The 122,407-nt window shown below is 33.0% G+C and overlaps 6 protein-coding genes across 7 annotated transcripts; 2 read left to right on the top strand and 4 right to left on the bottom strand.

Moving 5' to 3' along the window:
* The first annotated feature begins 9,655 nt into the window (after positions 1-9,655).
* On the top strand, positions 9,656-10,732 carry LOC129956537 (uncharacterized). Its single transcript, XM_056068461.1, has one exon. It carries the CDS (start codon positions 9,656-9,658, stop codon positions 10,730-10,732), a length of 1,077 nt encoding a protein of 358 aa, XP_055924436.1.
* A 31,763-nt stretch (positions 10,733-42,495) lies between these two features.
* Positions 42,496-57,702, top strand: LOC129957089 (uncharacterized). Its single transcript, XM_056069232.1, has 3 exons — positions 42,496-43,146; positions 46,102-46,959; positions 57,448-57,702. Exons 1-2 carry the CDS (start codon positions 42,960-42,962, stop codon positions 46,956-46,958), a joined length of 1,044 nt encoding a protein of 347 aa, XP_055925207.1. The 5' UTR covers positions 42,496-42,959; the 3' UTR covers position 46,959; positions 57,448-57,702.
* Positions 57,703-65,227: 7,525 nt separating this feature from the next.
* On the bottom strand, positions 65,228-70,357 carry LOC129957482 (uncharacterized). Its single transcript, XM_056069806.1, has 3 exons — positions 70,259-70,357; positions 68,513-68,769; positions 65,228-65,524 (listed from the first exon to the last, which is right to left on the bottom strand). Exons 2-3 carry the CDS (start codon positions 68,754-68,756, stop codon positions 65,325-65,327), a joined length of 444 nt encoding a protein of 147 aa, XP_055925781.1. The 5' UTR covers positions 68,757-68,769; positions 70,259-70,357; the 3' UTR covers positions 65,228-65,324.
* Positions 70,358-76,842: 6,485 nt separating this feature from the next.
* On the bottom strand, positions 76,843-85,110 carry LOC129957507 (uncharacterized). Of its 2 annotated transcripts, none has more exons than XM_056069839.1 (3): positions 85,043-85,110; positions 82,053-82,315; positions 76,843-77,122 (listed from the first exon to the last, which is right to left on the bottom strand). In XM_056069839.1, exons 2-3 carry the CDS (start codon positions 82,300-82,302, stop codon positions 76,938-76,940), a joined length of 435 nt encoding a protein of 144 aa, XP_055925814.1. In that variant the 5' UTR covers positions 82,303-82,315; positions 85,043-85,110; the 3' UTR covers positions 76,843-76,937. The 2 variants fall into 2 exon arrangements, with proteins under 2 accessions (XP_055925814.1, XP_055925813.1); XM_056069838.1 differs by lacking the exon at positions 85,043-85,110 and adding an exon at positions 84,998-85,015.
* Positions 85,111-88,261: 3,151 nt separating this feature from the next.
* On the bottom strand, positions 88,262-91,325 carry LOC129957334 (uncharacterized). Its single transcript, XM_056069605.1, has 2 exons — positions 90,752-91,325; positions 88,262-89,080 (listed from the first exon to the last, which is right to left on the bottom strand). The coding sequence occupies exons 1-2, from the start codon at positions 91,182-91,184 to the stop codon at positions 88,740-88,742; spliced, it is 774 nt and encodes a 257-aa protein (XP_055925580.1). The 5' UTR covers positions 91,185-91,325; the 3' UTR covers positions 88,262-88,739.
* LOC129956536 (YLP motif-containing protein 1-like) lies at positions 91,207-94,944 on the bottom strand. The gene is made up of 4 exons (XM_056068460.1): positions 94,882-94,944; positions 92,822-93,480; positions 91,398-92,782; positions 91,207-91,290 (listed from the first exon to the last, which is right to left on the bottom strand). The coding sequence occupies exons 2-4, from the start codon at positions 93,429-93,431 to the stop codon at positions 91,207-91,209; spliced, it is 2,079 nt and encodes a 692-aa protein (XP_055924435.1). The 5' UTR covers positions 93,432-93,480; positions 94,882-94,944.
* Positions 94,945-122,407: the final 27,463 nt, after the last annotated feature.

Raw genomic sequence — 122,407 nt, 5'->3', positions numbered from 1 at the left:
GTGGAAAGAGGATGTTAAGATACACTCTGTGGTGAAGTGGAGTGGAGACCCAACCTCACCGCAGGTACACAGGTTATCCGCAGCAAGGTTGAATCTTTTGAGATAGGTGGGGAATGGTCCATGGCCGGTGAAGAAGAGGATCTCTTCTCTTCTCTTCTCCATGGCGTGAGCTGTAGAGTGACCTTGGGGATTAGGAGGTGGATGTTTCTTCCTGTATCCCCAAGGTCCCATTCCCTTTGCCATTTTACCATCATGGCTTGGCGCAGAGTGGTCTTAACATACGACACTGGGTACGGCTCTGGCTGAATGTCCTGTTCGGATTCTGCTGCCTGTTTGGCTTGAAGGTCCGCCGATTCGTTGCCGGCATGTCCGGTGTGGGCCTTGATCCAAGAGATGTTGATGTTGGTATTGGAGGCCAGGATTTTGAAGATTTCCCTGGCTTTCCAATTCTTGGATTTTGGATTGGCGGCTGCTTGGATGCTGGCTTTGTTGTCAACTTAGATGGTAGTTGGTGTTGATGTTGACCGAATATAATTGACCGCCTTGTAGAGTGCCAGGATTTCGGCTTGGAAGACGGTATTATATTCTGCCAGCTTGGATGTCCAAGCAGTCGTAGGATATCCATTTTGGAATACACAGAAGGCTGCTCCGACGCCTTTTTCTGTCTTCGAGCCATCTGTGTATATTCCATTGGTATCGAAGAAGCTTCCTCCGTCCTCTAATGAAATTTGCCGGTCCTGGAGGTGCACCGAGGGATGAGAGGTCCAGCCGGTAATCTTGCTGTCAACTTCGTTGGGGTCTAAGTTGAGGCAGTTGTTATTGTGGTGGAGCCTATAGAGCGAGATGCCCTTCGCCTCTCTTTGTAGTTGGAGGTGGAGAGGAGGAATTCCCAAAATTGTTTGCAGGGCTGCTGTAGAGGTCGTCCTATAGGCTCCTGAGATGGCAAGAAGAAAAGGCCTTTGAATGGCTGCGAGTTTCCTCTTCATCCGCTCGGTTGGATCTTGGCACCAGATGACTGCGCCGTGTGCAAGCATCCTCTCGATGACAGTGAGATACAGGGTTTTCCTATGGGATTTTTTAATTCCCCAGGAATTCCCTGCTATTTTGAGCAGGTTTTGATGGAGGATTGCTGCTCTCGTGGCTTGATATCGAAAGTGTGCGTTCCAGTTAAGTTTATCATCAATTTGAAGACCTAGATATTTTATTGCGTTTTTTCTTTTGATGTTATTGCCGTTCCATTTAATGATCGGGCCTTTTACTAGTTTGCTGAAGAATATGAAATTTGTTTTGTTTGTTGCTATTTGGAGGTTATTTTTGTTGGCCCAGTTTTGGAATTTAAGTATTGCGGGGTGGGTTTGATCTTCTATTTCTTTTTTTGTTGGTGCATGGGTAACTATTGCAAAGTCGTCCGCAAATGCTTGGATGGTGGTATTTTCGGGCCAGTCTTGTTGCAAGATGTCATTTGCAACTAGGTTCCAGAGGGCAGGTCCGCTACAGGAACCCTGTGGGCAGCCCTGCCTCTGTGCCCTTACTGCTGGCCCTTCAGCTGTGTTGAGGACGACTTTTCGGTTTTTGAGTAGGTCTTCAAATATTTGTTTTATATTGGTGGGAATGGTGGTATTCTGGAGGTAATTGATGATATTCTTGTGCTGGATATTGTCGAACGCACCCTTGATATCAATTGAGAGAAAGAGAACACGATGTTTCCTGCTCTTGCCTTCTTCGATTTTATTAGCGAGGTTTTCGATGGCCATGTCCACTGATTTCCCTTCACGGAACCCATATTGGTTGTTGCTGATATGATTACTATTTTCGAGATGGTAGGTGAGGCGTTGGGTTATTAATTTCTCTAGCACTTTTCCTATTGTTGGTAAAAGAGAAATTGGGCGATAGGAGGTGGATTCGTCTGTTGGTTTACCTGGTTTTTGAAAGAGGATGATGTTGCCTATTTTGAGTGGGTCCGGGAATTTTCTTAGGTGGAGGCTTTTGTTAAAAAGGCCCGTGAATAGGTCAGGGAACTTTCTATTTATTTGCTGGATGACAATGTTGTCAATGCCATCCAGCCCAGGAGCTTTTCCTTTAGGCAGGCCATTGATGACTTTGAAAACCTCGCTTTTTGAGAATGGGCAGTCATCTGGTGTTAAACTGTGTGTTGCTGTTGGGATTGCAGTAGTGGTCGGATGCGGGAAGATCTCTTCCAGGATGTCGCTGGCTATTTTCAGCTGACCTCCTACTGCATCCTTGTTTTTGAGTAGGACTAGTTGGGCTGGCGTTATTGAGGACCGGAATGCTGATTTATAATGCTTGCCAAATGGGTTGGTCGCCTGGGAGCAGAAGCCTTTCCATCCCGCCTTCCTTGCTGTTCTAACTGCTTTCATGTATTTAGCAGTTTCCTGCTTGAGGTGCAGGAACTTAGCTTGGCGGTCTTCTGCCGATCTTTGAGCGCGTCTCCTCAGTGCCTTTAGTCTATTTTTTTCTATTTCCAATTTAGGGGTGAACCAGTTGGGTTGTTGGTTATGCTTATGGGTTTTAAGTTTGTAGCTATTTTTGCAGGCTGAAATTATATGTTCTTGGAGGAGGGTTGTGGCTTCGTTAAGTTGCTGGTGGGTCGTGCTATTGTTGATGGCTTGTTGGATTTGGGTGACATTTGGTTGGAGGGATTTAAGCATTTTATTTTGGTTGCCATATTTCGTTTTGTATCTTGTTATTGTGGAGATCTGATGATTTGTTGCTATTGTAGTTTCAATGTATTTATGGTCACTGAGGGACGGTTCTTCCAGGACTTCCCATTTGGCAATTTGATGGATTAAATTTTGGCTGCAGAGGGTGAGATCCGGCCATCCTTTGGTTCCGCAGTGAGTGAAGGTCGGAGGGGCGTCTTGCTTGTTGATTATGAAAAGGGTATTTGCTAGGGCGAAATCAAGAATTTGGTTTCCTCTGGGGTCATTATGTTCATAACCCCAGAGGTTGTTGTGGCCATTTAGGTCTGCGGCTATCAGGATTTGTTCCCTAGGCAAGGCGTCGATGAGGTCTTGAATCTCTTCAAGGGCTTCTTGAAGGTTTGAGGCTGGGGAAGAGTATGCTGAGATTATCGTGGTAGGAAGAGGTGAGGTTTGAATTTTTATGGCTACTGAATTTGTTTTTACTCCTATTATTGCTATTTTAATGGTGGGGGTAGAGAGGGCTATTGCAGCTTTCCTATTGGAGGAGCAGAACAATGGCCAGGAGTTGGGAAGGCCTTTGATTTGACCATTGTTCTGGTATGGTTCTTGAAGGGCTATTATATCAGGTTTTATTTTTGTTGCTGCTGGATGAAGAATGTCAGTTGCTACTTTCGCCTTGCCTAGGTTTATTTGAAGTAGCTTGAGAGGACGAGAGGCTGAGGGGGGGGTGATTTTGCGTCATTATTTTTCTTCTATTAATTTGATGCGGTTCTTTCGGCTATTTTTATCTTTTGTTTAAAGATTGGGCAATCCAGGTGGTTGGAAGGGTGGTCGGTTGGAGATCTCCTGTTGTTGTGGTGGTTGTTATCCATGCAATTGATGCATTTTGGTTTTCTGCTTGTGCAGTTTTGGATGAGATGATTTCCTGCACAGAAGGCACAGTATAGGTACTTGGCATCGCACCTTGCAGTCGTGTGATCAAATGCCTGGCATTTTGTGCACCTGCGCACACTTCTGAAGGGCTCCACCCTGTGATTCTCCCACTCAAAGAGGATTTTATTCCCTCTTCGCCTGATGACTTGGCAGAGGGGTGGTGGGGCTTGGAACACCCAGTGGATTTTCCCCGTTTTACCCTTAATGGAGAACAGGACTTTGATTTCTGTTGAGTAAGGGGAGTTGAAGTTGAGTCGAAGGCCTTCTTCAACTTCTTCCTTTTTGGTGGCCTGTTGGTACCCATATGTTATGAGCCTTGGAAGTTTCCTCTCTACTTGAATTGGCCTTATTTTTTCCTGTAGGGAGGGTTTGGTGGTCAGGGTTGTGAGGAAGCTGGCTCTGTCTTCCTCCGAGTTGCACTCGATGGCCAGGCCCTGGTTTTGCAGCCTTCTAACTTTTTGGATCTTGTATGTGTTAGATGGTGCCACCTCCTTTTTTAGGATGGTAACCAGATCGGTTTCCCCCTCTTTTGTGGGGTATAGGAGCACTGTCTTCGTTGTAGTTTTGGGCGCCGCTGCTTGGGCGTATGTCGTCTTTTCTTGTGGGAAAGGGCAGGGGTTGGTGGTGGTGGGTGCTGGTTCTGTCTGCTGGCTTCTCTCCTCTGTTACTATTGGAAGTTTGGGGTTGTAAATCTCCAGGGTGTTTATTGTTCTTTCTAGTTGATTTAGTAGTTTATTGGCGAGTTCCCTCTTCTCCGCCTTGAGGTCATATCTGCTCTCCTTACGATGGTTGATAATTTTCCTCAATTGATCGATGAGAGCCTGGGAGGAAGTGTTCTCGTCAATTTGATATAGCTCTGATTTTGACGAGCTAGAAAGCAGAGATGCTGCAGAGACCGATTTCCTTAGCGGGAACGTTGGTGAGTCTTGTTCTGGTGAGTTCTGCGAGCTCATTTTTCCGGGGAATTAAAAAAGTTTATACACGGGAAAAAATAAAAGATTATGCAATGGAAAAATATAGAAAAATATTTGATTTTAACGTTTCGATTTACAACAATTGCAATAGCGACTGGGGCCCGTGCGACCACAATATACCGTGCTGAGTCCTGCGTACGAGGGTCCTGCATTATCCCCTACTCCTGGTGCTTCAAACCCCAGCCGCAAGGCGCCTACTTAGCCGGACATCTCAATTTGTGGGTAGTTTTCCAATATTTTCTGATGTTAATCCTTCGATTATGGCACAAATGAACACAAAACACACAATTTCTTGACACACTTGTGTTGCCCGCACACTTTCGCACTAGTTGCAGTAAAAAATATTGTATTCTGATGGGAATTAACGGTAATATAGAATGAAAAAGAGCTTGAATCTGTTGCGCGCTATCCACGGTGCGCTGACAACAGGAGCTCAAGTTCGCACGTCTTTCCTCTTCGGAAGTTCGACTCGAAGTTTATCCCCCAGACAACAAAACACGATGAAACAAATAAAGCGTCATTCAAAAAGGAGAAATGTTTGCAAAAGAACGAGAAATGTTTGCAAAAGAACGAGAAATGTTTGCAAAAGAAAGAGATTTAATTGCAAAAGAACGAGACGAATTGAAAATTGAAAATTTACAGTTTAAATGGGATAGGGGGTTCATAATGCATTAGTTGGAATATACAAATTAAACTGTTATACATGAAATACATTCTTTAAAAAATGACATCCATAATATGTAAAAACAAAAATTTTCTTACATGATACACTTTAAAATTCAATTAATGCATCTATTTTCGTTTTTTGATGCATAAATAATTTACACCGGTGTAAAAGAGTGTTTTATAAAGTAAAAAAAAAATAAAAAAATATATAGAGAGAGTTTCATAGTGTGCATTTTTTTTACACTTTATGAAACTCTATTTTTTCAAATGTATTTTACCAATCTTGGTGTTTAACCTTTTTTTAATCCAAGAATCGAAATGGATACATTTTTTTATTCCTTTTTTAATCAACGTTGAATTTTTTTGAAAATAAAAATTTTATCTTTGGATGAAATTTCAGACTATTGTTTCCTTTTTGCATTAAAATATTTAAAGTTGATTAAATGTTTTCAAATCAAAGTCGGTTTCTTTTTTGCAATAAATTATTCAAAGTTGGTTAAATGTTTTTCAAACCAAGCTTATGAAATTGAATAATATTTTATCACATGAATTTGTTTACCGGGCTAATCAAAGAGAGAAATTTCATCTTTAAAAAGTTATAAATTTTCGAGAGATATTTTCACAAAGTCTTTCATTTAATTGCATTCTTACGCTTCGCTTCGTCCTTCAAGACGAGACAAGTCAATGTCAAAAAACAACTCGCGGAGCTTGTCTGGTAGAAATCTTTTACCGAAATAAAAAACTTTTCGAATGATTATTGAAAAAACTTTTATATACCTATATATTTTTGAGAGCGTTTACAATTTCATATTCGTACAAACTGTTTTTACTTTAATCTAATTTAAAAAAAGGGGGATATTTGTCGAAATTATTAAAAAACCAAAATTTCATTATTAAAAACGTGGATTTAATGTTAAATTATAACTTGAAATTGTACATTTTTCCCAAACATAGAGAATTTTATTTAATTACGTTAGATATCTTTTTACAAAGAAATGGATTCAATGTCAAGTCTCAATTTTTTAAAAGAAATAATTTAGTTGATCCATTTTTATAAAGGGGGTAATTGTATTTCATTATTAAAAACGGGAATTTACTGTTAAATTATAACTTGAAATTGTACATTTTTTCCCAAACACAGAGAATTTTATTTAATTTGCATTAGATTTCATATTACAAAAAAAAAAAAAATGGATTCAATGTCGTGTCTCAATTTTTTAAAAGAAATAATAATGTCAAATGCGCTCTATAACCAACGTCGGTTTTATTTTAATTTTAAAATGTTTGGTTTAAAATTATTGTACCTTACTCTAGTTTTCTTTCAATGTTTGTTTTACGTTTGCATTTTGTCTGTAAAATGTTTTAAAAATGTCGTGTTTTAGTATTTTATTTGCAAATTTTGTTGCTTTAGATTCTAAATTTGAACTTAGCAACGAGGAAACTCGATTCTGGTTAACTTGGTACAAAAAATAAACGCATGTATTTAAAAATTTACCTTGAATTTTTTTGAATATAAAAATTTAATCTTTGAATGAATTTTCAAACAAAAGTCGGTTTCCTTTTTGCATTAAATTATTCAATACACTTTAAAATTGCTATTGATTAGTCTGTATCGTTATTCAAACACTGTTATATAAAAAACTTCTAAAGGTGGTGATATTAAAATAAATTCTCAAAGGTGGTGATTTTTTTTAAAAAAAAACTTCCAAAGATGGCTATTTTAAAAAATCTTCCACAGATGGTGATATTAAAATAAACTCTCAAAGGTGTTGATTTTTAAAAAAAACTTCCAAAGATGGTTATTTTAAAAACCTCTCAAAGGTGGTGATATTAAAATAAACTTCCATTAATCAACGTTAAATTTTTTTTGAAAATAAAAATTACATCTTTGGTTTGCATAAAATTATTCAAAGTTGGTTCAATGTTTTTCAAACCATGCTTATAATATTTAATAATCTTTTTATCATTTTATAAACTGAATTTGTTTTCCGGCCAAATCAAAAGACGAAATTCCATCTTTAAAAAGTTATAAATTGTAGACTGATATTTTCACAAAGTACGCTTCGCTTCATCATTCAAGGTTAGACAGGAAAAAGTCGTCTCGTTAGAAATCTTTCAACCGAAATAAATAACTTTTAGAAAAATTTTTGAAAAAACTTTTCTATACCGATAGTTTTATTTAGAGCATTTTACAATATCATTTAGTACAAACTGTTTTCTACTTTGATATATATTTATAAAAGGGGGATATTTGTCGAAACTTATTATATTAAAACTCTAAAAAGATTATTAGTCTATAGTGCATTTGCAGAACGGCACTTTTATAAATATCCCTTTATTATTAAAAAACGGGGATGTTAAATTATAACTTGAAATTGTACTTTTTTCTCAAACACAGAGAATACATTATATTTCTTTGCACAAAAAAATGGATTCAATGTCGAGTCTCAATTTTTTAAAAGTAATAATTTAGTTAATCCATTTTTTATAAAAGGGGGATAATTGTCGAATCTATATTTTTTCACAGAATCTCTCCCTTTTCCCAAACACAGATAATTTTATTTAATTGCATTAGATTTCTTTACAAAAAAAAATACATTCAATATCGAGACTCAATTTTTTAAAAGATGTTTCATAATATTCTTATTTGAAGAATTTTAATCATATCTCAAAATTGTTGTACAGTTAAAAAAATTTTTTAGAATAAGATTTATATCATATCATTTGAAATTTTTATTAAAAAAAGTTTTACATTTAAAATTCTAATTAAATAATTTCTCAATTATTATATCTTTGTACAATAATAAAAAATTTTTTAGAATAACATTTATATGATATTTTTTGAAATTTTTTCAAACAAATGTATGTACTTATTTATAAAAAAAACACTATATATGTAAAAAATATTATTTCTTTTTAAATTCTTTTCAAATTTTCTACGTAAAAGTCTCCAGTGCCTCTATATGTCTGCTTGTTATAATCAAGTCTTTTACGTTTCTGAAAAAAAAAAAAATAACAAAATTATAAAGTGTGATTTAATATGACAAAGTGTGATTTAATATGACATTTGAGACTAGAATTATTTTTTTATTTGAATAATAAATTAGCTGTCTTGTGTATGAATGGTAATTCATACATTCAACATGTCCTTATTTTCCATTCGAGTATATTCTATTATAAGGAGTTTTGAATCATTTGGAATGAATATATTTACCAGAATTGCACATTTCGAGAGTTAAAACACTATGCGGAGAAATATACGCTCACCGCGCAGTTATTATAGATGAATATAATTATAAGTAATTCTTTATATACATACTTCTGCCTTATAAAAAATGTAATCATTGATATTAGATCTTGGTATATCTTATTTTGGGCAGCTTGGTTTAATTTTTTAACTGAAATAAAAAAAAAAGGACATGTATAAAATATTCAGTTTCCTCTCAATCGGATAAGTATGATGATCCCGCATAAGAAAAAATGATTTACATAATAAATAATAATTTACTTACAATTTTTCCTTCTTGGCTCAGTATCAGAGTCCGAATCAGAATCTTAAAGTGAAAAGGTAATATAAAATAAATATTATATAATATATTGGCACCGATATACATACATAAGAAACAATAATTTACTTACAATTTTTTTTCTTGAATTTTCCGTATCTCAGTCGGAATCGTAATCTTAAAGTGAAAAGGCAATATAAAATAATCCCCTCAGGTGCCTCGCCTACTATAGGTGAGTACGGGTGTCCCAATCCCGAGGTTCCCAGGGATCTTTACTCCCTTCATGTTTCCACTCCCCTACGCCTTCTGCTATCTGCTTAATTTTTCCTTCCCTCGACGGCAAGCGAGGGAGCTCGCCATGTGAAGCTGTCGCCGCTCTGTTTGCTTCTTGCTTCTCATGGACAGCCAGAACCCCACGTGTTGGCCGTGCGTGGCAACCCACTAGAAAGACGGGTGGTGTACTGTAGTCCCCTGTGCATCAATCGGCTGGTCGCTAACCACCTAAGTGGTTAGCTTGCTAGGGATCAAGCGAAGGGGTTACTCCTTGGGCTTGGCGTTAAGGGTGGTCACTGTCCCCGGGGGTAACTCCGAGCGTATAGGTTCCGGCTAGCACTAAGGTAAGCGCCGAGGCTGGGAATGGTCAGAGCCGGTGGCTGCCTTCCCTTGTTGGGCTCCGTGGTGGGCGGTGCCGTCGGGCCCGAATCAATCACCATATCGCATGGCTCCTCCCAAAAAGGGTCCCTTCAGTGGGCATCGTAAAGCACATATTTCTCTTAACCAACATGAACATTTTGATCATTTTTTCGTTATTAAACGTGTTTCCGAACAAAAAGAGACTTTTGAAACTGTATCTCCCTTCTTGGTCCAGAAAGCTATACAAGCAACAGTCGGAGAAATCTCATCCATTCGAAAGATGAGATCTGGCGACTTGCTGGTAGAGGTCTCATCTCGAAAGCAAGCTAACCAAATACAGAAACTTAAGGCTTTGGCAACGATATCGGTCATAGTAACCCCTCACCAATCTTTAAATACTTCAAAAGGCGTCATTACCTGTGGAGAGTTATTAAATGTCCCCATAGAGGAAATAACTTCTGAAATGAAATCACAAGGAGTTACACACGTTCGTCGAATTGCTATACGGCGTGACGGAGAACTCCTCGAAACTAAGCACCATATTCTTACCTTTCAGACGCCAAAATTACCTGAATTCGTATATGCAGGCTACATTAAGTTGCCGGTGAGGCCCTATATTCCCAACCCATTAAGGTGTTTCCAGTGCCAGCGTTTCGGTCATTCGAAAGCAAATTGCCGCGGGTCTGTCACATGTGCCCGCTGTGCACAAAAAGGTCATGACAGTCAGCAGTGTTCTGCACAAGAAATGTGCGTGAACTGCAAAGGCAAACACCCCTCTTATTCTCGATCCTGCCCTCGCTGGACACTGGAAAAACAAGTTACTACCATTAAAGTGAAAGAAAATTTAAGTTACCCTGAAGCTAGAAAAAAGGTTCAGGCTCAAACTCCCATACCTGGTGTCAGCTATGCTTCAGTTGTTAAGAAGCCGTTTTGTGAAAATTGCTCATGTGAAAACTGTATAAAATATGTCAAAAATTCCAACCCTCCTGAAAAAACATCAGACTCTGACACAGAGCTTTCTACAAATGCTGCACTTGACAACCCTAAACCTGTTAAGCAGAAATCAAAATCAAAGTCAAAATCACACACATCACTGACCTTAAATTTATCAAAACGTGGCCTTACACATAAAGACTTGCAAAAGAAATTGAGAAAATCAACCTCAAAAAATTCTGTTGCTTTGGGACTAGCAACTAAGGGTGTGGTGCATAAGGATTTACAATCCATCTTTGGCGACACACTTTACAGTCCCGACTTTAAATTACATCCGTCTGAGGATGAAGACGAACTTGAAATGAGTTGCGAAGACCAGGCAACTCCAACAACTGCTCCTTCTACTTCCAAGCGACTCTCTTGATGGGTACCTTCCTCTCTTGGAATTGTCGCGGCATGCGGTCCAAACTTCATGACATCAAGACCATAATTAACAATTTTCATCCTGTTTGTTTTGGTGTACAAGAGACCTTCTTGACACAAAACATCCCATTAAAACTTCGTGGATACAATTGTGTTCGAAAAGATGCAGGCACAGGAGTGCACAATTCTGGAGGTGTCTGCATCTTGACATCAAACCTTTTCCCGAGCACACCGTTAAATTTACATACACCTCTACAGACTGTGGCTGTACAAGTTCATATTAGAACACTGGTTACAGTCTGTAGTATCTACTTGCCACCTCATGATGTCATTAACCAACAGGCACTTAATAACTTGGTGGACCAGCTTCCAACACCCTTTTTGATCATTGGTGATTTCAATGCACATAGTTCCTTGTGGGGTTCGGGAAGTACAAACACTCGTGGGCGACAGATTGAACAGTTTTTAACTGACAACTGTCTCTGTCTGCTCAATAAGGATGATAAAACGTACTTTCATGAACCCACTCGTACCTTCCATAATCTCGATTTGGCCATATGTTCTCCAGAGTTATTGCCATTTTTGAATTTGAAAGTTGGAAATGATCTCCATAATAGTGATCATTTTCCTCTAATTGTCTCTCATGCTGATAGAGGCTGTGGAACCTGTCTGCCACAGCATTATCTATTCCAGCGAGCGGATTGGGATGCTTTCAGGCAATTGGCAAAAATTACAAAGTCCATGGTCAATACTACATGCATCACGGAAGCAGTACGAAACGTCGTTAAATGTTTAGTTAGTGCCGCTGAAAAAACAATTCCTAAAACTTCACCACGCCTACGGAAATTCCGAAAACCCTGGTGGAATGAAGCCTGTCGTGACAGCCACAAACAGCAGAAAAAGCTGTGGAATATCTTCCGAAGGTACCCCACCACAGAAAATCTCGTCGCATTCAAACGTGCTAAAGCCATTGCTCGTCGCACTCGTCGTCGAAGTCAGAGGGATTCTTGGATAAAATATGTATCTTCGATCACACCTTGTACTACAAGTAAACAATTGTGGAAGAAAGTGAAGTCAGCAAATGGAGTCTATCGGGAATTTACTTTTCCTGTTCTTAAAACTGAAAGTACGACTCACTCTGCTCCATTGGATATTGTTAATATTTTTGGGCAGACATTTGCACAAAATTCCGCTATTGATTGCTATAGTTCTTCGTTCATAGCAATTAAAAATCGCGCGGAAAAACATTCTTTGAATTTTCATGCTCGAACACCTCTTCCGTACAATTGCGAGTTCAAGATGATCGAATTAATTTCAGCTTTATCTCAAACTCATGATACCAGCCCTGGCCCAGACGGAATCACATATAATATGCTTCGCCATTTAGATGAGGAATCGCTCTCTAGTCTCTTATATTTGTTTAACAGAGTCTGGAGTGAGCAAAATTTCCCATACCAGTGGCAAGAAGCTTTTGTGATTCCCATTCTGAAACCGGACAAAGATCCTGCTAACCCTCTGAACTACAGACCGATTGCTCTAACTAGTGTCCTTTGTAAGACTCTTGAGCGTATGGTCAATGCCCGACTTGTCTTTGAATTGGAGAAGAAAACTTGCATTCCGCCCCAACAAAGTGGTTTTCGTAAAGGACGTTCAACTATTGACAATATTGTTCAATTAGAAACTCAAATTCGTAACGCGTTTGTCCGTAGAAATCACCTTGTCTCCATTTTCTTTGACATAGAAAAGGCATATGACCGTACTTGGCGTTATGGAATTTTAAAAAAACTTTCTGACTTGGGTTTTAAAGGAAACCTCCCAATTTTTATTGAACGTTTCTTGTCGACTCGTACGTTTCGAGTACGCCTGGGTAATTTTTATTCTGATGCTTTTATTCAGGCTGAGGGTGTTCCGCAAGGAAGTGTCCTCAGCGTAACACTTTTTATCCTACATTTTAGTGAAATTTTAAATATTTTGCCACCATCTGTCAACGGAACTTTATATGTCGATGATTTGCAGATCTCTTGTCAAGGGAGTAACATGCACTTAATTGAACGGCAATTACAAAATGCTATCAACAAATTGTTGAGTTGGTGCGATGAGAATGGACATAAACTTTCAGCTGAAAAGAGTAAGTGTGTCCATTTCTGTAGAAAAAGGAGCATTCATCTTGACCCTATTCTGTCAATAAGAGATGTTACTATTCCTGTTATTGATGAAATGCGGTTTTTAGGAGTGGTTTTCGACAAGAAACTCACTTTCCTCCCGCATATCTTGCAATTACGGAAGACGTGTGAAAAGTCCTTGAATATCCTCAAGGTGCTTTCTTGTACATCTTGGGGTGCTGATCGCACATCCCTTCTTCGTATCTACAATGCTATTATTTTATCTCGCATTGATTATGCATGTATGGTTTATGGTTCTGCCAGACCTTCTATTTTACGCAGATTAGATACCATTCATCACTCAGCTCTAAGAATTTGCTCTGGTGCTTTCCGCACTTCACCTGTAAAGAGCCTTTATGTTTTATGCCATCAGTTACCGCTTGATTTACGCAGAAAGAAAATCTCTACTCAATACTATTTTCAAACACTTTGCGTCCCACAACATCCGATGTCCCATATTCAGTTTCCGGCTTCCCTCCGCAGACTTTATAATGCTCGCCCCTCTCATATACTACCTTTCAGTGAGAGGATCAAAGGAATTATAAACGAATCGAACCTGAGCAACGTTACCTTCGAAACTTCAGACCCTTTGGTTTTTCCACCTTGGGATATACCAGATTTTTCGTTCTTGAATCCTTTTTCCGGCTTTGACAAATCTACATTAGCTCCGATTGTTTTTCAGCAAATTTTTAATTCTCATCGCAATCATTATCATTCCTACACACCGATTTACACCGACGGTTCAAAAACAGATGAACATGTTGGCTGTGGAATAGTTTTAGGATCTGCTATTCACAGTCATCGCCTGCATAACTCTTGTTCAGTCTTTACTGCTGAACTAACAGCCATTCTTTGTGCACTTCAGCAGATTTCACTTTCTGTCCAACGTAAATTTTGTTTATATTCTGATAGCATGAGTGCCTTAAAAACCCTTTCTAATTTTAACAACCGAATTCACCCGGTTGCTGTTGATATTTTATCCTCTTTACGTACCCTTCGCAATAAGGGTTTTAATATAATTTTCTCTTGGGTTCCAAGCCATGTCGGTATTTTTGGAAATGAGTTGGCGGATAAAGCTGCAAAAGAAGCTTCTTCGTTTCTGCAGCATCCTCTTGTATATGCAGATGTGAAAAGAACATTCTCTGATTTTATTAACCAGTTATGGCAGAACGACTGGGATACACAGGTCCATAATAAACTTCATTCAATTAAAACTTCTGTCGATTTATGGCCTGCTATACCTATGCGAGAGATTGATGTAAAACTGACTCGTCTTCGCATAGGGCACACCCGTTTTACTCATAAACATTTATTGTTTGGGGATGAAGCACCAATGTGCCCGACATGCCATGTAGATTTTACCGTTTTACACATTTTAATACAATGTCCCTCTTTTAATCATCATCGTAATCATTTGTTTCCTTCGACGACACCGTTAACTCTTCTAGATTTAGTGGGTGAATATCCCCACAAAAATATTTTTCACTTCTTAAGAATCATTGGATTTTATCACTCTATTTAGATTTTATTGACTTTTTAAATCGTCTCTGATCCAATTTCTTGTTTTATTCATCAATTTTACATGTTGGATTTTAAAACGTTTCGAAAAAATCAATTTTTTTCTCGCTTTTAAATTGGTATTGAAATAATTTTAACCATTTGACTGGCGCAGTTTAGTCAAAACATGGCTCTTGCGCCAATAAAATACAACAAACAAACAAACAAATACCTGTCACTGTTAGCTCCCACATGCCACTTAACTATTCAAAAGGTGTAATTACATGTGGAGAGCTGTTTAACGTTCCTCTTGAGGAAATAACTATGGAACTCAAGCCAGAAGGGGTGACAAATGTACGCCAGATTAATATTCGCAGGGATGGGCAACTCCTTCCCACAAAACATTATATTATTACTTTTCATGGTCCGAAGCTACCAGAATTTTTATACGCAGGCTACATAAAATTACCCGTACGACAATATATCCCAAATCCTCTACGATGTTTTCAATGCCAGCGTTTCGGTCATTCGAAAGCTAACTGCCGCGGGACCATGACTTGCGCCCGTTGTTCAGAAAAAGGCCATGATAGCCAGCAGTATTGCGCACCCGAAAAATGTGTAAAATGCGGAGGTAATCATACTTCATTTTCTAGAAATTGTGAACGTTGGCAACAAGAAAAACAAATAACAGCAATAAAAACGAAAGAAAATTTATCCTATCCTGAAGCTAGAAAGAAAGTTCTAGCTCAAACACCCTCACCTGGCTTAACATATGCATCTGTAGCAAGAAAACCTTTTTGTACAAATTGTTCTTGTAAGAATTGTGTTAAATACTTCACCGAAAACAAAGATACAGATAAATCCTCTGAATCTGAAACTGAACCTACTGTAAAAAATATCCCTGACATCAAACCAGCTAAATCGAAATCGAATTCAAAATCCCAAAATTCACTGAAACTAAAGCTTGCAAAAAGTGGCTCTTCACCGATACAGCTGCCTTCAAAATTAAAATTATCAAAAACACAGAAATCCGGCGCATTGGGACTGGCGACGCAGGGTATCGTCCATAAAGATTTAACATCCATTTTTGGTGGCGCACCCAAAAGTCCCGATATAATTGAACTCCATCCGTCTGAAGGGGATGACGATGAATTAGAAATGAGTTGCGATGTTTCACCAACTCAAACAACTGATACCGACCTCTCTCCCAATAAAAATTCTCTTAATGGGTACCTTCCTTTCATGGAATTGTCGTGGCATTCGGTCCAAACTTCCTGACATCAAGTCAATTATTAACAAATTTCATCCCGTTTGTCTTGGTGTTCAAGAAACCTTTTTGGCACCAAACATTCCTATTAAACTGCGCGGTTACAGCTGTGTTCGGAAAGATGCAGACACAGAATCTCGCAGTTCTGGAGGTGTCTCTATCTTCACTTCTAACCTTTATCCGAGCACACCTCTAACTACATACATCCCTACAGGCTGTGGCTGTACAAGTTCATGTACGGATATTAGTCACAGTCTGCTGTCTTTACTTACCACCTCACGGAGTTATATGTCAGAAAGATCTTGATAACCTAGTGGACCTGTTTCCCTCCCCATTTCTCTTACTGGGCGACTTGAACGGACATAGTACATTGTGGGGTTCAGATTGTACAAACTCTCGAGGGCGGAAAATTGAGCAGTTCATTTCTAAAAACTGTCTCTGCCTGCTCAACACTGAAGAGAGAACGTATTTCCATGGACCCACACGTAGCTTCCATACACTTGATCTGGCCATATGTTCCCCTGAACTCTTGCCATTGCTGACCTTTTCAGTCAGCAATGATCTATACAATAGTGATCATTTTCCAGTTATTGTCTCGTATGCTGAAGGAGAAAATATGACCCTTCGTCCTCCACGTTTTTTATTCCATCGAGCAAACTGGGATACATTTATGCACTCAGCAGACATCTCACAGGCTATGGTCAGTATTTCAGACATCACAAAAGCAGTTCAACATGTCGTTCAAACAATTATAAAAGCCGCTAATAACACCATACCAAAATCTTTCCCACGTCTAAGGAAGTTTTGCAAACCCTGGTGGAATAAAGAATGCCACGACAGCCATAAGAATCAAAAGAAACTATGGAATATTTTTAGAAGATACCCAACAACAGAGTCTTGTCGCTTTTAAAAGAGCCAAAGCGCTTGCTCACCGCATTCTCCGACGTAGTCAAAGAGAATCATGGATAAAATTTATATTATCAATCACATCTTCTACTTCCAGTAAGCATTGATGGAGGAAAGTAAAGGCTGCTAATGGGATTTATAGTGAATCATCCATCCCTATTTTAAAAACCGGAACTGAGATGTACTCCTTCCCATTAGATATAGCCAATATTCTTGGTCATGCATTCGCACAGGTTTCCGCATTGGATTCTTATAGTCCTGAATTTCTGGCAATTAAGAATCCAGCGGAACGATTGTCATTGCATTTTAATGACCGAAGTTCGTATCCATACAACTGTTGAGTTCAGGATGTTTGAATTAAAAGCCGCCTTGTCTCGTGCCCATGATACAAGTCCTGGGCCAGATGGAATCACATATAGTATGCTCCGTCATTTGAATAAAAATTCACTTTCCAACCTATTTTTATTTAATAGAATCTGGACGGAACAGAATTACCCATTACAATGGCGTGAAGCTATTGTGATTCCAATCCTAAAACCTGACAAGGAATCTTCAAATCCTTTAAACTACAGGCCAATTGCTCTAACAAGTTGCATTTGTAAGACCTTTCAGCGCATGGTCAACGCTCGTCTTATCTTTGAATTGGAGAAACAAGGATGCATCTCCCCATTGCAGAGTGGTTTCCGGAGAGGTCGTTCCACTTTTGACAATCTCATTTTACTGGAAACGCAGATCCGCAACGCTTTTATTAAGAGAAACCACCTTGTCTCCATATTCTTTGACATAGAAAAAGCCTATGACCGTGCTTGGCGTTTTGGCATACTTTCAACACTTTTTAACTTTGGTTTTAGGGGAAACCTACCTATATTTTTACAGAACTTTTTATCCCATCGGACTTTTAAAGTTCGTGTAGGCAACTTTCATTCCGATTCTTTTATTCAAGCTGAGGGAGTTCCGCAGGGAAGTGTCCTCAGTGTCACGCTTTTTATCATCCATCTTAGTCAAATTTTAACAATTTTGCCTCCATCTGTACATGCCAGTCTTTACGTTGATGATCTGCAGATCTCATGCCAAGATAGCGACATGAATTTAATTGAACGACATTTACAAACCGGCGTGGATAAATTGATAGCTTGGTTCGATAACAATGGGCACACTATCTCTCCGGAGAAGAGCCGATGCGTCCACTTTTCCCGGAAAAGAAAGCTTCACCTTGATCCGAATATATGTATTCGGAATATTCAAATCCCTGTGGTGAACGAAGTACGGTTTTTGAGAGTGATTCTCGATCGGAAGCTCACCTTTCTTCCTCATATCTTATATTTGCGGAGGAAGTGTGAAAAATCATTGAACATTTTAAAAGTGCTCTCGAAAACATCTTGGGGTGCCGATCGATCCTCCTTACTCCGTATTTACCAAGCGGTAATTCTTTCCCGAATTGATTATGGGTGTATGGTGTACGGTTCCGCCTGCTCATCAGTTTTGAGGCGACTGGATACCATTCACCATTCTGCTTTGCGTATCTGTTCAGGTGCATTCCGTACTTCTCCGGTTGAAAGCCTATACGTTATATGCCATCAGCTACCTCTATGTTTAAGGCGTAAGAAATTGTCTGCCATATTTTATTTTCGAATAAAATCTGTATTCAAACATCCTTTAGGCCAATTGTCACTGCCAGTTGGTCTTCATCGACTGTATAATGCTCGTCCTTCGAATATGCTCCCCGTTATTGAGAGAGCCAAATTACTCCATGACTCGGACCTTAACGGTATTCGTGGTAGAGCTGTGGATTTCCTTAGTTTCCCACCCTGGGATATCCTGCAATTTTCTTATTTGAATCCTTTTCTTGGATTCGATAAATCCTCAACAGCTGCTGTTTTTCTCCAACAGATCTTTTTATATCATCGCTATCGGTATTCTACTTTTGCCCCAATTTTCACGGATGGCTCGAAATCAGATGATCATGTCGGTTGTGGAATCATACTTCCATCCGATACACTGAGCCACCGTCTTCATAATTGCTGCTCCGTCTTTACAGCTGAGTTAGTAGCAATTTTCTGTGCCCTCCAGAAAATTAGATCATCCTCTCAGCGCCAATTTGTCATTTATACCGATAGCATGAGTGCTTTGGAGACACTTTCACACTATCACAATCGGATGCATCTGGTTGCGATTCAAATTTTATTTACCTTGCGACTTTTGAAAAATGATGGCTTTTATATAAATTTCTGTTGGGTTCCGAGTCATGTCGGTATCTTCGTGAATGAGAAGGCAGATTCAGCTGCAAAATCTGCAACGACCTTTTTAACTATAGGACTTCCCTTTAGTGACATCAAAAGGTCTATTGATTATCACTTTTTTCCTATTTGGCAAAAATCATGGGATCTGCAGATCAGAAATAAATTACATTCTGTTGAGATGAACATTGTTTCTTGGCCTGAACTATGTGTATGTACATATCTGGTATTCAGAACTATGTGTATACTAAGAACCGATGTATTCACAAATTTTTTTGTTGAGAAAAACTCCAACAAGATATGGCTCTTGCGCCAATAAACCAAACAAAACCAAAAAACCAAACCAGAATTTTGGTAAAGCTTTGTGTAGTCACCAAATGTTTGGTAGTTAAATGCTTGGTATACAAGCTTTGCGTGCGAGTAATCCGCTTCTGCAATGTGACTTTGAGTCAAATCATTGAAAAATGCTTCCCGACGTGGTAATCCTATAACAGCCAATTTTTCAATAGAATCCATATAGGAATAGGGAAAAACGCCTTTACGTTTTAATAGATATCGATTTTTTTCACTCTTAAAAAAACTGTTAAAAATTTCAAAACTATGCTCGAATACAATCAGATTGTTTATTAACGTATCAAGAGTGGAGTCTAAAAATTGATAACTATCCAAAAATTTCAGATTCATATTATTAAATTTTTTAAAAATTTAACCTTTTTTTTAACCACATGAATGGCGCGCAGTTTAGCCAAGGATGGCTCTTGTGCCAGAAAAATACAAACAAACCAAACCAAACCAAAAATTTGAGATCGTCCAGAGTGAACATAGTGATTTTTTCGAGATTTACTGGAATGATATTAATATCTTCTACAAATTTAAAAGGTAAATTTTTTAATAAAAGATGAGAATCATAATTCTTAGAATTATGAATATTAATCAGAATGAAAAACGTTTTTCTATAAAGAATGTTACACACTTTATGTTCTAGTCCTGTCGTAAAATTCTGATGATGTTCATGGTTCCTCACTTTGATATCAACTCGCTGAAAATGTTCTTCGCAAATTACGCAGAGGGTTCGTAGAAATTAACTTTCATCGTTAATTTCTATTTTGCTCACTATATTTATTTCAGCTCTTAAAGTACGTTTAAAACCCCGAAACCCAGATTTTATTTCAGAAAAAGTTATTTTTAGTCAATCCTTTCTCCTCCTCTAAATTATTAATGCTGCTTAACATATTCCGCCATTTTTGGCAATCCTAAAATAAAAGTTTGAATTTGGTCTACTGCTATGTTGAATCTATTTTTGATATCCCCCTTATCATTATATTTTACATATATTATGTAATAAGCTTTTCGAAATTCCTTTATCTCGATGCCGAGTCCTTTACCTAAGTAGATTGAATGTGGTGGAATTATGCTTTCAGGGTTTTCAATTTCATCTGAGAGGTTAAGATCAAACTTTCTCTTTTTAGGGGAATTATGTTCTTCCTCGTCTTCATCTCTAAAGGCTGAGAACTTGGAGGCTCGATCTAAAAAGGACACACTACACATTTTATTACTTACTTGGGAATTTTATATTTTGTTTGAGACTAGAGGGGAAAATCGTAACTACAAAATATGAAATGCAAGCACTTACCACTTTCCATGTTGTGAAGCTCAATCTGTGATTAGAGAAACACCCATAAAACTGAATGGTAAGAGAGGCGTTTATATACTGTTTAAAACTTTGTACGACCCTGAAGTCCCAAGGATAATATTAAATACGATGTATCTGTTAGCCTTATCTATGTAAAGTTCTTTTTTTAACAGCCTTGACCAGTCTAAACCTAACTGCGTTAAGCGCATGCTGTTAGCAAGAGCTAAATAAAATGGTAGCATACAGTTCGAACTCTTGTTCAATACAGCACATGGCAATATAGTTCCAAAGTTCACCTCGTCTGTTGTTTTGGATTCAGTTCACTGTTGATTCGATTCTTTTTTCATTCGTAAAATTTTGCTATTGATGATGATGAGAAACATTAATAATTCTATTAATGAAAAGCATTTTAATACTTGCAGGTTTTTTTTTCATTTTATTTTTATAATTTTTTAAAATTTATTTTTTTAATAAAAAAAGCATTTTGATTAAAGCAATCTTAAAAAGCTAGAGCCTCTCTCAGTAAAAATTGCGATTTAGAAAGCAGCTGACCAAAGAAAATGGAAAACCAAAATAAGAATATAATCTAGGGAGGAGAAGGGATATTTAACGTTTCAATATGCCCGTAAGCTCGCGTAATTATTCCATCATTCCAAACGTCTATTTTATCGTAGTAAGACGACAGAGCTGTTTGGGTTTGCACCATTGTTGTAAGCGAATGTTTTTTTAGAAATTATGGAATATTCATTTTTTCGAATAACTAACTCATCTTTCAATACATTTTTGTAAGTTTCTTGAGTTGAAAGGACTAGCGAACTTTTGCGAACTCTCTTAACTGTTTATTTGCATGCATTATCTCCAAACAGAAAGCTGTACAGCTTAGGCTTTAATCCAATAAATTCACTAATAGGTCACAGCGTTCCTAGTTTTCTTCTATTAATACCACTATATAATAGATGGTTCTGAGGAAAATTGCTAATGTCTGATATATCAGAGAAATGACGTTTTATATTTTCATATACATTTTTTGTGTGTATGTGTAAATAGATCGAATCTGTATCGGTATATAATAATTCACAATTTTTTTAAAAATTTGAATAATACAGCTCATACATTTTGAGTTTGGAAATCTCTAAAATTACAAATCCTATGTATATTGGTTTGTCTAAGATTAAGTTAGGTTTGCGCATCTGAAACAATGTTAAATTTTCGTTGATTGGTTTAAAATACTCTAAGGCTGAACTTGATAGATATCTTTGATTCGTCTCAGGCGTAAGCGCACTCCTTAAATTTTTTTTGCTTTCGCACATTTTGTAAGCATTTCTCATAGAAAGAATTATTCATTTTTTTAAAAAAACAATTTTTCGCTTTCTGTTTTACATACTATTATTTTTGAATTATTAAAATCGATATATTCTCTCGACCATGGTTTCTGGGCAAATGCCAAAATTCTGTGAATCTTTTTCCAAATCAATCGCTGTTCGAGATAAAATTATAGATTTAAATAATAAGTTATGTAATTCATTTTGGGGAAAAATTCTGAGTTAATTTTTTACATGGCAAAGTATTTTTCAAATTAAACTTTGAACAGAATTGTTTTGAATATGGAGATAACATCTCATAAGTGATCGTAACATGTTCAGGAGCCATAGGCCAATAATTTTGTCTCTCATGCTGTGGTGAAGGTATTTCCAAATCTACTTCTAATACATAGTCTATATCAGAATCGAGAGAAATATCATCTAAATTAAATCTTTTTACCTCATCTGCAGTTAACCAATAAAATTCTACATAAGGCAATGGCTTACTGATTGCATAGCCGTATAAATTAACAGCATCTAATGCTAGGATTTAGTTTATCGGTTTTGAACTATCGAAACTGTTTGGTAATAAAGGATTGTTTGTTTTTGCAACTCGTTTCCCTACTAAACATATGCCACCGCGCATTTGGCTTTCGAACCAAATGTAATCTTAATGTTTCCTAATAGTTTCAACTCTATTTTGCAAAGTTTTAGACCTGCATCGAATGTTAGTTCGCTCACTGAAATACAATGAACAGGATCCAATCCATATCATTTCAGTGACGTATTTCGAAATGAGCAGAATACTTCTGTACGGATTATAACATCAGAATTTTGGTAAAGCTGTATGTAGTTACCAAATGTTTGGTAGTTAAATGCTTGGTATACAAGCTTTGCGTGAGAGTAATCCGCTTCTGCAATGTGACTTTGAGTCAAAACATTAAAAAATGCTTCCCGAGGTGGTAATCCTATAACAGCCAATTTTTCAATAGAATCCATATACGAATAGGGAAACACGCCTTTACATTTTAATACATATCGTCTTTTTCACTCTTAATGAAACTGTTAAAAATTTCAAAACTATGCTCGGATACAATCAGATTGTTTATTAATGTATCAAGAGAGGAATCTACAAATTGATAACTATCCAAAAATTTCAGATTCATATATTTAAATTTTTTTAAAATTTAACCTTTTTTTTACTACATGAATGGCGCAGTTTAGCCAAGGATGGCTCTTGTGCCAGAAAAATACAAACAAACCAAACCAAACTAAAAATTTGAGATCGTCCAGAGTGAACATAGTGATTTTTTCGAGATTTACTGGAATGATATTAATATCTTCTACAAATTTAAAAGGTAATTTTTTTTAATAAAAGATGAGAATCATAATTCTTAGAATTGTGAATATTAATCAGAATGAAAAACGTTTTTCTATAAAGAATGTTACACACTTGATGTTCTAGTCCTGTCGTAAAATTCTGATGATGTTCATGGTTCCTCACTTTGATATCCCCTCGCTGAAAATGTTCTTTGCAAATTACGCAGAGGGTTCATAGAAATTAACTTTCATCGTTAATTTCTATTTTGCTCACTATATTTATTTCAGTTCTTGAAGTACGGTTAAAACCCCGAAACCCAGACTTTATTTTAGAAAAAGTTATTCTTAGTCAATCCTTTCTCCTCCTTTAAATTATTAATGCTGCTTAACATATTCCGCCATTTTTTGTTCTATTGCACATATTCTTACTCAATGTACTAATTTTACTTCTGATCGTTTAACTCACTTTCATTCGACTATTTTAAATTTACAGGACCTAGTGGGTGAGAAACCTCACTTAAAACTTTTTGACTTTTTAAAAGCCATTGGTTTCTTTCATAGCATTTAAAATTTGAGTTTTATTTTTATTCTTGTGCCAAATCATTATAAATCATAGACCTTCTGAACTTTTGACGTTTTACAATGTACCCTTGTTTTATTGACACATTTTACACTTTTATGATGGAACTATTGAAATATCCTTGTGGGTGGCGCAGCTTGTCCTAAATTGGACCTTGTGCCAGAAAACCTTAACTATATCATACCATCCGCCATTTTTTGCAATCCCAAAATAAAAATTTGAATTTGGTCAACTGCTCTGTTGAATCAATTTTTGATATCCCCTTATCATTATATTTTACATATGTTATGTAATAAGCTTTTCTAAATTTCTTTATCTCGATGCCTAGTCCTTTGCCTAAGTAGATTGAATATGGTGGGATTATGCTTTTAGGGTTTTCAATTTCATCTGAGAGGTTCAGATCAAACTTTCTCTTTTTAGGGGATTTATGTTCTTCGTCTTCATCTCTGAAGGCTGAGAAGTTTGATTCTCGATCTAAAAAGGACACACTACATTTCATTACTAACTTGGGAATTTTATATTTTGTTTGAGACTAGAGGGGAAAATCTTAACTACAAAATATGAAATGCAAGCAGTTACCACTTTCCATGTTGTGAAGCTCAATCTGTGATTAGAAAAACACCCATAAAACTGAATGGTAAGAGAGGCGTTTATATACTGTTTAAAACTTTGTACAACCCTGAATTCCCAAGGATAAAATTTAATTTGATGTATCTATTAGACTTATCTATGTAAAATTCTTTTTTAACAGCCTTGAGCAGCCGAAAGATAACTGCGTTAACGAAAGCACATGCTGTTAGTAAGTGCTGAAAAGAATTCCCCACTCGCAGCTATTGTCGATTGTTTTAATTTATTTTTCTTACATAAATTTAAAGGAAGGCCAGCAAGAAAACATTCTTATCAAGAACAAAGAGGATTCGCGTTTTTTTTTTTATTTCCCCACAAAATAAGTTGAAGTGAGGGTAAATATATAAACTTAGAAATAACGCATTTGGAGAGATCCAAACTTTCTTTTGTAAAATCCTTTTTATTTCATTATAAACAAAAAACCATTTTATTAAAAGGTTATTTATCAGTAGTATATAAATGTATAACTCTGAATCACTTTGCAAAATCCTAGAGACTTATACATAATTTTTGACGAGAGCTCCTATGAATCGCAAGACCAGAATATACATACTAAGAATGCAAAGCGAAGCAACAGCCGCTATCGATAGTTGATGAATGGAAAAGTTACATTTCAATCAAATATTGTTTTCATTGACTCCCAAGGAGAAGAAAAATATCAACGATCTGTAAAGCGGGATGAAAGCGTTAACGGCGATGCATTACTAGAGATCTGGTTTTCCATGCGGGAACCCGGGAGGCCGGAACAAGATATCTCACTTTTGCCGAATAATATAGATATTAAAAGTTTAAAATTTTGAACTGCGTACAGCTGATGTGAAATCAACTGAAGCAGCACCTCACCCTTTCCTAATGAAAAGCTAAATATTAAATTTTGAACTGTTTTAGCTGCTGACAGGACAACTGAAACAGTAAGTTAGATGTTAGTAATTAGTAAGTATTCACGACGTGAGGACTTTGAAGCTCAGTTTAATTAACGTGTAGCAGCTTCCATTATTCTACACGACAGTGTTTTAGGAACTTTAACGCAACAATTCCCAAAATGTAAAAATAAAATGTAGCTTCCTCAGGTTTGCTGCTACCTGGGAAAAAATGGCAGAATACGATAGAAAGCAACATATAAATGGAAAACGCCACCTAAGCGAATATACTTCGAAAGCATGACGATGATGCAAACGATAGCAATTTCAATTTTCTCACTGATAATTCGGCATAATTGGATGTTTGCGTTTTGATTCTCCTCTATTCGATAATGTGGTAGCATACAGTTCTAACTCTTGTTTAATATGGTTTATAGCAATACAGTTCCAAAGTTCATCTCGTTTCTTTGTTTTGGATTCAGTTTTCTGTTGATTCGATTCTTTTTTCATTCGTAAAATTTTGCTAATGATGATGAGGAACATTAATAATTCTATTAATGAAAAGTATTTTAATACTTGCAGTTTTTTTTTTCATTTTATTTTTATAATTTTTTAAAATTTATTTTTTTAATAAAAAAAGCATTTTGATTAAAGCAATCTCAAAAAGCTAGAGCTTCTCACATTAAAAATTGCGATTTAAAAAGCAGCTGACCAAAGAAAATGGAAAACCAAAATAAGAATATAATCTAGGGAGGAGAAGGGATATTTAACGTTTTATATGCCCATAAGCTCGCGTAGTTATTGATTTATCGCAAACGTACATTTTATCATAGTACGACGACAGAGCTATTTGGTTTTGCACTATTGTTGTAAGCGAATGTTTAGAAATTATGGAATATTGATTTTTTCGAATAACTAACTCATCTTTCAAGACATTTTAGTAAGTTTCATGAGTTAAAATTGCTAGAGAACGTTTGCGACTCTCTTAACTGTTTATTTGCATCCATTATCCCCAAACAAAAAGCTGTACATCTTAGGCTTTAATCCAATAAATTCACTAATAGGTCACAGCGTTCCTAGTTTTCTTCTATTAATACCACTATATAATAGATGGTTCTGAGGAAAATTGCTAATGTCTGATATATCAGAGAAATGAAGTTTTATATAATAATATACAATTTTTGTGTGTATGTGTAAATAGATCGAATCTGTATCGGTATATAATAATTCACAATTTTTATCATAATTTTTTTTTTAATTTGAATAATACAGCTCATACATTTTGAGTTTGGAAATCTCTAAAATTACAAACCCTATGTATATTGGTTTGTCTAAGATTAAGTTAGGTTTGCGCATCTGAAACAATTTTAAATTTTTGTTGATTGGTTCAAAATATTCTAAGGCTGAACTTGATAGATATGTTTGATTCGTCTCAGGCGTAAGCACATCCCTTAAATTTATTCTTTTTCGCACATTTTGTAAACATTTCCCAAAGAAAGAATTATTCATTTAAAAAAAAAACAATTTTTCGCTTTCTGTTGTACATACTATTCTTTTTGAATTACTAAAATCGATATATTCTCTCAACCATGGTTTCTGGGCAAAAGCCAAAATTCTGTGAATCTTTTTCAATATCAATTCTATTCGAAATAAAATTTTAGATTTAAAGAGTAAGTTATGTAATTCATTTTGGGGAAAAAATTCGGAGTTAATTTTTTGCTTGTCAAAGTATTTTTCAAATTAAATTTAGAGCACAATTGCTTTGAATATGGAGATAACATCTCATAAGTGATCGTAAGATGTTCAGGAGCCACAGGCCAATCATTTTGTCTCTCCTGCTGTGATGAAGTTATTTCCAGATCTACTTCTAATACATAGCCTATATCAGAATCGGGAGAGATATGATTTAAATTAAAAATATATACTTCATCAGCAGTTAACCAATAAAATTCTCCATAAGGCAATGGTTTACTCATTGCATAGCCGTATAAATTAATGCAAGGATGTAGCTTATCGGTTTTGAATTATCGAAACTGTTTGGTAATAAAGGATTGTTTGCTTTTGCAAATCGTTTCCCTACTAAACATATGCAGCCACGCATTTGACTTTCGAACCAAATGTAATCGTTGATGTTTCCTAATAGTTTCAACTCTATTTTGCAAAGTTTTAGACCTGCATCGAATGTTAATTCGTTCACTGAAATATAATGAACAGGATCCAATCCTTACCATTTCAGTGATGTATTTCAAAATGAGCAGAATACTTCTCTAAGCATTATAACATCAGAATTTTGGTAAAGCTTTAAGTAGTTACCAAATGTTTGGTAGTTAAATGCTTGGTATACAAGCTTTGCGTGAGAGTAATCCGCTTCTGCAATGTGACTTTGATTCAAATCATTGAAAAATGCTTCCCGAGGTGGTAATACTTTTACAGCCAATTTTTCAATAGAATCCATATAAGAATAGGGAAAAAAGCCTTTACGTTTTATTAGATATCGATTTTTTTTCACTCTTAAAAAAACTGTTAAAAATTTCAAAACTATGCTCGAATACAATCAGATTGTTTATTAACGTAATAAGAGACGCATCTAAAAATTGATAACTATCCAAAAATTTCAGATCCTCAAGAATGAACATAAGTGATTTTTTGGAGATTTACTGGAATGATATTAATATCTTCTTGAAATTTAAAAGGCAAGTTTTTTAATTAAAGATGAGAATCATAGTTCTTAGAATTCTGAATAATAATCGGAATGAAAAACGTTTTTCTATAAAGAATGTTACACACATGATGTGCTACTCGTGTTCTAAAATTCTGATGATATTCATGGTGCCTCACTTTGATATCCCCTCGCTGAAAATATTTTTTGTAAATTACGCAGCGAGAAGGATCGTATAGACTTTCTTTGTTAATTTCTATTTTGCTCACTCGCTTAAATACTTTAATTAAATCGAAACTAATTTCTTTTGCTTTCAACAAAAAATGTTCTACCGGTCGCGGGCCTGCATAGAATTCATGAAAAATAATCTCATCTCTTTCATTTATTACTATCATAGCGTAAGAAATTGGCTCATGAGTTTCAACGGCATGGGAATGTGATGAAGGATTTGGAGCTGTTGTTGAAACTTGTTTCAATAAACATTCAAAATCGGTAAAAATAGCGAAACGATGCTTCCCGCTTCTCCTTAAAATTTTAAATTTTAGAGTTAACTCTTTTGGAATAGATACACGCTGCAGTTTATTATTGACACAAAGCTCTTGATGTCTAGCTAAAGTTTCAGCTCGAACAAATCCCGATAAACACAACTACCAAAAATGTTTGATATTAAGCAATCTGTTGAAGTTTTTAATTAAATGGTAATGATTTTCAAATAAAAATAGATCTATTTCTCGATAATTATTTGAACTGATACATAAAGGATAAATTAAACTCTAATCATAAGAGTGAATATTAATTCGCAATTTATTATCTTTCTCAAACCTTCTATAGCAGATAATTTAACGGGGGGGGGGGGGCATTTTTACAATTTAAGTACTTAAAATATTTTGTATACTTGATTTCTCTGTTTGCATTACTTTTCTGAGGACACAAACTTGCTAAAACAGAGTATAAAAAACACTTATCGTTATCGCAATTGACTTTTAGGAGGCATTTTTTATTGAACAATGATGTTGGTAATGAGGCATTCCTGCAACCCCCACTCAGTTCTAAATAATATCCAATATGTAAATCAATGTAATTAATTTTTTTTTATTGACCATCCGCTACCGTTCCTAGCAAAGTTTTCAACAGAATTGATTATTTTTCTAAACACTTTATCAATAGCAGGATAAATTTGCGTAGATGATAGTATGCGCAATGCATTACTGCAAAAGTAGAAGTTTTGAGTTAGCTCTTCTGTTTCTAAGTGGTCTTGCAAAATTTTTGCGAAGACAAAATGAACACATATTACCAAAGTAAGTGTAAAACTGGTGAGGTATTTAAAATTCAAAATATAGGTAATTTAATGTCAGTATACAGAGAATCTATACTTCTATAATTAATTTCAGCTCTTAAAGTATGGTTAAAACCCCTAAACGCAATATTTATTTCAGAAAAGGTTATCATTTTTAGTCAATCCTTTCTCCTCCTCTAAATTATTAATGCTGCTTAACATATTCCGCCATTTTTGGCAATCCTAAAATAAAAGTTTGATTGGTTGGTTGGTGTTTTTTGGAGCTAAATCCATATTTGGCTGTGCTGCGCCAAACAAATGGTGGGACAAAAGAGCAAAATATAAAAAACACACATGCTAAAATATAAAAGATGCTATCAACATTAATAATAAATGTGAAGTATGCACAAGGTTTAGTATATTTAGATGAAATATTGCTGCGAAAAAAATGAAACTTATTAATCTAGGTAAAATGTCAAAACATGACATTAAAAAGTACTATATATAGGAATAAAAGCGAATGGTTTAAAAAATTTTTTAAATATTTGGGTGGTATTTCTCACTCACCGGGTCTTCAAAGTTAATGACAATGACTTAAAAAAAGTGAGCGAGATGAATTAAAAGACAGACACTCGATTAAAATATGATTTATGGTAAAATCCATACGACATGCAGGGCACTTTGGTACCGCCTCGCCAAAAATGAGATGTTTATGCTTGTAGCGAGTATGCCCTATACGGAGGCGAGTCAACTTGTCACCAACCTCGGGTATAGGGTGATTAGGCCACAGTCCAATAATTGGTTTGACAGAATGAAGTTTATTCTGGATCTGCAGGCCCCGTGCGGTTTGCCAGGTAAAATGGATGTGTTTATTAAAGGCCTTTCTAACATCACTGTTGGGAAGACCTTGGTTCAAGGGCGACACTGCAGATTTTGCAGCAGAATCCGCCAGTTCGTTGCCATAAATTCCTACATGACTCCGGTCCCAACAAAAAAGGATATCAAAATCTTCATTTTGCAAGGTGTGCAAAGTGAACAGAGTTCGTATAGCAATTGGATGTATTTGATGATTGTGATAGTGGATAAATGCTTCCAACGCACTCCTGCTATCAGTGTAAATAATGAATTTACGCTGTGGGGAAAGCGAAATTTTCCTGAGAGCACAGAAAATGACTACCAATTCAGCAGTAAAAACTGAGCAACTGTTGTGAAGACGGTGGCTCAGTGTATCAGATGGAAGTATTATTCCACAACCAGCATGGCTATCTGATTTCGAGCCATCCGTGAAACACAGACAGAAAAGATAAATATCAATAGCGATGCTGCAGAAAGAGCTGTTTCAAGATAATATGAGAAGTCGATGATTTATCAAATCCTCTGAAAGGATTAAGGAAGGTAAATTGCGGAATATCTCAAGGAATCTAAAAGGGTCAACTGATTTAATATGAATATTGCTCAGGGTCGAGTCATGCAGAAGAATTTTGACTCTCTCACAGAATGGTAGAATATGAGAAGGACAGGCAGGCGACGCAGGCCGACTGGTAGTGACATTTCTCTTAGCGGATGCTTTAGAATAGATTGTATTCTGAAATAAAACAGAGCGGACAGTTTCTTACGTCTTATATAAAGGGGTAGCTGGTGGCAAATAACGTAGAGGCTTTCTGTTGGTGAAGTACGGAACGCTCCAGAGCAAATGCTCAAAGCAGAATGATGGACGGTATCCAGTCGCCGCAAAACAGATGTGCTGGCGGAGCCATATACATACACCGGTAATAAATAAAAGTTTGAATTTGGTCTACTGCTATGTTGAATCTATTTTTGATATCCCCCTTATCATTATTTTTTACATATGTTATGTAATAAGCTTTCCTAAATTCCTTTATCTCGATGCCGAGTCGTTTGCCTAAGTAGATTGAATATGGTGGGATTATGCTTTTTAGTTTTTTTAATTTCATCTGAGAGGTTAAGATCAAACTTTCTCTTTTTAGTGGATTTATGTTCTTCCTCGTCTTCCTCTCTGAAGGCTGAGAACTTGGAGGCTCGATCTAAAAGGACACACTACATTTTATTACTTACTTGGGAATTTTATACTTTGTTTGAGACTAAAGGGGAAAATCTTAACTGCAAAATATAAAATGCAAGCATTTACCACGTTGTGAAGCTTAATCTGTGATTAGAAAATCACCGATAAAACCGAATGGTAAGAGAGGCATTTATATACTGTTTATAACTTTGTACGACCCTGAAGTCCCAAGGATAATATTAAATACGATGCATCTATTACAATTATCTAAGTAAAATTCTTTTTTAACAGCCTTGACCAGTCTAAACATAACTGCGTTAACGAAAGCACATGCTGTTAGCAAGTGCTAAAAAGAATTCCCCACGCGTAGCTATTGTCGACTGTTTTATTTTTCTTACATAAATTTAAAGGAAGGTCAGCAAGAAAACATTATCAAGAAAATATAGGATTCGGGTTTTTTTTTTTATTTCCCTACAGAATAAGTTGAACTAAGGGTAAATATATAAACTTAGAAATAACGCATTTGAAGAGATCCAAACAGTTTCTTCATAAAATCCTTTTTATTTCATTATAAACAAAAAAACCATCTTATTAAAGGTTTCTTTATCGAATGTTATTTGTAAAAGAAATCTTTTCTAATTTTGAGATAAGATATGAAAACACAGTTTGAAAATTTCACATTTACCTTTATTTTTCCATAAAAAGCGTTTTACAAATGTAGTTCCATGTACAAAATCAACTCTTTTTCACATAGTAGGAGCATGAAAAAGTCATTATCTTTCAATACACATTCACAGAAATATTTATCTATCCAATTTTTTTTTTTTACAAAATAGCAAACGTTAACACAGCGATGTATTTTTACAATATATGCAACAGGTGAATAACTTCGTCGTCATTCAGCAGCTAAAAATACCCAAATTGAAATCTTGAACAGCCGCCAGTTTCGTCAAATTCACTCTCTTGCAGGTAATAAACATTCGAAGATCGAATCAAAGATTTTTGCATGTAGAATGTAGTTTGAATTTTTCATCTGAATCTGTTCTATGTAACAAACAAAATCCAAATCGATCCGAGGTCTTGTCTCCGTGAATGTATTGAACCATCCCAGAATTATTCAATAATTTGAAATAGACAACTTTCTTCGAATGATCTAGAGAGAGTCGTAAAATAACATGTTGCACAGCATCAATAAACGAATTAAATAAAGCAGGATGAATATACAAATATTCCTGCATAGATCCAGCGTCGTATTTCTCCATGGTTGCACCTCTTCTGAACATACGAGACAATTTGATTCTATATATATATATGTTGCGACATGTACTTCATGGGTGTAATATTGCCCCTCCCATCCCCCTCCATTTCCTCCTTAATTTATTTATTTTATTTTTTCAAACTTTGGAACATATTTTCTTCAGATACATTAGAACCATTTTCTTAAAGACATGGTCAATCACTCCTTCGTGTAATTGTGACAGATCCAAAGATTCGCATTGCGTAATTTTGTCAATGTGCTGGGAAAGCAATGAGCCAGGAATGGATTTGTATTTCAAGAGCATATCCCAATCCAATATATCGCTTAGGAGCCGAATAGTGTTTTCGCTGAGATCTTGGCATCTAGATACTAAACTCATATCCAAAAGCTGATTAGGATCAATGAGAAATCTCCCGCTCAATACTAGAAACTGAGAAATTAGCTTCCAATCCAAATCTCTGAAATTCGAGCATAAAGCTTGGAGACAGAGACTGAAATTTTGAAATTAGTGCTAGATTTACTGGGTCTTCTCTTTCTCAACATCGTCTGATAAAAGATTCTGATAATTTCTGGTATCTGCATTGCTTGTCAAAGTCAAGTCTCTTCCATGAAGTCTTCAGAAAGCGTTTGGTATTGAGAAATAACAGAAAAATCCAAACGATCTTGCAGCGATCTCCTCTGTGAGAGGAGTATTTTTTGAAACCTCAACCCAATCGAAATGTTGGCTTCCATACTGATAGACTTCTTAATACTTTTGTGTCTAATCACACACTAAAAGAGCAGTCGTTTCAAGTTTCTTTTATAGAGCAACATTTTTTTTTTTTTTTCAGTATGTTTCGACGTCATTGAATTTCAAGCGAAGGCTTTCAATAGATTTTTTCGAAACATTTTATTCTTTCTCATTCATGTTGCAACATGAAGCTCATAGGCTTGCATACTTGCGAATAATGCGATAAATGACAACAAAGATGTAGCTTTACCTTTTGTTGCACGAAACGTTTCACGATGATTTCGTTTCTCTGTTTATCTTGAAGTTTTAGAGGATGCAGTGATGGCTGTCTAGCAAATTTATATAGAAAATATAAACAAAAATGTTCGCAAGTAAACGAATCAACATCTTGGAAACACATTCTGTTAAAAAGTATAGTGCTTGCGTTTTGTTTTAAGAATTCAACAATCTTTTTTAATTGGTGGAAGGCCATAACTATCAAATATTAAACTGTTCCATCTCGGAAATATGCGCAAACCCAATGACTTCCTGGTTAGCATCTATCTTCTAAGTTAATAATAAACGAAACAAAATCGCCTTTTACTAGCGGTAGCGAATCGCATGCTTAAACACTTCCGAATTTTCGTTTCATCATAGAATCACTACAGGCAAGACGACAAATCGTTCTCGTATCCATTTCTAATAGTCAATAAATACGCTGGGCGATCGATCAATTTCTATGGTGTTTCGAAATTCTGAATAAACCACCAAACTCACTGTCTCTGTGAGCGCGTTGTTACCCGCGTAGAGAGTTTGGAATCATTGTTTTGATTAGTCACAGCTGATGAAACATCGGAGCATTTGCGAAAGCTCAGATTCTCGATGAGGGGGAGGAATTGCAGACTCTCGAAGGGGGAAGGAAATTCCCGCCCACTCGTGTTGGTTTCACATTCATTGCACAATGACTTAGAGCTTCTAGGAAAATGTAAAAAAATATGTTGACGCTTCATTTTTCTATTTCTTTTACACGCAACAAAAAAAATGCGATTTACAGTTATTTACTAAACATTTGCCCAAGCAATTAACTCAATTATTTTTCTTAATTACTTCTACACTTTCAGAAACAGGCAGGGCCATATAATTTCTGCATTTATATAAGGGATGGTTATTTTCAGAACACGATATATACTTTAAATTTTTGCTAGCAGCTGGAAATATCCTAGACAGATTTTCCTCGCGACACACACACAAAAGCTGCTTTTTTCCCCCACAAGTTAGGGATCAAACCCTATCTGATTGCCTAACGCTGATATGGGACGCGGTTTCTTTTATCTAATGTTTGAAACAACTTATCTGATACAATTAATTGTTTTAGTTTCTGAAAATCAGACATTCTCTCAATTTTAGGTAATCAAAGCTAGTTTTCAAACGTGATGGAAATTGCACACGAGTTTCATTTGCTTATCTAGTAGTTTTTCTGAATTGCTTTAAGCACGACTGAGGGGTGGATTCGAATTCTCTTTATACATTTTTCTTTTGCTTTATTATAATCACTCAACTCAGAGTCACTTATGTACGAAATTACATTCGAAGCTTTCTCATCTAATCAATTTAAAAGAATTTCAGCTTTATATTTGTCGAGTACCTTTTCGTTGCAAATGATCTTTCCAAAGAAGCAATAAATAAATAAAAGAATCCACTTTTCTGGACGAATCGAAATTCTAATCGTTAAAATTTTAATAGTTTTTATTAGCGAATCCAGAGAATCGCATTACTCAATTTTATTTTCTGAATCTTCTTCATCGGTATTTTTAACGGTTCGCATGTGCAACAATCCTATTTCAGCTTTTGTTCTCTCCAGTTTAATTTGTTCTAATTGCAATTCTAATTGTTTATTTTTCTCGAATGTCTGTAATTCTATTTCCCGTTCCTCAATTATCCCTTCTATGAGAATAGGCACAAATTCAAGTTCATCTTTGAACTTCTCAGTATTCCTTACAATATTAATCAGATCTACAATCGTCATTTTATCAATTATTACCTCTCCCAACTCTATAGCAGCAAGCTGCAAATCAACTTCTCGCACGTTTTTAGCATTTTGAAATTGAAACTCAACACAACTCTTATCTCAAAAAATAAATAAATAATAACAGAAATTATCCTATGGGAGTAAAGCTCATGCACTTACCTCAATAATTAATCCAGTATGTTAATAATCCAATATCATCCCACAATGTTTCCAATGCGTTCGGTTTGAAATGCATCGTAGCACAAACCAAAATGAAGTCGAATGTTCTCAAATTAAAATTACCTATTGTTCCTTATGATGGGTTCACACGAGGCTAATGGTTGCGCACAATTGTTGCCTCTCTATTGTCCTCGTGTGAACAGTTGAGACAAAGTCGGTGGGACAATGGCAAATGGTTGTCCCGTTGAGATAACCATTTGCCATTGTCCCATTGCGGTCACGTGATTTTCCTGAAGTAGGCTTGATCTTCTATTGCGCGCAATAGTTGGCCTCGTGTGAACCCACCTTATCCGTTGCAATTAAAACTTTATTAATCCACGCATATGTGTTTATGAGCTTGAAAAAGATTTCTTATGACTTCATTCGGTAAGTTTTTATTTTGAAATGGTAAATCATGTATTGAAAAGTGATTATGAACAGATCGGTGATATCCTAGATGGGCCCACCTCTTGGCGACTTATTTGAAATCTCGCCAAGGTGACTACTAATTGAATATTTATTATTATTATTTTTCAATTAAAAAACGATACTTAAAGGCCAGAAATAATAATAATATTTTTTTAAAAAATTAGCACTTACCATAAATGTGTTTGCTAATCCTTTGCCGGTGGAGGGTACGTGTTAATGATTTGCCGAATAAAATCCACGTAGGCATCATTAGCCATCAAATGGTTTCGAGACCTCCGTCACATGTATTCGGCCAAATAACTATCGAATTGACCCTTCACGTGGCTAGTATGGTTTTTTAGGAATCGCTTGATAGCAGCCCAGATCCCATCAGTGGAGTTAGTGTGGGCACCGATATCAGGGTCCTTAAAAGTCAGACTGTGGTTGACTTTCAAATGAACATACCGCTCATCCGGGGTGGGTTTCGAAAAGCCGTTGCAATCGGATGTTCAAAAAAGGCACTCCGTAAGATTCTATAAGATTCTAGACAGTTCTGCTACATAATTCGCTTAGGTTGCCACATTGGCGACGTTATCGCCACTCGTTTGGCGAGAATTCAAAAAGACACCAAGAGGTGGACTGTGCTAGGATCCACCCGAACAGATCTTCTTGGAAAGGAATAAAGGGTCTAAAATCTAAAAATAGAAGAACGGAAAATTTTAAGATTCGTAAAAATAATAACGAGGAAATATTGAAGCGAAACAAGTTTCTTTAATCTAGGACGAACAACTGGGGGTTGGACAAGAGAGGTTAGAATCGAATTCTCCCAAAATATAGAATGTTTAATGTAAAATCGTGAAGCTAAAATTTGGAATCTGTGAATTAAAGGAATTTGATCGATCTTTCGATAAAGAAGAGGGATTGATATCGACTTTGGCAATCCAGTGGCAAGTCGAAGCGCAGAACGATATAAAATTTCCAAAGGAAGTAAACTTGAGTTTGTGGAATTACAGAAAACGTGGCTACCATATTCTAGTTTACTTCTAATTGTTGTATTTACTATTTTTAAAAGATGGTGGGATCTGGCTTCCCAAGAGTTACCAACTATTGCTTTAATGGTGTTCAGCTGACGCAAAGTTTTCTTTATCAGAAAATGAAAGTGATATAAATGAAAGGTATGAAGCAAAATAAATTCCAAGAATATTGATCTTATGACATTATGGTTTTATTTCATCACCAATATGAAAATCTCTGTCCCGAAATTCCTTTTTATTTGAAAAAATTGATAGCTGTGCATTTTTCTGGTTTAATTGTAAGATGCCATGTCTTGCACCAACATTCAGTTTTATGTAAGGATTTCAGGATGTTTTCAATTTCTCTATCCGTACTACAGTAAAACCCAATAAAAAAACGCCATCTACATGCACAAGAGATACCGAACGATATTATTTCAAAAATATCATACATGTAAACACTAAAAAGGAAAGCAGTCGGAACACTTCCCTGAGGGATTCCTCGGGTAAGAGTTTTTTCGTAGGACGTAACATTTTCCCAAGAGACGAACAAAAATTCTGTGATTAATAAAATTATATATTTATCTAACAAGGTTACCTCGGAGACCAAGATGTATATGTTTTGATATAAGGCCGTCTCTCCACACTGAATCGTGCGCTGTGGTAATATCAAGTTTAACCATTACAATAATTTTTCTCATTAATGATGTTATGATGGATAGACTGTATTGCAACTAAATAGACTGTATTTAGTTGCAATCTTTGTGAGGAATAAACCCAGCATGATTGGGTGAAATGTTGAATAAGAGAATTTGATGGCTCGATTGAGCACTCTGCGTTCAAACACTTTACACATCACAGATGTCAGTGAAATCGGTCGGAAGGACGGCATTTCTTTACTTGGGTTTTGGAATGGGAATAATTTTTACAATTTTCCAATCAGTTGGGATCCCTTGATTTAACCAAATGTCATTAAAGTTTGCAAAAAGTTTTCAATAAAAACTCGAGGCATGTATTTCAAAAGTTTTGCGCTGATACCATCTGGACCAGAGTGGGAAATACATGTTCGAGATATGGAATTAGCCATTTTTTGAAAATTAAGGGAGCATTTTAAACTTTCATTTTGTTCTGTTGAAAAATCAAAAGGAACAAACCGATGGATAGCCATCGTTTGATAAAAGTCAGCAAAAAGATTTGCCTGGGTGGTGGATCTGTAACAAGATTATTATTTGAAATTAGAATGCCATCAGAATTATCTAGAGCCAGTGACCTATTGGAGATACTTTTAATTATCTTGTAAATTTTGCCTGTATCCCTGCATGTACGCAGGATTGATTCCAATAGTTATTTTGTCGATTTTTAACTAATATTCGTAGTTTTGATGACCATTTTTTTATTTGATCTAGTAAGGCGTGGCGTAAACAACGTATTTTTTTTTCCTAAAAACATTTAGCATTTATTATTACACAAATAAGTCGTCTCTTAGGTTTTAAAGGATTGAACAATGACTATTCTTTATCAAATTAGAACAAAACTTGAAGTTGGAATAGGACTTGAAAATTTGTGGCTTTACAGACCATTAAAATTAATTAAAAGCAAAAGTTTCATTTAAATTTGATATCAAATTCTTGTGGAATTGTGGAATTTTTTGCCTTCTTAAGATTTTTTTTCTTTCTTTCTTTCGTACTTATTGCCCCTTTATTACTGAGACCAACATCCGAATTATTTTGAAACACAGAAAGCTTCGAAAAGATACTTCACTAGAAGTTCTCGATCATAGAGTTGAAAAGCTTGGTTTGATCTAAAATTGCAATTTGAATCAATTTATGCGTTTTGTTGATATGATCCTTGAAAATGCTGGGCAGTTTTTCTTTCGATACGAGTTTTTCCTCTGGTCTTTCAATTTGTGCCTTACAAACTTCTGCAAAACTAGGCTCCGAATTAGTAGGTTGAAAAAGACGCCGAGCTTCAATAAATGTCAGATGGTTTAAACAGTTGAACCTTAAAAATTTCTTCTCGTTCGATCTTCTCGGACATTTGGTATCGGTAGCTTTATGTCTGCTTGAGCAATTAATGCATTTAAAAGCAGTCTTGTTACAAAGATAATCATTCCCTGACATTCTTTCACCGCATTTCTCACATTTTTATGTTGGATGCGAAAAAGAAAAAACATCTTAAGCATCGCTTTGGATTGTCAATAAACAAATTTACTCTTCGTCTTATTAGCCATACTTTAATGTGATCTGGAATGATCATATCAAAAATTGTGACTTAGACAGATTCTGAAATTTTATTTGCCTTTGTTCTGGATCCAAAATGTCTTAATTCCTAGATTTCAATATTTTCTGCTTCCAATTCTTCTTCAAGGAAGTCAGTAGTCTGTTCAATGTTATGCAGCAAAAAAACCTTGAGGTAATGTGCTCTATTCGTATTTTAGATCTGATTGGTATACCCATAATAGCTTGAATATAGCCTAATTCTTTAGCAGTATGTCGATTTTGAGCCTTGAAATAAACATCTCAGCAATATATTTTGCTGTGTTAACCTTTTGACAAATATTTTCTTTCGAGGATTTGGGGCAAATTTTAGGAAGATTACCGTTTTGAACTCCCAAAATGAAGGTGAACTTATTTGCCCCAGCTTCTGACGCTTTTTCAATTATTGGTAAATTATCAATGTTGCTACGTAGCATCATCTGATGGTCATTTACTCTTCGTTCGATGAATGCAGAATCTTCGCTTGAAGATTATTAAAGGACATTTCGCTGAAAAACAAAAACCACAACGGTTGTTTAAAAATTCCCTACCTCGGATTAGGAAAAATAAAAACCATCAAAATATATACTATGTTCTTGAAATGTTCAACAGTCAAAACTTAATTCCACAGAAAACCCATCTTTCTGCAAAGTAAACTATTATCTAGCTTATTCTATAATAAATCTATCAGATACTTCCTTTTAATTCCACCCATGCTGAACTAAAAGCAAAAGTTCATTTCTGTTTATTTGATGGTAAAACTTTTTAAAATATAAAACATGACGCTAACACCACGTCGCTTGCACATCATACTGCTAGTTGTAGATGGCGCTGTTACAACAGCGCTTTCATTGGTTACGGAGCAGGTTAGAAGATAGAAAAGAAAAGATGACTTGTTGGAATTCGAACCCAATTGTGATACAACAGCAAAATATTAAAAGATTTTCCAAATATTAACGGATTTTTGAATCACAGTTACAATATCATTGCTTTCTTCGATACTTGAACGGGATTAAGAATATAAATCTTTTAAATTATCCCGTGATTAGTTAAAACAGTTCATAAATTGGAACTTCTTAAATTATTAAAACGCATTAAACTAAAAATATTCATTAACATGGCAGTAATGGATGCAGATATAATTCCAGTGGAAAGATGGCTTGTTGGAATTTGAATCCAATCAATTTGGGAAATTGATATTTTGGAAAGATGACTTGTTGGAATTCGAATCCAATCAATTTGGGAAATTGATATTTTGGAAAGATGACTTGTTGGAATTCGAATCCAATCAATTTGGGAAATTGATATTTTGGAAAGATGAGTTGTTGGAATTCGAATCCAATTATAACACAATAGCAAAGATTTAGGAAATTTATATTTTTTAAAAAATTTATGAAAAAGCCTTATTTTTTAAGAAACATTTAAATTCTTGTTAAGATATTAATATTGATCTTTCAATGTCTTCTGTAGTTTGCTGCGGGAAGTAACTTTAGCTTTCAATAATCACTCTAATTGCTCAAACGTTGAAAATAAATTCAAAAAACTTTTTATATTTCAGGTATGGACGAAAAATATTCTCAGCATTTAACGCTCTTTTACCAGCTTCAAATTCACTTTGACTAATCTTTAATATTTCTTATATTTTGAGCTATTGTTTATGCAAATAGCTCCGACAAATAACATTGTTAAATTTATTTGCTCTTTGAATTTGGCGAGTTTCCACAATTCGCCAAAGAAATCTTCCAGTGCGTATTTTTTGTTGATTTTTTAAAATTCTATTTAGTTAAAACAGTAAGTTTGTTTCTCCTTTACTTTTATATTTTGTGCCGTGACTGATATTGAATTGAATATTTCTTAATCTTTCTTTTTCTTTAAAATTTTTTTAAGTGACAAAAAAAAATCATACATTTTTCTCAGAATTATTATTAATGATTAGATTACTGAATTAAAAAAAATAATAAATTTAAAAAATGTATGGCATTTAAAATGTATTTCAAGATAAATAAATTGAGCCATGGAAAAGTGAAGATGATATTTTAAAACATTGTTATTTGAAGCATTACGTTCATTTATAGTCGTCTATTAGCTCTTAAACACTGATAACGTCTAAACATTATTTTTACTGTCATTTCAAAACTTTGGTTCCGAATTCAAATTAAGTAATAAGAATTTCGGAATACGTCATGATCATCTCCAATAAAATTTAATAAATTAAGAATCAATTGAAAACTTATTTTACAACTCCAAAGAAAATATAATTTAGTTATATTTATTACTTATTAATTTATACATTGTGGCTTGTCAACTTTTAACTAGAGATACTGAATGTAAGAGGCTGAACTTCGAGATCATGAAAAGTAATAGAACCTCAATTTATATGACTATTATGAAGTACAATTATCTCGGTTAATCTACTAGAAATTAGCACTTTAAGTGTATTCTAGATTTTTTGTATCAGACATTTTCGGTTATCCCCTCAATGGATTATTATCAAACGGATTGTTTAATAATCTTAAATCTGAGCCAAAAATGAAAATTCTCCTTCTCCTTATTAAATTTAATTTAAAAAAAAAACACCTTATATTAACAAATTTGGAAATAAGAGGAACAAATAACTAACTTAGCGGGTGTCTATTATTAAGAGCAAAGTTAGGAATTTACTATTAGATATTTCATATGGTATTCTTGAAGTTATTCTGAAAGTATAGCGATCAAAATATATATTCAATAAGTTTTCAACAGTCCATCAATATGGAAATTTTCCGCTAATAAGAATGGTTATCATAAAATAGGTCTTTACAAAAAAAAAAAAAAAAAAAAAAGTAAGTTTTGAAAGCTTTTATTGTTTAGAATAACATATTTCCCTTTTTTAGAACCATTCATTAAATTTCCTAACATATGTGAAATTCGAACATTTTAAAATTATAGCATACTGCCAAAGCAAGATGGTACGTAGAGATCGAAATTTAAAATGAAATTTTAGTTAAACTTCAGTTTCAGTAGAAAATAAATTCTAAATAATGACAATTTTGGGTTGGGATTACACGAAATTTCATTTTCGAACCTCTTGCTGACTTGTTGATTGTGGTTGCAATGTTATCTTTTTTTCAACAGCTCTCGCGATACCTGTGGAATCAAAAATAGGCATTCGCAGATTTTTCACTTGTTTTAATGTTTTTTGGGTTTTTTAAATGGTCATAAAAGCAACAATCTAGTAGTTTCAAAAGCACATTAGAAGTCCGGATTTGGAAATAATGGGAAACAAATATTACTTCGAAACGAAAAGATATGCAAGAGAGGATAAATTTACCTCGACATTCCTTTCTACCTTCTTTAATTCGATTTTAAAAAAAATCCTATTCACCTTCCATACAATATATATATATATATATTCTATTCGGCAGATGAAGTCTAAACTAGAAATATCGGCTTCTAAAATTAAGCGGAGAAACTTTAAATTAAAACTTCAGTGAATTAAAAAAAATATCATGCAAAAGATTTTAATTAAAATGTGGCATGAATTAAAGTGTTTCATTTATGTGGACAGAGAAAAATAAAATCAATAAAAAAAATTAATCGAAATTATCTTTAAAAATCGTATTTTTTCCATATTTTAATACATTAAATAAACTCGATCTTGGATTGGTTAATGAAATAGTTTGACTTTAATGTATGACCTCTATATTAATATTTGAGTCTGAATAATATGAAATAGCATTGGATTCTTCACTAAGTAGACTTTAGAAATTTCAAAATGGAGTCACAATGACTTTTATATTTCTGAATATTGGTAGTTCTGAAAAAAAAATCGCAAAATATCAACAGAAGTTCATAATTCAGATAAAACGTTTGTAAGAAACTTTAGATGATACATTTGGTTCAGATGAAACAACCATTTGCGATATGCCAATAATTTTGATATGAAGGCAGTACTTGCATGAGGAGATCCAAAATCACTGTAACAATGCATTGCATCATTGCAATAAGAGTATTTACCAAACGTTTTAGAAATGGAAAAATCCGAAAGAGAAAGTGACAGTCCGAGGCCATATGAATCTTCAGATGCTCAGGTTGGAGAAGAGATAGCTGAAAAGAAACCACAGCAACAGCAAGTCCCCCAGAGTCAGATGAAAGATGAACAAATGTTGGCAGAAATAGCGAAAGAAACAAAAAATGAAATATCGGAGAGCTTAACAGGTAAATTCCTTTTCATCAATTTCTTCTTCTTAAATCTTTTAATTAAATCGTTTTTATGTATCATTATATATTTCATTATAAAAATAAATCTGTCCCCAATTTTCCATCTCTTTTTCATGTACATGAGTTCTGAAATTTCGTAGTGTTATTTTTTTCCAATAACGAATGAATATTTTTATATTTTCAAAGTTATTATCTACAAAGTTACTTGTTAAATTAGATTAATAAAATTAGCTGGACTTCACAAATGTGGCAGCATCTAGAAATTAATTTGATAAATATTAAATTTTCAATTTCATAATATTTGTAACAATGAATTATAGAATTTATTAAAGATTTAAAAACAGAAAATAATAAAATTAAAGATTTTGAACAATCTTATCAATGTAATAAAAACAAAAATAAGCAATAAATAGAAGTTACAAAGAAATGTTATAAATAGAAGGCTATGGATAAAAAATTAAAAATATTTTTTAATATTCTTTCCAAGTTAAGACATAAATGTCTGATTTGCTTCTAAAATTTCTATCTGAAGCGGTCTTATCTGTTTTGACATCCATATTTTTTATGGAAAAAAAGAGTTTAAGAATATAATAAAAAGATGAAAATTCAAATTTCTCTAATGCTAACTAAAATATTTACTACTTTAATGAAATTTTATGCATACAGATTATACAAAGAATTAGAATATTTTTTTTTCTTAGAAAAGTAAAATATGAATAGATCACTTTTTTCTGGGTGAATTTTTGAATGCTACTGAATTCGTATGGATTTTTTCTCGTGCAGTTGCAGAATCAGCAGATTCACATTCGATTCCCGGACAGGACTGAGGTTGTTTGAGCTTCTGTTTAAATAATAATCAATATAACTAATAATTAATTTTATTTAAGCAATAATGAAAATTTAATAATTAATATTAAACAATTTAACTATCCATCTATACTTATAATAAAACTGAATGTGTGTGTCTTGGCGCTTTATCGGCCAAACCGTTTGACCTACAGATGCCAAATTTGGTACATGTATATCTTGGAGGTCGGGAATGTGCACCTCGCAGCGATTGTTTTGAATTTTTAATTAGAATTTTAACTTATTAAAAATTAAGCGAAATTTCGGCGTTTTTCTGCTATTACTTCCGAACATATTACAGCACAAAATTTATTTTAGCATTACATTGTAGTTCAAAAAATTACATTTTTATTTATACTAAAATTTTAATCTATAAATGTAATTTCTATTTTTAATGATTTTTTAAAAAATTATTTAATTATATATTTTAACAATGTATTTCGCACAAAATAAAAATAAAATTTAACCTGCACGAGCACATTATGCGGCAAAGGGGAAAAATTAGCTTTTATAATATGTTGCCATCGCATTGACAAAAGCTCAAATTAAAAAAATAAATAAATTTTGAAAAATTAACATATAAAAGTGTAATTTTCAGCACGTGTCTGTACGAAATGAAATAAATATGTAAATACAAAGAAAAGTTTTATAAGATCTTTTACAATATCTATATTATTAATATAAATCAGCTTTATTTAAGGCAAGCATGGTTTAATATATAACCTTTCAATTCAAGGTCCAACGGCTAATTTGTAAACCTTTAATAATAGAAATACATATATTAAAATGATCTAAATGAAGTAAATAATTATTGAATCAAGTTGCATATAATATAAGTGCTCTAATAAATGATGAATGTTTAGCTTTTATCTAGATCTCCTGCTCTGTGAATGATATATAACAAAATATTCTTGAGATACTAATATTTGAAGGAAAAATACTTGTTCTCCAATCAAATAAATCAGTCATTAAAACTGACTGATTTATGAAAATTTGAATATCACTATTCAGTAAAAACGGGCGATTTTAGACCACTTCATCAACCGTCTCAAAGATGATACCCCAATCGGAGCTCGGGACTGACTGGCCTAATATTATGAAAATGTATATTGTTCTAAACTATTATATTCGAAACATCATAATTTGATAGCAGAAGATAGAAACGTTCATTTATTTGAAATTTGAGTGTCAAAAATATTTCTCAGAATGATTCCTTAGGGCCAAAGATTGTATAAAATTTAAGTTTCATAATTTTTTGAAGTATATTTATAGACCGAAACAAAATAAATATTGTTATTCACCTCATTTAAATCCTTTTGAAAGTAAAATTAGAAATTTAATTTTATGATCATTCAGAGAAATTTTTGTTGAATAATTCTTGAGATATTACAGAATCTAGGAAAGATATTCTGTGATGTACATAAGATTTAAATGAAAAACAAATCTGTTTTCAGTAGTCATATTTAAAAAAAATGCTTGGTTTCAGTAAAAAATGCTTTTTATATTAATTGCAGTTTAATCATCCCCACTTTAATTTAAGGTAGAAAATTTATGAGTTAAGAGAAAATTAGAGAGATACATAAGGCAATACAATTTAAGGCATGTGTGATTTATATGACTATCAAAATTTAAAGCTTTAACACATTTTGGTGAAGAAGCTTTTAAAAGAAAAATTACATAAAATATTTAACTAAAATTTAATCAAGCATTAAGATTGGCGGTTAGTTCGAAATAAAGCCTACAATCTAGAAAAGAATTGATTAAAAAAAAAAACTTCTTAAAGCTTTTATCATTGATTTTAACAGGAATCAAAAATTTCTTTAAAACATTCTGGATATCAAATAGGAAATATAAAAGCAGTTGGCGAAGGAGCAATAGAAGGCCACAGTGAATATAAAAAATTCCTATTAACTTTTTTAATACCTTACTCTTCTACGACTTTGGTTTTGACCTCTAGACTTTTGTCGATCTTTTCTTTCTCTTTTTCCTTTTCGTACAATAATGAAAGCATTTTTAAGAGTATTATTCGTCTATTTTTATCACATGCAAAAAGAAAAAATGAAATAGCAGCAAAAACGCATTTTATTTATTATAATTTTGCCTTAGGAAGTCATGAAAAGGAGCAAATTCTACAATCCAAAATCGAGCAAGATGAAGAGTCGAAGCAAAGTGTTTCTGAAGAACCCGCCAAATCAGCTGGAATGAAACACGAATCGCTAAGTCGTGATTGTGAAAAGCAAAGTACAGTTCAAGCGACCACACAAATACAAAAAGTTGAAGCAACTAAAGGACCTTCTGAACCGTCTGGAGCAATGAATTGCAGACTTACCATTGCAGCTATTGTAGCACGAGTGATGAATGAATTGCCTGCTGAACGTATTCCTGAATCTTCAGTGATTCTAACTTGGATGGAAGAGCAAAATGTGCTAGAATCGGATAGAGGCTTGGAACCAGGAAGCGAATCACAGCCAAGTAAAGAATCTGAGCAAGAATCGCCAGTTCGGGAAGCCCAACAAGCGATGGAATTGGTTCTGGAGGAAGCGGCTATTTGTTTTTCGGGGCAAGAACCGATGGAAGAAGCAGATGATCCATCTGGAACAATCAGTTGCAGACCGACCATTGAAGATATTGTAGAAAGAGGGAGTGATGTGCCTGTTGAACGTACTACTGAGTCTTCAAAGATGGCACAAAAGACAACGGTGAGTGAACGCAGTGAAGAAATTCGAGCTCGGGTGGAAGAAGAGCAAAATGTGCCAGAATCGGATAGATGCTTGGAACCAGGAAGCGAATCACAGCCAAGTGAAGAATCTGAGCAAGTATCGCCAGTTCGGGAAGCCCAACAAGTGTTAGAATTGGTTTTGGAGGAAGCAGCTATTTGCTATATGAAACAAGAACCGATGGAAGAAGCAGAGGACATTGAGGATCCTCAGAAATACGCTTTTCGGGATAAAGATCTTGATTGAAGTAAGTTTTCTATGGTTATTTAAAACATTTTGCCAATCCAAAATTGATACCACTCTCTAAAAGTTTTATTTTACCACATTTGCGATTGGTTCTATCTAGGTTAGTTGTATTGACAGTTAGTGCCAATACTGACGAGTCATACAATGTTCTCAGATATTTACTAGGTTTTTCGGATAAAGTGAAGAATAGTGTGTTTGTCCCGAGTTTGTCGCCAATATTGCAACCCATCGGATCGCTCTTCTAGCAACCCTAATAATGTTTTGTTTACTACTTTTTGCAATGGTTGATTTGTACATTAACTGCAACTATATTATGAAAAATGTTAAATTAAAAATATTAAAAAAATATATCGATTAAAGATTTTAATTTTGTTCTTTATTATAATTAAAAGTGTATTAAATAAAGTTAAACTTGTAATTAAAAGTTTTTTTTCTTTCTTTTTTTATTTGAATACAAACAGAAAATATTTATTCTTTTGCAATTTTTAATTCTCAGTATGAGTATTAAAAATTCGTCTACATTCTCACTTTAAAAGACAGCTGCAATGGAATTCTTCGCAGTTTTCGTAATTCTTTTGATGTTCTAACGGTTGGTTCTCTTCATAATTTGTTATGGCGGGAGTATTTCGAATCTATAGAATGGATGAAGGATGAGTAAATATGCATATAGATATATATATTTTTTTACGAGTTGATGAAGTTAGGAAAGGATGCTTGTTTAAAATTTTGTATTGAGGACGGTTTGATATCGTACCAGCAGAATTGATGAAGGGTGAGTGGAATATATTTTTTTACGACTTGATGAAGTTGGGAAAAGGATGTTTGTTTGAAATTTTGTATAGAGAATGCTCCTTCTTTCTCCGTTCTTTCTTTTCTTTTGGTTATGTACTGTTTCGGTTATCTACACAGTCCTTATGTTCAATGTGCTAGCGAAGCTACTAGGTTCCCGCTCCCGCTGCTAGCGAAGCCATAGGATGTTTTTTTAAGTTAAAAAATTCTGGCACCGGGCAGTATGAAAAAAAAACAAAAAACAAAAACAATAATACTTATCAGTAAAAAGTCCTAATTATATGGCGGGAAATGGTAACCGTAACTGTTCCGCGAAAGTATTTGTTTATTTTGTCCGCCATCTTTATTGGCGACTTGGCATTGTTGGCGCAGCAAGGTGCACACTATAATTCACTTTTAGCGGTTTTTCAATCGAAATTCTTTAATTTAGACAATGATGCAATATTATGAAAACCAGATTGTTTAATAATCATGCAATGATTTTCCTGTTGATTTTATTGACCACATGCTTGCTCATGATCTGTAGACAAAGTAAGTTAAAGGACGTGTTGTTTTCAAAGAAACGCTATTCATAAAGTTCCATAATAATCTTTAGGAAACTTTTTAAAAACATTTCGTTTTCATAAAATCTGATAGGATATCATCGATCGTGAAATCTGCTATTATATATGTAGAGCAGATATAATAGCAAGAAAATAATTGTGGAGTGAAGATAGAGAAAATCACTATTATTGTACTAAACATACTCTTATGAAGTTTATTAGTTACTTGTTTTTTATATAATTTAATTTAATAATTCAGGTAAAATATAAGCTGATAGAAGTTTTGGGAATTTCGATTTAAAATATAAATATATCTTCAATGCTAGTCGAGAGACTGGAAGCTGTTTTCATTGTGTTAAACAAGGATGGCCTGAACCTCGAAATACTTGAACCGTCATTATACGGTGTAAATTACAAAATCTGGTATTTAAAAGGTGAGAGGTGAAGTTAACAAATAAACCCTTATTTACAATATATATATTTAAAGGACTAATAGTTGTTGTTCGTGTGCATAGCCTGAACTATCTCAATCACTCTTTTATTATTTTGCCCTGTAGCTGACTTTAAAAACCAACTGCTTGGTTTCAGTTATTCGCTATTATTTTCAATTAAGTATTTTACAGATATCTGAATGGGTTCTTCAAAAAAAATATTTTTATGCTTCAAATTTTGAAACAAGGCAGGTTGAACTATTTTAGCTCTATAAAGGTTATATTCGCCATTTCTTTCTATGGTCACTTTATTTCAATTCCTACTATTAGTTTACACTCTCTCTATATATATGTATATATCTCTATATATATGTTCAAATTTTCAATCTTTAATTAAATACTTTTTATTCATCCACTCAAGTTCAAATACAGCTTTTTTTAAAATTTGTAGCGGATGACGTTTGATGTTAATACAGTTTTTTAAAAATATTAATTCATTAATTATTAAATTTAATAAATTTTTAATACTTGAAATAGTTTTAGCAGTTTGTAGTGAAAACTGAAATCAACAGGCAGTAGCTCCATCGGTAAAATGCAAGGATTTCAGTATTTTTCACGTGAGAAGAATGCGAGTTCAATTCGTGTGAAAGTAGGAATTGATTTTAAAATATTTTTTATATTACTTGTTATCAATTTGTTCTCTTACATTTTGAACAGAAATTTCAAACTAGAAACAGCTAGTTAGGCTTTAACTAATCCAATAATATGGTGGCTGAATCGAAGCATATTCATAAAAACACACGAAGATAAAAAACAAAATAATTCAGCTTTACGTTTTATGTTTTCTACAGAATATATTTTGAGTTTTCTTAATATATCAGAGGATTATTTCTTAATTATTCACTCATTCAATAATAAGATTCAATGCATAACAATAAAAAAAAGTGAAAACGCCCGAATTAAAAATGAGATAAAGATATATAATATATACATTTAGATTTTAGAATATTCCGATAATTCTTTATAAATGATCAAACTTTTAAAAAACTTTTATTTCTGAAATGACTTGTGAATACAACTGAATTTCAAAAAATTCATTTAAAGCTTGCTGAAATACAAACTTGCTCGATATAAAAAAATATTGAGGAAAATCTAGATATATAAAATGCTAACGCACGTGGCACAGAAATCGCTCTTGTTACTTATTCTGGAATGGCAACAGTCAAATGAAAACATTTCGATATACGAACGTTTCAGACTGCTTTATTTAGCTTTTTTACAGACGCACTTAATTCAACACTTCGCGAGTTAAATACAATTATAACATTGTAAATGCTGCTCGCAGTGTCAAACGCTTCTTTAATTCTGAAGATGTAAAAAAAGTCAAGAAATATGCGTTGAACATAAAGCTTAATCGAGGATATAAAACTAGGCTTAACTGTTATTTGATGGATACTCGCTAAAACTTAATTTATGGAAACAGATGACCATTTCTTCCTATTATCTGTGCAAACGGTTAAATATAAAGCTAAAAGGTTTTTGCATAATATTGAATTTGAAAAAAATTACCTCTTTAATGATAGAGATTTTATTTCAGAGCAGTGTTTTCTTACTTTTAATAAATTCCTCAAATTTAATTTACATTGTTATGATGCTTTTAATGTTACGAAATTCAAACTTATCCATCAAAATGTTCAATCATGTGCTTTTGGCAGTATTGAAATTAAGATTTTTTTAAAAATTGCTTTTATGGACATGAATGCTGAAATAGGATTTTTATTTCCCCTTTTATTTCGTAGTATATTCACTTTTAATTTGAGTCCTCAATAATATTTTTCAGATTGATTCAATTAAATTCATATTTTAAAATCGTATCAAATAAATGCATTCCATATTATTCGTTTAATAGCATAAAAAGTCAATATTTTAGGCGAGCAAATTGGTCGCTAAAGGCGGCTAATATTATATATATGTAGGACTCAGAAATCACTACTATTTTAGAACGCACATTTAATTACATTTAGGACGATTAGGATATATATATACATTAACATAAAAGAATTGAACATTCAGTAGATTTAGTCGAATACGTCGTGTCTCGTCTCGTCTTTACTTTCGCCCAGATCCGTCTGATCTGCTCTCCGTCTAACAACCAGCAGATGGCGCTCGTCACTACATTCGGCTATCCTGACGTCTCTTTCGTCCTCGAAAGTTAAAGTAGAAAAATCTGAAAGAATAAAAAAAAAGAAAACAGTATCTGGAAAAAACAATAAACATTTTTTTTTTTTTCTTTTAGTCTGAAGACCATGCTTTCATGAAATCGGCTGCTGTGGAAGTTGTATTTGGTCCGTCATGACATCCAACTTTTTCCACGTCATAGCGATCCTTAGGTTTAACCTTAACAATCCAATATGGTCCATGAAACTTTGGTCTTAGTTTGAGTCCAGTTCCAAACTGCGTCCGTTGTATGGCCATTAATTCACCAAGTTTGTAGATGCGCGCCACTTTTCTTCGTTTGTTGAAACTTTTCCGATTCTCTTCTTGCATCTTCAAAATGTTTTCCCTTGCTTCTTCTCTCATATTATTTTGATCTTCCATCATTGCTTTTGTGTATTCTTCTTCCAATATTTCCTTTAAATGTAAATCAGTTGTATCTTTTAATTTTACACCAGTTAAAAGCTCAAACGGGGTAAACTTTGTACTCCTCGAAACAGTACTATTGATTATTTTTTGCACTTATGCAACATGTTTATACCATTTGGTAGGGTCTGTTATTGAGAGTTTTGATAGAATGGGTATTAAAATTTTATGCATTATTTCAATTTGCCCATTTCCGCGAGGAATTCCAGTGCTAATTTTGAAATGTTCAATATTTTCATCCTGACAGTATGTTTCAAATTCTTTTGAGGTAAAAGCTGAACCTCTGTCTGTTATTATTCTCGTCGGATTTCCAAAAGTAGATTGTTGAAGCTTAAGTTTAGTTATTGCATCCTGAGTAGATGTTGATTTAACCGGATACAACCAGACAAATTTTGTAAAAGCGTCGACTATTGAAAAAATATACTGATAGTTCTTATTTGTAGAAGGCATAGGGCCAATGAAATCTATGTGATATGTACTTAAAGGCAAATTTTCTTTTGGGATGGGGTTAAGGAAACCTTCACCTTTCCCACGTTTCTTATTACAAAGAATACACTCCACACAATTGGCAATCACACTTTCTATTTTTGACCTCAACTTTGGTATGTAAAATTCTTGCTTTAAAATTTCTTCCGTCTTAGCCACAGCGTAATGTCCTTTATTGTGAATTTCTCGAATAATTTCTCTTTGTAATGCTTCTGGGACTATGAGCAATTCTCTACCATTATCGTATTTGTATAAAACTCCATTTCTCACAATGTGTTCACCGTCTTCTTGCTTATCTATCAAAGCTTTTAATTTCTTAAGGAATTCGTCCTGATTTTGAGCATTGGCTATTTTAGTGGTCACTTCACTATATGAACGAGTAACAACAAGTACTGCGTTTCGACTAAGAGAATCGACGTGTGCCATTTGTTTTCCTGATCTGTGAACAATTTGGTAATCAAATTCCTCTAATTGTAAAGCCCATCTTGCAACTTTTGGTGTAAGATCTCTTTTACTCATAGTTTGTTGAAAAGCGGAACAATCAGTCACAATTTTAAACTTAGAACCCAGTAAATAATGTCTAAATTTTTTTAACGCTTCGATTACAGCCAAAACTTCTAATTCATAGCTACTATATTTTTCTTGTTGTGGGGATGTTTTTCGACTAAAATAATGAATAGGATAAAACTTATTGTCTGTTCCCTGTTGCAGCAGCACTGCTCCGAATCCCTGACTGCTAGCATCTGTATGGAGTTCTAAAACTGATCCCTGTTGATAGAGATGCAAAATTGGCTCCTGAGTTAAAATATCTTTGAGTTTTTGAAAAGCTTCCTTTTGTTCAGATTCAAACTTAAATGCAATGTCTTTTCTTAGTAGATCACTAAGCGGTTTTGCGATTTTTGAATAGTGGGGTATGAATTTCCGAAAATAGCTAGTAAGGCCTAAAAAGCTTTGTACTTGTTTAACAGTTTGTGGTTGTGGAAATTTTTGTACAGCTACCGTTTTAGATACAGAGGGCTGTATAGTTCCGTTTTGGATTCTATAGCCTAAAAATTCTATTTGTGGTTTTAAAACTGACACTTCTTAAAATTAAACTCCAAACCGTACTCTGATGCAACCTTTAGAACACGTTGTAATTTTTCTAGCCCTTCTTCCTCGGTTTTGGATGGAATAATAATGTCATCCATATAAATCAGTACAGTTCCATCTAGCATCAAATTCTTGAATATCACATTAATATAACGCTGAAATACACTCGGACTATTGGAAAGTCCAAATGGTACTTTAAGAAATTCCCACTGGCCATGATGTGTTACAAAAGACGTAAATTTTGTGCTCTCTTTCTCTACGTCTACATGAAAAAATCCGTTTTTCAAGTCCAAAGTAGTAAATATTTTTGATTGCTCAAGTTTGTCTAGCAAATCTTCTATGAGGGGTAAAGGGTACCGATCTTTAATCATCTTTTTATTTAGCTTACGAAAATCAATGCATAACCTATAACTGTCATCCTTCTTCTTGCACAAAACCACGGGTGAAGAAAAATTTGAACAACTGGGTTTTATTATCCCTTCCTGTAACCATTTATCAATCTGAGTTTCAACGAATTTTTGTTCTTTAAAAGGTAGCCTTCGAGGGTTATGACTAATCGGAATATCATCGCTCAATATTATTTTCATTATCAAATCCGTACTTTTTGTTTTGTTTGGCGAATACTTATTTAATAGACGATTTATTTCCTGTCTCAACGGTTTTTTTACATGACTCATGTCGATTTCATCATAGTTTATCGAATCCGCTAAATGAATGAAGTATGGAGGAGGATGTGTATTTATTTTATTGCAAGTCTCAGCAACAATAGGGGCCTGACTGTCTCTTTTCAGCTCCGAGGAACGTAGTGATACGACCTTGACCTCGTTTCTCACCAGCCGGGTGTAATTTATTTGGGCTCTTTTTTCATGAATGATAATTTGATTTTCTTGAAATGAAAAGCTTAGATTATTTAATACGTCCATGCCAATGATTATTTCGTTCGGCATTATTTCTAACACATACACATTAGTTGATATTACATATTCATCAATTAATATATCACAATAAAAAAAACCTAGAGGAGTAATGCTATCTCCACTTATACCAGCTAATTTAACATTATCAGTCGTTAAATTAGGTTTACCAATTTTCAAATAAAAATCATAATTAATCATAGTAATATCACTTCCAGTATCAATTAATGCATCACAATTTATACCATTTATTTCAACATTTTTACTAAGCTTATTTACAGTTTTTGGAGAGTTACGAGTATATACTTTATTAGAGAGAGACACTTTAAAATCTCTTTGCGGGCAGTTACTGGCTTTGTGGCCAAAGTTACCACATTGGAAACATTTCAATCCTTTGTTTTTAAACTTGCAATTAGTTGATTTATGGCCAGTCTCATTACAATTAAAACATTTATTATTACTCTTGTTATAGTAATTATCATCAGCATAATTCTTTTGAGCACGAACGAACGGCAATGGTGAATTTTTAGCTTCTTTCGCGATATCAAATTTACTTCTGTTTTCGGAAACACGCCAATTTCTGTTTGTTTCCTTTTTAAGGTGACTTCGTGCAGCTTCATATTCGTCCAGTTTATTAACCAAATCTTCTACTTTCTTTATTTTGGGCAAATCGTCGAGGAAATGATCGCGTACGTCATTTGGTATTTTACTCTTTAACTGGTCAACGACCATTAGCTGCTTTAAATCTTCAAAATCGGTTATTTCTAAACCATTTATACATTCCTCAAAAAAGTTATTCAGTTCAAAACCGAAATCCCGCCATGATGAAGAAGAATCTCGTTTGTGAGTAAAGAACTTCTGCCTGAGTTGTTCGGAAGTTAATTTAAATCTTTTAAGCAACAGTTTTTTTATGTAATCATAGTCATTAGCTGATGGATCAAGTTCGCGAGCAATTAAATTGACTATATCCAATGGTAATAACCCGAGTAAATAAGAAATCCAGTTTTCTTTTGCAATGTTAGCCCTACTTATTTGTTTCTCAAATAACGAAAGGTAAACACTTATGTCTCCGCTATTATCATAATTCTTTAGCAATTTTAATATATCAGTCTTAGGTATATCTGATACAGTTAAAGTATTTTCTCTACTTTTTAACTCAAGTTCTAACTTTTTCAGAGTATATTCACGCTCAATCTTTTCGGCTTCGGCTTTTTCAGCATCTAACCTTTCGCGCTCCTGAGTGATAGTTAAAAGTAAGTTTTTTACGAACTCTTCGTCATAGTCTTTCGACTCTGTTATCATTGTAACTAACTGTCGCACTTTGGCATCCTGTGGTGCCGTTAGTTCTAATTCGTCTACTAAAGTTAGTAAGTCGCTCTTTCGTGCTCGTGTAAGAAATGCCATACTTGTGAGTACAATTTTGATTTATTCTCAATTTCTTCAACGTCGATCCACACTGCGTCAGTCCACAAGTAGTTGATATCCAAAAGGTTTATTGTAGCACGTCAAATTTCACTCCTGTTTGGCTCTTCTTTCGTCTATGTGCCGGTCTTCATTAATATCTCGGCCGAACCCCCATATTTGTAGGACTCAGAAATCACTACTATTTTAGAACGCACATTTAATTACATTTAGGACGATTAGGATATATATATATATACATTAACATAAAAGAATTGAACATTCAGTAGATTTCGTCGAATACTTCGTGTCTCGTCTCGTCTTTACTTTCGTCCAGATCCGTCTGATCTGCTCTCCGTCTAACCAGCGTCAACTCCGTCTAACAACCAGCAGATGGCGCTCGCCAACAGGCGCTCGTCACTACATATATTTGAAAGAATAAACCAAATCGTTATTCTTTCTTCGTAATTGAAATAGAAGAAGAATTCGATATACATCTTTCTTCGGTAAAATGAAAATGATTTGAGTTTCATTACAACATTTTTTTTTTTTTGTAAAATAAATTAAAAATATTTACAAAAATTGTTTAGATAGCTGTTTACGATTAATTTCTAAAATATGTATCGTTAAAATTTTGGATTTTCAGATTGCTTAAACTCGCCTTTGTGTCCATATTTCCGGAAGTTAATGGCAGAAAGACGTCGCTTGATTTTAAAGAATTAAAATTTCAAAAAAAAAAGCTTAGAGAATAAATGAATAATAAATAGAGAATAATAAATGCTTCCAAAATAAATCTGTCCCAATTTTGATAGCAGTAGATCTAATGGTTTGTCCTGTACAGCATATAAATGCATACGTACATATACTTTCAATAATAAATATAGAAATTCGCACCATGTACTAAGATTTTATTGACCATTTAATAACAGCTCTTTATTTTCCACAAATCATTGATTAGTTTGACACAGCGTAATCAAATGACTTGTGTTACGACTCCAAATAAACTAACATTTCAATAGAAAGAAAGTAAACTACATACACTAATGCTCGAAAGATGCTTGAATGTTAACCCTTTGCCCTCGAAAGGTGACTCTGACTCACCACACGATTTATGCCCTCGAAAGGTGACTCTGACTCACCACATGATTTATGCCCTCGAAAGGTGACTCTGACTCAATACATGATTTAATGTCGCAACTCGAAAGGTGACTCGCTCACCACTTTGTTTGGTGTAGAAATTCGATGCCTGGCGGTTGCTATTGTTTCTTTTACTAAACTCAGCATACATTTGAAATATCGCGTGTTGGATTAAAGATTAATTAAGTGTGTGACTATGAAGGTTTTATACGCTAAATTGTGTGTATAATCGTTTTCAGTTAGAGGTACGAAATTCAGAGTGCTACAAACGCCACGAGTTCCTGATTCGCCCGCTCGAAAATGGCCTCGAGGGCAAATGGATAACTTCATTTGCTTAGCATAAGCTATGTTTCCATTTGTTTTTACAGTTTTATACAAAATTTATGCCGGGTTTACACTTGGCCAGTTATAAGACGGCCAGTAGGCACCGCATGCGTAGAAAGGGACTGTATTTATATTTGCTATAAATTACTGTTTTGGCATCTCTGAATTTTTCTTTTTCTCTGCGCATCGTATTAAAATGGTGGATATTTACACAAAAGAACATGGTAGAATAAAAAAGGGTAAACATACCTGCACTTGGAATAAAAGGCAACCATAGGGAATAAAAGGCAAATAAAATGGGGGGGGGGAGGAAACCCCAAACTTGCATCAGAAAGAGCAAAAATGTCGGAATTAATCTAGGATAAGTGATCAATATTTTCACGCCAAAAAACCCGCCAAATTCTACAAACGCATGAGCAGTAAAAATATATATATATATATATAATACAGTGGTTTGTTGTTGTCCCGTTGGGGCAATTACTTGCCATGGACCGAAAAGCATTTCTACGCATGCACTGCCTACTGGTCGTCTTATAAATGGCCGAGTATGAACCCGGCATTAGGTATGATCATGTTATTTGAATGTTTTTCTAAACGTTTTCGCAATCATGTTCTCTGACAAACTCCATAAAAGGAATAAAAAAATTAAAAAAACTCAGATTGTAAAATGAGTGTAAAAAAAATATTCAAAAAATACTTAAATTTTACTTTTTTTGTGATTTTTTTTTATTTTCAGGTCAAGCTTTTGGATGTTTTTGCCCAGAAATGTTTTCAAGTGAAGTTTTACCACTGTACCAGAGAAGAAAGACCAAATTAATAATTTCCTCTCGTGTTTTAATCTTTCCAATTTATAAGCACGATCGTAATATGCTATTTATTAGAATCAAAAACTGTTTCATTTCATTCGTATTCGCCTGTTCTTTCTTTAACATAATTTTAGGAATTTTAACTTAGAAGTTTACTTTTTCTCTTAATTGCTGTGGATTTTTCTATTCACCAAATGTTTATGTTTAATAAATATTTTATTTTCATAATTCTTCACTTTGTTTATAATTTGTTGCAATTCTGAAACAGAATTCATTGGTATAGTCTAAAGTTGTTCACAAAAATTGCACATTAAACAAGAAAGGTTCATAGGAATTTTCTTCTTTTAAACGTTTTAATTCAGCGACACTTTAGGATATTTTCATCATTTAACACACAATATATAATTATCATGTGTAGTTGTCAACAACAACAAAATGCACGCCCTGCTATCGCATCTACACAAATTCGGTATCGATGTAAATGACTCGATGAGATAGACAAATGGATTAACTGAATTAATTAACATTGTTAATTAAATACCATCTCGGAATTTTTCCATTACGGTTATCAATATTTGTTTTTTTTTACTCAATTGACTTGTCGTAATAAAATTAAACTACCAATAAAATTTTATGGAATTTCGAAAATTATAGGGTTTCGAAAAAAGACGCTTCGCTTCCAATGTTAAATTAATCTCGGAAACTATTATATATTTCTTAGAATTTTTTTTTTTTTTTACCTTCATTTAATGTAAATTATCATATTTCATAAAGTCCTGAAATAAATGCGTAAATAAAACAAATTTAATATTTTTATGAATTATTAAAGATGAATGTGGGGGAAAAGTGAATTGCAACATACTAAAATGTTGGAATCCAAAAAAATTATGTTCATACTCCAAATAATTTTAGAAAAATATTATCAAAAATTGTAAAATTCGCACGTTTGATCTGCAATGTCTTTTTTTAGAGGGACCGTCTAGTAAATATATTTGTATTTATAGATCTGTTTTTCATGAAGTACGAGCTTTCACGGCCATATAATATATAATTTATTAAATATTAAGTTTATTTTTAAATCAGGCGATTTTAATTTAACATGAATATTTTTTATCATGTGAGAACATGCTTTGATTTGAGGTTTTTGAAGCCTCAAAATACGTAGGCAACAAATTGGCGATTTATCGCTTTTCATGCATCAAATTTTCGCTATGAGGGTTATTAGAAAATAATGCAGAAGGTTATCACATTTGGCGATTTATCGCCAACTAAAGTTATAACTTGATTTTCAAATTATTCATTTTCTGAATTCTTATGAGGGATAGAGACCGGTAGAGAAGTCTCATGATTATTTCAAACCGGTTAATAACTTAAATTAAGTAAGACAAATAATGACTTAAAAAATAATAATGTTCTCACATGATAACTTGAAATTTGCGATCGTAGATTTCATTTCTTAAATGGTTTTTTTTTTCCCTCATACAGACGATACAAAATTATATTGCAGGACAGATTGACTGTTGGAATGTTGAATTATTTTTAGCTTTTTACCGGAAGTTATCGTTTGTAAGTAAATGAAATAGAGATCCAAGGAAATCCATACCATTTAACATTCAATAAATTAATTAATGCTAAAATAAGGAAAATAACATCTATTATTTACATATTTAATGGCGTAAAATTGATAATTCATCCATAAATTTCTTTAATTGGATGGAGGATATTTTAAAAATATCCTTAAAAGAATTCCCTCAGCATCGTAACATAATCTCCTGTTTGCAATTGCGTTTGTGAAAAAAAATTGTTTTCGAACCTCTAATTTGAGAAACTGTAGTTTGATAATGTGTTTGGCTCAATTCGTTTGTATTTATTTGTCTTGATTACATCAGCCGTTGCATAGCAAAAAGAATCTACATCACTCGGTCATTCTTATAATAATAAATTTAACACTTTTATCGCGGGGAACGAGATAACTCGTCTTCCAGGAATATTCGCTATGCGCGAGGAATGAGGTAACTCGTCCTCTACTCAAGGTTTTTATGTATTATTGCAGCGCATCATATATAATATTATATAAGCATATATATCTTAGCAAAGAGGGTGGGACAAAGGCGCGTCATTGCCGCGATGAAAGTGTTAATAAATATTCTATCAGAATAATAATTGTTTCCGACAGAAAATAAAATTTCATCATTTTAATAAACATTGGTAATTTCATTGATTTAAATGTCTTTACGATATTCACATTTTCCCACTCAGCAAGTTTTTAAGAAAAAGAAATGAGTTAAACAACATATTTCATTCGTCATAAAATTAAGATGTATATTAATTTCTTAGAGCAGAAACAACTAAAAAAAGACGAATAATGAATAAATTTTAAAAGTAATGGAAATTCTTCAATTTTTAAATAAAAAGAAAAAAAAGATTCATATTTTGCAAAAGGGACTCGTATTAAGGATAAATATGAGACGTGTTACATGCTCCTAAATTTCTGGTATAAAAATGCAGAAAAAGTCATTTTTCTATTAACAAGGCTAGACTTATTTAATATATAAATTAACTGAATTAATTAACTATCTCAACACACCTGTTCCTTTAGTCCGTTTCCATTGACACCAATTTTGTAAAGTTACAGTAGCGTTAATTTTTTTTTTTTTTGACGACTGTATAATAGTTGCGAAATATTAACCTTTGGCGTGAATTTAGTATTTGTACTAAAACATTGGCATTCTTGGCGAGGTTTTAGCGATTAATCCCTGGCATGCAGTTTAAACATCCGAAAATCGTTTTCCAACCGAATGAAACAAAAATATGAGACAAAACTACAATTGTAATCGCAAAATACCATATCAAATTTAATACATTTAACTGATTGCGTTTTTGATTTATCGCTTTTAAATGTTTCTGAAAGTACAGACCGGCAGACGGACAGCTCCTCATTTGATTTGGCTCAGAATGTGATGAGTGTCTATGCTATGGATAAAATTCGGTGCGCATATTCAAATTCTCTCTTCGTTTTATAGTTATGTTAACTTATATTTGAACAATTAGACAGATTTCGGCTGAATGCATTTTTCTCAAAATTTCTCAGATTACACAAAATTTGTAGATAAGACCATATGCCTAATTCCATTCGCCTAGTTTAATGCGTTTGAGTTCTTTGTCACAGATGGACATTTTCCCAAGACGTGTTTAGTTTCGAACTCGGATCTAAAACGTAGAGATTCGTCAAAATTTCAAGCATTTTGTTTTCCCATATACCACGTATACGAGAAAATAACTAAAAATAGCATAGTGTTACATTTTCCTGCTATTAAAATAGTAAAGTTGTAAAGTTTTTAATATCACTATTTTGGTCAAATTCAGTGATCAGTTTCCTCGAGACAGCCTTTGAATATTTGAAAATAATGGAAATCAAGGTTGTGTGGTGGCAACTCATCGTCCTGACAAGATCAGATTTGAATGTCGGAGACAACTCAACTCTTGTTTCGAATCTTGTGTAGTCAACTTACATTCTTGTTGCATAATGTCGTTACTGATGCGTGTCAACTGAGAATCCAAATGTTTTCATGTAAAAAGTTATACATATGCGTGATTGTGTTGTGAATAAAGTTAGTATTTTTCTAAAACGCCTCATCAAGATGGATACGTAAACAATACAAAACACATCATCACCATATGATGTGTAACTATATCATATGATTTGTTTGATCGCAGCTGAATGGGAATTTTGTTGAAGAATATTTAATCAACTTTGACTAATAGGACGGATACTTCCTGAAAACTAACAGTTTCCAAAACTAACAGTAACAGTTTCGACTGAAGTACATTATTTTTTGCCTCATTTGAAGGTTTTTCCCAACACGAAATATAAGCCAATAGACAACGCTTTAAAACTTTACCAGTGGTATCTATTCTAATCTTGGCCATATTAGATGTTGCCATAGCTTCGATCACATTTCTTCCACACAGCTATAAATATCTAAAAAATGAATAAAAATTCCAGAATTTGTTATAGTTAACGGATGATGCAAAAGGCATTGGTTTTGTACTATGGTTGCTCAGTTCCTAATGACTTGATGCAAATACGACAACCATTTGTTGAAAAATAAATTAAATTCTTTTAATTAAATAGAACCTTAAGTATTTTAAAGTAAATATGTTCACTTAATTTTTTTTTAACGTTAGAGATTAATATCGTGAGGAGAGAAATCTAATATTTATTTAAACTAGCTTCTTTTACTTCTCTTCATAACAGTGAATGTATTTCTAACACCGGAGACGATTATCAGAAAAACTTTATTGATATTGGATTGTATACTTTTCCAAATCTTTGCTGGAAAAATTGTATTAGTTCTGTTGGTATGTAGTTATGAAGTTAAACATGCTTATTCATTATGGATGTAAACGTATTATGGTATATAAGAAATTAATATTTTAAATATAGATACTAAAATTTTCTGCTGTTTAAAAAGCTTGACAAACCATTTCAATTTCCAATAAATTTCTAGTTGCCATGCGAAGAATTACAAGATTTACTACTAAATGATCAGCAGGCACATCAAGGTAATGAAAATATTAATGGGGAATCTGATGGGTGCAGATAGTTTCTTGCCCATGATGCACTCGCAGGAAATTCTTAATGCACCAGGAAGTACAAATGTAGCGTCATCAGCGACACTTCATCGTCTATTTTTTCTGATGAAATTTTGAAATATAACGTAGTCCTAAGATCTTAAAAGCATCATTACCTTCTAAAGGAAGGTAAAAATCAGTGTATGAACGCGAAATTATGATTTAGCATTATGATTTTTAAGTGTGGGAACATTGAAAAGAAATAGGTGGATTGATCGTAATATGCATTAATGAAAATAGCTTTCCATAAAAAATGCAAATTATCCTGCAAGTCTGAAAAAACGATATAATTGTTTCAGATTTCGGTTCCAAGTTTTCTCGAGATTATGATCCAATTTTTTAACGAGGCTCAGTTTTGATCGACCTGCAATTCTGAACCGTTAGGAGATAAGAATTGGTATTTCCTCTACCAAACTTGAATCACCAAGACCGTAATTTAATTATTTTCAAATTTCATGCTTAAAAATTAATACGATTCACGCATTGTTCTAGAAGTTTTTTAAAGACTTAATGAAATAAAATTACATATTCTTAGTTCAATTTCCACTCAGTCATTTTTTACTTCCATAATCAGAGTGACCTATACCTATTTATATCAAGAGCCGTAAAAATGACGGCTTCAACAATTTCCAAGTTTATAACATTCTATAGGTCTGTGCTATGATAGACATCAATACTTATTTACATTAATTTATATATCGCTTCCAGGCATTTCCTGGAAAAAAAATGTGAATTCATTTTTCGTATGAATCTATATTGATTGATATAAATTGTTCGGCAGCCGTTAAAAGGGGATCTATTTTAATTTTGATTCAGTTTAGAACCAAGAATCCTAATTGGATATCCTATAAATGCAAAGAAACATTTTTTAAAATTAGTAATGGATTATATTAAACTTTTGTTAAATTATATTCTTTTCTTTACATAAACTAATCCAAAAGTTACAATGAAATATACAACATTCAACAACCACCATGGCGATCGAAAAATGGCAATTTTACGAGGGTGGTAAAGCTGTGTATATATTTAACATCGGTAGTTCTATTATTAATGTCAACACAGAAGGGCGAGATTGGACCGCGCATTCAATTCCTCATGTGTTGGTCGACTCCCAAAAGATTGAACATGACCAGATCAGTGTACACAGATAATCTCATGTATACAATTCAGTTAAATACGCATAATCTTCTGGTCCTAAAACCGAGACTTTTCTACCCATTTCCTGCGGCTGTTCGATTTCCATTAACTTTCACCAAAGAGCCCGACTTTCATGCATCCAAATTTCTACTCTGCAAACAAAATCCGATTCGTACCCTTTCCGGTAAATTACAAGTATAGTTCGTCACTGTTTTCATACCGTATAGCACAATGACGAGCTAAACTCGTCGTGGGATTAAAATTTCCGTTTAATATTATTCTAAATTTGGTTTAAGATTCCTAGTACACTGAATCCGGCAGTACTTGATTACTTATGTTGATAAGATAGATCACTATCGCATATCGTTTAACGTTCGATTGTCTTGGTACAGATTACGGCCAAATTGTTAGTGGATTTCATTCTTATTAACATTTGGCGTGAAAATCTGCCTTACTAAAGGGATTAACATTTGGCGTGAAAATCTGCCTTACTAAAGGGATTAACATTTGGCGTGAAAATCTGCCTTACTAAAGGGATTAACATTTGGCGTGAAAATCTGCCTTACTAAAGGGATTAACATTTGGCGTGAAAATCTGCCTTACTAAAGGGATTAACATTTGGCGTGAAAATCTGCCTTACTAAAGGGATTAACATTTGGCGTGAAAATCTGCCTTACTAAAGGGATTAACATTTGGCGTGAAAATCTGCCTTACTAAAGGGATTAACATTTGGCGTGAAAATCTGCCTTACTAAAGGGATTAACATTTGGCGTGAAAATCTGCCTTACTAAAGGGATTAACATTTGGCGTGAAAATCTGCCTTACTAAAGGGATTAACATTTGGCGTGAAAATCTGCCTTACTAAAGGGATTAACATTTGGCGTGAAAATCTGCCTTACTAAAGGGATTAACATTTGGCGTGAAAATCTGCCTTACTAAAGGGATTAACATTTGGCGTGAAAATCTGCCTTACTAAAGGGATTAACATTTGGCGTGAAAATCTGCCTTACTAAAGGGATTAACATTTGGCGTGAAAATCTGCCTTACTAAAGGGATTAACATTTGGCGTGAAAATCTGCCTTACTAAAGGGATTAACATTTGGCGTGAAAATCTGCCTTACTAAAGGGGTTAACATTTGGCGTGAAAATCTGCCTTACTAAAGGGATTAACATTTGGCGTGAAAATCTGCCTTACTAAAGGGATTAACATTTGGCGTGAAAATCTGCCTTACTAAAGGGATTAACATTTGGCGTGAAAATCTGCCTTACTAAAGGGATTAACATTTGGCGTGAAAATCTGCCTTACTAAAGGGATTAACATTTGGCGTGAAAATCTGCCTTACTAAAGGGATTAACATTTGGCGTGAAAATCTGCCTTACTAAAGGGATTAACATTTGGCGTGAAAATCTGCCTTACTAAAGGGATTAACATTTGGCGTGAAAATCTGCCTTAAAGGGATTAACATTTGGCGTGAAAATCTGCCTTACTAAAGGGATTAACATTTGGCGTGAAAATCTGCCTTACTAAAGGGATTAACATTTGGCGTGAAAATCTGCCTTACTAAAGGGATTAACATTTGGCGAGAAAATCTGCCTTACTAAAGGGATTAACATTTGGCAAGAAAATCTTGCCTTACTAAAGGGAAGACATGCAGTGAAATAAACGCCGTAACTAACCGTAAAACTAGGTACTAATCCGAAGTCACTGGTGGTTTTTAAAAAAGTGTTGAATATGAACTTACAAATTGTAATTATATTCAAAAAATAATGTAATTTTAATTAACAATATGTACGAATTATAAAATAAATGAAGTTTTCTTAAATGAAATTAAAGGGTTGTTTCATGCACAATCGTTCATTAAATTTTACTGGAAGAGATTAAGATGTAAAATGATTAGTCGCCATCAAGTCGGTAACACACAAGATCGTGAGACAAAATTCGAAGTTACGCATGCTTTATTAAAATACCAAATTAAAATGTAAAATTAGAAAGCAAGAAATATTTGTCAGATGAATACATATCAATTTGAAAGAGCTAGTGTCGCCGTCTAGGCCTCATCCGGAATAGCCTGAGCCAGAAAATCACCACAGTTAACACCATGCCGGTTCCCACCCCCAATATAAATGCGTTCCTCCTACTCCGTCTCCATCTGGCATTACCCCGATTGTGTTCATCTTCGTCTTCGAACATATAAGGTATTCCGTTTGGAATCTGTATTTCATCAGGTGCAACATCTGGAAAGAACAATGTTAATTTAGAAATTTCCACTCGGAAAATCTAAAATATTGTACTAAATTTTTGTTAAGATTTCAAAAAATGCTTCCAATATTTATACAAGATCAATTAACCCCTTTCACTTGAAAGTGGTCAATTGACGCACGTCAAGACACTTGTCATAGAAACACCAACGACGTGTTACATATGTCATCAGCCAGTTGTCACAGAAGTAAAAATGATGTTCACGACCCGTCGTCAAAGATTTTCCGAAACAGTTTACAGTAGCACAATCTTAAGTCGAAGACGAGCCCAATAGTGTTTTAATAACGTTTAACCATGTCTTCACTATGGCTGATAAATAATAGAGGCTCTTCGTAAAGTTTATACTGTCACGAAGATCCAAAGAATAACAAGTCAAAGTAACACTATATCAAGTTGATTAACTCGTAGCATGCAGGCGATGAACCGATCCCACTGCTCAGAATTTATACCTTTACAAAATAATCTAGAATTATAAAGGTTATAGAAAGTTCTAGAACATTAACAAATGAATAAGAAATTAAAATTAAATTTTAACCTTTAAACTGATGCGACTTGGTTGGGATTCAAACCCTTGACCTTGTGAGTTACAAGGGCGTACTTTACCTCTGATCCACGCTGACTATGTGCAGATCTTTTTGCGACAATATTATAATGAATACATATTAATTTCCGACTTCATCGGACTTTCTTAGTATTGTGGGATTTTGTCGATGCATTTAATCTAAAACAAGTAGTCTGATTAGAATTCAGTTATTGCTTCCAAACGGGAAATTCGCATAATAGAATTATTTTGGGACATGCCTCATACTTTTGAACCGTGGTTAGACGATAAAAACATTTGCGATGGCCTCCAGTTCATGTATAACGGAAATTGGAGAATGTGCCATTTGGCATCGCCGAATTTAACGCGCACCACTCATTCATACTGCTTTTCTTCGATGAACTCGGATTTCAAGTTTGAAATCCTACAGCTTCGAAGCCAAGATCCTACCACAATCCTTGGGCATAACTAGAAGAAATCGAGAAGGTTAAACATATTTAGAAATTAAAGCTCGTCTTGATGTTTCTTGGCACTACCTTGACGTAGAAAGGAAAAGATTTCTATGCAGTTTCAACGTACTTAATTAAGAATTTGATGCCGGACACAATGGCCTAGATATTAATAGGACGGTACCATCCAATTTATAGAAACCCTCAGTAATTGCTTTTCAATTTTAAAAACAGACCTTACCTGGGTAGGTTGTATAATCCTAAATTCGATTTAGCGAAAGATTCTGAGGAGGCACATTGATTTCCTAAAGTCCACATGTCAGATTTGTTTGAAGTTTTAATCATTGTAATGTCGCAATAAAACGAAATCTATCAAACATTCACAACGAATCGGAGGATTGGTGCTTTCCTGAATAACCATCCAATTTTCACTATAAAAATTGGAAATCGTTTTTGGAAGAACTCGTAGAAAAGCTGCATATTTCAATTTTAGAATATTATTGAAGTCTATTATAACACTACCTTATGTATTGCGTTCATTCTTTTTTAAAGACTCGTTACATATTCGGATTAATACACATCTTTATTTTCGGCACTTCGGCTGTGCGAAACATTTCCCTTGTAGAAAATAACCAACACATTCATGTAAGTAATTGGATAGGGAGACTAGTTTAAGTTTCAATTGTGTAAAATTATTGAAGACAAATACGAACATAGAAGATATCGTAAATATTAAATCTACGAATATCGTGAAATATTAAAATGTGTCATAACACTGCATCTTCAATTTTCTCGTCATCATCCAGTACCACTAAATTCACGCACTGGTTTAGCATGAACAGATCTTTGAAAAATCGAGTTGTTTGCGAAAAGTTTCAAATGTTCAAAATGTTATGACAGAACCGAGAATCCTTTATACAAGTTCGCCAATTGGCTGAAACGGCGAGTGGATAAACGATACCAAATGAAAGAAAGCTACATTTGTAAGGAGCAGCCGTTGATAAAGCGTTTTCCGATTTAAATTAAAATTTCTTTTAAGAATTCAAACCGTACAAATCCCGTATGAATGCAAAAGCTTCTTACTGAATAAGCTTAATTTTATCTGGCGCTCTAATTTGTGGCTTACGATAAGTAGAATTTTAAATATCGAATGCAATACGAGCAATTTTCATATTGCCGGATTGTTTTAATTCATTTCGCTGAAAGTCGTTTCGATTATCTATGGATCAAACCAATTATTCACTTCGAAAATTATTCAAATGACATCAAAAGGATTGATAAATTCGCCAGAGCTACAGCTAAGCCGTGTTTTAATGATCGCCAAAGAACTCTGATAAGATACATACTAGATAAAATCCATACTTGAAACGATTACTTGCTGCACATGCTTCCAGAGTGAATAATATGTAAAAGAAAACCTAAGAAACCGGAAATTTGAGAATATTTCTCTATAATGAAGAAATAATGCTTTCTGCAGCAGTGGCTAAATTGAAATCTGTTGCATCGTTTTAAGGCTGATAATTTCAGTTTAGATATTGTCGCGTAGATAAACGAATGTCAGCTAAAGTCAAAGATAATACTCATTAATCTTAACTCTAGACTTCATCCAAGGAACTAAGCCTTACATGCGTTTTTATCCACAAGACGAAATGACTCGAATTTTCCATATTTAGAAAGATAAATTATAAGAACGCTCTAGAACAAGAGAAATAAAAGTAAAACGCACACAAGACAATTTTTTTAGGCAACTTACCTACAGTCCGGAACGAACTTGGGAACCGTCTCTTTTAGTTCATAGCATTCTACCACTGAGCCATTTAGTCCGCGCCAGTTAGAACGTTTCGTTTCAACATGAATCCAACATTACGATCCAACTAAGACTGCTGACAATATTTGGACAGTACATCAAGAATTTACTCCTACCGATTCCGTTTGAACTTTTCTGAATACGCAAGAATGGTTCTACAACTTACTTGCATGTTGTCCAGCCGGATTGAATATCGGGGGTCTTTCACCCGGCTGTGCAACAGCTATAGGCGCATCCTCAACAACAGGTTGCTCATCTGCTGCTGCCTCTTGAGGTGCATCCTCGGCTGGCAGGGGCATTTCTTGCAGTGGGATCTCTTCCCCCAAGATAGCTAGTGCCTGTGCTAATCTAGCCTCATCTTCCTCAACATCTGGTGATCGCTCAGCGTCTGCTCCACAGTGTCTCCTCATGTTTTCTGCTTTCCTAAGGAAGCAAGATTTTGTTGACTTAAAACAGTTTCGAAGTAACTAAAGCGAAGTTAGCATTACTATCTAAGGAATGAAGACGGGTATGCGATGAACAAGTTTGTCATTTAATTAAGGGTATGTTTAATCCTTCAATACATCGTGCAGCCATTTGACTATTTTTTTCCTCCAGCTATAAGCTTCAAATGACTCTTTCAAAAGGGTAACAATGAATGTTAGGAAATCTTTTTAAATGCTTTTTGAAAGACATTTGTAGAGAAGAAAGACATAGCAATGGCTTTACTAAAATTAGGTTTCAACTGCTAACTCCGAACAATACCAAGATGGCTGTTGTATTAATAGTTCTACAGTTAAAAATACCGTCAATATTTTATTGTCTCATTACAGAAGTTCATTGGGAAAAAGGGACTTGCATTTTTATTGCAGTTTTGTTACGAGATTTGAATCTAATGGATATTGTTTAATTGGCGATGTAAATTTTAGTCACATTTAATTTTTTTAATTTCGCGAAAAAATGTTTAACTTTCCTAAATTATTTTCAATTGTACAAAATGCATGATTTTTTTTTTAAATATAAGTTATGCATTCTAGAGTTAAGATTATTCAGATAGTTATACGCATGGAAGGAAAGTAGACGAGCATTGTTCATTTCGCCTTCGCACCGATACCAGACGTGCCGCTTTAAATACTGTCACCAGTCACGAATTTCACATCGACTATGATGGCAAGGATTTTCTAGGGTTACATGGCAACCATAGAATCAGACTGATCGAATGATACATTTTTTTTGGCAACAATTGGTGCCTGCCCGGTAGTTTATTTACTTCTTCCATAAGGAATGGACTAATTAAAAAAAATAATAATCGCCTAGACTTTAGACAACACTTAACATACACGGTACACAAGAGATTAACAAGCTATTGAAAATATAATGTACAAATAAATAATTCCGATGAACAGTTTAAGACTAACTACGGGCTGTAGAAATTGTCGAATCGATTTGGATTAAAGTTTTAAAAAGTAACTCGTATTTTCTCGATGAAATTGCAAACCTTATAAAGCAGTCCTTCACTCAATAGCAAAAAAGGCTTTAAAAAAATTAGCGATTTTTTTTATTTATTTCGATTTGTATAAGTAAACAATGAACACGAAAGTGCTCGAATTTAAACATTATATTAAATTTATAGAAAACTCGTGATCGAAACGTTAGCAGAATTTTCCCTCAAATTGCCTGCAAGTTCGAAAATGGATATCTCAGTTAAATAGCAGGTCGTAAACAAGAAAAACAAAAACTGAGTCATAAAGCAAGTAAAAAAATAACAGAAAACTTAAGTCAGGTTGCAATTTAAGCATTTCGCGATTAATAGAATCACAGAATACATGACAAATAAGCAGTTCGATTACTTCAAATATTTCCGATTAAAAACAACAAATAGAGTTATCAAAATTAAAATCGTAATTAATTTCCAACCTAATATCATACTTACAATTAAAAAAAATACAAAAGCTAAAACAAAATTGATAAACTTATCCGCCAAATTCCACTCTTCTGTTTATAGATATATATATGCATGTTTGAGCATGCGTATTGACAAAGAAGCAATTTCTTTTTTCCTTTTCACTTCCGAAATAACTACTCGTATGATCAAAAATTAAAGTTAAAAAAAATTAAAGATTCGATTAATCTTAGTTTAGTTCTAGCTATACTACGTCTTGAAGGATGTTTGAGACTTACCTCGTAATTTTGAACCATAATCAGATCATGAGGATGGCAGGTAATCGGAATTTTTTTTCCCATATCAAATACAGCAAAAGGACATCAGGACATAGCAATGCAAAACATTACTAAATGGTGAAATATCTTTAGAATAGCATGAAGAATTACGAACCATAGTCCCAAACGATACCCAAAGAAGTAATTCGTGTTTTATCTGGAGAAATTTCAATGGCATATTGTAGTTTGTCTCTTTATGTTGTTGCTTAAATCACATACATTTTCTGTATAGAATCATTGACAATGGGAAGAACGAAAAAGTGTTGCAATATCACGAAGTTTTTATATTTTCGACCATAATGTGTGTGTGTGTGTGAGAGAGAGAGAGAGCACGAATACTGTACTCTGAAGTTTTTAGGGTAATGCATTATGAGCACTGTGTGCTCCGTAGTGTAAAGAAATAAAATTATTATTAATATTATTTTTAATGCCGCTGTTTCTGACCGATTGAAATCAAAATTTGACTCAAAATACAATTTGAGTAAAATACAATTTGACAAAAATACAAATGATATTTTATTTATCCAGCCTGTTGTTGCGTTTTTTTAATTGCGAAGTTAATAGGCATATGTGAGTGAACAGGCTATAGACTATTAATACTTAGAATGGATTTGATTTGAAATTCGATAGAAATTCACACATTAGATGTTAAAACGGCTTAAAAATTTCATATACCAAAATTGATACGTTTTTCTTTAATCTGGTTTATATGTACTCGAAAGGGCAGAGCGGTAGATGAACAACCTATAAGCAAATATTGCCAAAAATGTAAGAGATTTACATTTTAGAGACAAACTGATTTATTACAACACATTTAAATGTAGACTAATTTTAACGAATAAATTAATAATTATGATAAACACACCAAATTGCATGCGTTAATTTATATTTATAATCCATTTAGATGAGTTTTTGAGTTACTATTTTATATGCTTGCGTAAGAATAGACAGACACATGGACAATCCCTAAACGAATTGGATTTATAATTTGACACAAATCCAAATTGCAACTGCTTAATCTGGGTACCAATTTTTATTCAGTCAGTTGTTTTCGTTTCGTTGCAACTGTGCTTCTTTGTACTTAGGAAAGCATATAGGTAGACTTCCTTTAATGTTGTTCAAAATTTGATAAGAATCTACAATCTTGGTGTGAAAATAACATACCAAATTTCATCAGTTTAGCTCAAAGCGATTTTTAGTTATCGCATTCACAGCAAGAAAGAGAGGTCATTCCAAATATATATATATTTTTGGACTTGGCGAAATTCATCAAAATCCAGATTAAAAAAAAATTTAGTATTGTAATACTTTATATATACAGTAAACGAGACAGTAAAAATGCTGTGAGGTTGGATAAAATTTTGCATTTGCATGTTATTTTATTGCCAGAGTTGTAAATCTCTGTGGAATCAGTCAATGTGTCGGCTATTTGCTGTTGGGCCCTTCATTGGTAGATGTAAACAGCAACTCAATATGATAGACTATTGTTTGTCAGACTGTAACCAGTGCCAAATTTTGCGCCCAGTTAGTAAAAGATGGAGTTGTCTTTATGTTCTTGTGAGATGAATTCAATAACCCAAACCTACTGCAAGACAGATAATAAAATTTGGTATATGGTCTTGGCACCAAGCTTTCTAGATCTGTATCAAATTTTGGATTCATTTTTCTGAGGAAGAGGTTCAGAATTCTCTATTTGAGAGATGGCGTCCTCTAGAGAATCTCATCTGCTAGATTAAATCAATATATCTATGCATTTCTGATCCAGTATTGAAAAAATGGGATGGTTTCCTATTCTAGTTGAATATTCAAGTTGCTTTGAAGTCATTTGTATATATATAATACAATAATCTAATTCAGAAGAATACATTAGTTTCCCCTATTATGTTTTGTGAAAATAGCTGTATATTACATATATTTTTACTTCCTCGTATACGTAAAATAGAGAAAGTATAGTAATCGTTAAAAAAAAATCGAACTCGAGATTTTGACGTTCTTCCACAGTTTTAACAAACATATGAAAGTGTCGAATATAAGGGACATTTCCCTAACGAAGCATTTCTGCAATGTTCATGAGCACATACCCTGTGCCCCTCTTTGCAAAAAATAGAAGATTCTACCCAAGAAAAATCGGGAAACAGTTTTCTTGGCTAGTTATCGATTTATTCACATCGAGTCACTCCTTACATTTATGCAATTTTCGATAGCAATTCCATATCACGGTTACGAATGTTTCTTAAAGACAATACAAATTATTTTCTTCATAAACTACTAATTTTACAAGAAACTCGCTGAGTTTTCCGCGTGATCGTTAAAATAAATTTGTTCTGCTTTCCCTCGCGAGCTACCGATCGCTCACACTCCATGTGAACGTCTCCTTTCCTTGACTGTCAAGCGAAACCAGAAATCTTTTCTGAATAACTTTCAAGACAACGAGTATGTGCTGCCATCTGGGGTTAGGAAGGGTAACTTATCTGGACAGAAAGTGTCTTAAAAATAAATGGGCAACAAACTAAACCAAGTCTCTCAAATTTAATATTCTAATTCCTAGTTTCTAATTTTGAGAAAAAGATATAAAACAAGTGTATTTCAATATATTCATTATGGTTATATTGATGTATGTTTCTTTATATATTATTAACTAAACTGCATGAAGTTTTATAATATTGTCCATCCTTATAAAATTCTAGTAGCCAATGTCTGGAACGCAATAGTTCCTTGATAAATATTTGTAATATGTTTGTTGAAAGGACAGATGAAGATTTAATTAAAACCAAAACAATGCATGTTTTATATAAATTTTATTATATACAAATACATCTCAGTTTTATTTAAATACAATACAGAAAGTAAGACAAAAACGGGTAAATAGCTTTTAGAAACACTTTTAACGCTCCATTCAGAATCTGGATTCTTTCAAAAATGTATTTTAAGATTGTTTTTATTTCCACAACAGTTCTATAAGTTTTAAAATATAAAAATGCCATTACTATTGGTGAGGTGATTTATCGAAATTATAGCTTTTGTTCCTTATGCCGATACTTTATTCATCCGTATTCATCAAAGGCCTCTGAAGATGGTTACAAGAGAGTACCTGGCATAAAATTTAAGTTCATTCAAGAAAGAATTCATTTTTTCTAGGATGCTTTCGTTAAAGCAGTCAGCGAAATGGGGGAGAATTTTTTCGAACGATTGAAGATACGCATCTATTAGTGGAATCATATGTATATCATCCCACTAACTGCTCAAATCAATGTTTCATATGGTATAAAATCATAATCATAACTGCTCAAATAATAATGTTTTTAATGTTTATTTATGATCGTTGAGGTTCATATTAAAATCGGAATATTTTCGCAAATCATCTGTTTTTCCTCCTTATGTTCCCCAGAGGTGTTTGTACCACCAGAATATGAATGATGTTGCTTATTTTAGCTCATTTCCTGCCATTGTAGTATTGTAAATACGTTCCTTGTTATGCGATTTTATATACGTCGTCCTATTTCAGTTTTGTTGATGCTTCATCGCATCTTTTTACATTATAAGGTGTATTAAGGCATGTCAAACTGAAATTACAAGGGCATTTGTCTTAGAGATAAGCAAGATTTACTAGCAGGATCAGCATGTTCGTTGTGGATTGGCCGGGTTTCTTTTTCTTGGATATATACAAGTATACATACTATTTTAATATAACTTCTATATAACGAATATTTTATGTCAATTCTAAAAGTGCAAGACTTTTCGAATGATTAACTTGCAAAATCGCTGCCATTTTTTTTAATAAAATTCAATGAATATTTCTTTCCCTGCTGAATGATGATCTCTGTAAATAAATTGATTAGTAGTTGTGAAATCTTTGCGGCTCATTGATTCTATTAGAGTGCTGGTAAATGAGTAAAAATTGATCCAAAGTTATAGATATACTAGTAAGCTGATTGATTGTTTGAGGTTTTATGACGCAAGAGCCATGATTTTGACCATGCTGAGCCAAACAATGGGTAAAATTATATCATTTAAAAAGGTAATCGAATGGAATATGAAAAGCTAAAAAAGTAAACAAGATTTAAATCAACGGATAAAACTTTATGGACTTTAAAAAAGCAAAAATTTGGACATGAGGTGTCTTATCAAGCAGGGAAGACTAGTAAACTGAAGAGAAACTTAGAAATTTAGGTATAATCTTTATGTTAATGAAATATCACCCTTACAATGAACGCGAAGGGTTAAAAGGAATGATGCGTCCCTAAGAGAAATTTTTAAACATAATCAAAAATGCAGATGTAGCCATATTCCTCTATCCTCTAAATATAAAACGATAAAATATGCCATTGCATTTTTTTTTATTATTTTAATCCTTTTTAAATTGCCTTTAAAATTGCACCAGGGATCTAATAGGTATGCACACCAAGCGATTCTAAAATTTGAAGCATAGTTACCTCCATTAGCGTACAAATATGCGTACAAAGTTTTGCATGGTGGTTTAATTAGAATGATCCTATTCAGGCCCCCTCTGCCTATCAGATTTTGATGAAACTTGGTATATACGTTATATGAACCATGGGGGATAGATTTCTCCAATAGAAAAAATAGCTCAAATTTTGACCACCAACGGGAATTGTGGCGCCTAAAGAATGACAAAATCTCAAAATCATTAAAATTTACTCAGTTACAGAATATGCTGAAAGTGTACTCCATTGATATATATCAATTACGTTTTGCTTGCGCATTATAATGTGTTCAATGGTAGCGCGAAGGAACTTTACGAATTTCAGCAACAAGAGATGTAATGCTGGCTTTCAACTCTGGTAAACTCCTAATTCCTCCTCCATAAACACTGTCTTATTAATCCCCACAAATCGAAATCGTAGGGATTTAATTTGGCTGACGAGGTAGCCTGGCATCTGAAAAAGCTCAGTATATTACTCAATTCTCGCCAAAGTTAGCAGGAAGCTGTTCTTTGACATGGCGTCCAGTGTGGGGTATTGCTCCATCTTAATGAAGATACTGGTCTGCAAACATGGCCGTTCCTGTAAAGCAGGAATGCGCTGCTGTCAAAGAAATTCACTATACCATGCACTCATGACAGCACATTTTAAGATAATCAGGAATGAGATTTTTCCCGGAGAAAAATAGTCAAAGGATAAAAATCAGCAGTAAGTCAATACCATGCAATCACGTAATCAGAATGCAATAGTTGTTGGTGCAAGACATTAGGAAGTAAAGCGCCCCATATGCCGCAATTTTGATTATTCGCAGCTCCATCTACAAAAAAAAGTGCGCCTCATCTAGCCATAGAATTTGCCAAACGTTCTCTACTTCTCGCCAAAAATCGGCAAGCAAATTCATAGCATTATTAAGGCAGTATTTGCACCCCAAGGATCTTGTATGGATACCAGTTTAAAATGGATCGCAGAATTTTTCGTACTGTCAACCACGCAATCGCAACTTGCGTGACACCGATCGTGCACTTGCTGAAAAATAGTTGGAACTGGAGGCTGTTTTATTCACTGTGCGACTTCGAGAGCTTCATTCGCAACTGGTTTCCGTTCTCATCTCGGCAGTATACCCAAATTTCCAGTCTTTTCCAATTTTATAATCCTCAAGCCATTCTTTGACATCGGCCCTTTCCGCAATTCTTTTAAACGACAGTATTCGCTAAGGATGATGGGGAAGATTTGTGAAGCCTTGAAAGATATTTGTGGGGAAATTCAGAGGAGGCTGGGATGACGGATTTATGCAATTATTCTGGCACTGCTTGTATTTTTTTTTATGTAGGATTACAACTATTAAAAACTATGTTACTGCTCATATTTTTGATTTACCTTCTAATAATGCTTTATGTGTTTATCATTTTAGATCCGCTTTATATTTTCATCTTTATTTGTACCATTCACCTATTTTTCACTTTATGCAACAATTTTTTATAACTAAAGCTTCTTTCGATGGACTTTGCAATTGTAATCATTGATGAAATCAAAGAGATGCTTCCTTTTATTTCATTATTTGTTACCAGCAAACGATGCGTGCAATTCAATCGCACGTTCAATACGTCGAGCATTGCTCTGATCCCGATGGATTGAACATGCACCAGTTCCACGTACACCGAAAATATCAAGTGAAATGATAAATATGATCTTTCAATCTTTAATCTAGGATTTCTTTTACCTGCGGCTGTTCAAATTGTGATGTCTATAGCCCCATATATAGCTGCCAACGTCTATAACTTAAGTGAACATCAATTTAAATTAGGTAAATAAGAATATAAATTATAGTCAAAAAGTTACACAAGATACTCGATGATAAAATTAGAAACGCTTTATTAAATATCCTTTAAAATTAAAAGAAATTAAGACTATTGGAAGTGTCACAAATGAAGGCAATTCAGACAGAAAGAGCTAAAATCGTCGTCGTCTAGGCCTTGTCTGAATCATGGCCATCCATATGAGAAACAAAGTTAACACCACACCGGTTCCAATCCCCAATACGAATGCATTTCTCCATTCTTCAGTATTTCGTCTAATTGTTCCATCTCCCTCACGGTAAGGTCTTCCTTCGTGAAACCGTTCTTCCGGGTGAATATCTGAAAAAGAGGATTTCAATTAGAATTTTCCACTCTGAAAATCAAAAAGCAAAAATAAAGTACCCGATTTTTGTTAAGATTTGAAAAAATGCATGCATTGTCTATACAAAATTATTAAGTATCGATTTTCAGCGAGATTAGAGCAAAACATCGAAAAGGATGTATTGTTGCATTATCTCAAGGTAATACTCTACTGCCCTACTAGCGCATCTACGACTGTGCTTACTGAGCAGAGAATAGCTCTAAAAACCGAAGACTAAAATATAGCGCAAAGTTCAAGAGGAAATAAGCAGGCATTTTCTTGCATCCATTTCCAGAACACATAATTTTTAAACTGAATTGAAAACACGTTCAAACAGTTACGTTACAGTTAATAAAAGTAATACTAAATAAAAGATAGACATGACATGTATATCGAAAAACACTTTAACCCATTCACTGCAATTTGCGAGATATCTCGAAAGTAATTGCTGTAACATTAAGCGTCTAAATTTCTTTGGAAGTAAATCGGTGATAGACAGAAGTTAACCTCTTCAATCCTTAAAACGATTCAAGATAAGTTAATTTCTATAGCGAGTGACACGGAATGACAGTCCTTTTTGGACGGACCTCGTACTTTTTAATCATGGTTCGATGACACGATTCAAATTCTGCCCTCTTCCAATTCCGCACCATACCAGGACATTTTACCTCGATGGAGTTGGTATTCAAAAGATTCGATTGCATAGCAATTCTTAGTTGGAATTTGGCTTCGAACTTAGAACCTTTGGACCACGAGGTCGCGGGGCTGTAGTCACAAGAAGAAATCGTGATTTTCCGATCAGACATTCAGGAAGCAAAACAAATCTTGGCTTTTCTTGCACCGTCTTGGCATCATACGAGATTTTAAACCGAATTTGAATGGCACCTATATGAAATTTGAACATGTAAAGGATAAAACTATACATTAAAATATGCACATAGAATCGTCCGATTTAGAAAACTTCAGAAATTGGTAAGCTCGCGATATTGATTAATTTTCAGTTTTATAAACGGCCAATTTTTCTAGATAGTCTGTATAATCCTCCATTCGATTTTGTGAAATTTTCTGGGTTCCGACACATCGATTTCGTACGGTTATACAAATTCGATTTGAAATTTTAACAGCCCCTGTCTTGCTTTAAACTAAATTGATCAAATTTCAATGAGAATTGGAAGACTCATCTTCCAAGATTATAATTCAAGTAGTTTTTTTTAGTGCAAACTGAATTAGTCTTTTCCAGAAATCTCCAGCAGTAATTTCAGTCTAAGTATTACAAAATGATTCATAAAGTATACAGTTTCAATACACTATAAAGGGTACGGCAAAAAAACTGACAAAGTTATTGCATCAAAGAGTAGAAATTAATTTCTTTTTAATTTTTATTAATTTTTTTTCGTTTGTCACTTTAATTATAACGTTTTATAATGTATCTTTTAGTTACGTACTTTTTTTTTTTTTTTTGCTTTTTTTACAATATCAAGCAAAAGATGCGCTATTTTAGAGTTTAAGCAAGGAAAACGACAGTATGAAGTCGTTCGTGTGCTTAATGTGCCCCGGCAAACTGTGTGATGTAGTCTGCCAATTCAAAGAAATGGCAATGATGGTTCGAGTCCAGAAAGTGAAAGAAAACGTATGGTGAACACTTTCAGTAGCCGCAAGGTTGTCAAAAAGCGATTTCAATGAAATTCGAGGGTTTCCATGAGAAAGATCGCTCGTGTACTGGGAATCAGTAACCGATCAGTACAACAAATGACAAAAACGGATCTTAGACTGAAGCCTAACAAATTCAACTTTCACTGAAGAAAACAAATTCTCGTGGCTTAAAAGACGCTAAAAACTTTTGAAAAGGGTCGCAAGTTAGCGCTGAAATAGATTCATTTCCACTAATGAGAAGTTCTTTACCGTCCAAAAGCTCCCAACTCCTAGAACTATAGGATCTAGTCTATAGAAGTTCCAAGCACTTCAGCAGTTGTTAAACATCGCGAAAATCCAAAGTCGGTCATGGTCTGGCACAGAATTTGCGCAAGCAGCAAAACACATCCGGTTTTTGTGGGCGAAGGCGTTAAAATAAATCAAAAAGTGTACCAGAGGAACATTCTAGAAGCTACTGTATTTCCGTGGTCCAAAGTGTACTTCGGCAATGTAAAGTGAAAATGTCAACAAGACTCCGCACCAGCTCATAAGGCTAAAAAGAGAAGAGTGGTGCAAAGCGAATTTTCCCGACGTTATATCATCTGGAGAGTGGGCACAATACTCGCCGAATCTCAACCCACGATAATTGTTCTATTTTTGATCAAGTTGTATTAAAAATTGTTTGTCCGAGTTTTTCTGTCGCACCCTGTAAATCAAGAACAAAGCGATATATATGTCACTTGTAATAGAATTGTATGGGGTGATTTTAAGATTAATTAGAGAGTCGCAGATGTTCCATTTGCTACCCCGTAGAAGGGGTCACACTTTTTCTGGACACTGTACAGCACCAATTTACCTTAGGGGAATCTCGCATGTGTTGCCCTATGAATTTGATTCTCTTTTCCCAAAAAGAAACATTGTGCTTTTGCATCTTCCCACTGACGTGAAATGCCGATTCATCAACGAAAACGAAGTGACTTGTAAAATCATTTTCAAAATTAAGCTGCATGACGGCACAAAATTAAGGCGCCTTTGTTTGTCAAAGTCATTCAGATTTTGCAACACCTGCACTTCTTATGGAATCATTTTCAGATTTTTTTTCCCCAAAATTCTTCAGATGGTGGGCTGAGAAATCTGCACTTCGACTCACCCTCTGCGTCTTCCCCAGGCTTCTTTGAATGACTTCCTGCGATACAGTCAGTCGGCCAGGACTTATACCTTTGCACAAACAGCCCTTGGTTTTAAATTTTCCATGCCATTGATAGATAGAATCTTCTAATCGGAACTTCTTTCGGAATTGCTATCAAACACACAATTGCACAACAGTTTTGCTGAACTGGAGAACACAAAAAGCCTATGCGACTTCTGTTAAGGGCGAAACTATAAGACTACATCTACCTTACGACTCGCTAGGACGTTTCGTGTCTTTGTTACTGTTTTATAGCATCTGGAAAGTTTATTTCTTTGTGAATCGCCCTCTATAATTGTAATGAATTTCCGAAAAGAGTCCGGAATAATGATAACAAAAGTTGTACACATAAACTTCACTTATTCTTGGCGTCTATTCTGCAGATACGACACATCTTCCAGGTTGATTCGGTATCCTGATTATCGAAGATTTGGTAGGGAGAATGGACATTGTTTATAAACGCACTACTGGAGAGAATATTTATGGATATTGTGAAAGATTAAGTATAAAATATTAATATACTTTTCGCATTTAATATATGTATCTTATACTACTAAATCCGTGTATTGTTTTAGATTAATCAAACTCCAAAAAACTACGTGGTTTGCGAAGCCATCTTAAAACATTGCATCACCACTTTGCCTTGGCTCAAAGTGTTTACGATAGAATCGAGAATAAATTGAATCGATTCACTAAATGGCAAAAATGGGGAATACACAAATGATACCGAATAAAGGCAGATAATATTCGAGTGAAGCAACCATTGAGGAATGGTTTTATAAGTTATGATTTCATTAAAACACCTGTAAATCATTTGAATGCAGAAGCTTTTTTTACAATTAGTTAATCTAGTTTTAACTGCCTCTCAAATTATCTTAATGCTTATGACTATAATTTTAAAAAAGACGAAAATATAGTCGACATTTACGATCCCTCTTATGTTTAAACAATTCTTATTGGAAAAAATTGCTTGTTTTAATACATTTTGCTGGAAGTCATTTCGATTGCCCCATGGATCACACAAATTGCTCACTTCAAAAATGGACCAAATGTTATCAAAATGATTGTAAATCCATCCGAATTTCAGTAGTCGGTTTTCGAATATTAACTACAGAATTCGGATAAAATGTTCCAAGTATAATTTCTCTCAAATGTAATAATTTGCTACCAAAATGAATAAAGTTTAAAAGATTGAAAAATTTGATGCTTCATTTTGCTATCAATAATTGAATCATCGACAGCTCGCAAAGAAAAACTTATCTAATGTGTCCCTAATTTTAACCCTTTGAACTCGGGAAAGTAATTAGATCATGATTATTAATAGAATATAAAGACTCATTTCATTGTCAAGAGGTATAATTTTTTTTTAAATCTCCCGTCTTTTTCTTAGAACACTTTGTAGAGCTAATTATATTATATATAATTATATAAACTTTTTTGGTCAAGTTTCAATTGGCGACAATGAGTCGCCTCTCCAGTGCAAAGGGTTAAATTACCATTCCTATGCAATTCTGTTGTTAAGATCCGTTTGCTTCTATACACCTCCGCATATTTAACTAGAAATAGACATTTCAATTGAAATATTAGCTGTTGCATCACTTTTAGACCGATGGTTGACTGGATGCATTGGCGCAATGCCATTTTCGGTCAAACTACGCCAACCATGTTTACTTTTAGACCGAGTACTTTAGATATGGGCAATTCTTTTCAACACTTGCATTTTGAAAATTGTGTTTAAGTTGTGCAATATCTGTGTTTTTTCAAGGGCGTATAGTATCAATTTCTATTTCTAAAGTCTTCGAGAAAGAATGACTTCTAGAGCCAAAGAAAGCTATTCCATCTTTTAGTTATTTCCATAATTTTATCTTTTATAGATTCAAATATATTGTATATTCATATATTTATTCGATTCTAGAATGAAGTTATTTAAAAACCTAACTGAAATCTAACTATGAAATGGATCAATTTCTCATACGATTGATTCTGACGGAACTGATTGAAATATTTCTATAGTAAGTCGAAATTTGCTTGGACCAATTTCGTTGCAAGTTTCTTGAGCAACACGCAAAATCGATTCTACAACTTACTGGCTAGTCGTATTTCAGCCGGATGGAGAGGTACACGCCGGTCAGGAAAATGTTGAACAGGTATAGGCCGGTCAGGAGGATGTTCAACAGCTATAGGTATATCATATACTATCGCTTCAGGGGCATCTTCAGCTGGTGGAAGCCTTTCTTGCAATGGAGTCTCTTCTTCCAAGATTTCTTGGTCTTCGGCAAATCCTTGCTCCCCAACTTCTGGTGGCCGCTTTCCTTCTGGTTCAAGTCGTCTCCTCATGTCTTCCGTTTTGCTAAAGGAGAAATTGGCTGTAAATGGTTTGTACTGAACACAGCGAAATCGCAATTCAATCCAATGAATTCAAGGCATAGTTACATAATGAGCAGGTCATTTAACTGCCTAATCTTAAACATTTTACGTGCAGTCATACTTCAAAGAAGGAATAAAGATAAGCCATGAGCAGGAAGTCATTGCCCAATACATACTCGCAACGATATAAGCATGCGTGTCCCTATAATTTCGTCACTAGTCAAGAATCTTGGTTCTTTTCCGATACCGAGGATTTGTTGATGTATGCTGTTAAAGCAGTCAACAAATTTCCTGTGTAAAGAAGCTCTTTTATACCATGATGTCAAATCAATTTCCACCATCCCTTTTGAGATGATTAAGGAGTTTCAGAATTAAAATTCTATAATACATTTGGAATAAACATCAATTAACTGGTAAGTACCTTTACCATGACTTCTAATAAGTAATGATGAATATTCGTTTTAGTCTATCACCCATTATATTTATTACGGCTGATAGACTACCAATACCTTACTAACTATACTTAATACCTTGACTACCAATTATACTAATTATACTTCAATGCCTTAGCTAACGAGTTAAATTAATACATAATGGAAACCTCTGAACCATGATGGAACATTTGATTTTACAAATATGTCCGATTATATCTATCAATATACCGTGTTCATAGTGAGTGAATTAGAAATACTAATAAACTGTTAAACAGGTACTTTCCGTCCTTATCACGTCAGCCTGATCAGCTTTCAATTGTTAGTTTTATTAACATGACACGAGACTTTTTATGGCTTGTTAGACTTTAAATGTCACCAGCGTCAGGCGTTTTGGATTAATCCTGAATCGGGAACCCCTATTTCGTTATATTGACTTTTAGCACTTCATTGCACCACTGCAGTGATAATGGGTTGAATGCACATTCTAGGCTGAAAATTTATGCAATTTTAAATTCAAATGCTATAAACACACCAATATCGATTAGTATTACAAATTAATTGTTCTAAATTAATCGTTTCTTTCATGGAATTTAATTGGAGGATATTATCTGCATCGAGTTAAATTTTGGATGACAGATTCTTTAGTTCGGGAACAGCAAAATATATTATATCAAATTTAAGTAGAAATTATGCAATAGATTTTAATTTTAGGTTTTTTTTAATGTAATTCTACCAAAAATTAGAATTTAAGAAAGCAGCATCCGAAAGTGTAAAGTTGTATTAAGACGCGTCTAACTGCAAATATAATAATCAGTACAACTTCCCAAGAACTATACATGGAAACAAAATTGAAGTGTTTTATAAAAAGGTACCTACTCAAATATTGATAATGTTAAATAAAAATCACACACACACCATTTTGAAGCAAACCGAAAGATTCTCTAACTGAATTCGCAATTTTGAATCATGATCAGGTGTTGAGTATTAAATGCGAAACTTCAACCTCCTCCAAATGTATCACATCACACTAGTGGAAAGGCACATAACATTCGGCATCAGATTTAATATACCTCAAGTACTCCACCCATCTCCAGCCTGAAATCTTTTAGCTCACATGCAGAGAGTATGTCAGCAAGCACCGAATCAAAAGAGACCAATATATTTCTCTAATCTGTAATTAAAATTTCGAGGTGGAACTTCTCGAGAAAAAAAAAAAGCTTTGGAAACGGCCAAAAAAGGGTTCCCAAGTTTTTTCTGCAAAAGGAAAAAAAAGTTTATCAGTTGAAAAATGACATCTCTTAATCAACGGAGAACAAGCGTTTCGAAATAACACGACGTCGTTTATGGGAGTTTTAAATATCAAATTCAAAAGCAGGGAGATACAGGAGGTGTTTCTTACGAATACGAGACAAATCTTCGGGAAATTTGACTGAAGTACTGTTGTGGTTTAATACAGTTTTAAAGTTACTATGCAGAATCGTGCTATGGGACATTCCGATCCCTTTTAAATGGCAATTTTAAAGCGCCTGCAATTACCTTAATTTTGTTACGACTATACATCCCCAAATGGGGGACTATAAAATCAAATCAAATTAACCAGAGGATAGATTTGTCTATCAAAAGTTAGTGTTTGATAATTTATTCCCAATTCAGCGGATTCTAATGAAAAATGGTTGCTAGGACTTTAATCGATATTTAGCGATACTCCACACAAGAGAGATTAATAAGATATTAAAAATATAAATACGTATAATGAATACAAAAAACTGCTCTTAAAATTTGCTATTGTCTATTATACGAGTTGGTTCATTATTATCTAAAGATTAAAAATTTTTACATCGTACTTTTTCTCCTCAATCGTGATTACAGGTGTAATAAATGTCAATTTTTTTTTTAATATATGGATAAGCAGTATTTTACTCAAAAGTAGAATATCGTAAAAACGAAAAATAATAATTTGTTGGGTTATTTCGGTCTATATAATTAAATTACTAGAAAGAAAACATTTGAATTTAAAAAGAAAACGCATAAATTTATCATATCCTTAATTTAAAAATACTTTTTTTCTCCCCATCCGCAATTATTAGCAAATTTAAAAACAATAACCCAGTATTATAATAAAATTCTAATCAAGGAAGTCCCAGAAAACTTATCCGGTGCATCATAATCAAGATAGTCACAGCAAAAAAACTAAACAACATCATTACTTAAGTTCATAAATGCAATCGTACCAAAATTAAAATCATAATTAGTTTTCAAACTGACGTTATACTCACAACTTAAAAATTACAAGTGGAACACAAAAATTAAAAACAAGTATATAACTTTTTGTGCAGAATCTCTTTCTTTTTCTCTATTGCATAAATATATATGTATGTTGGAGCATGCGCTTCGAGGAACCAGCAATTTCATTTCTCTCTTCACTTCCGAAGGAACTATTCGCATGATCAGAAATTAAAATCATTACAAATATGCATTATAATTTTGTTGAAAAGATGCGATTTCTTTACTTTCTTGAGACTATTTTAGGACATGCCTCGTAATTTCAAATCATAATCAGAGGACGAGGATGACATATGAAGAGGAACTTCCTTTCTTGGATTTTCGCATCCGATGCAGTGAAAGGACTTCAGGAGTTTGGAATATATTATATATATTCCAAACTCCTGAAGTCCTTTCGCTGTATCGGATGCATTTTAGTACCAGTTGATATATCTTTAGAACAGAATGAAAAATGTTAACCGTAATCCCAAATGATACCCAAAGAAATGAATCGAGTTTTAATAGGGAAAAATGCAATGCCATATTGCAATTTGTTTCTTCATGGTCTTGTTGATTTATATCGCAGCATAGTCTTGACCGAACTCGTTGACCATAGTAGCCTTGACCGAAGAATCGTTGATCATGGGAAGAACAGGAAGAAAGTATTGTAACCGTCAGAATATTAAATCTCGAATTTCACACGACGGCTCTGAATTTTAAATTTATAAATTTTCATGAATTATTTGTATTTTCTTGGAGAATATGAAATCTCGGGAAATATCATAAACCTCAGATCACAGATTTTTTAAAAAAATTTTTTTAGAATTATGCAAACGAACACTTTATACTGACTGTGTTGTATAGAGAATGAAATTGGGGACGCGTTTTGAATGCCTTTTTACAAATAATTAAAACCAAAATTTGACACAAAACTACACTTTTTGTAAATAGATCATATATCAAGTTTTATTTATCTAAGTTTTTACATTTTTTTTTTTTTTTAGTTATTCCTTTTACATGCACAAATGTACAGACCGACAACTGATCAAACCTTTGCCAAATGTATTTCAAAATTTGATAGGGGTTTGAATATTAGATACTAAATCCCAATTTCATATTACAACGCACTTAAATGTGCACTAATTTTTTTAAACAGATTTATATTTAAAGCCGAATTTTGTGTATTAACTAATCAATAATAAAAAATAACACATCATGTGTTCCTCTACGCTTCAGATGTATATCAAATTTCATGCATCAAAGTTGATGCATTTTTGAGTTGTCACATTTAAATTCATGTTAAATTACAGATCAATAGACTATCATATATATGACGGCTTTGATTCCAAATTTGGTATGAACCTATATTTTAGAAGCTAAACCTTTGTTCTACCTTTCTGTTTATCTCCCTGTTTACGTTTTATAGTTATCGCGTTACTTGTACCTAGAGCGCGGGACAGATAGATTTCTTAGAAAATTTTATATAAATTTACAAATTTTGTTTAAAGTCCATATACCAAAGTTTATCTTTCTAGTTCAAAGCATTTTTTTAGTTATTGCACTTATAAACAGATAGAGAATTATAAAAATCTAGTCGCCCCCCTACCCCACCCCACGGATTCAGGGAAGTTCTAAAACATAAAGTATCGTCAAATTCGAGTTCAAAATTTTTGAACATTGTGTATTTTTTTTTATGCTTCGTAAAGGAGAAAGTAAAAATGCAATAAAAGTTGGATAAAATTTGGCATTTCATTTTGTCACCAGAATTAGAAATCTTGGCAAAATTTTGAACAGTACCAGCCAACGTGTTGATCGTTCTGTCTATTCAAGCGCAGGTAAAAAGTTTCCTTTGATAATTAAATCCATATCCCAATTTGCATCGCAAACTATTTGTATATATAATGCAATAATTTACTTCAGAAAGATACAGCCATCGAGTTTTCTTCTCTGTATTGTTTCGCGGAAATAGCTGTATATTAAAGTATCTTTCTTTGGGGCTTGTTTCAAAAATCACGGCACCGTTCAATTCTAGAATCAATCTACTTAACTCTGATGTTGAAGCTTTGAGTGATAGATTCCCAATCAAGTCGCAGTAATTTGGGTCTTGGCATCTGACCAGGGTTCAAGATTATGGTTTTGTACTCATACTGTTTCAAATAAAAATGAATTGAAAGAAATAGTAGAGTTTTACTCTGCAATAAGTCCTTTATTTTTCTGAAAGCTACATGCTACAAGACGTAATATATCTGAGTTTTGAATGCAAGGCCACATTGAGCATAATGCGCTCCTTTCGACGTACTGAATACACCGTCTGTGTCGGGATTAGTTTCTCTTCTTAACCCCAGATGGCAGCGCATTACCATTGTCTTGAAAATTATGTAAGAAAGATTTCCTGTTTGTTTGGCAATCAAGAAAAGTAGCCGCTCACGTGGAGTGTGAGCGATCAGTAACTCGCGAGGAAAAGCAAAGCAATTTTATTTTAACGCTCACGCGGAAACCCAGCGAGTTTCTCGTGGAATTAGTAGTTTATGAAGAAAAATTTTTTTTTGTCTTGAAAAAATATTTGTAACCGCGATTTGGTATTGCTTATCGGAAATTGTATAAAAATTAGGAGTGGCTCGATGGGAATAAATGAATGACTAGTCAAGAAAACGCAGGAGAAACTGCTCGTTTTTGGACACAGGAACACGGTGTATGTGCTCACGAACAATGCAGAAGTACTTCGTAAGGGAAAATGTCCACCACATTCGAAAGTCTGTAATATGAGGGTTTTTTTAAAGCCTCTGATGGACCTTAAAAAAAAGGGCAAATTGAGAATATGAATTTATTCCTAAAATATATGTACAAGCATGGTTGTTTTCTGACTTAATCATATAAAGCTTATGGAATTTAAATCTGGTTTCTCAAATTTTACCTAGTCTTTTTCTTAACTTGGGGGCAAGGTCAAATCGGCGAATAAAATTCAACAGAAGTACATTTCAGCATCTATTCTACAATAACGCATATTTTTATAACTATTATGAACTCTACATATTCACTAAGTTATATGAAAATGTAGTACTTTGTCTAATATAATGGCAAATAATAAAACCGAATCCAGTTCATGGCATTTAATAGTTCCCGGGTGCTCAATGTGAACAAGTAGCGAGCCTATTTGTTAAAATAGTTAGAAATTTAAATAAAACCAAAACAATACAGATTTATGTAAAATTTTATTACATACAAAAACATTTTGGTTCAATAAATTAAAATACAACACAGAAATTAAATTAAGAAAAAGTGTAAATAGCTTTTAGAAACATTTTTCAACAATCTTTATAACATTCAGAATCTTGATTCTTAGGAAAATATACATCGTCAAGAATCGCGTTTAAATCTAATATTTCACCATATATTTTTAGCTACACTGCGGAGTGGTTATCTTGATGTTCAGAACAGGTCAGGAGGAGGGGAGGAAATGAAGGATGACAAATAATGAACTAAAAAGCTTATATCTTCAAGAACATTCGAAAGTGAATATTGATAATGTAAGAATTAGGGTGGAACACAAGTATATAGACGAAATTTATAATAATTAATATCGAGTTAACTTTTCGAGTATTTGCAGTCAAATTTAAAGCTATATTGTCATGTTAAAATCTTCATCACCTTGTAAAAACCTTGTTGCATCTTCTTATTGATTAAAACCTTCATGTTACCGTATTGATAGACCTAAATGTCCATATCAGTCATGTTCAATGTCAAGTCATTCATTGAGGTAGTCGCATCAAAATCTGAACTAGTTGCATTGAAAATGGTAGTAGTCATCGGAGTAGTCACATTGAAGATCACTGGAATAATGGTAGTGTGTGTTCGAAGACCTCTCCAGTCATATACGTAAGAAAGAACATTCAATACATTGCCCGTGATGATGAAAAGCAGGATCCCACCGAAAAGCCACATGATAAATTCTTGCATTTCTTTTGGATAATTTTCATCTTTTTTTCTTTCTACCTCTTCCATATCTATTTCTCCATCTCGACATCTTCCGTTACGATTAAACGGACGATCTCCTGCAAAAGAAGTGGATTATTAATTCTTAAACTGTCATTCCAAGAGACAGCATAGCATTTTTTGTTTGTCCCGATATTTGAAACTGATTTTAATAGTAGATTTTCTATGTTCACAATCTATATACAGTATACTCATCTGATCTAATGTGGTGGAAGGGTGGACCGGAGTTCTGTGAACTCATTTCTTTGCCCACCAAACCAGAAGACAGTTTTTATACCAAAACGCACTGTTATAATAAGTATCTTCTCACTTCTTATTGAGTACTAAACCCTCCATTTATCTCAATGTGAACGCAGCCGCGGCCCAATGAGTCATAGAAGTAGTTGCATTCTGCATACATATAATCATGTTCTTTTGATATTAAGGATTCTTCATAAATTATTGCATTTAGAATTTTATATTTGCATGCATTTCATTAGGCTATGTTTCATGAAAAAAAAATATTTCTATCATCCCTTAAATCGTAAATTGTCTTATCGCTTCATTTAGATCGATGATGACGCTGAACTGTTTTGCTTTAAAAAAAAAACGTACTTATGGAGTATGAAACAACTCCATCTATAATTGACTTTAAAACATTTCAAACGTTAAAAAGAATGCCAGACGGAAAGCAGGTAGTAGTAAAATAGTTTATGTAATCAAGCGTAAGTACACTACCAGTATAAACGATAGTTTTCCTACAATCGCATATCCAACCGGTGTCTTTTGATCTCCGAAGCCCATTCTCCGACAGTGCCATGAAACCGTCTCGATCTAGCGACAACAACAGTTTTGGCATGTATTTTTATGTTCTTGCATACAAAAAAAGTTATAGGTTCGTAAATTTTAAGAGAACATAGCTATAAAATAAATTTTAGTGTACAAAAATAATTTATTATAATGAAATTATTATTCTAAATTTAATTTTTTTTTATCTTTAACATTTAAAGCGAGATAAAGAAATTAAAATTTTTTTTCCCTTTCTTACCATTTCAAACCCCTTGAGCTTAGTTGGCCCATTTACACAATACCTTTCATTTGAGTAGATAATTTATATCATCTACTCATACAACAATACCTACTATCTACCTCACACAATATTATCTACTGCCACAATAATACCTTTTTTTCATAGAATATCCAAGAAAATTGAATATCTTAGCTTTGAACAACTATGTGAAAAATTTGGAGGAATTTAATGTCTACTTCATGCCATAAATTTCATTTATGTTTCTTAGAGCTTATCGAATTCACGCAACACCGATCCATAGACCAAAAGGCTTGTCTATGGATCTGTTGACTGATTTTATCAAAAACAGATACAAAACTATAAAAAAAAATAACTCAGAACTATCTTGTGATGGAACCAACAAAAAATTTCATATGTAGTGTTGATTCGGATATGTATTTTTGGCGCAAGAGCCATATTTGACCATGCTGCGCCAAAAATAGTTTTATACCTAATCTGTTCCCATATACAAAGAGAAATGAACAAAATTCCTTTCGACTTGATGTACAATTTTAATCATAAGACAACGAGCCTTATTTTAATTCATGTAGCTCCATCCATTTTTGACTTATTGTGAAAACAAAGATAGTTCCGAATTTTTTTTTATTCAAGGAGAATCTAAATCATTAAAACGAATTGAATTTTTGTATGATTATTATACTTAATATTTTATAAAATTTACCTCCGTCGTTTGGAACTCCTGCACACGGTGCATCTTCTTCAGCATCGTCTAACTCTATATCAATTACTTCATCTTGATTTGGCCGTTGTGCCGCAGGAGGGATAAGAGGTTCACATACCTGACTTAACATATCCCCATCAGATTCAGTTTCCAGATCCTCGTCAGCTTCAGTATCCAGATCCCCGGCAGCTTCAGTTTCCAACTCTCTAACAGACTCCATTTCTGAATCTCTAACAGGTTCTGCTTCCAGATCATCGGCTTTCATTTCCCCAAAGTTCAGATCCTTCAAAAGTTCTCTAGGATCAGGAAAATTTGGTTCTCCAGGATCGATATTCTCTTCTTCATTTTCATATTCAAGAAGTTTCTGAAGTTCTGCAGGATCTAAAGATGCATCTGGCTCTCCCGGATCAAAAAGCTCTGCTTGATGCTGCATTCTTACACTTTTTCTTGTTTTTTTAGGCCGCACAGCAAGCGCCTCGGCTGGTTCCCGTCCCCGCACCGATACAAACTCTGATGGCTCTTGTAGATCTACCCTTTTTCTTTTCTGCACTTGGGAATACTTCTCAGTTTCTTCTGACAACAGGGATCGCACATCCGGAGTCGACAACAGGGATCGCACATCCGGAGTCGACAACAGGGATCGCACATCCGGAGTCGACAACAGGGATCGCACATCCGGAGTCGACAACAGGGATCGCACATCCGGAGTCGACAACAGGGATCGCACATCCGGAGTCGACAACAGGGATCGCACATCCGGAGTCGACAACAGGGATCGCACATCCGGAGTCGACAACAGGGATCGCACATCCGGAGTCGACAACAGGGATCGCACATCCGGAGTCGACAACAGGGATCGCACATCCGGGGTCGGCAACAGGGATCGCACATCCGGGGTCGGCAACAGGGATCGCACATCCGGGGTCGGCAACAGGGATCGCACATCCGGGGTCGGCAACAGGGATCGCACATCCGGGGTCGGCAACAGGGATCGCACATCCGGGGTCGGCAACAGGGATCGCACATCCGGGGTCGGCAACAGGGATCGCACATCCGGGGTCGGCAAAAGGGATCGCACATCCGGGGTCGGCAAAAGGGATCGCACATCCGGGGTCGGCAAAAGGGATCGCACATCCGGGGTCGGCAAAAGGGATCGCACATCCGGGGTCGGCAAAAGGGATCGCACATCCGAGGTTGGCAAAAGGGATCGAACATCAAGAACTGATAAAAAGAATCCCTCCGAAAACGATAAAAGGGATTGCCTATGCAAGGCCAATAACTGTAACGGAGCCTCCAAAGCTAGCAACGATAGCGGAACCTCCAGAGCTAGCAACGGTGGTGGAGCTTCCAGAGCTAGCAACGGTGGTGGAGCTTCCAGTGCTAACAATGGTGGTGGAGCTTCCAGTGCTAACAATGGTGGTGGAGCTTCCAGTGCTAACAATGGTGGTGGAGCTTCCAGTGCTAACAATGGTGGTGGAGCTTCCAGTGCTAACAATGGTGGTGGAGCTTCCAGTGCTAACAATGGTGGTGGAGCTTCCATAGGCGAAAAATGGGTCAATGTTCCAAATTGCACTCTAAATATTAGTCTCAAAATGTATTCTAACAATACTGTCTGATTTCTCTGATAAGCGTTTAACTCTTGTCTTGCAATGTCAATCACATCAATAGGCATGATATTTGCAATTCTAATTTCTGCTTGTTCGTAGTTTAAAGATAAAATTTCCCTTCTAGCTTCTTCCCATGATGGTCGAAGAAATTCAAACGCCATAGGCACAACATTATGTTGCGAATTTTGCTGTAGAATTTCCCTTCTGGCTTCTTCCCATGATGCTCGAAGAAGTTCAAATGCCATAGGTACAATATGTTGCGAAATTTGCTGTAAAATTTCTCTATTGGCTTCTTCCCTTGATGATCGATAAAGCTCAGAAGCCATAAGCATAATGCTATGATGCGGCATTTGGTGTAAAATTTCTCTTCTCGAATCCTGAAAAACATGAGAAGCTCTTTCTTGTTCTACTTCAGCTTCTGGACCTCTTTCCTCCTCTCGTTTTCCTACTTCAGGCTCTGGACCTCTTTTCTCCTCTCGTTTTCCTACTTCAGGCTCTGGATGTCTTTGCAAAGCCTGGGGATCTCTTTCCTCTTGTTGTTCTACCTCAGACTCTGAATATGCTTGCAAAATCCGTGGGGCTCCTTGCTCTTGTTCTCCAACCTCAGGCTCTGGATAGCCTTGCAAAGCAAGGACTCCCTCTTCTACTTCAAGTTCTGGACCTATTTGCAAAGCCTGGTTAAATAATTCCTCTTGTTCTCCTGCTTCAGTCTCAGGACCTCCTTGCAAAACCTGGAGAACTTCTTCCCCTTGTGGTTCTACCTCAGGTTCTGGATCCCCTTGAAAATCCTGAGAAATTCCTTCCTCATGTTCTGCCTCCTCCTCTGGACCTTCTTGCATAGCTTGGGGAATTCCCTCTGGTTGTTCTGCTACCTCAGGCTCTGGATCTATCTGCAAAGCTTGAAGTGGTTCGTTTTCTTGCTGCTGTTGTGGATCAAATTGTTGAGGTACATCGATTTGCTCTGGATTTATTGGTGGCACTTGAAGTGCGTCGTTTTCTTGTAATTCTTGTTCTAGAATGTTTTGCAGAGATACTTCCCCTTCTTCCTTCTTAACCTCCGTCTGTCCTCCCATTTTACAAGTCTTTTACAGCTACCTCTTATTCTAGTGGGGGCAACTCCGCCTGTAAATATAAGTTTTATTTTGTTATACTGATTAGTAGATAGTATAATATTAAACATGAATATCAATTTCATATTTAAAAAATAGCATAAAACTTTTTTGTTAAAGTCTCGCAACAAACGAAATCTTATTTTCAAATTATTGAAATATTGTAAACATTTGGTTTATTGTTTTATTACTGTAAATGCTAGTTTATAATTTGTTAAAAAAAAGCTTAAAAGATTTTATTGCATTTAAATTCTTTATATGCAAGTTCAGATTTTAACAAAAATATGATATCAATATGCATAATTTTTAGGCTTTTTTCTAAAATATGAAATATATTTAATAATTCTACATTGATTGGGACATTTTTTTAATTGTTATGACATATTAACGGTTTGTAGGCTGATTTTTGGCAGAATAATTAAGATTATTCTACTAAGTGGGCCTACTAAGATTCAATGGATGTTACTCAAAAATTATAAGTTATTAATGGATATATAAAGCGTTTTTCATTGAATTAACTTAAAGTTTATTTCTTAAAGGTCTATTTTGTTTGCACTAAAATAATTTAAAGAATCTTAATCAGTTAACTGAGGAATTTTCCATCAAGTCCCTTAAATTTAACTTTTAAAAGTCAAGCGATAACTCAAATACAAGTAGAACGTAATACAAAGTGCTGCACTGTAAACTTTGCAAACAATCATAATAAAGAGAATAAGATTTCATTTTTATTAGATGAAAAATACATCGACAGAGTCAGAATTAAAATTTGGATTGATGTGTATACTCGTCGAATGCAAGTAATTGGATAAATATAAAATAAATAGGAGGCTTAGTTAAAGAAATTTGTCAAAGTACAATGGAATTAAATTGATCTGTTATCCTTTATACTAATGAACTCTTACGCTTCATCTCAAAGTGTTAGACACCAGAGCCAGCAGCAAATTATTCCATTTTTCATTTTAAAGCTTTTAAAAATAGATTTATCGTGTTATAAAGCCGATGTTTCTCCCTGTATATTTCTAATAATACACATTCTATTTTTAATCAGTTAATTTCGTGGCTAAACTTTGTGTAGCATCAATCTGTTAATCATATTTACTCTAAGAATATGCTACAAGAATTAAATTTCTATGCCAAAGATCTAATAAAAGCTTCACTTTGTAAGATAATGTACTTAAACATGAATAGGATTTTTCTTATGCTCTATCAAGCAGAAAGTAAGTCCATTGGAATTTTTTATATAATTCATTATGACTTATAAAAAGAATGAAACTAGAAAAGTAATAGCGAAATAATGTTAAAATACAATGCACTAAAATGAGTCTACATCTCTGTGTCACTATGTCAGCATCTAGTTCGAAAGGCCAATGATCAAAAGAAAAACAATTTGAGAAACTGAAAAGTAAAAACTTACAGTTGTAAGCAGTGTACGTCAAAGGCAAGTTATTCGTGCTAAAAATTGTTAAGAAACTATCGCTCCTTCACGAGAGACTTTATATTAACTAACTGGCGCATGCGCAGGAGAATGAAAACATACAATAATTGCCAATAAAGAATTTTATTTATAAAAAAATTCTAAAATAATTTTTAACCCTTTCTTTCGAAAGTAGATATTTCATTACAATCTCTAGACCCCAGCATTATTCTGAAAGTTGCACCATTTCAATAAATAAAAATACACTTCAGTAGGAAATAAGGTTCAACTAAAAAAAAGCAAGGCAAAATTTGATTAACCAGAAACGAACCCTTGTAAGTTTGCTTGACCTTAATGATATAAACATCTGAAAACAACACACCGACTACTTGGAGAGGAACTTGCAATTTCGGGCCACGATCTAGACTCATCCTCTATCTCTGAACTTCTATACCGTATTAGTGGGAGAACCTTTATCGTCAAATTTAACATTAATCTATCCCGCAAAACCCTTGAGTATTTGGTTTAGCTTATTTTAATTGCTTACATTAACATCCCATTTTAAAGCAACGTTATGAGTATTTTGAGACAAATCTCACATTCTGAAGACTCAATCAGATGATAAGGACGATACCTTAGCGAGCAACCCCTCCAAATTTCCACCTTATACAGCGAGAGAACATATTGACTCTGACGGATTTAATACCCATATTAATGGTGGTTCTTCGGTAGAATCAGATTTTGAACCTAAAACCCGAAAACGATACATTACTGCTGGGTTACCGTCCTCGGGTATTCGATGGAATTGGGTTTTGGACCTGGAATTCTTCGTTCTTAAAGTCGAAATTTTACCACCTATGAAATGTGAAAGAGAATTCCTACTTCTTACAGACGTAATATGGGCTATGACACATCTTCTTTCAATGTCAAAGAAATATTTGTCATTTCAAAATCATATCTCACTTTATATCAGCTGGAGATGTTTATAATGATCTTATATCAAGTGCTTTAAAGGAAAAATAATATCTTTGTAATCTTATAATAAAATTATACACTCTGTAAATGTATCAACATTAATATTCAAAAAATGATAGATGATACATCCTTAATGTAATGCAAAGTTAAATTTTAGAAATTAGCTAACTTTAGAAATTTTCTAACTAGATAGCGCCTCATCACGTGAACATTGTTAAAGATCAAAAAGTTCCATCTTCGGGTGATTCGGGCCTTAACTATATGCACAAATCTGAAAAAGGAATTTTACTACGAAAAACAAAAGTATTCCACAAATATGTCTCAAAAGCTTGAAGATGTAATCATTTATGTCTTGCCACTAGGTCTAATGCAATTTTTTACTTTCTCCTATACGTAGTATAGAGAAAGAAAAATAATCGTTAAAAAATTCGAATTCGAGATTTTGATGAATCTCTATGTTTCGGATCTCCCAGAATTCGAAAAATACATTATTGGAAATTGTCTGTCTGTCTGTGACAAAGATAGCTCAAAAACGCTTCCATAATTATAAAACGAAGAGAGCTAGATTGATAAAATTTGGTACACAGATTTAACATCTATAGTGTAGACACTTATGAAATTATGAGACAGATCCAACGAGGAATTGACTGTCTGTCGGCCCGTACTTTCAGAAACATGTAAACGCGATAATTCAAAAATTCAATGGCTTAAATATGTCAAATTTCGTACGGGATTTTGTGACTACAAGTGCAATTTCGTGTCACATTTTTGTTTCATTCGGTTAAGAAAAAAGTGTCTAAAACACAAATTCTATTTTCGGATACTATTAATAGAGATTAATAGCCAAACAGCCCGCCAACGATTATCCGATAGATTCAGTAAAAGTGCTAAATTCCCCCCAATAGTTAATATTTTATGCCAACTGTATATCAGCGCCATGTAAAGCGTCCTTAGGGGGTGGTACCTTTATGGGAGAATATGCGAGAAAGTTTTGGGGGGATCACTCCAGTTGGTTTAAACTTTAACCACAAACTGGTCACTCCGAACTGCCGGAAGGAACACGGAAAAATCTGAATGACCGGAACGTCGCAACAGCAACACTGGCGGGTAGTTCTAAAGACCACTCAGTTCTAAGCAATCACTAAGCAACAGCAACACTCAGTTCTAAAGGCCATCACCGGCCACAGTACAACACTTCCCTTGGGAAGTAAGTCCCGTCATATATGGGAGGAGCCAGGCCTTCACCTTTTTCTATACCCACCAGGGTGACGAGAACCAACCACCATGCCGGAAGCTTCTCGCCCTCAGTTACAAAGTGATCTATCCCTTGGGATTTGTTTATTGTATGACATTAAATAATTTGAGGCATTGGGCCAGTTATATGGAATAAAGCAGTTTTAGTTACCATTTCTTGATTCTTGCCTCGAGAAAGAAACAGTCCCTATTTCCTTTCAGATTAGCTTTCAATCAAAAAGTTTCATATTTTATAGGAAACTGATCCCACAAAATTTTTTACTACTGTAATGCATCATTAAAATAATTATTTAATTTCAATTCAGTGGCTAAAATTCCAATAAGCATTTATACATGGATAATTCCTACATAAAATAGATTACAACGTTGCATTATTATGACAAGATCAGCCATCAGAGAGATCATATATGTTTATCACAATTCTGATTAGACTCGCCATCAGACAGACATCAGTTTGATCTAAATGCACTTCTTTTTATTAGCATGTCACTTAAATTTGCAGAACCAGCGGGAGTGGTCTCCATAAAACTTTCTCGCATACTCTTCTAATAAACTCGTCATGACAGACAACGCCTTGCATGGCATTGGCGAACAATAGTAACAAAATATAAATTTTTAGCGTGAATTATCATTTTTGCTGAATCTATCGTATGATCCATACCGACTTATTTGGCGATTAATTTCTGGCATGCGTTAATAGTATCCTAAAGTCGAATTTCAGTTTCAGACACGTTTTTCTCAACCGACTGATACAAGAATTGGACACAAAACTGCACTTGTAGTCACAAAATCCAGTACCACATTTGATATATTTAAGACATTGCTTTTTTAAATCATCGCATTTAGATGTTTCGGAAACTACAGATCGACAGACAGTCAACCCATGGTTGGATTTGGCTCAAAATTTGACAGGTGACTACACTATAGGTGTTAAATCTCTATACCAAATTTTATTTATCCAGCTCTCTACGTTTTGTAATTATCGTTTTAATTTATACTCGAACAGTCTATGATATATGTGTAAAATCACATTTTTTTAGGAAAGTCACCTATATAGATAAACTTTAAAAGCAAAAATATTAATTATAAATACATAAAAAGAGAATTAAAGCAAAAAGCATGAACCGAGGACCCGCAACAAATGCGTCATTCATGTTGCTCTAAACATTGTCCACAATTCGAAGTAGAAATTGAATATAGTACTTATTCAAATAGTTAGTCATAAAACATTGTGTGTGTGTGTGTGTGTGTGTGTGTGTGTGTGTGTGTGTGTGTGTGTGTGTGTGTGTGTGTGTGTGTGTGTGTGTGTGTGTGTGTGTGTGTGTGTGTGTGCAAAACTGCATTTTTTCTGGAAAGATACCTAAATAGATAAACTTAAAAAGCATAACCTTACCTTCATATCTTATGATCCAAATTGTTAGAGCCGTTTCCAAAATACACGAAATTGCTCGTTTAAAGTTATAAGATAAGATATGGAGGCGAAACCTTCTAAAGCTATATACGCCTCGTGTTTGTATCATCGCCTCGCATTTTGTTGTTTACGCAATTATAATGCTGATTCGAGATAAATCCCAATCAACCCTACTTACTTTTCCAAAATTCCTTTATAATCCCGATATTAGTACCAGAGAAGTTCTAAAACCAATAAAAGAAATATACAAAGATACAAAACTATGTAATATAATTTAATGATTAAAGATTGATTTGTCGTTTTCTTGCCCACAAAGTCGCCACATTATTTTGAATGGTATATTTTTATTCGGCCCTTTTTTTATACATAAGTTTTTACTCTTTTATTTGTTTCCAAACTTATCTTTTACTTGTAGTTTTGCTTTGGGAAGATTGTCTACAAGATGTTAGCATTGGGTACTATTAACTCTTTCTCCAGGATACTTTTTTATTCTCCGTATGTGTTGTATAGGGAAAGTATAGAAATATTGAAAACATTCGAACTCTAGTCGCCTCGTTAAAGGCCTCCCCGTGTTCGAAAAACTCATGTTTGGAAAATGCTCTTCTGTCTGCCTGTGACTGCTGTGACAATTAGGCTTCCATTTGTAGAAAATATTATGTTGTCTTTAATATCACTATTATTGCTGTATAAAAATGTTACAGATATTTTAATAATTTCTCTAGAAGTAGTGCTTAGGTGTTTTTTTTTTCTTACGTTCTCATATACGTAGTATAGAGTTTAGTTTAGTTATATTAAGGTCCCGTTTGAAGCAACACTAGGGCTATTTTGGGACAGGCCTCGTAATTTTGAACCACGGTCAGATGACGAGGACGACACCTGAGCTGGCACCCCCCTCTCCACACCACACGAAGGACGTTTGGTCAGGACGGATTTAACGTGCAACAGCCCCCTTACACGACGGTTCTTCGATGGAATCGGGTCTCGAACCTGAAACCCTCCGGTTCCGAAGCCGAGACCTTACCACCAGGCCACCGCGGCCTTCACGTAGTATAGAGAAAATATAGTAATCGTCAGGAAATTCGAACTCGAGATTTTGACGAATCTCCACGTTTCAGACTTCGCTGAGTTCGAAAAACACATTTCTGGAAAATGTCCGTCTGTCTGTGACGAAAATAACTCAAAAACGCTTTGAGCCAGGCGGCTGAAATTTGGTATACGGTCTTTACACCAAATTTACAAATTTCTATAAAATTTTGAGCAAAATCCGTTCAGAGGAAGTCTGCTTGTCTGGCTGTCTGAATATACATTGACACTATATCTATAAAATAAAGATAGCTAGATAGGTAAAATTCGGTAACCAGATTTAGCATGTATAGCGTAGGCATCCGTCAAATTTTGAGCCAAACCCAACAAGGAATTGACTGTCCCTCGGTCTGTATTTTCAGAAACATATAAACGCGATCTTTCAAAAACGCAATGACTTAAATATATCAAATTTGGTATGTGAGTTTGTGACTACAAGTGCAGTTTTTTCGTCAAATTTTTGTTTCAATTGATTGAGAAAAACGGGTCTAATGTCCAAATTCAATTTTTGGATTCTATTAACGCATGCCAAGGATTAATTATCAAAACACTCGCCAAGGATTACACAATAGATTCAGTAAAAATGCTATATTCAAACATACTATAAAGAACTTTTCCCTAGTTCAAAGCATTTTACCTGTAAGGAATTAGTTTGCAGTTTGAAAAATGGCAACATCATAAACTTTGGAAACATTAAAAAAAAAAAAAATATTTTAAAAAATTTCTTGCATTTTTCACTTCTTTGACTTTATATTTGTTTCAAGTTCCTTATTTCCTTATATTCTGTCGGAATAGTTAAAAGCATCTATTTGTAAATAAGAAGATTATTAACTAATAATAATGGCTGATTTTTCAATGCCTATTTTTCCACGATATGCATATTAAAAATAAATATGAAAAGCATATTCTTCTTTAAGTTATAGAAATAAACCAGCTGGGTTCTATAAGTTATAGAAAACAACCAACCCCAAAACTTTTTCACATACTCTCTAAGATTTGTCATGCCAGAGAACGCATTACATGGTATTGGCATTACTTAAATAATTACTAAATAATAATTTTTGCGTGAATTTATCATGTCAATCCTTGGTGAGTTTTTTCGTGATCAATCCTGGTATGAAGTTAATAGTATTCAAAAATCGAATTTGTATTTTAGACACGTTTTTCTCAACAGACTGAAACCAAAATTTAACATAAAACTGCACTTATAGTCACAAAATGCCGTACTAAATTTGATATATTTAAATCATCGCGTCTTTGAGCTATCGCTTTTGTGTGCTTCTGAAAGCACAGACCGACAGATGGTCCACCCTCTCATTAGATTTGGCTAAAAATTTGATAGGTGTCTACACTATATATATTAAATTTGTTTACCGAATTTTATCTATCTAGCTTTCTTCGTTTTGTAATTATCGTGTTAATTTATATTCAAACAGTCGGACAGATGAACTTCCTCTGAACAGATTTTACTCAAAATTTGATAGAAATGTGCAAATATTGTGTAAAGACCGTATACCGAATTTCTTCCACCTAACCCAAAGCATTTTTTAGTTATCTTTGTCCCAGACAAACGGACATTTTCCAAAAATGTGTTTTTCAAGCTCGAGAAATCTAAAACTTGGAGATTCGTCAAAATTTGAAATTTGAATTTCTTGACGATTACTATATCTTCTCTCTACTATGTATACTGGAAAATAAAAAGCATAATAATTGTATAAAATAAAATTTTAGTGTATTGTTCGCTTTTGGAGATTAGTTTTTTCGGTCAGATATTTCTGTTATGTTTGCTTCCATTAAATCGCTTATCCATAACATCTATGCTCGAGATTCCCTTAAATAGCATTAAAATTGCAGTAGATATTAAATCGTCATTGTGTTAATAGTCTTATAATTAATCTATCTGTTGTGAAAAGGAAACTTCGTGATGGAGTCAAGTCCCATGACATCATAGTGCAATTAAGATTATAATTATCTGCGCAGCTACTACTATCTCATACGAATTCCGCACACAAGTAATCTTTCCTTCGCTTTTAACAGTAAAAGAAATATTTGATGAAACAATGGAAACATTTTAAATTTCATCGCAAAAATCATATTTTTGAAAAATATGCGAAAATTATCTCTAAAAATTAGCAAAATTCAGAGAAAAAATGTATGATAAATTAATAGCTATAAATTAACAGGCGATTTTTTTTTTGAATTTTGAAACAATATAAAAATCAGTTATGCAATATTTTCGAAAATTTTCCCGAGGAAAAACGCCGAAACCTCTACCAATCTTTAAATTAAGATCTAATTTAAATTTCTAAAAAAATAATCCAATTCTAAAAAAGAAATCGCCCCATTCTCAATTTTCAAAATATATCTGTGCCAGATTTAGTGACCTGTTCAATTTGCTCTGCAGAGTGCAAAAACACCCATTTCTTTTATTAATGAATGAGAGGATGTGTATAATAAATTGAAACTCATTTTACAAAAATCACTATGTGACTATTTATTAAAATTTTAGTAAAATTATATAAAAAACCCTCCAAGATGATAAAAGTCTCGATATTTTCAACTGAGTTTAAAACACAAAAAGCATTCCATAGAGCTGATCATCAGAAAACTTTTCGAAGATTTCAAGTCGAAACTTTTTGGTCAAGGGCATCTCCTAGGCAATCGATGATAAGCGAGCATATAAAGAGTCCAAGATAAGTATAAAATAACATTTTAATGAAACAGAAAATAAAGTTAAAGGCGTCCCTTTCCGATCTTCCCCTTTGGGCCATTATTCTGTTTTCTGCTGTTCGGCGATGCCTTTTGAAAACGCCATCCAGTTTACGACTATTGACTTGAACCCTAAAACAAAAAAGAAATTCACATTTAACTTCAATGTGCAGATGTAAGATTCTACAGTCTGATACATACGTACATTGGAGCAATATCTTCAACATATGTACAGTGGAAATGTTCGTGTATATACAGGGTGCGGCAAAAAAATTCGGACAAAGTTACTACATCATAGAATAGAAATTAATTTCTTTTTCATTTTTGTTCATTTCTTTTCGTCTGTTACTTTAATTATAACATATTTTATAACTTATCTTTTAGTTTACGAATTATTTTTTTCACAATATCAAGCAAAAGATCTGCTATTTTAAAGTTGTTTAAGCAAGGAAGACGACAGTATGAAGTCGTTCGTCTGCTTAATGTGTCTCGGCAAACAGTGTCTGATGTAGTCTGCCAATTCAAAGAAATTGGCAAAGATGGTTCAAGTCCAGGAAGTGAAAGAAAACGTATGGTGAACATTTTCAATAGCCGCAAGGTTATCAAAAAGCGAGTTGAATGAAATTCAAGGGTTTCCATGAGAAAGATCGCTCGTGAACTGGGAATAAGTAACCGATCGGTACGACGAATGACAAAAACAGAGCTTAGACTGAAGCCTAACAAATTCCTAAAAGTCCAGCTTCTCATTGAACAAAACAAACTCTGGCGGCAGCACAGATGCCGAAAACTTTTGAAACGTCAGCGCAGAGAGATTCCTTTTCACGAATGAGAAGCTTTTTACCGCCCAAAAGCTCACAACTCCCACAACTATAATATCGAAAGTCGGTCATGGTCTGGGGCGGAATTTGTGGAAGCGGCAAAACATCTCTGGTTTTTGTGGATGAGGGCGTTAAAACAAAAAGTGTATCAATTTGACATTCTAGAAGCTGTTGCATTTCCATGGGTCAAAACGCACTTCGGCAATGTTAAGTAGGAGTTTAAACAAGACTCCGCATCAGCTCACAAGTCTAAAAAGACACAAGAGATGTGCAAGACGCATTTTCCGGACGTGATATCATCTGAACAGTGGGCACAAATCTCACTGAATCTCAATCCCAGCGTGACCCATATACAAACTATAGTTTATGATCCATTTTGAAGTATAGGGCCTGCACTAAATCATTCAAAAGTTTGAACCCTCTACAGCAATGGCTTCGTCGGGAATGGGGTAGATTAGAGGTAGAAGATTTGCGGCCCATTGATGAACATTTCAATAAGCGTTTGCGCCTCTGCATCGCTGCAAAAGGCGGCTACTTTGAAAAAAAAATATTAGTATAAATTATTAAAGTACTCTTATTATTATTTGTTATACTTTGTTTATTTATTTGTAATCAAGTTATATTAAAAATTGTTTCTCTGGATTTTTTTGCCGCACTCTGTATATACCAACTACCATGAAAAGCAGCAATATTTGAACCATTAAAAATGCGATTTCAACATTTACATGAATAATCATGGTTTAGATATTTCCAAATCGATTGAAACCATTTTGGATTTTCTGAATACGTTAATTCGAAAGAGAAGACAGCAAGTTAAGTGACATTTACAACAGTGGGTGCCGCTTAATGCGATCTCAATTTTATTATTCACTATATCAGAATTTTCTGGTCCAGAAGCGACGTGTTTCGTAAAAATATTCGTTTATTGTAATCTCTAAATCGTTCAATGTTATCGGTTTTGAAGTAAATCAGTAGGAGTTATCTCCCCAGGACTTTCTCGCTCATTTTTTCTAATAAACTTGTCATGCCAAAGAACGCCCTGCATGACACTGACGTGAAATAGTTACGAAATATTAATTAGCGTGAATTTAGTCATTTTACTGAATCTGTCATGTCATCTTAGGCGAATTCTTTTGCGATTAGTCCCCGGCTTGTGTTTATAGTATCTAATAATCAAATTTGTGATTTAGATACGTTTTTTCCCCCCAACTGATTGGAACAAAAAAAAAATTACTAAACACTGCACTTGTAGGCAGAAAATCCTATACCAAATTTGATATATTTTAGTGTTTTGAATTATCGAATTTTGAATTACATGTTTTTGAAAGAACATACAGACAAAGAATCAACCCTTTGTTAGATTCGGCTCAAAATTTGAAAGCTGTATACAATATAAATATAAAATCTGTGTACCGAATTATATCCATCTATTTCTCTTCGTTTTGTAGTTATTGTGTTAAATTATATTTAACTTCTATTTCAAACTTTGAACCAATCCAGTTGACTTATGTGAACCGAATTTAAGAATATGCGATATGATGCACGTACAGGAGATAAGAGGTTAAAATTCTTGAAGAAACTTATCCATCATATAACTCAATTTTATCGCATTAATAAATATTTGATCTTTTGTTAGGCGCAATATCTTTCAGGCACTTTTAAACTTTGCCTCTATTAGTTATTTTTAGAACATTTCAATTTGAATTTGTGTTACAAAGTTTTCACTTCTTCATTAGGACTCATAATTCTGTAGTGAAAAATCATTTAATAAAATAAATAAACATTTAATACCTTTTAAATGCAATGCATGTATTTAAAAGTAAACATAGTTGAGACGAATACAGATTTAAAGTTTCTGAAACCTAAAGAGAACCTGAAAGATATCACAAAATGCTACTGTAGATGAGTGTTACGTTTCTTTTTTCGGATACATATAATGTTGAAATACTTTAGATAATATAGTTACCTATTTAAAAAGGGACGACGCAATGGTGGCATGACGAAAATCAAGGTCTGACAACGGAAATAGTACGAAAACGATTGATGCATGCATTCGAGTATTTTATGAAGAGTAACAATTAGCATAATCTTAGATAGGTAGATGCTCTTTTCGAAAATGTGCTAAAGCAACGATATTTACAATTTTAAAGCAATTTTTGATTGATTAGGTGCTTGAGAATTTATGGTTCGGTTATACTGCTCAATTTAAATAGTGATTTAATCGTTTATGAAAAAGGCTGACAAAAATAATAAAAGTAACCATTTTTGTTTTGTCTTGATTAGTTTTATTTGAAACCATCATTTAAATGGAACAGTATACCCGAACCATATATTCCCAAGCACCAAATCAAATTAAATCATCCATTTAGAAATTACAGGAAGGAATTATATAACGGACCTTATAGTTCAAAACCGCAATCAGATGACGATGTTAATATCAAAACTGTATCCCACCCACTCTCCAAATTGCCACACCACATTAGTATTAAGGACGTTAACTTACGACTGCACATAGCATATGCACAAGACTCATATGAATGGAATAGTGTCTAGATCCGCTGATATCGCAGACGAGATATTTCTCACATGCCGTTGTGGACCCCACTATTTTGTTCAAATCTCCAGACACTAATTGTGAATTGCAACTGATGAAATGTTGCGTCAACCCAGAAACATTATAACAACTCTAAATAGTATAAGATAGTTAGAATAACGTCTTGTACGGATTATTTGGGGATGGGCCTAATAAATTTGAACCTTTGTTAGGTGACACAATGTGATCGGAGAAATGTGCATTAAAGCCACATGCACAGTTGAGTACCGAATTTAGGTTCCCGTAGTTATAAAAAAGATCTTACCACTTGGACACCATAACTTTCATGCACTTTTAGGTCAAATAATGAAAATTATAATAGTAATACATGTTCTAATAAGCCTGTCTTTGTACTGCTCACCGAATTCCTAATTTCTACAGCCAGACCAATCTCACAGCGTTTGATATACAATCGATGGAACATGTGACCAGGCTTGTATTCACGGAATCGAGTCACGGATATGCAATTTCCCAGATTTTCCCAGTGCTAAAATTTATCTACCTGGATATTCTATATTAAAGTTAAGTCAATTATAACAGTTGTACACTTTAACTTAGCTAATTTATGAACATTTAGAAATGTATGTAGAAAAATATCAGTAGGAAAAATGTCTTTAAAAAACGTAAAAAGTTATATTTTATGCTGTTTCGTTCAATAAATGTTTTGCTAGAAAACAAATTGCGAAATCTAAATTTGTATATAGTTCCCATGTTTTAATAGCTATATTTATTAAAATAATCCTGGGGCACTAATATTTTAAACAAAAAAAAAATCTGACAGATCGTTTTAAATGCTTAATTCAAGTATATATTTAATAAGGGAAAAGATAGAAAACACTTTTTTAAAAAAGTAATCGAGGTTGAAATTTAATCACTATTTTTCATCTAATTCATATTGGCGTTATAATAAAAATTAAGAAATAGTTTGCATTTAAAACTTTTGTCAATAGATGGCAGCATGACATCTGTAAGAAGAATTTTGAGGTAGATCGGAAAACTATGACGCTTTAATCAGTTGTTTTCCTTTAACTGTTATTTTTATAAGAATTTTTCAGAAATCTGTTTTTTTTTATTATTATTTTTCCTTGTTGAATTGCAGGTTTATATATAAACAAGTTGTCTTATTACTTATTATTTTCGATGACTTTGAAAATATGTTTAAACACACTGAAAAAAATAGAAGAAAAAAAAAATGCATAGAAATGTGATCAAAATCCACTACATTAAAAACTATCTTTAATACGATGTCCTCTCAGAGATTCCAAGAAATAAACCCCAGTGATGAAAGAGGATTTATGGCTGAATTCTTGTTCTGCCATATTAAAACGAAGAAAAAATTATTGGTTATTTTCATTTATAACCAATATATGAAATGCATTCCATTATATCATATAGTGAAACGATGGAAGTTCTTCTAATAATAAACAATTTCATATTCAGAGAAATAAATTAAAATACTTTGTTTGAATTGCATTCAGATCGTTTTCAAATTCTATATTAACTTTTATATTCCGACACTTTGTCTGAGTGGTGATATAGCAAAATTCAAATTATAAAAATAACGCTTAAAACTGTTAAAAACACTTTCTTATTAATGCATTAAACGGCATAAATTTATATATTTTAATTATTTTATTCTTTTTAATCTTTAGAATAATAGTTCCGAAAACTCACTACCACGAGGCGCCACCTATTGTAATGAGAATTTAATTTAATTTGATTAATGATTAGATAGTTGTTAAATCCTGAAAAATATCAATCCTTTAGTAAAAATTTTATAACAAAAGTGATGAACTTTGTAACAAATATTTTAGAAAACTGATTTTCTAATTTTAAATCTTTCAAACATAAACTCATGATGTGAAATAATAATATTGAAATTTTTTTTAACACATTTAATCCATTTTTGGAATATTAAAACATCCATGATATCATTTTGAACCCAAATTCGTAAAAAAATTACTCCTCATTTGATTGATTTTTCAAAAATAAATAAATAAAATAAAGGTAAGAAAAAATTTTTACCATTGGTATAAAAATATGTTTGGACATATAAATTGCAATTTAAATACAAATACAATTTTCAACAACTATTTAGAAAATGTTATCTTGATCTCGCTTTTCTTTAAATTTTTCTGTATTCATCCATTTTTATTCATTTTATTCATATAAAACTTATTATGCATTAACTAATCAATTTTTTTCTCCATAAATATATTTAAATTATAATAATATGCGAATATTTTGCATTTAATTTAGTTTTTTGCTACAGCTATAAATTTAAACAAATTTGAGATGCTGGAACGCACATAGTAAATCTAATTCTAACCACCAAGTTAAAGAAAAAAAAGAAAAAAAAACACTCTGTATTTTTTATGTATGAGGCTAAAAAAACCTTCTTACTAAACCATCTCTGAAAATACAAGATAAAAAAAAAGGCTATCAGGATAAAACAAATGCAAGTTTGAAAAATTCAAAGAATTCCCCCAAGAAACAGTGATAGATTCTGCGTAAGAGCTTCACTAAGAGCACACTAAAGCACCAGATTGTAAGAGCATACTAAAAATATTTGAAATTTTGTTTTATGTAACACTAAAAGTTTACAGCCCTTAAATTTTCGGATTAACTTTGCGACTGATTTTTTTTAAAAACTTTTTCCTAAAGAATTTAATTTTTTCATTTGTGAGCAATGCTCAACAAAGCAATGTGGGCATTTTTTTTCCATCTAAATAATAGACTAAAAAAAGGTTCTTCCTTTAATTCTGCTACGCGTGAAGAATACTTTTATTCAGTATCTCAGATGGTGTATGATATTTACTTTTATTTATTTATCCAGCTGCAAACCACTCGGCGATTAAAAATAAATTAAAACCAACACGAGACACTTTTAATGGGTATTCAAGTTTCTTTACAAAATGTTATTTTTATGCATCATTATTACTGTATCTTATAAATGAATTATTTTATTATTTTAATTCCGACATTTTTGCCCAATTTTTATCTGTTTATCAACAAAAACAAAAAAAACACTTCAAATATCGTTTGTTCATGGCAATAAATAAAATAAAATAAATCCAATTCTAACGCATGGCTAAAGAAAATTTTATTCCACATATTTATTTCTATCTTAAATAGCATCGTTTTTCGAATCTTAAAAGGGCAGCTGAAAAAAGCCTTCCTTGTAATGATTTATGACGATGATAATGGTTTTAAATGACTGAGACAAAATTGGTTGGAAGATGATGAAATTTTTGTATAAACATCAGCAGAAAGAAGTATTGTAAGTTATATGAAAAAAGGAACTAATATCTTTTGAATAAAGAATTTCCATTGCAAAGCTAAATTTTCTCTATTTACATTTCAGCTTATGAATCTTCTTCAATAACTTATTAAATAATATATAACATTTTAGAAAAAAATTTCAATTTAGGAACCAAAAAATACAAAAAACTGACAATGTTTAAGGAAAAAAAAGGGCAAAATTAAGAAGAAAAAAAATACAAAGGATAAATAAAAAAATATATATAAAGGACAAAATGTTTTAAAAAAGATCAAAATAAAATTTTGGGCATATGAATATAAATTATTATAAATTTCGTAAGGACTATAAATGTATTATTTTAGAAAAATTACTTAACAATGTGTGTGTGTATGTGTATTCAAGACTTTTGCTAAATTGTTTAAAAAAGATTTATGCTTGATAATATATTTAAACTTTATTTATGAAAGGAAATCTTTGTACATTTGTACATATATGTGTATATCGACGCCTTCACAGGAGAAATCATTAGATTCAGAATTATCTACTTTGGCCCATACATACTTTAGAAGATGGAAAGTGCACCAATAGACAACATGGAACAAAGAACAATTTTATATAAAATTTTAATTAATAAAAAATTTAGTGGAATTTTGAAAAGAAATTGTCCTTATAATGATATCAACTAATTGCTGTGCATATTTTTCCGAAATTTTTCAATTTTTATGAAAAAAAATTGTGCATGATTTTCAACAATAGATTTCATCGTTGCCATTAAATTCAAATCGTTTTCGATGTTTCATCAAATAATTAATCACGTAATTTTCTTCCAAAATTGAAAGCTAAAAAAGAAATTACCTACTAAATATCTGTACAATTTGTATGAGTAATCATGGTCTGAAATTACATTACCGAAATTGAAAAAGATTTCCATAAAATTTAAATTTTTAGTAGCATTATAAAGTCACGAGACTCTATTTCGTTTGACAACCTTCTTCTTTTTTTTAAAGAATCAAAAATATTAAGTCATACATGAGATATTCAATTTAAATTATACTGAAAAAGTATTCCTGTTTGATCTCCAAAGGCAGCTAAGATATTACATACCGTGTCCATTCCTTAAATAATGTATTTTATTTTTTAAAAATAACGCTTAATAATATCAATTTTTGTTGAATATATAAAAGTAAAAAAAAATCATTTATTGGCCATTCCTTTTAGAATTAAAACACACAATTGCAACTTTCACTGTTTTAGTTCGGTGTATTTCTTCAGTTTTTCATCATTAGTTTAGTTTATTATTTTTTTTATCTAAATTTGATTTGTAAATTTCTACATTATGCTGAAACATCCTTTTTTTTTTTTTTTCGTTTACTAGATTCCAAAATAAAAGTGTTCACTATTTTGAAATTAAAAAAAAATAAAAAAATATATTTTTTTTATTTTTATATTCTCTTTCTATCATGTGGCTTTTGTCTTAGGTATTCGATTGTTCAGTTGAAACTAAGACCGCGTTGTCAATTGGCATTAATCTATATCTACCTTTATTAATCTATAATCAATTAGAAAATATATAATCTATATAAAAGATAAATTTTTATTAATCTATACTAATAATAAAGATGAATTTGTGTGAATGTACTGGCACTCTGCAGGCCAGACCATTTAAACTATAGCTATCATATTTGAACCATTTATATTTTGAAGGATCAGAATGTGTAACTAGGAAAGATATTTTAAAAATTCTAATCATAATTTTAATTAATTAAAAATTAATCTGAGTTTTGCAGTTTTTGCGCAATAACTTCCGAAATTATTATCGCACAAAAACGAATTTTATACCATTTCAAAATGTAAAAAATGTCTCCTTAATGATATCAATTAATAATCGTGCAATTTTTTGCAGGAAAAGGATTCACTAAATGCAAGTCCATTTTTTGCATTTTGAAGATGCATTTTTTTTCTTATTGTGAAGCATTAAAACAATTGTAAAATATTTTTAAACGGATAGATTACTTATTCTCTAGTTCAGGAACTGCAAAACATATTGAGAAATTATTATACCAAATTTGAATAAAAAATATCATTAGATTTTAATTTATGTGGTTTTATGTACGAAAATTCTACCAAAAATTAGAATTTCAGAAAGAAGCATCTAAAGATGTAAAATAGCATTAAAACATATGTAACTAACTGTACATATAAAAATCGGTGTAACTTCCTATAAATAGACGTAGAAACAAAATTCAAATGGTTTTATAAAGGTACCTGCTCTCACATTTAGAAAAATGAAAAAAAGTTTATAATTTCGCAAAAAAAAAAAAAAAGGCGTTATTTTAACGTATATTTTTAAGTATAACGATTGGCGAAAGTGTCACCAGTTCAGCAATATACCGCGTTATCTTGTGTTACCAAAAATATTTTGCATGCTCATAATTGATATATTGCTTGATATAATCGTCGATAGTTCTCTGGAACCTGGCAAAGCCAAATTTTATCACAGGAAGAATTAAAATCGAAAGTGAGAAATTATGTGCCTTATTTATGTGTCTTCTGATTAAGTCGCCAATGTGGTAACCCAAACAATCAAGCCAAATAGTCTGCTGGCAACCTTTTATTTGTTTATTGTTGACGAGTTGCAAGCTATTATGGAATTTTAAGAGAAATGAAAATTTAAAGTTATTTGCAAAATATCATTGATTGAACAATTAAATTAAAATGTTTACCATTTTATTTCAATTATTAAATCAATGACACAAAAGTATTTTAGAGCTACTTTTAAACCAGATTTCCAAAAGATTTTTTTTTTTTTCGTCTTTCTACTAAATTTAGTTTTAAATTTATTATTATAATAAAAATCGTCTGTTCCCCGTTTATTTTTTAAAAACAGTTTTGGAATTGTTTATTTGAATACAATTTACATATCAAAGAAAATTTCTAGAAACTTTTCATTACTTTTTGCCTGTTTTTATGACTTCGTTGATAATTGGTTTGCCTTCGATTGCTGAGAAAAAGTAAGGAGGTAAGTTAAATTTTTGTTAAAGGAATAGAATACCACTAGTGGTATGACTACTTACTAGTGTAATGCGTATATACGATGTTCGTTCGTAGAGTTTTAGAATAATTATGTCAGAAGGCAGAGAAACATTATTCCAAAAATGTGTACCTTTATTTATTTTTTTTTAAAAACATATGGGTTAAAAATGCAGTAATTCATCAAAATCTGGAGGTCATTTTTTTTTAACGCTTAGTATAACTTTACATACGAAAAAGTAAAAAGTTAAAAAAAGTGGTAAACATAAACTCATGAGTAATTAACATTGAAAATTACTAACATGCAAAAGGTTAATCCTTCTTTAATACTTAAGTAATTATTTACTAATACCTTTTTATATTTTTCCCTCCCGAAATCGAGAAAATGGACGAATAATATTTTTATTTAGCATTTGTTCTAAATTATTTCTAATGACAAATAAAAGCAAACAAAAATGATATTCAAAAGCAGGTCAAGCTCAGTATTCGCTTCCTTTAGAAATGTATCTTTCCTTCTACGGCGATGCAGTGTTATTTAAGTAATCACAGATTAAGCCGATCTAAATCTTGTAAGAAATAAAAAGATTAAAATCATCAAAGCATATCAAAAACCGAAGAAATATCATTCCAAATACTTCTCGATTGAATCATTCGGAAACAAAATACACTAGCTTTGCAAATAATAAGAGAGAACGTGAAAAAAATTATAATGCAATTGTGTGAATTTTGCTCAGTATTAAGCAAATATAATGAATACTTTCTTCTCAATATTACCGTATTTTAAAAAAGAATAGAAATAAATGCGCAGTTTTGTTTCCCAGAACAAAATGATTCTGTATGCGTTTCATTGAATTTATGATTTTAAGGTATATAGGTCAACACGAATAGAAATTCCTGGAAAACATATATTGAATAAAATTTTTATTTATTTCTAATTACTGATAGATTCGATTTTGAAAGATGAACTAAAGTTTTTGAAAGAAAAACTAATTTCTGATGTGGTTATATTATTGTTTTCAAGTAACAGTAACATTACTTGAAGAAAAGAAGCATTAAAACGAATTCTTCATATTCTATTACGAAAAGAATTCATTATTTTTTTCTAAAATTCAACAATTAATATTGTTCGAATATCTTTCACTGGAACAATTATTGGTATTTTAATAATTATTGCGCGGATTTTTTAAAAATAAATGTTTGAATTTTATTTTATTATTATTTAACCATCAGCGTTTGGGGACTGGCTAGTTTTCCTGGATTAATGGTTGCTAAATTTTTAATTAAATATTTTATTTTACCTGTTTTAATGTTTTTCTTCAATAAAATATTTTTTTAAAGTTTCAATTTCAATTCATATAGCCATATATGTAAGCCTCATTTCAGTTCACGCCATTGTGTTCATTTTACTATCCATTTCCCTCATTTTCTATGACTTACGATAAATTGGTTAAAAAAAATGGATACACTCTACTGTTTCTAGTCTTTTAACAGTAAAATTTAATTTCTAACGTAAAACAATGCAAAAGTTAGCATTTTTCTCCATGTGAATCATATTTTAAATATAAATTTATCTTTTAAAGGTTCTTCTCAGAATTAAGTAAATTTATCGTTTGCTTTCTTGAAATATGCTTTGCCAATAAGGATTTGTGTTAAGGACAAACGTTTGATTTTACTATTTTGCACGCTTCATTGCTTTTAATATTTATTTTCGAATTGCAAAACAAAAACGAAAAAATATATGTAATAATGACTTTTATCAATAATTTTGGTGTTTTCCCAGAATTCTTATGTTTTTGTGCTATCGTCCGAACATTTAATATTCGTTCAGAATTCTTACTTATCTTTGTATTCCTGTTAGAAAATGTGTTTAACATGTATTTCTTTTCGTTTAAAATGCCACATATCAGGAATACTTTCTCTACTAATAATAACAATGAATGCATGTGTTTGTATTGGCTCTCTATAGGCCACACTATTCGACCTACAGCTACCAAATTTGGCACACATATACTTTGGAAAGTCAAAATGTGCACTAAGAGTTTCTTAAAATTCTAATTAGAATTTCAATTAATTAAAAATTAAGCAGAATTTTGTCATTTTTCTTCGATGACATCTGAAATATTATGGCACAAAAATAAATTTTACAACGTTACAAATTTTTTTTAAAAAAAAATCCTTTTTAATGATATTAATTAATAGCTTTGCATTTTTTTTTTTTTAATTTTGGTAATTTCTTTCTTTTTTCGCCTGATTTCTAATGGTAGATTACATAATTGTCCAAAAATTCAAACCATTTTCATTATTTTATCAAATATTGAATCGCGATTTTCTTTCCTTGTTGAAAGTTAAAGAAGGATACTGTATAACATCTGTGTAATTTACAAGACGAATGAAAAGGTGAAATTACATTCCCGCAATATTTAGAATAAAGATGAAAAGCAGATTTATTCTTCTTATGGACCTATGATACCATAGGACTGGTCTCCATTAGAAAGGTCCATGTATACAATAAACAGAACATATATGACAATTAAAATAGCACAGCTTTGACAGTTTGAAAGAATCCTGAACATGAAAATATATCTAGATGTTTTAACTGGAATTAAATATAACCCAAACCTTCGACGTATCAATTGGATATTAGTTTATAATAAGATTTATAGAACTGGGAAGCTATAAAAAAATTCATAATTATTTTAGCACTACATAAATTATAATTTTTTTACTTCATTTCGAGCATTTTCACAATTACATGTACAAGCCGGTCTCTAACGATTTAGAAATTAATTATTGGGTTATTTCGGACACTTTGTATATGCTTTATGAGATAATGTACATGATACGTTCTGTGTGCTTTATACAACTTATTACGTACAATTACCAGGTTGTTTTTACAATCACATTTCAAATGCATAATTTCGGGAACTTTATGCATTCAGAGGATGGATCTGAAACATTTTATTTATGAGTAGTAAATACAATAAAATCTTTATGCTATGAAAAAAGTATTATTAACAGTGATGGAAACCATAATATTCTAAATCGTTTTAGTTCCTTCTGCTTTCTAAAAATATCAGCAAATATCAAAGACAGGTTCAGATTTTTTCCTTAGTAATACCATTTAAAAAAATAACAAATACAAAATTCTTCATATTAATTTCATACAATATTTTTAAAAAATTAAGTTATTTAGAAAGACAATCAAAAAAATATGGCCTGAAAGTAATCGATTAATTTATCCGTTCAGTGGCTTCTATTAAATATTTAAGAATCTTACTCTTTTTTTTTTATATGAGATATTATATTTTTCAATTCAGACAGCTAAGTTAAAACCAAACTATAAACTAAATGCGTCGTTCTTTCGATATTGGCATCACTTAATGGTATTGGAACAGATTTCTTTTTATGCTCTTGTATATTTATTCAGCTGTTCAAATTTAGACATATTAGTACTTCACGTACTTGCTTTTGGAATCTTTGCAAATAGGATATACATTTATTTACAGTGGCGTAGTGTCATTCAATAAATATTGTTCGGTAAATTCGCTTGCAGTTGAAAATAATTTACCGTGACTCAGTTTCGCCCCCCATCATCTCGATTGATGTTAATAATCAAAATAGTGGGAAAAGAATTATTCGAAAATAAAGGGATCGCAATAAAAAATTAATTCATCCGGAAGTTTAGATTGAGAAATTCTAGATCTAAAAATGAGTAGAGCCAGCGAAGATAGTTTTAGATGAAATGATAGGAAAGATTTATTTTTACAATCTGAAAATTTTAGTAAATAATATATAATTAATAAATAAATAACAAAAAATTAATAACATAATAAGAACTATGCTTAAAAATTTCAACAATTTTAAAAACCAATAAATTTAATAAATAAAATTATTTAGACTTTGCAGCAATTTTATAATAATAAAACTTTAAAATAAATAAAACAATTAACATCGAATACTTCCAATTTTTAAAGAAAATTGCGAAGTTGTTTTATTTAATAGAATACATTGTATAGTGACAAAGTTCTCAACTGATTTAAAAACCTTAAAAATGATTACTAGTGGTGATTGAGGTGCAAAGTATAGACATATTTAATTAACGAAAACTATTCAGAAATTTTTACAATTTTTTTGTTTAGATTACAAATGCACCAAAATAAACTAGAATTCCTTGCAAAATTTTAACATTTTTGTTAACTAGAAATGAAATCTAATTATCAACGAATTCGTATGCAAAAATTCGAATTAACCATGCTTCATTGTAAATTCCTAAAACAACGTAGAAAATAACAATGTCAAATCCCGTGCGCTCAAAACTTACTAAATTTAATCCCAAATATCTCGATTTCATCTAAAATATGATTTTTTTTTTTCATTATCAGAAGGTCATTACTGCTTCTTTTTCAAAATATGCATTAACGCATAAACAATATAAAGAGCCACTGGTATGTAAACAAAGCAATTTTAAAGTCGTTATTACATTTTCAAACCAACTGTTTTGATAACATCAAAACTATTAACTACAAATACTATATCATAAAGCATGGAATTTTTAGATGGAATTTTTATCATCGTCACATCAAAACAAGAAATTAATTTCAGCCCTTTAACATAATAGTTCGTTAAGGAGTGCGTACCCTTTTTCAATGAAAAGATATGTCAGTGGTTTCGACTGCGTGCTATTTCTTGTTTGTAAACAACCTGCATTTCCTGATCCCTTGCTTTCATGAAGATTGAAAACACATTTATTCTCCAAGATAAAAACCATCAATTAGATTGATGAAGGTTTTTACAAGTAACTATCTCGAGGCTAATGAAACCAGTTCTGATCTCTAAGAGTCATGGCTAGTCACTTCCATTGGAAGGATTTTATGAATGTTTGTTTTTATTTAAATATGATTTTCAGGGCTAAATCAGTATTGTTACTGATACGAAGACCTTTGATTTTGGAAACATTCAACATTTTTTCAAAAAGGAAATTTTCTTTTTGAAAAAAATTGTTTACCGAAATTAGGTTCTTTTTTAAAAGCTTTTCAAGGTTTTAAAATTTGTTTTCTCTGGGCATAGCATTCAGAGCATCGCTGAAAATATCAAGCAAAATGAATTCTTTTATACCTAGAATATATTAAAAGGTTAATTAACTTGCCACAAAGGTGAAGAAAAGAGAACAAGAAAAGATAAACGACGAAATATTTTTATTTTGTTCAAACATTTTGTTTATACTCTTTACTTATACAGGATGTCAATTCTAATTGTAGTCCAACAGCTAATTTTTCAATCATTAGGAAAGGCAAATACTTTCAGTCGGAAAATTTGTATAAATGATATAAAGAGTAATATTTTGTATTGTATGAATCAATGAAGATAATACTGATAAAAATTACGAGATCTGCATTTTTTTATATTTCTTGGTCTTTTTAGTTAATAAAATATTCTTAACACTAATGAAGCAAAAAAAAAAAAAAAAAAAAAAAACTATTCGTCTGCGAACAAAACTGATCGTGATAAAGTTTTGAATTGGAGATCATTTCAAAGGTCGGCTGAAGGAAGATTAGCCAATCACCGAGCAACAGGCACTTGCTCGAAGTGACAGGCAATTGACTCAAAATAATGAAATGAAAAGCTTCATAATTCGGTCAGTTTAATCAGTTTGTTATTTTATCTCTTAATTTAGTGCGCCAAGAATATTTTATTAAATATGACTAAAAAAGCTGAGACCCTAAAATAATTTATGCTGAGTAATTTCTTTTGAAATATATTAATTGACTCTGATCCGGATTTACACTCGGACAATTATAAGACGGCAAGTAGGCAGCGCATGCTTAGAAAGGCTGAAAAATGCTGTTCAGTTGATGGCAAGTAATTGCCTCGATGGGGCAACTACAAGCCGCTGTATTGTATTTTTTCTTACTGTGCATACGTTTGTAGAATTTGGCGTGGAAAAATTGGTCACTTATCATAGATTAATTCCGCCATTTTTGCTCTTTATTCTTTCTGATGCGATGCTGTATTTTTTTCCATTTTATTTGGCATTTCTTTTCTATAGTTTTCCAAATTTAGGTATATAGACATTTTATTTATTTTATCATGTTTCTTTGTGTAAATAAATATGCATCATTTTAATATAAAAAGCAGTGAAAAAAAATCAGGGATGACAAAACGACAATTTATAACCAAGCATGGAATACCTGAATCTATCTTATGAAATTGTGGCAAACATAAATCAGCGCCTTTCTACGCATGCGCTGCCTACTGGCCGTCTTATAACTGGCCGAGTGTAAACCTCGCATAACACTATAAAGTATAATTCTTTATGTTATTTAGAACCTTTTTCTAATCGGAAGTATATAATATATCTCATCAATTAGAAATTAATTATTACACCATGTTTAGAATGGGCATACGGTTTTTTCAACAAATTAGTAATGCGAGATTCCAATTGATGTATTTACCATATTTGTTAGCTCTTGGTCCAATAATTTTCCTTGTTGAGTGCTGGATTAGGCAGATAATTTTAATTAAGTTTGTCGCAATATATATTACATGACACAATATACAGATAGTAATGCCAGCTTATAAACAATATCAAATTAAAAAAGAGCTAAAATTATAGAAATGTTAGAACTTATTATTAATTTTATTAATAAAATGAGAAATGGAAATCGAGTGTGGCTGCTTAATTTTTAATCCTCAATTAGAATACGTGACATTTATAGATATGTGTTGGAAAAACTACATGATCAAACATTTAAACTAATTTTTTTTTTGAATTTGGTTTCATTTTTTTTTTTTGAATCAGTAAAAAAGGACACATTGAAAAAGTAAATCGATAAACTTTTTTACATCTCTGATACAATTAAACGAATTTTGGGAAGCTGGTTCCAATGCCCCATAAAATTTTAAGAATTTAAACTAAAATTCTTCCATTAAGCATTATAATTCTGTTATCTTTTTTTGGAATTTTCGGAATTGAATTTTAGAATCTAAATTATTGAAATATTTTTCTCTAATATGAAATAAGAGTGACCCAAAACATCTTTATTCATTTATTCGTAATTAATTATTTTCCGAATGCATTCAACAATTTTCTTCGCCGATTCACGGTTAATCCGCCAACAGAAGATTTACTTTTTCATTATTAGACAATTAGCCAAATTAGGAAATCAAAAATTATGAAAATTATTTTTATATAATTTAAGTTCTAAGAGTATCGTTTGCAGAATACTTTCCTAATTCAATTTTCTCTGTCACTGTTTTTCTTCTTCTTCTTCTTCTTCTTTTTTTTTTTTTTTTTTTCCCTTAATGCATCTTTACTTTGAATTATTTGTTTTTACTTTTATTGTCTGTAATTTTTCTGGTGCAAATGAAGAAAAATGAAAGCAATACTACTTTTTAATTTCTTTTCTATAGCTTTATAATAAGGTGATTATCTGTCGGTTTTTTAAAAATTTTATTTGCATTCATTATGTCAGAGTAACTATTTGTAGATTTTGAAAGTTTTCTAAAAATTCGTTTGCAACTTATTCATATCATAAAATCTGCAACTAATATAATGCAAACAAACAGTAACGAAGATATTATATTCATTTGATATTTTAGAATATTAAAAACTTTATTATAATCCTTTTATTATTACAAACTGAATTGTGCTAATGCAATTTCATTTTAAAGCAATGATTTTAAAGTTCTTTTATGATATGTCTAGTATATTACTGCAAGTACTGAAAGCAATTATTAAATTTTAAAATAAGCTATGATTTTAAAGTGTTTTATGATATGTCTAGTATATTACTACACGGTATTGAAAACAATAATTTTAAATAACCAAAGATTTTAAAGTTTTTTAATGATATGTCTAGTATATTACTGCAAGGTACTGAAAGCAATAATTAAATTTTAAAATAAAAGGAGAAATACTTTTATACAATGTATACAATCAAGTATACATTTGCTTAAAAAAATTTTAATCCTCTTGTCATGTGCTTATTGTTTAAAATATTATGAAATGAATTAAATTCATGTATGTTTTGTCACTCATGTTTTGACAAATATAAAATGAGTTTATCAAAAAATGAATGGTAAAATATTCATGTTTTGATTAAATGGTGATTATTAATAGAGTCTTTTGTGCCTTTATAGGTAGATGAATTAACTTTTATATTCTCATTCAAAACTGCTTAAATTACCTAATAGACAATTTATCTTGTATAAATTCATTAACAACAAATACAAAATCATGACATTGATATCACAAAGTAGATTACTATCTTAATACGAATGGCGAAGTAATGATAGTCTGAATTTATGATTTTTAAAAAAAGAGAAAAACTGCACCTAACCGAAAGGTTAGATCTTTAAGTGTCATAAAATTTTAACAAAACAACGGTTACGAATGACATGAGGATTAATAAGGGAATAATTCAGAGACGAATATAAAAAAGAAAAAAAGATTGATGATGCTTTTTATTTTTAGCCAAAATCGATCAACTGATCACAGATATTACGCCTGGAATTAAAGGTAGTGTGTAGAAACTAAAAATCAATGGTTCAGTAGGGCAAAGAAAAATATTTTAGGGCAGAAAACGTAATGGTACGTTCTACAAGAGAATATTAAAATTTCGATTATTTAAAATTATTTTAGATAATCACGTAAGCATTGTACCGTAATTTAAATTATTCATAGACATGCCAAGATTACATAAAATTTATGAACATTACAAGTGTTTTATGGATTCGATATTGAATAAACACGGCATCGCATTTCCTGAAAATAGTGTTGTCATCTAATAAGAAACAAATTTTAAAGCTCTTCCAGTGATATTAGGAGCTTAGAATGACATATTACATTTGTTATTTGTGTTGAAACTAAAAACTGAAAAATCGTCATTTACAAATAACATCCCCAATTTTAATTTTCCAAATTCTGCTATAAGAAGACAGAACTAATTTTTTTCGCAATAAATAACGAATAGTTACAGAGGATTTTTTTTCACATCTGTTAAGAACATAAGTTCTTATCAGAATGTGAAAAATAAAAAATAGTCTTTAATAAAAAAAAATATTCATATTTTTTTCTCATTGCCAAATTTTTGAATTTCAGATTGATGATATTGTTAAGCGACAAAATATAAAGTGTTTCTATATTTTATTAATGGTTCCTTGATTTTAGCTTGGTTATTGAATAAGTCGAAATATTTTGACATTTTCAGCGATTCGGTCATCTTTATAGCTCTTAATTAACAATTATATACATGTAATGTCTGATGTGACTAAGGAGTTTTTATTGAAAAAAATATGCTCAATCTTTGCTTTAAACAGCCTCCTTTAGTCGCAAGTATTTTCAATCTTAAGTGGCCACAATGTACTTCTCGAACATAAAATTTATTCTATGACATATTCATTCGATTTTTTTTTTTTTGATAACGTTCCCTTTACAATTTTAATAATTAGTTCTAATGAGAATGTAAAAGAATGCTCTGAAAGAAAAGCTGAAATTGTAATTTTTTAAAAAGAGATAATGCTAGAGATAATCTAATCTATAAATAAAATTTTTAATTTTAACGAAATTAAAAAATTTATGCATGTTTTCCAACAATTTTTCTTCCACAAAATTTAAATAAAATTTAACTTGCACGTTACACGTGCATGAAAAAAAGTAGTACTGTAATGAAACTACTGTAAGTGAAACTATTAATGTAAATTAAATCTAGTAAAGCGTGATTCTCAGCTCGTGTCTGTATGGAAGAAATAAATGTTAAATATGATATTTAATAAAATAGATACAAGAAAAGTCTTCTGCGGTCTTTTACAATATCTATATTGTTAATTCAACGAATCAGTTTTCTTTAAGACAAATATGGTTGAATATTGTTGGGTATCTACTTTAATTAGGTCCCAATGGTTAATTTGTAAACCTTTAATAACTGACATACATCTGCTAATAAAATGGTCTAAATGAAGTAAATAATTATATTTTAAGTTACTTGAGTCAATAAATGCTCTGTGAATTACGAATTTTAAATATTTACTAAGATCCTCTGCCCTATAAATTATATTTAACAAAATATTCTTTAAAATCTAATATTTGGAAGAAAAAGAGTTGCTCTCCAATCAACTAACTCAGTCATTAAAACTGACTGATTTATGAAAATTTGAATACCATTATTCTATAAAAACTCACGATTTTAGATCTCTTTATTGACCGTCTCAAAAATGGTGCGCCAATCAGCTCGCAGGGTTTCTGAAAACTAATTGGCATAATATTATGAAAATGTTGATTGTTCCATAAAATTATTCTGTAGTGCACCTAAAGCTTCAACGATGGACGACTTTGTTTTCCAAAAAAAAAAAAAAAAAGAATTTAAAGCATGCTTGGTTTTAGTAAGTTATTT

The sequence above is a fragment of the Argiope bruennichi genome, chromosome 11 (genome assembly GCF_947563725.1).
Source record: "Argiope bruennichi chromosome 11, qqArgBrue1.1, whole genome shotgun sequence".
Classification (NCBI taxonomy): Eukaryota; Metazoa; Arthropoda; class Arachnida; order Araneae; family Araneidae; genus Argiope; species Argiope bruennichi.
Note: the sequence above shows the minus strand (reverse complement) of the source record. Positions and strands in the feature narration are given on the sequence as shown.

Excerpts from the sequence above, each read along its gene's own strand:
- LOC129956537 (XM_056068461.1), top strand. The coding sequence starts at position 9,656 with ATGAGATCTGGCGACTTGCTGGTAGAGGTCTCATCTCGAAAGCAAGCT.
- LOC129957089 (XM_056069232.1), top strand. The coding sequence starts at position 42,960 with ATGGAAAAATCCGAAAGAGAAAGTGACAGTCCGAGGCCATATGAATCT. Across the intron at positions 43,147-46,101 it reads AATATCGGAGAGCTTAACAG|GAAGTCATGAAAAGGAGCAA; the intron begins GTAAATTCCTTT and ends ATTTTGCCTTAG.
- LOC129957482 (XM_056069806.1), bottom strand. The coding sequence starts at position 68,756 with ATGAGGAGACACTGTGGAGCAGACGCTGAGCGATCACCAGATGTTGAG. Across the intron at positions 65,525-68,512 it reads TCCGGCTGGACAACATGCAA|ATGTTGCACCTGATGAAATA; the intron begins GTAAGTTGTAGA and ends TGTTCTTTCCAG.
- LOC129957507 (XM_056069839.1), bottom strand. The coding sequence starts at position 82,302 with ATGAGGAGACGACTTGAACCAGAAGGAAAGCGGCCACCAGAAGTTGGG. Across the intron at positions 77,123-82,052 it reads GGCTGAAATACGACTAGCCA|ATATTCACCCGGAAGAACGG; the intron begins GTAAGTTGTAGA and ends CCTCTTTTTCAG.
- LOC129957334 (XM_056069605.1), bottom strand. The coding sequence starts at position 91,184 with ATGCAGCATCAAGCAGAGCTTTTTGATCCGGGAGAGCCAGATGCATCT. Across the intron at positions 89,081-90,751 it reads AGGAGTTCCAAACGACGGAG|GAGATCGTCCGTTTAATCGT; the intron begins GTAAATTTTATA and ends CTTCTTTTGCAG.
- LOC129956536 (XM_056068460.1), bottom strand. The coding sequence starts at position 93,431 with ATGGGAGGACAGACGGAGGTTAAGAAGGAAGAAGGGGAAGTATCTCTG. Across the intron at positions 92,783-92,821 it reads AAAACGAGAGGAGAAAAGAG|GTCCAGAAGCTGAAGTAGAA; the intron begins GTCCAGAGCCTG and ends AGGAGGAAAGAG. Across the intron at positions 91,291-91,397 it reads CCCTGTTGTCGACTCCGGAT|AAAAAGGGTAGATCTACAAG; the intron begins GTGCGATCCCTG and ends AGTGCAGAAAAG.